Below are 144179 nucleotides of genomic sequence, written 5' to 3'. Positions count from 1 at the left end.
GGTATATATGAGGAATATGAAGAGAAGCCATCAGTTCCAACTTGCCAGATCTCACAATCCACAAGTGACAAACGCATCAGTCCTACATGAGAGATGGCATTTTGGAAGGCAGCCTTGAACCCAGGTGTGAGATGATCAGTAGAAGTTATGAATACTTTGTGAAGTCACTCCTTGACACTATCCAAAATATATTCTCTGGGGTCCTGAATCCCTCACAGACAAAATTAGGCAGCTGGCCTAAGGCTTACAAGGCTTTTTCCCAGGACACGAAGCCCAGTGCTACCTACTGAACTTAGCATACAGCAAGGAAATTGAAAATTAGTAGGAATGTTAGACATTAGGAGGAATTTCTTCATAGAAGAGGCAACTAGGCATTGGAATGAGCTGCCCAGGGAAATGGTGAAGTCACCACCACTGGAAGTATTAAGGAAAGGCTGGACATGGCAATCAGTGCCATGGTGTGGTAGACACCGTGGTGCTGGGGCATAGGTTGGACTCGATGAGCTCAGAGGTCTTTTCCAGCCTAGTTGATTCTGTGAAATGGGCAGGGGCACGCTAGAAGGAAAGGAAAGTAAATGTGTCAGACTTTTTCCAAATGTAGAGTCATGAAGTGTGGAGGAACACGAAATTCCCCAAGTCTTACTGTTGCGTCATCATCAGAGATGCTCCATTTATTGCCAGGAAACCCATTAATGAAATTCTGTGAATTCTAAAACAAAAAAACCCCCACAACTCAACCTGGAGCTGGCAGGAATGTTCTGTACAAACAAACAATTGTCCATTTCATCAAGTGGAACTATAAAGCAAAACAAAAACTGAGTTGGCCATTAAAAAGATTCTGCAAATTATTGTAAAGTGAGGTGTTTAACTTATGGGAAGGGTGGAGAGTATTTTCCAGCTGCTGGTCAGAGTAAAGTGAAACAATTCAGTGCTAGTCTGACCAAGGAAATTGAAAGCTAGGAATTGAACATTCCGATTTTGCACAATAAAAAATTAGGCCTGTTAGGCAACTGGAACAATCTAAACGATAAGAAATTTGATTTTTTTCTGTATAAAATTTCTCAGTTACACATATAGGAAGATTGTATATAAGTATCTATGTCGCACTACTGGCATTGCTTTTAAAGCCCATGGAATAGACAAGCAAGTATTTATTACAGACATAAGTTTTTCTAGTCAGAAATAAGTGTTTAAAAAAGAATAACCTTTCAAGTTCATTTACTGGTTTTCTTTTATCAGCTATCAACAATCTTTAAGGTCTCATTTGCCTCTGCAGTTAAAAAAAACTCAGTCACTATAAAAATTTGGGTTAAAAAATTTCAACAACTGCTGTTTTCAGATCTTGTGGCAAATTACTTATTTTTTCTATATAGTATAGTAAATCAACATTGAAAATAATATTTTTATGCGTGGCTAAATATCCATATATATACACATTGGTTTAGAATATCTTGCAAATTATATGTTCACCATTTAAAATATCTTTCTGAGTTCTGATAACAGCAAGAATGAAAATAACCATATCACATTTTATCTTGGGTTATGAGATAGGTAAATCTGTAACTTTATGCCGTGAAATATTCTAAGATTTTGGGAAAGTTGTATCTTTTGCTAACTATGAATCATAAAGCTTAAAAAATACTTAATAATTAAATGCTATTTCAAATAACTCTTCTAAAAAACATGAAAAAAAGAAGTGCTAGAAATTTAAATTAATTGAAAGCACTATTTAGAAATGCATGTTTCATACTTTCCAGTTTTCAGGTTGTATGAAAATCCACATAGAGCTTTATAAGACCAGACTTTATAAAATGCCTATGCCATGATGGTGCATTTTCCTATAATACCCTGCTTAAAAAAAAAAAAAAAAAAAAAAAAAAAAAAAGACAAAATAAGACTGTAATTGTTACTGCAAGTCAGAACAGAGATTCTTATGACTGACAAACCCAAAAGATTGAGTGGCTTGTACAAATCTTCTAAATGTCCATTTCTGGGAACTGAAAATAAACTGGCTTCATTCTCTCCACACATATTATCTCCTCTTCCCATTCATTTTGCACTGAAGTTAAGCTTTCCTAAAGCAAGTTGCAGAGCGCTTACCATATGTAGCAATTTAAAAATAATCTTCTATATTTTTCCCACCTGAAAATGATTAAAAACATTAATGTTTATGAAAATTCTCATTAATTTAATTTAGTCTTTTTATGCTATCAGTAGATGGAGGTAGTCCAAAACCCTGTTATCAACAATTCCAAAACTACTGTGATCCTCTTCGCACAGTGTGAAAAATCTGTTTTATTACAGAAATGTATCTGCCTTGTGTACATCACTCCTCAATTTAAGCACACCTGCACAAGTATCATAAGCCTAAAATATTTTATTACAAATGAGGCTGGCAGCACCTGGTTTATGAGGTTGCCCTTTATTAAGCAGAGGAGAGTTTGGACATTAGGTCTCCTACATCAGGTTGCAGGTTTATTTGCCAGGCTTCACATAAATGCGGGTGACTTGCCATGAATTTTTAAAGAAATGAGTAATCCTCAGTTTCCCAAAAACCAAAATGAAGGTGCTTAGTCTCTGGAGACTTCCAATTACACTGTACAGCAGCATCTGTTTTTTACCACCCACTCAGCTACTTTATCAAAGCTGCAGATATGAATGGAAAATTGAAGCCAAAGTCACTGTAGCAGAAACCACCTCAGATGTTTCCATAGTCATCTGTTATGGTTTTATAGATTTAAAAATCTTCATTTCTGGAGTAGTACTTCCTAAACAAGGACATTAAATTGTCACTGGAAAAAATCTTTTCATTTTGGATTGTATTATCCATTCTTCATTGTTATCATTGTTATCCCCCTGTCTTTTTTAATTCTGAAGCTTCTCGATGCAGTAATTAATAATGAAAAAAACAGCTGTTGAAAGCCTGAAAGTGATATTCTAGATGTATATTGTATATACTATATATATATATATATATATATATATATATATATATTCATATATATATTCTATATATATTTCTAATTTCATCGAATTTTTAAATGTCAGAAGTTTTTTAACATTTTCTTGCAGGTAGTTGGTGGAATCTGGTGAATAAAGGAGTTTATTCAAGATAGAGGTTAATGCATACTGGCCAGCTATTACAGTGCTCATTACACATATATTTGGAAGGGAAAAGAGAAGTAGCTATAACATTAGGCAGTAATGCCTGCTCTATAAAAAGGATTACTTTGAAACAATTCCAAAAGGGACTGAATTAATATTGGAGTACATCATGCACTTTTGTTCAGGACTTCTGGAAGTGTTTGAGATGCTTGAATTTATCAGAACTTCAGCTCTTTGAATTCCTTTATTCAAACCATGTAACATTCTTCCCCTGTGCATTACTGAGCCTGACCAACATCTATCTCACATTTAAGCACAGATCCTGTGTCTGAAACTCTCAAGGGAGACAGTCTGGTAGTTTAACACATAATGACACAACTCTACTTTAGTGGGAAGACAAAATAGATCAGCTTGAGAGAGAAGTCAATGAAGTTTAATTTTAAGGCATATCTGGGGAAGAACAGCAGTGCCTCTTCATCTTTGTGTAAGAAATGAAACACATTGCACTGGAAGGCTGTGCAGCTCACACTGCCTGCACTGCCTCAGCAGGAAGTCTGGGCAGGCACAAGATTTAACTAAAATGTTAGCACCAGTAGGATGACTATTATATTCATCTCAAGTTGGTGCAGCCTCCCTTAAATCTCCTAAAGTGAAGGATGCTACCTATGTTTCTGACTGGCTTTATCCTACACTGTAAAGCAAAATACTTGTGTTTTTTCTTCCAAAAATATTGCCCTTCATAGGGCAGCCCTATCATTGGCTGAGAGAACAGTTGAGATTGGAAGGGAATCTCTGGACATCTCCTGGTCCACTAACCATGGCCAGGAGCACCACACAGGGCAGCAGACACTGCCCAAGGCAAGGAACAACGAACAAATTCCCTTTTTAGCTCAGTCTCTCACTGTATCTGGTGTTCCAGATCTGTTTTATAGCAGCTGACTTTTCCAAGTACAGTTTCCAGAACCTTTGTGCCTAGCTCAGGAGCCCAGAGTCCACATTAGGAAACATATAAATATAAAGAATATGATGAGGCTTAAGAAGATTCTAGAGTTGAAAGTTGGTAGAATTTTGCTATAATTAGGTTTCCTTTTTGTTGTACTCTTGTTTCTGTTATTGGCATTTCTACTTCTTCATTAATTCTTTCCCAAAACAGGAATTTCATCAGCCAATCAAAAAGCATATGTTTTTCCGATAAGAATTTAATGGGTTTCCATCATTTTTATACTTTATTACATCACTACAGGTATTTGTGTTCTTTTCATAAAAGACTGCTTTTAATTTATGCTTTTAACACAGAAGTACATTTTTTTTTTAAATTGCATTGACCTTTAAATAAGTGAGAAATCCTATGGAATTTAATGAGAATTAAACAGTGAATTTTGAGGTTTTAATTTTAAATTTTGAATGATAAACTGTCACACTTTAGGGAGCAGATGGACTATATAGCTAATTAACAGACTTTCCAAAAACATTTTTTATTATTTTCTGACAGAACTGAGTTAATTAATAAAAATTAAATGCTAGCAAGGCCTATATTCATTCACACAAAAACAGGGTAAATTCAGAGAAAGTTTTAACAAAGGAGAACTTTTAAAGGGTAATGCAAAGTTAAAAGATGTGTGGCAGTGATTTTGAAAATAACTGATGCTTTTTTTATGTCATAATTATTTAAATTATGGCTTTCAGGGACTGGATGATCAGTACTTCCAGGAAGCCAGGCCTTTTGACTGTGCCTTGGTCTGGATGCCAGAAAAATGACATCTATAATGCTTCATATTGCAATATTGGTGAAAGAGATTATATAAACCACAAAGTACTTCCAAACATGAGCTCAGGAATATCTGACACAGAGCTCAGTTGTTGCATGAAAAAATTGTGCCCAGAAAGAAATGAATGACAATTTTACAACAGATGCATAAACCTCAGGAATAGAAAGCAAGGATTATTAAATCCTATGGAAGGGAATGATACCAAAAGCAGTAAGGATTAATCATTTTCAAATGAATTCAGGCCTCACCACAATGTTTAAACAATCTGACCACTTGTACAATTATTTTAATTAGGCAGTGAAGTGGTTGTGAGAACTTCTGAAAAAGAGGCAGCTCCTTTTTACTGCAATTTTCTGGCTTTCAAATCAGAATTCAATCTGGCTGAGTTAAAACTTTCTGAAGAATCTTTACACAAGCTCACAAAAGTGAGGGAAAAAATATGCAGAAACATCTAAAATCACCAAATCCATCTTCCAGCTCTGGCACACACTGGATTTCATTATATTTTCATCAATTTATAAAGGCCATATGTTAATGCAAAATATAATTTATCATTACTCCAATTAGAAAATTGTTCCAGAATCCAAGAGGTTGTAAAATTCCAGTTAAGTATTGGTAGGTTAAAATGGTCCCTGTATAGTAGAGTGTCTCTCAAAACAGCTGTGCTAAGTACTCTGGAGGGCCTGGCCATAGTGAAATAGGAAGCCACCAAGTACAAAGGCACAAGATCTCTGGAGTGATGTGTTGTCATGGTGTCACTCTCTACAACCTCCTCCTGCCACTCAGTTATGCCACATACTCACAGCTTCAGTATTCAAACAATACCTTCCTTCTGAAGCAAATTAAACACTGGTATGCAATCACAATTTAATCACATTTGCCTTTTCTTCTAAAATGTAGTGAAATGTGCTGAAACAAGACAATACTGACAGTCAAGGAAAATATTCCTAAAATATCATGATCATAAAGTCAGCTTATTAAATCACCATTGGTTTTCTACATTCACCCTTTGGACTCTTTTATGCCTCATGTCCTAATAGTCATAATTAATAACTTCATAATAATCAATAATATAATAAAATCAATAGTCATATCTGATAACTTCACTTTCACTGAATTTAAAATTGACACAATTGAATAGAGTTTGTTCGTTTTTTATTTTTTTAAGCAACTTGAATTTCTTATCCATGAAGCTCAGGTACCTATAGCAGTGACAAAATACTAGTATTCTCTCCCCTTCCTGGTAAATATTTTAGTTTTAGGATTTGCCATTCTAAGTTATCATGAATTTGCAAGACAACTTCCTTGTGAAGACTAAAATTGGGGATGAATGTTGTGTGAACATGGTTTAGATCATGCTGCAGCCTTCTCCAGTAGGAATGGTAGGAATGAGGTAGGAATGATTGCAGGTTGATATGACAGGAAAGATAGGATTATGGTAGGAGAGATATGATTATCATAGGAAAGAGTCTGTCCATGCTCACATTGTTGAGTCTCCAGAGACTTTGCTGTTCCTGGCTCTGCTACTGAGACAAGCTCTCACTTAGGCTTTTCTGTTTTACTCTCTAATAATATTTAGGTTGCTTTCTGCAGACAGAAAGCCTTCTGTTAAACTTCCCAATGGACACTCTTCTAGAGATAAGAATTAAAGTAATCAAGAAAAAGTGCATGAAGATCACCAAAATACAAAGTCTGAATGTCCAGATCTTCCAAGTTCCATTTTGGTGCCTTAAAAACAATTTAGAACCTATATCTTTATGAGGCCTAACAAAAGTAACAAATTCCTCACTATCAATCTTCTTGAACTAATGAAAGCAAATTTTTTTCTTGAGAACTATGATGCTATAATTTCAGTTACAGGTGTTTACTTTGAAATTCCAAGTGGTAAAGTCAGACACTTAATTCCCAAACTTGGTTTCCTTTTTCTAAAGACCAGGAAATTGCCTTCTTTCAGATGTCACTTTCACTTTCTGCAGTCACGTTTCACACAGCAAGGTGTGCCTTTTCAGAAAAAAAAGCTAAAAAAAAAAAAATAGGTGGGGCAGAGTAGGAACAGCCCTCCCACACACACTAATCCCAAACAGAATGGGATCTGCTAGAGAAGGAATTTCTATAGCTCCGTAGTGAAACTGGCACTATTCCATTACCTTGTTTTTAGAAAATGAGCCGTTGTTTCTTCTGTCAAACCAGCAGAAAAAGGCCAAAACACAATAAAGACTTTGGTTCTTATGATCAATAAATTTACTGTGAAATATTTTTCATTATTCAATTATTTTTAAAGTCTTTTGTTTGTTTGCTAATGCTTTAAAGAGAAACACTGCAGAGCAAAATTTTACCACATCAGTGCTGAGAACCTTATAAGAGGAAAACCCCAATACAGAAACAAAACATTAAAGTAAAAAAGCTAAAAGTATTTCAGGTGCCAGCCCCAGCCACTATGGAGTTCCAGTGCAAAAAAGGAAATTATATTGTCCTGAAATGTGAAACCTAATGTTGAAAGCCAAGCTCGGTCAAAAAGGTTAAGTAACAAATTTTCAAACACAGACATTTGCCAGTCATCTCTCAGGCCAAGAAAAGTCTATCGTTCCAACAACACACAAGCAGCATTTATGCTGTTAAAATAGTCTAATTTTAAAGGTAAATACATTTTTTAAAAAATCTATTAGTGAAAGATTTGTAGGTTCAAATAAGGTTATTTACATCACTACAAAAAATATATTGTTTCCTCTCTTCATTTTTTCTGATTTTTTCTTTAAGAGAGGATATTTGAACCCTGACATTAGCAGATGATTACAGACCCTCACAGAGGTGAACTGGAGGATCACAATGTGGTTATTTCATCAGTCATCTGAGGAAGGAGCTCTACTAGCACACACAACATAAAGATAAAACTTTTGAAAGCTGATGTGTTTTAGCTGCAGCCCCACCACATTCCATCCCTGAATACACTCTCCAAAGCAGTTGAACCCAATTTTACTGGAGGTACAATAAAATTCTAGAAAGAACAGTTCTGATTTTGTCACAGAATACTGCACAATAATCCTGGCTATAAATGAAGCCCTAAGATTTAGGTCCACATCTGCAGCATCAAGTTAGGTAGGCAGGGGGCTCACACTGAAAAGGTGTGATCACATCAAAAGGGCAATCAAGTCTGAAAAAGTTCCAGGCTCCAGCACTGGTGCCCACTTTGCCCTGTTACCACTGCTCCCTGGTCAATCCTGACATGGCACTATGCTAAGACAGCAGAATCCTCAAATTTACCCTTCCCTAATGGCCACAGGCATTTTATGGTAAATATTCAAGTCCTGTATCCAGAATCTACTGCTGAAAATATGTTCATGAGACAGCTCCAAGACAAGATAAAATGAGGCCTGTTTTACCACACATAGTTATTCTCAGACAAGTGGCAGAAGTTGCCCTTAATTCCAGCTGTTAGGTTCATTACAGTTTCTGATGATTTATGAATGGCACATAGAGAATTGACATCCACCAGAATTATTAAAGTAAAATTATTGAAGATGGACAGATATTCTGTAAAGGGGCAAACTGACAAAATACTACAGATGAAAGTTATATACACATATAGTCTTTATGTAATTTCCAGAAGCTGAATGTTAGGTACCTAAGGACTTCTAAAATTACAAGCAAATCCACCCAGAAAGAGCTTCAAAAACCTGGTGCAATCCCCTTTCTGTCAGCAAGGGTTGCAGTGCTTAATATTTGGCCAAACTATCACAGAGAAACTTCAGGCAATGAGATTAAAGAGCTCAGATAGGTATGAAATAACAAGAACAGCACAGTTGGGTGATAGGCCTGCTTTGATTTTTAATGGGATTGAAAACCCCCAGGGAGAAAATGTAACAAAATTTTATTGTTCTTACTATTATTCTTACTACTGCTACATTTTTTGATTTCATAGGTATTAGTTCTCTTGGAAGTTAATTCTCTTCAGTAGCCCAAACCTTCAGTAAAATAAAAATTTTTGCAGATTACTTCATAGTACTTGGTGCAGCTTCTGGAATCACCATGTCTATAATACATACATGGGACATGTAATATGTGTGTGTGTATGAGTTTGTATTCTATATTCTGAAGTAAATATAATAATTATAGAACCATAAACTAAGAAGTTCACAAAGAAAGAGTACAGTTAAGCTTTTTTAATGTTCAGTTGCTACAAGTACACACAAACCACATGGAGTAATTTATATGAAATTCTACATTCATACTGTAAATACAGAAGACAATGTTATTCATATAAAAGAACAGTGTGCCCGGTATTTTAACACCTGCATGTGAATATTTATAAACTGTTAGCAATAAAGTTATTCTAAAATCAAATAAGATAAAAAATGAGCATTTTGTTCTACAGACTTTAGGGTTTTTTTCTGTTTAAATAAAACCTTCAAAACACGCCACCCACATGCAGGCTCTCTGTTGCCTGGAAATCAACACACCTGAAAGGATGGAATACTGAAAGAAGATAGTTTCACTCTGCATCATCTACTGAGAGTAGGTGGTCAGAAATTAATAGAGGTGGAAGACTATTTAAAAGGGACTCAGCTGACAGAATGGTACCCCAGGAGCCCTACAGAAGTGCACAACCAGGAGCTGTGTATTATCCACAAGGTAGGCTTCTTTGATTCTATTACTGCTTTTTCTAGATGAAATTTATTTACTTATTTAATTTCTTCTGTTTTACTTTACTACTGTAATGCAAAATGAGTTTATGAAAAAAAGTCCGATTAAAATACAACTTTATATTTAGAAGAAACTGCTCTAAATCTCGTTATGAATTAGAGGTAGCAATGTAACAGGTTAATATGAATTACAGCAAACCACTGGAAAACTGGAAAAACTCATTTTTAGTTAATTAATTAATATTAAATAGTTTCTATTTAGTCAAATTTACTACTGTAAATAATACCAGTTTTCTAGATACAGTCTGTGTTTATGAAAATAAGTTTTTCAGAAAAACAGAAATGGATTAAAACAAACCCCCCATATATGCAACCCTTAACATATTATAGAAATATAATTATATATAATATATATAATTATAAAGAAATATGTAATATTATATATATATGCATATATATATAGTTTCACATACATTTTTTTTTCTATTTATTAATTGGATAAATGTATTTACCTTTCAACTGTCCCACCATAAGATCTGAACTTCCTAGGTCTATAACAGAACATCTGTAAATACAGAGCACAGTGAACAAGCAGGAGCTAACCATCACCTACACTTGTGTTACTCAAAACTGTAAAACCTTCCTGATTTTATTAAGCCTCCTGTCTTCTCCTAGTTCCAGAACCTGACAATGTATTGCCCTGGGAGCTGCTTCTTCCTCTTAACTGCCTTCCTTATTGCCACATCCCTCGGTAACCCCCAACGCAACAGCCACCAGTGCTTCCAAAGTGTGCCGTGGAGTGAGGTTTTACAGAAGATTGAGCAACTGGTAAGTCAAAGAGTAAAACACTGCCACAATCTCTAGGTGTCATTTTCCATCTCTCTTCAGTTTAGGTGTAAGGAATTCTCAGATATGTAACTGCCAGATTACGATTTTTTTCCCCACATAATTAAAAAGTTAAGAGTCAGATGTTCCTTCTCTCCAAAACCAAAAATCTTAAAATTTATATTTTTTTAGTTTGCACCCATCCTGTTGAATATATGACATTTGTGTGCCTTCCCAAGAAGAGTGCAGAGTCATCTGGGAGTCCTTCTAATTGGCCCCAGCTGAAACTGTAACTCCATAATGTACTTTACCACAACATAAACTCACTGAAAGAAAAAGACATCCACAGTGACAAAGTTTTTGGTACAAATACTCTATGCAGCTGGTTTTGAAATCAGCAATATGGAAAATTTCCTTTCCCACTTTTTGGCTTCTTTTGTGGCCTGCCCTTTCCTCAACTCTGCACATATTGACATCCCTGGAAAATTTGAAAAAAGTTAAAACAAGCAGCTATTCTTCCCATTTCCAACAGGCTAAGGAAGCAAATGAATCTTCTTCAAACTCATGAGATATAAAGCCAGTGTTGTCAGTTTTACACTTTATTTTTAAGAAACAAACTGAGAAGTGACTTCAAGTGACTTCTATGGATTTTTTACATCATAAACCTGGTTTAGCACATGCTTATAGTTTCTACGTTATGTTTTCTTTAAGAACAAAAGAGGCTTTTCCTTGGAGTGTGAGGAAGTGAGCAATGAAGATTTGTGTTTCCCTGAGCAGATGCTGAAGGCAGTAAGTAGAAAAACACATGTACTTGACATTATCTCACTGTAGCAGCTCTACCTCACACAACCTATGCATCTTGTCATGAGACTTCTTCACTAGAATTGTGCCACATTGTATTGCAGGCCTAAAGGATACCTCTGAATGTTGACTTCTCAGTCTAAATTATTTCCTGAAGAGGCTGTTTATGGAAATCACTGTTTTCTTCCTTCTCCTACTATTTAAGTCATAATGCCAATTTTGCAAGGAAAGGGTTAGATTTTTCTTGTTAGTCCTGCTATTTAAAAGGGAAAAATAGTTGGAATCAGTCTGGTGGCCTGGAAACCACCAGAACAGCATGCTCAGTTTCAGTCAGAAGCAGATGCCATAAAGGCAGTGCAGGGGTAATTCCATGTACCACTCAGCACATGCATCACTTCATGCACCCAGCTCACTTTGCATCCAGACCTACAATGCCACAAAATAAGGTACTGGCTGAGAATGTGGCACTGCACCCCAGCAATTCATTCTGCATGTTTCCAGCTCATCTCTTCAATGGATCTTCTAAAATGCACCCAGGGAACAGAAGGACAAAGGATGGCAATATTGGCCTCTCCTGTGTTTCTTCTTCCCCGAGCCAAGGGAGCTGCCCTTCATGAGATAGGGACTGTGCTTGGGAGGAAAGCCCTGCACAGTCTGATGTCTTGGGCCTGAAATCAAAAGATCTGCTTTTGCCTGTTGGCCTTTTATTGACTATTGCTTATACATTGTAAATATCAAAGTATATCAATGTAGCCCAAAAATGCAAGATAGATTAATTGTACAAAATAGGGGTCCTCCTTATGAAAGCAAATTGAATTAGAGCAATTCATTAATTGCAACTGCAAGTTGAACACACAATTCCCAATTTTCAAATAAATGCCATCTTTGCAATGCATATTACTAGCTAGAATTTTGTACTGAAAAATTTAGAAAAGCTGAAATTGTTTATACTTTTTTTTTGTCATCATAGGTTAAATATGATAATGCAGCCATTGTTCATATATTGCATGAAATTGCTGAGTTTTTCAAGAGAGCAGACACTCCTTTTCAAAATAAGGACACTTTTCTAAGAGAAATGTATGAGACTCATGCTCAGCTCAAGACATGCGTAAGTACAATTTATTCATTTATATGGCGTGATATTCAAGTCAGGTATTCATGGTGGAGAAAACTCACAATATGTATGTTGAAAATGCAATAGAAAATTTAAAATACTACATTTTTAAATAGTGATACCTAAATCTTATGTCTGAAAGTTAAGACAGGTGCCTTTCAACTCTTTTACTGACCTGTATGATACACGCACTTTTAAATTCACACATTTTATTTATGGGCTTATTTAAAGATGTGATGCCTAAAAACCAGTATTTCACTTTCTTCTTAAAGACTGCACTAGTTCTAAACAGAAGCACTTATTATTTTAAATAAATATCAGTATCATGTGTTTTTCTTCAAGTACGTATGACTTCTGACAAGACAAACTAACATAAAGAATTACATGCAAGTTGTAGGCAAAAAAATCTTAGGTCTGCATTCGGCCTGTTTCAGCTGAGTGAACTACTTAAACATATGTGCAAATAGTTAACTCAGTCGGGGTCAGCTCAAGAACTATTTACAGAGGACAAAGCCTCAGATTTACTGCAGCTTCCCTTGCAACTAATGCCTGTGCCAGGCACCAGATTTGCCAACAAACCTGCAGAGGAGAGCAAAACTGGGCATACAAATGTGCACCCTACCCACCTGAGCTGCAGGGGAGAAAACTCCCTGCTCAGCTCTATGGGGCAGAGAGGTTTCCATGGCTGGACACTGACCTGAGCAGGAGCACAGGAGCACTGACCTCCAGACCCTCTCTGCTGCTCCTGACCAGGCCAGGCCCCAGGACTAAGCGTGTACAGCCATGGACAACATCCACTGATATATATATATATATATATATATATATATATATATATATATATATATATATATACACACACATACACATCAATAATTATTTTGTTCTACTGATTGAACACAATCACCTCTGTACATCTGTAACACTGAATGCCAGTGACCACCAGTTACCCTGAAATCTGTTTCCTTCAGACAGCACACTGACAAAACCAGTATTGCCACAAAACAAAAAGATCCATAGACCCTTGCCTTGCCCTGAACACTGGTATATTAATTTCCTGATCTCTCTGCAGATGCAGTGTGTGCTGCACTATCTCTAGCATTAACCCGTTCAGCAGGCTTGCATATGGCAGCAGGATCACAGTGCTCTCAGTTGATAACCATGTCCATCAGAGGGCACTGTTTGAACTTTTATATACTAGTCATTGCTCTAAATAACAGTTCTCTCCTCTTCTTTTCTCTTCTTCCCTTCCCTTCCCTTCCCTTCCCTTCCCTTCCCTTCCCTTCCCTTCCCTTCCCTTCCCTTCCCTTCCCTTCCCTTCCCTTCCCTTCCCTTCCCTTCCCTTCCCTTCCCTTCCCTTCCCTTCCCTTCCCTTCCCTTCCCTTCCCTTCCCTTCCCTTCCCTTCCCTTCCCTTCCCTTCCCTTCCCTTCCCTTCCCTTCCCTTCCCTTCCCTTCCCTACAGCTGAAGCCCAGACGTAACATTAGCCATGAATCTCTAGTGAAAGACTGCTTCAAAAAAATGGAGGAATTTGTGGCCAAGGTAAGTTTCTTTGGCTGTTTCTTCATGGCCTGTTTTAATTTAAGGAAGTCTAAAGATAAAAAGCAGCTTCTTATGCAAGCAGTCCCACTGCTGATCAAAGCTTCACATACCTGTGAAATTGTGCCCCACTTCCATGCACTATAGATTTTCGCTCACTGAAAATCTGGACCACACTCATGTCAGGGCCAATGTATCATCATGGGCTTTTAAAAAGCATTTCATTTTATTTCAGCACCAAAACCTATGACAGTGTGTGCCTATTCAGAAAAACTTTGCATCACATTGGTCAGGATTAGCCATGTGTCTGTTGGTGGAAAAGAAATGGTCATCATATACACTAAAGAACATTTATGCTTTAGATAGACTTCTTAAAATTAAAATTATTTTTTTCTTAAATTTCTTTTAAATAATAATATGCTTCTCCTCAACTCACCTTTAGCTTGCCATAATATTGGATGTAATTTTTTTACAAACCACGTAATAGACGCTTCTGAATAACCTTTTGTTCACAGTCAAATGACCACTGCATTTGGCAAGAGATCCATGCACATTCCAGAGAGATACTCCAAAGAATTGAAAACTACTCTTTCAAGAGAAGACCAAAACATTAACAAAGTCAGTTTCTATCACATACTTCAAGGATCTTCTATCAAGTCAAGATGGAAAAATTAAAGGAAGAAGCAAATACACTGCTTGCCTTTAACACTATAAACAGATTAACTTATTTTTGTCAAGATATTTTTCTACACTAATATAAAAACTTAAGCCTTAATAAAAAGGATGCAAAAACCCCTATGTGAACATATTTTTATTTATTTGTTTCACACAAAAAAAAAAAAAAAGGTGATATTTTTCATAAAATAGGTATCATAGATAAGGCCCTCAAAAACTGTTTTCAAGCTAAAAAGTCAGCATATCAGTTACACTATTTGATTCCACATCCATCAAGCTACGGAAATACAAACCTCTGACAGCCTAATGCTTTTCCAATGCACATCTCACATTTGCACTCTTGCACTTTTACCACTGCAGTCACAAGGCTCCCTAACCATTCATGTGTGAAAAGATCAGCCTCTTTCCACAACACTGTGCTGCCCAGGTTTCCACAGCCATTCAGGAATTCTGAGATGGCAGTTTGATCATCCAGATGCAAATTTTGTATATGTACAGATATTTTAAAAAACAAACACAACACAACAAACAAACAAAAAAAATCTCCACATTCTGTTGTAAAGACTAGGCCCCTCAACAGCAAAACACCTTGAAATGCCCACATGTATTCAATAGGCACTGGCAGCACATTTTTCCAAACAGCTCACTGATTATTTCAGAGCCTGTAGAAGAAGATAACATCTCTGAAACTGACAGTTTTAAAGGAGAGGAAGGAGGGGTACAGTGAATGAACAGTGTTTTGCAACATCTTTTAGCAATGTGATATGCCTTATTCCTGTGGTTCCTGATTTCTAGGCACTGGTTTTCAAGTTGTCTCTTCAGACAAACAAGGATGTTAAAACAAATCAGGAGACTGCAAAAGATTCTAATATTTACACTTAGATTGCACAAAGATAAAAGGAGTAAAAATATTTGGAATATCCTATGTGTGTCATTTTTCTTACCATTTTTGGACATTGGTTGTTTGGTTTTAAATCTGGTTTGAGTCGTTACAGGCAGCCTAGCACCTCACTTCAGTGTGACTTTCCCAAAGTCACAAGATCCCTTCCTCTCTCCTTTCAAAAATGGCTTCAGAAAAATAAACCCTAAACTTTTATCTTTTACAAAGAAATATAAGAGTAACCAGTTAATCAATATTAGCCCTTTTGGGTTAATAATCACTTTGTCACATAGTTTAACACAAAACACAGCTGTGTTCTTTCATGACATATTCATTATACTGCCCTGTTCATGCATCATCTGAATTGGAAAGTGTTCTCTCAGCTGAGACTTGATCAGTGTGCACTGCTCCAGCTGAAAAAAATAACCCCTGAAGTCACACAGAAATCAGTAAAAGAATCAAAATTCTTCAATGAATAAATTCCACTAAGCAAAATAATACATTAAAATAATGAACAGACTTTCCACATCTTTGAACTGAGGGCGTATTTTGTATTCATTACTTTCTAAGGCAAATATTATTATATATTAGTGTTATTTTTATTTAAATCTGGCCTTTCCATCATAAATGGTAAAGTGCCAGTGTAAGCATATTATATGTACTTATAGCATTAAATACTTAAAAAGAAAAATACAGGAATAATAATAATAAAGTCTTACTGTCACTTTCTAATGTGTTCCCTTAATTATAGTTCAATATAAAACATAAACATATTTATTCTGTAACATGTAGACATTTGTAAACTGAGTTTGGGTGCAATGATTATTCTATGCATATATCTGAATATTTATTTTAAAAGTCACCATAACCTGTTTTAATCAGATTGGAAAGTACAAAAAGCATTTAAAATCTTTAATGCAGAAAGTGTAAGGAGACAAAAAATCTTTGGAAAAATAAAGGAGTGAAGAGATGCACTGGGCTTTCAAGTTTCAGATAAAGAAGGATTTGATGAATGCATCATTTTTACAATATATATCCCAATCTTCTACCATACAGGAAGACTGACTGGTATTAGGAAATTTTTAGGCACTGTGCACTTCAAATAGCCAAGGACAGACACTTTCGTTTCTGATGGAAAAGTTAGCAATTTCTAACTTTGTTTGGTCTTCAATAAATAAACCAACCTGTGCTCTCTTCATAGTAACACATTTTCTGTGTATTCACGAATTTGCAGGCAAGTTAGAGGGATACATGAAACTAAGACATCTGATATATTCTGTCTGGGGACATCAATCACAAGTCATGGTCACAATCTACTCTGTGTGCCAGACAGTGACAGAAATTTTGGAACAGCTGGTGTAAATATATTTAAAAATTTATATATATATATTTACATATATATACTTACATATATATAATTTTTTTCCTCCATTCTCAGGAAAACTCTCTACAGCACAGGGTAGTCCAAAAATACCTGAGCTAACTTTAAAATACTTGGCCATAGCATGATCAAAAAACAGTCTAGAGATCAATACTTAGGCTCTGAAGAGCAGAATAACAGCAATCTTAGTTTTATACAACAAAAATTTAACATGACTCAAAAAATACCAATGCATACCTCACTATTCATGAATGGTTTATCCAAATTTTTATTTTTCCTGACAAACAGCATTAAAATTGCTAAAGGTTTTTATGCTTTGGGGAAAAAAAGACAGAAGCTATTTAGCATCTTCTAAAACACTAATTTTGCAGTGAGAAAGAAAAGAAAAGGCTGGAGGAAATAGATTTTTAAAAGGATGAGAAATAAAAATAGGAAAGAATTGCCATGTTAAACAGCCTACATTTATTCTTGGAAAGCTGTAGATACAGGATTAAATATATGCTATCTTATTTAGCATGTGTTTATGAAGTATTTCAACATGAAAGTATTTCAGAATATAAATAAAGCAAGCAGTCTGTACATGCTATGAAACAACATGTTTGGAATAGACTAAATTTATTCTTTTTTCTTCCATTTGAAGTTACAAGCATGCACAAATTTAAAACTACTCTTTTCTAGTACTCTTTTCAACTACTTATGTCCAGCAAATATGATTTTATCTGCCTAGAGGAATTTGTAATATCAAAATTTAAGCATAGTTTATTTCACCAGTTGAGTATTCACACTCAAAATTTCATCTTAAAAGCACCTTTGTAAAACCTTATTCCTCAGTAGCAGCCTTGATAACTACAGATGTACAGCCTTGATATCCTCAGATGTAGCAAGCACAATCTTTTAAGCAAAGAACACATTTTAAGGTACAATACTAGAAATTGACCAGTAATACTGTATTATATTAAACACCATTTTTTCTGAGACCAGATTAATAAGACTCTAATTCCAACCTGTGAAAGAGATGAGAGTGGTCATTTTTTCCAAAAAGTGTGTAGGTCCATGATGACTTTGAAGGCTTTCACACCTGCATTCTTATTTCCATAGCCTTTTCCCAATATCGTGTGATATAATTTGATTTTAAATTCTTCCCTAGTCTGTATTGGATAACCAGCATCATTAAAAGTCTAATGGCAACCTCATTATAGCCTGAACTGATTAATTTAATGAAGCACAGTTTGGTTTGTCACTCAGATTCAGCGTGAACATTTTAGTGTACCTGATATAGTAAAAGCTTGTGGCTGTCCTTGACCCAGCTATCTCTCAGGAGAAAGGCACGTGGTGGCATACAGGAATGGCAATATTAGTTTAAATGGACATATTTATGCTATTAGCATATGACAGCCCAAATATACACTAGTTATTTGATGCTTGAAGTTTTAATCCACTCCATTTGCCCAGAGGCATCTCAAGAGGGACAGGGAAGAGCAGCATGAGGCAAAGGCACATATGGGAAAATTCTGCTTATTGCTGATTTTACTCAGCTATAACAACTGAGCTGTATGGGTGACAACAGTGGTGTCAGTTGTTGTTCAGTTTTTAACATGAACTTACAGCTGAAAACAAGAAAAAATGAGTGCCACAAACCAGCTTCTAGACCTTAATGAGACTACATGGCTTTCAGTTTAATCTAACCACAACATTGGAAGAAAGCAGCCCCACATTGCCTTTTTATGTGATCTTCACTCATACATACCAGAGGGAAAAACCTTACTACAGCACTGCCTGTTACAGGCTGGGGGAGCTATTTGCAGCTAAAAAGAAAAAAATAGCTGCTCTGAATTATACTCCAGAGAACACTTCTTTGTTCCTGATCATGACAGAGAGCCTCCATTTAGCTTAAACTCATATGAGCCAGTCCACACCGCATATCAAAACACTTATAGCTTATGGTGCTTTGATGAAGGGATAATTTTATACTGTTTTGTTGGACTTTGTTAACAACACACTCTTCACGTGAAAATCTTATTGCTGTAATCATCCTAAGTCTAATTTGCTTTAGATAATTTTTAAATACTTGGAGAAAAATAGTAAGGATTTTATAACAACCATGTTGCTCTTTCCAAATTACTTTTAATACTTCATCCACTGTGATATTACAATATTATTAAATTCCACTTCTTGAAACCACTCAAGTCCAGTACAAGTTAATAGTCCCATTGTCTCTAGCTAGCTTGGAATACCAAAATGTTTTTCTTAATAGAAACTGTTCACAGACAATGCTCTTTCTGACAAACAGAACAGCTGTCCTGCAATAAAGAAGCTTTATAGCTAAAGCTCTTTCCTTTCCATGTTTTTGTACTCTCACCCCATCCTTTTTCCTTCACTTGCATTTTCCCTGAATATACCACAACTGCACATCAGAAAAAAACTAGCAAAGTCTTGCTGAGATACGAAGTTGTTTTCCAAGTAAGACTTTTCTTGCAGCATGGAGTCCTGAAAATAATTCCGTCACCAACAATCTGAGTTCATAAGACAGTCTCACCAGAAATACAGAATTTACCTGGAACCCCAGCTTCCCCTCTAGAAGGCAGATCTAGCACAGAGGAACATGTCTGGCCTTTTCCAGCTCAGCAGATTCACAATTCTTTCTAGACACAGCCTTGAAACTTCAATGGACACATGGCTTCAATGTCTCTACTGCTAAACTTGCATAGGAGTCACTTCAAAAACCATCTAGATGCAAAATCCTGCGCAATATTTTCTAGGATGACCCTGCTTGAGCAGAGAGGTTGGACCAGATAACCTTCCAGCCTTAGCCATTCTGTGATCTGTGACTTTCCTCTCTTTTGCCACAGAACTCTTAATGTTGTTGGCTGGAGTGAACTGTTGCTCCTGTTGATGAGAATGAACATTCTGCTCCTGCTATTTAAACACTGTCCATCTTTTTGTTTTGCGGATAACTTCTGCCTCTTAAGAAATATAGATAATATATGCAAAATTACCAGCGAATATTAAACATTACAGATGAAATAATGAAAATACTATTGCCATATGGTACTCTTTTACATCTGAAGTCTTTATTTCTGGTCAAAGAAATTTTCTTATATAAAAAGATATAACTAGATGCAAAATTAATTTTTAAGTACAAAATATAGGCGGCAAAATTATTTAAAGCTAATATGGAAACTACTTCAAATTGTTATCGCATGTTATTTCATAAGGTTTAACTTTGAAGGCCTAACCCAGAGCAGAGGGGAAACTGTGCTGCAAATCTGATGATGTGAGCTCATTACAAGGCTGAAAGGTTGTAAAACTGAATTAGCTCCATGATAAAGGAACAGAGTACAAATCTCCCATTTGCCCTCCCCGTGTGATCCATGTGCTGGATCCGTGCTCAGCAGCCTCTCCCTCCAACGCCCACACTCTTAAGGATGATTATTGCTCTTTTTCCAAGTGTTTGCTGACTGACATTGCTCGGAGGTGCCATGGAAGGGATTGCTGCTCCAGCTGCGTGCTGCCAGACCTACTCCACAAGTCATCTTCACTTTCATTTTCAGTACTGGCCTAACTCCGTAGCAAAATCCCCTCCTTTAATGACATCATCTACAGCAGCAGGCACTGGGGCCTCTTCTCAGGGTGCATGGCTTTTGGGAAATTGTGGCCCTAACACCTGCAAAGAAAATTACTGTAATTTCAATAATTTTGGCTCTTCATGCTTCTAACAATTCTTTTCCCTGGACAAGGAGGTAGCCCTTGGGTCTGATGCTGTCAGCTATAAAATGTTTCCTCTTTTCTCATTAATCACAATCCTGCACTGACTCATACTGTTCACGCAGACAACTGCACAGTAAGAATTTCCTCACAGGAGCCCAAGTTTCTAAAACTACACTGGTTCTTTCTTAAAACAAAATTATTTTCAGGCCGGCTGCAACTCGCTTGGCAGAGGAACCATGTGTGTAAGCCCCACCTGATGCTTTTAGCCTGCAACTGACATTCTTCCCTTCCATGTAAGATGCTGTACCATACTCCAAAGAATATCCTACACTGGGACACAGTGGAGCACATAAGTCACATGCACCTTCTGATTCCCTGGATGAAAAAGGTTGAAGAGAACTGTTCCAAAACACTTGTGAATGCAATGGGAGACCTGTGCCAACCATCCTCCAACACCAAGATTCTAAAGGCAAGATGCTGTGTGAGGCATTTGGCCTCAGCAGCAAATGGAGACACTCAAGGTCAAAGAAACACTGCCTTCCTGGAAGGGAAATGAGCAGCCTAAGAAAATTGACTGTAAACATTAAACATTAAATGTGCTCCATCTATGCCTGATCCAAACAATCACCATTCAATTTACTCACAATATGCTGCCTATTTTCACATAATGATCCTAATGATATTACTCAAATGTATTTTAAAAGGACTTTGGTCACTTGCAAAATCAATCAAATAAATCATTTTTTCTTCATTTAAATTCTAAGGGGATTCAAGGAACTATTATGTGAGTAGAGAAAAAAGAAAAACAAAAAGGCAAGAAACCAGATGTTTAATATGGCTGTATATGGATATTTAATATATATGAGCACTGGCTCAAATTCTTAAATTCTATGCTACACAGAAGTTTACAACATTGTTAATTCTGTAAATAAAAGCAAAACCAATCTGGTTTGGGCTTTTTAATCAGCTCTGTTCTATAGTTTAAGTATGTCACTTAAGTTCTCAGTTATGCTGGTCAAACTATTCCTAAACTGTAGGTTCTGGCATAAGCAATATGTTTGTGCTTTTGGGTTTTGTTTTTTTTTTTTGTGCTTGACTTTTTTTTCAGGGGGGAGGGTGGGGGTTGTGCTACAGAATCTGAGATTAGACATTTTCTGGTGTTGTTCTGTGCAAAGGATGCATACAAATGCATTTTCCAAGGAATTCAATATTAAATACATCTTTGCTAACTTATTAAATTTCAGAGACAAGGAGAAATGAGATGTTATTAATTCCCCTCACAGGAAGAAAACAGATCACATTTCATAAGGCATCCAGACTGGCTTCTTGCAAATGAAAATGGCCCTGCCAGTTATTACAGGCTATATTTTTAATTCTGTAAGGGAAACATTACAAATTTTTCATCCTCTGTTATGATACTGAATCAATGCCATAAAAATATTTAGAAGCAAGAGTATGAAAATTTTAGCAGGTAACTACTATACTAAAACTAACAATAGGAGTGAAAAAAACTCCTGCTATTCTTATCTTCAATTTAAGAAGAAAGGAGAAAAGAGGTGGGAAGAAAGAGGAAAGTGGTGAAAGCAAGGAAAAAAGAAAATGGATGATAAGAAAATACATGAAAGGAAGGAAGGAAAGGAAGGGCAAAGACTGCTCTTGAAATGCTAATTATTTGGATGGGATACCTTCATTGTGATCTCTAGGTACTTGTAATCTCTCTCAGAACCTACTGGCTGCTAACACACATGTAATGATGCTCCCACTCTCAGCTCTGGTACCAAGTCTAGTCTCCTCAGTCCTGCAAACACAACCCTGGGGCACTGTACCCCCCAGAGAGTTTTTGAAAGAGACAAAAATGTCCTGTACACTCTGGAACACATCCCATTTAGAGCAGTTATGCTCTCCCTCCACCTCACTGGCCCCCAGATCAATGTCTCCATTAGGCTTAGGCAATTTTGACTCCTCTTTCAATCTGAAGACACCACGCTGAACAAGAGCCTTTGGAGGACTAGGCTCACAGCACGTACAGTAAAATCTGCAGTCATGTATCATTCTGTCCATCTGAGCAGTCCATCACTAATGGCTGCCTGAGGCCTCCACAACCACCTAAGTTATTTTAAGCATTGCTGGAGCTGCCATTTTCAGGCAAGGCACAAAACTGCAAAGAAAACATGCACAATCTCTATTGCAAAGAGTGAAATCTATCCTCAAAGGTAAAGTAAACCAACAAGAAATATCTATCAAATCCATTGCTTAACAGTACAAATAAAAGCAATATAAATTCTTAAACTTCAGCAAAAGCATTTGCTAAGTAGAAAGTTGAGTATTTACACTGCAATGGACAACAAGGTCGTCTATTTAACTCTCATGTATTACAAAACATAAAAGATTGCAAACTATAAACCACGATCAGTTTAATTTTAAATAAACTAAAATTCTCCAGTATCACAAGAACTGTTGAATATTTGGGGGAACTGCTGCACAAACAAGCATTTGGGAGGACTGCCTTCTTAATTCATCGTATTTGTAACCATGTAACTAAATTTATAATACTTCAACTATACTGCCATGATAACTCTGTAAAATTCTATTCTTTGTGGAAGGGAATAACCATTGTGATCATTGTGATGCTTGTAAAACATCAGAGCTTACATTTAGGAATGAAGTTACACTAACCAATCAAATTAATGAGATCAGATCATTATTAATGGTAGCATTTTCTTATATAGTTATGAGAACATAATTTTAAGCAGAAAAACATTACTGTGATTTTTTGGTTGTTTTTCTTTTACACATAAATATGATCCCCAATGTCATAAAAAAGGGGAAGAGACTACTCTCTCCTTGAGCAGCCCTAAGCTGCACAAATCGTGTACTTTCTTTATCTCTCCACAGTTCTTTCAGTATCTCTCTACAGGTCTTTCAGACTTTTCCCCTTGCAGGTATTTCCATCAATCCTGCTAAGGGTAGGAACAGAGAAAGCTTCAAGCCAAATTATCCATTTGGCCCCAATCCACATTAGCACTTAGCTGATGTGTTCTGTATTCTTGTCTTTTCAGAAACAAGTGGCTAAACATTATTCTAACCAAACTCTGTCAAGGAATATGGTATAACAAATCTTCAGAGAACTCCTTAATATCATTCACTCTTTAACAGTAGTGATCTCCATGTAATATTTCACAGTGCACACCTTTATACATACATACATACATACATACATATATATATATATATGTACACACATATATATAGCCTAACAATTCAGCACATGACTAGGAAGCAATGCTCAATGAGATAAGTCTTGTCCAAGTACATTGAAGCCTTCCTCCACAATCTGCCACCAATCAGGAGGACATTTTCTGGATGGGGACACTCCAACACCCCTGGTGAAGCTGTTCCAAGGATTGACTAATTCAGAGGTGCTGAACAAAAGGATAATATAATCAATGTGGGCATTCATCTAAAAGAAAGTTCTGCATTTTAGACAATGTTCTAAGGTTATTGTTCACACTTTCACACTGAGCATCAAAGTAAACAAACATAATTTGAGAATTATCCCATGAATAGTAAGAATACTCCTTGGTATCTTAAATCCTTTTGCACTACTTAAGAGAAAGCTGCAGAAAGAACTCCCACATTCTGAGAACACATGAGTAGTCTATATGCTCTAAATGCAGATTATGAACATGTATACATGGCCCTGCCCATTTCCCAATGAGACATTTACCTTCTGTGGTTCATACTACAGAAAGTTTGCAAATTATCCTGTGGTGCCAAATGATGGCTCACTGTGGAAGTTTTCTAGGTGAGAAAGGCTTTCATATTCTTCTCCCCCAAACCTGGAGAAAGAGCTTAGTCAACTGATTGATTAATTGACTAATTAGCACAGTGTTTCCTCTTATTGAAGTGTTAGGCAGGTTTGTTTCCTGTTTCTAAGGATTTTTAAAATCTTTGAGCAATTATGATGCATGTGTGACTAGCATGGCTCAATTTTTCCAAAAAGAGTATATCTTACACCATGTATCTTTCACAGTAACCCAGATCCTCTTTGGTCTGCAATAATTTTGGGTGGTATTTAGTTCAGTTGTGAATTTTCCTACCTAACAAAACACAAAGAAGAATGCACTTTTCAATTAAGAAGTGGACTCCAGGTCTATTCAAACCACAGAAAGATGAGATTTTAGGGGTTTAGAACTTGGTTGGGTTTATTTTCAACAATCAAAGTTTGAAAATTAGATAACCTAGACATATATAGCATGTTGTTTGAAGGTAGCATTAAGCAGTAAATTTAGGAGCTGGCAGCAGGAGGAAGGAAAAACAGTGACACATAATGAACCTGCTGGGCACAAATTAAAAATGTGTATGTGTCATTTAAGAAATCATACATGAATTTACCAGAGAACAAATAATATCAAGCCTAAAGACCATACTGACATATTTTCCATATAACTACTTACAGAACATTTTCCATAAAACCCTGGAGGCTTCAAAACCACTATAAGCTGAACAATAGCTTTTGGTTTTAAAGCTATGTAACGACATTCCCATTCAAAATGTTTTGGCTAGGAATTAATTTGCTACTGATTTATCATGTTTTACATTTAGATTCCAAGATAAAAACAGAGTGGAAGAAATTACTTCTACAAAATACTGTTCAATCATTGTCTTTTTTATTTTAATTAAGAACAGTTATAATTAAGTAAACATAGGAATTAATTTGTGCTTTTCATTTACAGAAGACCAGATTAAAGTGCCATTAAAAACTCTTGTACTTTAATTTTAGTGGGAATTTACTCAATGCCTTAAATTTGTACCTAATCTTTCAACTGAAGAATCAGTTACAGCAAATTCAAAGCAACATCCTTTTGACATTCAAGAAAAGGTTGTAGCTCATGTTCAATACATAATTTTCCTTCATGATGAATACATGGTGATTTTTTGTTATTCCTCACTGAAAACAATAAAAAATCCTCTATGGCTGACATGTAGGACCAGGAAATATTGTCGCACAGGAAGTAGGGGAGTATTATGAAAAAAACCAGTCAGTTCTCTTAAAGAAATCACTGTCACCATCTGCTCAGAAATGATACCTAAATGACTTATTAGTTCCTTCTTTTCATGCTTATCTGTCCATTCCATGACTAGCCTGCATAATTTTAAAATGCCATAATTTCTGTAAATTTTTCCATTTCATTTTCTGTTCTCTGCCTGGTTTTTAATAATACTAAAAGGTTGAATATGCATAATTTATTTGTCTTTATGATTCTTAAGTCTCATGAAAAAAAGACAGCTGAGCAGAAGAAACAACTCCTCCAAGCACCTCAGACAAACTTGGAAGTGTGGGCTCATGTACCACACATGCCAGAGAATCCACACCCAAGAAAGGTCTAGCTGTAGAAAACTGTTTCAGCTGGCTGGAAATCCATTCATTCAGTTCTGGTATTCATGCTGCAATCTCATTCTCTTTGGGCATAACTTGTTCTTCCCAGTTGAACCTGATTTCAATGGAAAGTGCTGTGCTGAATGTGATACTGGGTGCACCTCTGGTATCACACCCAGAAGACGAACTGCTGCACAGTTTAAAGCACCTGTAATGATGTTGGTGCAGCAAGGGGAGGTGGGTAGTAACCCAAAGTATGCTAAAGGGTCAATCAGGATTTTTTAGGTCATGATAAGATTCAAAGATAGGCAGATCTGTTTGACATATATGGCACAGGGAACAAACAGGCAATGTGAAAAGGATTCACCAGACCACCTACAATGGTCAGTATCTGAGAGCAGTCAAACTCACCTGTCCCCTCCCTATTCCAGGTAAACTGGTTCCATTTAGTATTACAGTAACAGGACAATTAGAGTACCTAATGTAGTGTGCAAATGACCTGCAGAGGCTTTATTCAGATACACAGTTTATCAGTTTGCATATCTGAAAAGAGCCTATTCTCTTAGTGTCAGTATGATTTATACATGTGTACCTAGCTGCATTAACAATATCCCACAAGGCTAACACTGTTTTCCCCAACAATCTTCAACACTTAAGCCAGGCAGTCACTCACTCTTAAGATTATAGGCAATTGTATTGCTGGAAGATATTTAAGTATATCAAGACAGCCTCAGGAACAAACAGTTCCAAATCCTTTCCTCTCCTCCCACCTCTAAAAACCCAACACAGCCAAAACACAATTCTTCCCCGACAGCTATGCTGAAGAACAAGGAGTAGCTATAATAAATGATGAAAACATTGGCAGATTCCTTGTTACACGAGGGAGAAAAAATTAATCACTTACAAGTTTATGCGTACAATAGAGCAATTGAAGAAAATATACTTTCAGATAATAGGAACTCCTTGGCATCGAGGTTGTATTGGGAAACAAGAGGGATACATCTACTTCCAGACAAAGTGTGAGTGCTTTAGCTACAGTGAATATTATTAGAAATAGCTGCACCAAGCAAACACAAGCAGCAAGAAGTTGTTGTCTTTGTCAAAGTGCTCCTGAGATGACAATGGTCCTTGGTCCATGGTGCTAAACTAGTCATAATAGCTTCTACCAGCAAAAGATCTTCTTGATTTTACAGCTTTTGGATCAAGCCCTGAATCACTAAAAGACCTTAATTCAGCTTTTGCAGAGCTATTCTCAAATAAAATAATGTGATTTCAAATCAAACCAAAATCTTTTGAACACGGCATGACTTTGTGGATGTTTACATATTTCTATAACAGAAGTTCACCTTTATTATAATCTGTGACTCAAGACCTCAGATTCAGGAAAGAATATAGCAAATTCCCTACAGAGATATTAATGTTTATGGTATGCAATCGATTTGTCAATGGATCGTTTCTGTTGTCAAATCACACTCATTATAGTCTCAGTGTAGATTTGCAGATGTGAGCTGCCCACACAATCCTAGGTATAAATATCCATTTTCAGGTATGGCTTCAAACACTTATCTATGAGTAATTTTGAGTGAACTACTCAAATGACTGTACTTCCACTTGTGTCTGTGTGAAAGCTGACAGGATGAGCACGTGTATTTTTACGATGTGAGTTGTCTGTAATGTGATGAAGACGTTGAATAAAACCAGTAATTAACACAACAATTAAAATATGAAACTAGAGTCAGCATTTTTATGCCGCTCCTGACTCTCTCCCTGCATTGCTTTATTATTTCGTGCAAGTAAGTCGGCCCGATTTCGCAAATACTTTTACTTATGCAAAGTATCATAAACAACTGTATAGAGGGTAATACAGCTTTATTTGCTTAAATTACCAAAACTCGGCGCTTTTAATGTTTCTGTGACTAGGCACGCTGCTATGATCAAGAGAATTATTCTGCTAGCGTGGTGTTACAAGACAGGGAGTTTAAGAGCGCACTTAAGTAGTAGTACTTACTACTAACCACTCCCCAAGCAAAAGCATCAGTGCATAAGAGGAGAACGAAAAGAAAGGCAGGAAGATTGCGATTCCCACGCAGAGCAATTCCTCCGAACTGCTTTGCCTCTGTTGCTCTCTTTGACTCAAACTCTGTCTCTCAGCCGCCGATACTCACAGAACTCCTGTTCTTACCGGCGCCTGAACGCCCACTGCGGGGCTGAGAAGCCTCAGCGGGAAGACACACCTGAGGATGAGAGGCCAGGAGAGCAGAGCTCGGGGCCCCAGGGTGTCCCTGCCCGCCCCCGTGACACGGACCCTGCCAGAGGCGGGCAGGAGCCGTCTGTCCGTCTGTCCCGCATTCCCAGCGGGAGCCGCGCTCTGCGCTCCCTGTCGGAGCCTTCCGAGGAGCAGCCGGGCGGGCCAGCGAGCCCGAGCCGCCCCGGAGGCATCGGGCTGCGAGGAACCGACACGCTGGAAGCGGATTCCCCCCTCGAGCCTGCGGCAGAGCCGTGAGGGCGGCGGGAAGCCGCCGGAGAGCCTCCGCTGAAGGGGCTGCCCAGGGGAGCCGCAGGCGCGACGGAGACACGCGGCGTTCCTCAGCCGCTACTGCGGGGAGGATGAGCCAGCTCTAGCCAACACAACTCCCTCCCCCGCGCTGCCGCCGTGCCAAGGCGCCAGCCATGTTCCCGCATCGCCCCCACCTCGGGCGCCGGGAAGGAGAGGGGGAAGGGGAAGGAAGGCGGGGAGGCGGCGCCGAGACTCCCGCCCCGCTGGGGCCGCCCCCTCCCACCTGCCCGCGCCCCGCGAGCGCCCCCGCCCCGCCCGCCGCGCTCGCGGCGCCAGCTCGGCCGCTCATTGGCCGCGCCGCCCGCCCGTCAGCGCCGCTCCCGCAGGGCTGAGGGGGCGGGGCCGCGCCGCGCTGTCAGCGGCGCGCGGGGAGGGCGCGGCGGCGGGGCAGAGCGGAGGGCGGCGGGGCAGAGGAGCTTAAGAGCTGCTGCTCTGCGCGCTCTATTTTTTTTTCCCTGGGCTTTTGCACACAGTCTTGCCCCTTCCCTTAGGTTTTCTGCAGAGGTTTACCTGTCGGTAACCACACACCCACACCGGGCTGTTCAGACTCTTTTCCCGCAGAGGCCGAACGCTCGGTCCAGCGGAGCGGGGGCAGACCCCGGCGGCCAGGGGCTCCCTCAGCCACCGCGCTCCGCCTCGCCCGCCGGTGCCGCTCCCGCAGCGCCATGGATCACCAGCCCAAGTTCTTCGAGAACCTCTCGGGCGCCGGGAAGGCCATCGCGGTGCTGACCAGCGGCGGCGATGCCCAAGGTAGCGGCTCACGCCGTTTACTCCGGGAGCACGGGGAGGACGAAGGGAAGGAGCGGAGGGGGAAGCAGAACGCGGGGGAGCTGCGGGCAGTGTGGAGAGTGGGGCAGCAGCAGGAGAGGGCGAGGAGCCCCTCGAGGGCGGTGTGAGGGGCAGGAAGGAAGGGCCTCCCCGGCTGGCAGGGCGCCCATGCGGGAGGCCGGGGAAACAGCGTGGGCTGCTTCAGGGCTGGTGTCGGCAAGCCGCGGTGCGGCACATGGAGGGAGTGGAGAGAGGGCTTTGGGAGCGGTTCACACGGGATTGCAGTGGTGCTCGGGTTCCTCATTCCGTGCTGGCCTTCGACCCGGCTTTCCTACTAAGCGCATTTAAAAGATAAATATTTTTTGCACGGCCTGGGCGCTTGAGTTTCAAACATCCCTTCTTCCCTTCTTACCCCTTCTTCCCCTCTCCCTTCCTCTCCACGTTTCCTCAGCCCCAGGCTGGGCAAGGGAGAGGGGTAGAAACGCTGCAGTAACTTTTACTACCAAGATGTCTCGTTCCCTCGGGAGATGGTGGGGTGAGGAGGGATGGCTAATGCGAGCGGGGGAGGAGGAGGTCGTGCTGCCCTGCACGGCGGGTGGGAGGCTTGGCTGCGCTGCTGGGGCTCTGCCAGCCCTCGCCTCATCTGCTTTTCACTTCGTTTTGGCACCAGCAACACGTTTATGTTCCTACCCGTGGTTTAGAACGCTCAGATGGTGGTTTACTTTCCCCCCGTAGGAGTATGTTAGAAACGTGTCTCGCCTTAAATCTCTTCAGTGTAGAGGAAGTCGTAGCTACTACAGGACAGGGCGAACAAAAGACCTGCAGACCTTAAGAGGGATGGGAAAGAAAAGAGGCTTGATCACAATATATCTAGTCAAGAATACATTTTTTCCTACGCTTTCGTTTCCCCTTTCCTACCAGAATATCGTAATGGGTCCTTTCCAACTCGGCATATTCTGTGATTCTATGATAATAGTTTGAAGTTTCAGTGAATTAAGATTTCAAGCACGCAATGCTCCGTGCTGTTCGAGAGGACTTTTGCTCTGCTTATACGAGGAGAGTTGTTCAATCAATGATAATTGCTTTTAGCACCTTCTCTTAATTTACGTTTGTTTTACTTTTTTTTCGCCGTGACTGTCTCGAGAGTACTTTCACTTAAAGAAGAAGCGGCACTCATTCGCGTTTGTGAAGAGAATGGGGGGTGGGAGCCTCTCCTTTCGTTCTGCGTGAGCTCGGCGGTTTGAGGACTGGTCTCTCCCCAGATTTTACACCGGGAGGTGCCGGGACGAGCCCGCGGCCGGGGCAGCCTCCCCTCGCCCCTTACCCGGGTTTCCCGGCGCGTCCATGCGGTGGACCAGTGTCTCCGCGCTCCCTCCCTCCCTCCGCCGGTGTGTACGTGATCCGCTGCGAGTCGCTGCAGATTCCGCCTCTTTGCGTCATCTGGGCTGGGAGAAGCATCCTCCCTCCCCCTGCCCGCAGGAATAACGGGGAGCCCCCGGGTTTACCTAGGATTATCCGAAACTCTAATCGGGATGAAAGGGATTTGTTACCATTGAGGAGGAAAATGTTGCAGTTCTGGAGGAAAAAACAAATCGATGCTTTTATATGGCTTCTCTTACCCCTCGGTGGGGCTACACTTGTTCAAGTTTTATCCAGTTTACCCTCAGTGACATCAGTTCCACTGCTAAATGATTCTAGGAGGAACTGAGAATCAGAGCATCCCTGTCTTAATGGTCTGATGGCCAAATCGCCATTTTAATTTAAAAGTGTGGCAGGGCACTGCCTGAAGCAGCAGTAGCGTGCCCAGCAAGAGGCTGAGCCCTGCAACTTGCTTCCGCGTGGCTGGAGATTATATAATGCAGCAGCAGATGCATCTCCTTTTATAAAGTACTAATCTTCACTGGCCACTGTGTGAATTAAGGCATTTGAAGGACTTGCAGGATCCAAGGGTAACATCTAGACTTTACATCTGGCAGATTGCCACAGAAGCACGGAGAGTTCCAAAGTAACAACAGCCTGTGAAAGTTACTGTCTAAGAGTGGGGTTGTCACAAAGACCAAAAAAAGTAAACTGGATGCCTTCCAAGCTGTTTCCCTGGCAGCATTGTTATCCTAACTTTGAAGAACAAGGAAATAACCTTCCCAGCATTTTAGAACTTGATTATTTCACCTGAATCACACAACACAGTGTGTGACCATAACCCCTTACTATCTTGGTAGCAGCAGAGGTGTGTAAAATAAGCGGCCTCAAGTCAGTTAGAAGGTTAGGAGTTAAACAAGGGACAGAATGAGTCATGCCCTGTCATTTGCCCTTCGGAGGACAGAGTGTCAATGTGTGAGAGAAGTGAAGTCCTGGAGTACATGTAGAAGGAAGTTTGCTGCTGTTGCTGCTATTTGAAAATAATCTGTCCAAGCAAAGTGTAGGTGAGGCAAAGCTACTGACTCAGAAATAGGCAAAAAAGTTCTAAAGTTCCAGTCTTCTGTTTTGTTTTAGATTTGTCAGACACTAAAAGTCTTCAAAATATCTGTAATCCAAATGAAACTCACAAACAATTGAGTAGAAAAAGCACCTGTTAGACACAAAATCTTAATAGGTGCCAGTATTTAGATTGGGCTGTAAGTCTGAGCATAGACTAAAATATATGTGAAATTATTTTAAGGTGAAATTAATCCCTTTTCCTGTTATTTGTACCTATAATAATTTAAAAGTAGAGTTATGTAAATTACACAAGGCTTTCTATTTATAGGGCATGTTAAGTTTTCAGTTAGTTCCCCGCATTGGTGCTACTTCCTTGAAAGTTTCATTTTTCTTTTTTGTTTTTCTACCTGTAGAATTTTAAAGACTGTAGAATTTTTCTTTGTGAAAGTTAAAGAATTTATCAGTGATCCTGTTTCACAGGAAAAAAAGATTTCTATTTAGTACACTTATAATATGTATAAGTATTAAACTTGACAGTCTTATAACTTCAGCTAACCAGCTGTTAAATTGTGAACAAAAAATGTGCTTTTGACTGTAATCACAAGTACCGTGAGAGGCAAAAGAAGTTCTGACAATCAATTCTCAACATTTATGGGTTGGTTCAGTTTCTGGGGTATTTCTAAATTGTACTGGTTGCAGCTCAGGAAGGTGGTTTAATAAATGGGGTTTAATAAGTCACGCTTCTCACTTTGTTGGATTCTCTGGCCATTCTGCTTCAGGACATGAAGTACGCTGGTTGAATTTTCTGTGGGTTGAATTTTCTGTGGGTTGCCAGTGGCTGCCACAGACAGTTTTGACCACTGTAGGTCACTGACGTTCACACAGCCTCCGAAGAGCCTATTCCGGGACCGTGGTAGGTACGGCTCGGCGGCAGGAAGCGTCGCGGGGAAGCTGCTGACAGAAGGTGATTGTGCACTCCTGGGGAAGGATGTGCTTGTGGCTGTGGAGCTGCTGCCCAGCCAACTGACTCAAGGTCGTTGTCTTTGAACAGGGGGCCATGTTGTTTTTCAGATAAACTCAAAGATTCAGTGTTGAGGAGGACAGCATAAGTAAGGGATGTAATGGTCTGGAATATCACAGCCCATCCTGCTGAAATAAAGAGTTTCATATCTCTACGTTCAAAGCATTCCAGGCTTCCCAAAAACCAAACCAAAGCCAAACCAAAGTTCCAAGGCTTTGTTAGTAGTGTAGATATACAAGTCTTGTCCTGGTGACATAGATTGGAAGAAGAAATCTTTGCACTGAACAAATTAAAAAGCTCAGCTCCTTCAGCAAATACTGAGTTAAAAACAGCTTAAAAAGAAACCTGAAGAAGCCTTTTGGATTCCAGAGCTTTGGAATACCACTGACCATGACTGTGGAAGCAGAGGTTTACATATTTCTGCTCTTGAAGCATTACAGGCTAAGGACGTATTTAATATAGTAGTGTAAATGCATTGATCTTGTATGGGTGGCAAAATTTCTTTTTCCACCATAAGCTTCTCAAATAATACAGTAAAATAAATATTAAAAAAAAAAAGTCACAAATGAAAACAACCCACGCTCTTCTTATGTCATCCAAATTAGAGTTTATTTGTTAACACTTACGTCATTTGAACATAATCACAAGGAATTGTTGAGTTCTAGCCCCCCAAAAGGCACTTTTTCCAGCTAAAAATAGTGCATGCAAATAGGCATGTATATGAAATACATATACATGTGTCTATAGATATGATACTATAAGTACTATTTGTATGCGAAATTAAGGAATGTAGTTATTAATGTATGTGTGTAACTATTTCAATGCATTTAGTATTTTTGAGAAGCTGCTTCTGTAATTAGTGGATTCAGTGGTTGAAACTGGTCTCAAGATTTTTATTTTAGTTTTTGAGGAGATACATTTGCCATCTAGATGTTCTGCTGTTGTATATATTTGTGCAGCAGAATGTTCTGATCTAATACAGTTGGTGTTCAGGAAAACTGTGTAATGTTTTCTTCATGTATCTAGAATAATTACTGATTACATGCAATAAAATCTGTAATGTAATTAAAAGTAAATGAAACAAATTCAAGTTGTGTTTTTATTGATTTGTTCAGTTTTGTATTTGACTGCTTCTCTTTTGATGACTATAGGCTCTTACTGACATAACCATTTACACATTTGAATAAAGTCTTCCTGTTTGGTAATGTTTAGACATTTTCCTTAGTGATTTTTGCTATATAGTCTTTTAAGTCTGAATCTTTATTCAGGGTAGCACTGAAACATATGTGCTAAGTCATTAAGCCTGCATTAAAGCCAATGTTTATCTTTAAAATTGGTGATACTTAAGTATTTCTTGATGCTTGTCCAAGATGCATAGTCTTGATTTTGCTTTTGAATGGTTTATGTTACAGTTATTTGTTTAAAGGCATGTCTGGCTGACTAAAGCAAGGCAAACTTGGCTTAAACACAAACTCATGTAGAACCGCCTCTGTAGCGTTGCATATGTACATGGACCAGGATGTAGGCACAAGAGAGGGGTACTCTTTAGGAGGCAGAGAGAGCCTTTGAAATAATTTAAAGATTTCTGCAATTTTGTTTGTAACCCTATTATGAAAACCAAGTGCTCCTTTTAAGGACAATTGAATAAACAAGATCAAGGACAATAAATTATCAACTTTTAAATTCAGATGTTATGTAAAGCCCTGAAAGTAGTTGCATTTCACTTAATCTTTGCTGAGTCCAAAAGAGCAAAATAAATATTTCCCTCTTTCCAAGGCTTTAAAGCAAAAGCCAGTAGTAATTCAGAAACATTTAAAATAATTCTTATATTATTAAAAAAAATACTGGTTTTACTTGTGGCTTTCTTTTGAAGCTGCTATTCTAATCCTATATGTTTATCAAACTGCATTTATTATTCAGGACTAAATCCACAGTTAACCTGTTAAATCTCTTATAAAGTAATAAGCATGAGTAATAACATTTCATGGTTATTACAGTAATTCACAAATACTTTTGTAAGACTCCACAAATAATGAAATTTTATTAGACAGTTCTACAGAGGCTTCATGAATTTTTTTAGTTTTTTCCTTGAATTACTTCAGTTAAGACGGCCAAACTGCAGAAGTCTAAAGCTGTCATGTGTTGACTGTATTTTGTAGGTGTCAAATTCTAATATCCTTTAGTCCTCAGCCTTTCTGAAATATAAGCCAGGAGCTTGCCAGCAGACAACCAAGTCCTTTTTCTCTATAAGGAGATGAAATATACAACACGAAATAGCAATAAAATCTACGATACCTAAATTTATAAAACTGCAGTGGTAGTACTGGGAAGATGCTGTCTGTAATCTGTGGGATTACAGTTTTTTTTTTTTCCCTGGGTTCTTTCCTTTTCACAGAGCAGGCAAATTGTGAATTTTACCTATTTTTCATGCAATAAACATGGAAACTGAAAGGTATTCAATAAGAAAATTATATGGCTGTATTAAGGATTTATATACAAACTTTCCACAAGCAACTAAACAACAACAATCCTCCTCCAAAAAAACCCCAAAAGCCAAAACAGAACTGCCAAAAAACCTCCATACCAAACAGCAACAACAAAAAAGCCTCCCACAAAACATGTGCTTTAATAGAAGCAAGATGTGGGCTTTAGTGAAAGGAGTACCTTGTGCTGAGTGTTCCTGTTTGTGGAAAATGGCAGTGCTGTGATGAGCTGTCAGTTTGTTAAAATTAAAGGTCTTTGTCTCTCAGGGGTGTTAATTTTGTTATGAAAACTCTTTCACTGAGGAGATAACTTTGCTCTGTTTGTTCTGAGATTTATCATGCTTTCTTTTCATTACAGGCTGTCAGATGAGATTCTCTGTTTTTCTTTGGCATCATCCAGTTCTTTGTCTAAAGCTGTGCTTTTAGCTGTCTTGGCATTTGAAAGCTTTTTCCAGCTATGCCACAAGGCCGACTGGCTGAAAGAATTCTTGCTACAATTTTCTAAAACTGAACTTACGTGAAAACACTGTTACTTCTGATTTTTGTCCTAAGTGTAAGTGACATCTATGCAAACAGCAAAATCAACTTTTTGGTTTTGGCAAACTTAATTTTTTTGTTTCACCTTGAGCAAGTTCAGGGACTTTCTGGTATACTCATAAGTAATAAATCTTTGAGAAAAACTCAGCCCGATTCTTTAGACAGCTTGACTTTTACAGCTTAATATTTTTTGCAGTAAAGGTAGATACTGTAGGATTAGATCTTTGTGACTCGCTGTGTTGTTTTTATATTCTAGTTACAAGCCTTTTATATCGGCAGAGAGGTGAACACTTAACACCTGTGTTGAGCAGCAGAGCTTACCTGCTACTTGGCTGTTTTGATATTAAATGCAGCATATTTGGCAAACTGGTGCCTAGCACTTTGGGTTGTCATCCTTCTTGCATCTGTTTTTTACTGATGTGCCAAGACTGTCAGTGTAGCCTAACTATTTCTCTCTTCATGCTTTGTGTGATCTCTTATGTCTGTTTTGGTGGTATGGAAGCAATTAGTTCTGATTAGTTCTGAAAGTTCCTGAATAATGGGTAAGGTAATGCAATATCTGAAGGAATGAATTATAAGAGAAATTCATTTGGCCTGTGTAGAGGGACCAGTGGAACTTCCACTGTTGCTCAGGAGGTTAAGTGTTTGACCATGGGAAAATGGAAGATTTTCCAGGATTATTGTTTGTCAGATGTCATTTGAATAGGGAATTCCAATCAGAGCTTTGCATTTTTGGGACCAAAGTGGTGTTCTGACACTTTTCTGCCAAATGAGTCAATGTAGTTTTATTTGTGTTAATTTACTGCTACTTTTGTCTTTTTAAATGAGCATCTGTCCAGGTCACCTTTGGCTCTGCTCCCCACAAAATGCTGTATATACACCTGTGTTATTTTGGAAATCCCAGAAAAACTGTTCAAATATATTTTCTCATTTGAAGAAGCTAAATTTTAGCTTGCTGAATGCTTTGTATTTCAGACTGGAAACTAACCATTATTGCAAAATTAATTTACTTTGTTGTTCAGTAGCTGTAACTTCTACAATGCTATTTTGCAGTCAGCAGCAATTTAATCTCTGATTAACACACACACTGGCATTCACATAATTATTGTAACAAAGAATAATTCTGAACCCTTCATACTCATGGGCTGCTTACACTGTCATTAAGCAAATTTCTGTTTTAATGGATGCTGGTCATTGTCTTTCTTTAGGAATGAATTAATGTTCCCTTTCTTTTCAAGACACAATACTTTTGCTATACAGAAAGTGCTGGATGACTTTAACAATGTGATTTTGCTTTTTCTTCCCAGGTATGAACGCTGCTGTGCGGGCAGTAGTACGCATGGGAATCTATGTAAATGCCAAAGTCTATTTTATTTATGAGGTTAGTTTTGTTTCATTCATTCTGTATTTTATCTTCTGACTAAACTTGAGTTTTTGTAAAAATACCATGGAGACTAAATAGTACAAATTAAAAAAATGTTGTAGGTGCCATTCTTTTTCACTGTGTGTTTTATTTAGTGCTTTTTATTTTTATGGAAATTTACATCTCACAAGGTATATTCTTAAACTATGTAATTTAAAAGTAATTTCTTGAATATATGGAATTCTTTCTGTGCCACCAAAGACTTGAAAGCAGTTGTCACCCTGCAGCGGGCTACATATCTGTGCACTTGTTGGATGTTTGGCCCCACTTATTGTACTTCATAAATATTTTCCTAAACCTGTTTAAACTGCTGATTTTTAAATCCTTAGACTCCATTTTCCTAGAGTATGATAAGGATGTATCCTCATCTTCACTTCACAGATTGCACAACTTGGTTTTGATCAAGAGTACTGTGGCACTGGTGCCATCTTGCCTGGCTTATGGGTTGCAACTGAAGAAACTCAACCGACAAACAAAAAAAAAGCCACATCAAAAACTTGACCCTCATTGGTCTGTCATGACATCAGAATTTTGTGGTTGAAATTTGTAACTGTATGTGCAGAAATATTGTAAATTTCTGTAGCAATTATACAATAAGAAAAAAATATGGGGCAAGTTCAGTGTCAGTGCCAAGGTGATGTTCCACGTATTTCTCTTTCTGGAAGACTTTTGCAGTTAGGCTTCCTTGTAAAGGACTCTTTCAGTTTTTCTACAATTTTTGTAGATTAAACAATACAGTAAATGTATTGATTCTGTTCCCACTGGAATTCCTGTACATCTCATTAGTGGTTTGAGGTTATTACAAATCATAACAAAAAATTTATATGAGAGAAAGCTTGGTAGGTTCCCAATAGAGTCTTAACTTTAATATAAAAATATGGAGTATTAGAATTCATAGAAGTGCTTAGAAAATGCTTTTGTTTTAGTTTTGTGCATGGTAAATACAGAATTTTTCTTTAAAAGTAGCTGTTAATCAATTTTTTTCCCTGTCTGCTTATTGCTATAGCTCATTTACTAATGAGATGCAAAGTACATTGAAATGCAAATAAGCAGAGGACTGTGCTCCAAAATTCTTTCCTACTACTGTGCTAGGGCAAGTTGGTCTGAATACTTAGTGTGTGCTAATTACATGGCCAATCTCTGGAATTCCTTCAGTGTTCAGCTGTTTTGCAGGCTCACTGAAATGGGTCAGATACTGCTCTGGAAGTAAGAAGGGTGTTTTGGGCATCTTTAAGGCCAGAACTTGGGTTTGAATTTATTTTTTAATCAAGCTTAAGAATTGCCATATTTTTTCACCTTTTAAATATATTCGGTATCACGGAGTGATAAATTTCAAGAGAAATTTGAATATTTGTTTTTTGTGGACTGGACTTATCAAAATAGTGCTATTTAGGTTAGGATGTTCCTGTGTTTGGTAGAGTTGGCCAATGTGAAGTCACAGATAATTCTCAATGAAAAGTGATTGTAAAAAAATTAGTCAATGTTGGGTATTTTCAGTTTCCCATATATATTGTCCTTCTGTCTTCAATGTAACAGCAGGGTCTGTGAGGAAATGCACATTTCATTGCAAGTTTGGGCTCTGAAAAAGATCTTGCTTCTAGATTAGTCCATTCAGTTCTGTATTTTGTAATGTACTGAACACTAAGCTTTGTTCTTCTCTGACTGGTGATAATTGAAATATGAAGTCAGTTTTCCTTCACAATGCCTACAAGTACTTCAGAGAAACAGAGTTGCAAGCATTGAAATGAAACAGCTGTTTAATTTTACCCCTTTGAAATGGGGAACAGGTGAAGGTGACAAGTGTAATAGAAGCAAAAATCTTCTGATACGTGTCACTAATGTTCCCTGTTCTAAGCCTTTTTGTGGTGTATAAAGAGGGGATGCATTTTTGGGTATAGCTTGAGTTATTTAATGCTTTTAATAATGTGTTCCCTCTGAGTTACAGTTTGTTGAATGTGACTTGAGTGTGTTAAGCAAAGAGGATAGTGTATCTTAAGCCTACATTTTGAGCATTTAAACACATAGGTCAGGATAAAATATTTGTATTGAAGCTGCTCCAAAATAATGAAGGAAAATCCTGAAGTGACCGTATCCAAAAGAAGGAAAAAAGTATTCTTATTTGGATACAAAAATTGAGTTATAGGTCTCAGCCTTTTCAAGCTTACTTTGCTGTAGTCATCATACACTATTTCTCCTGTAGCTGTGTCTGTCAAATGAACTTTTTTTGCACTGCAAAACCATCTGTCTTCTACAGTTGTGGGCAGCACTAGTTCCATATTCTAAGTAAAAAAGTAACTCTGTTTTCCTAACTCCGTTTTTCTTCATCTTGTGATGAGAGATTACTAAGATAATTGAATTAAAATTGGTAATGAATAAGATCTAAGTAATTTTCTAGCCTTTTTAAAAATGGTTTTTGAAAGCCCAAAGAAAGAAACAGTTACATACTGGACTTCATGGCCTATTTGGACTTCAAGTCCCAAAAGGAAAAAAAGAGTAAACTCATGTGAAAATGAAAACTAGGAGATAATTTATATAAAAGCTATTACTTGTTCTATATATTTTTTATAGTTTATATAAAACCTGTGAATTTTTAGCTATAAAATTTAAAAAACCCTTGTGTTTCTTAATTCACCGAAGTTAGCACATTTCAAATTTTTGCTATTAATTGCAAATCTATACAGTTCTGCTAGCTTCACAGTTTTGTATTTTTAATATTTTATTTTAGTCTGTAGTTATCCTTCTTGACTATCATGTCATTATTCCTCAAATCTACTCCAGTCTGAATTAAAATTTGAATACCCATGGATTAATTTCACTCATGGTATGGAAATCTAGGAGCTGGAAGTATGTGTAGAGTATCAGGGTGTTCTAGGGAGCTAATTTAATTTCTTTTTTTTTTTTTTTTCACTAATCAGAAACTATTAAACTCAGGTTAATTTTTGTTTTGTCTTGTTTTTCTGTTTTAATTGAGAATGGGAAGAAAAAGTGATGCCTCTCATTTATGGCAGCTCAATTTTAGAAACATGAGGTGTTAAATATTTATACAAATCACCTGCCCTTTTTCCAGGATTGAAGCACATAGTTCCCAGTGGATGCATGCTCTTGCTACTAAGCTGTGGAGCTTTTAGATTCTGCATCTTGATTAAGAGTCTTTTTCTCAAAAGGCTAGCATTGGGAGTGCAATGGTACAGCAGTCATGGATTTCTGTGAGGCAAACTTCATGTCTTTTCTGTGGGGGTTTGTGCACTCAGTGGCAATATTATTTTATGTTGTTGAGCAATGGCTAAGAATCCTCAGGTAGTAAATTCACATAACTGTTAAAGCCCCAAATGTCTCGCATGTAGCACATCAGAAGATGATTGTTCTTTTTCGAAAGCTTTTGTCTTCAGAGTTCAGGCTGGAAGCCATGTTTGTTCCTGCCACGCTTTCCTGGAGTTGCAGTGTGTCTAAATGTACCCTGTGAGCATTGGACCCACAGAGATTTCTTCTTCTTCTTTGAATATTTAGATTTTGGGTACATGAAGGATTAAACATAAAATGGAGCTGATCTTCATACGCTGTATTTTTGACAGTTCATTTTTTCCATTCTTGCCCCACAGTTTTAGTATCTCAGTACCCAAGCACCTACATTTTTAGGATATAAGTAAAAATTTACTTTTTTAATATAAATTGACAGATTCCCACCCTCATATTAAGGTCAGTAGTCACATCTGCTAGTGATTTTCAGTAACTGTACAATTGGAGCAGTGGTAAATCTTCAAACATACATTGTCCAGTCCTTATCAGTGTTTATCTATCTGAGACAATAAATGGAGATCATCATCATTTATACTCAATTGTAGAAAGAATTAGTAATTCTTTTTTTTCCCCAATAGCTTTTTTAAAAAGCTGTTCTAATTCTATAGCTTGTATCTTTTAACGGTGTGGAAAACAATGTGACAGTTCTGTCTGCTTTATTCAGAGGTAGCATATACATACTTTGCAGACAACTGAATTAAGAAAAGTTCATATAACAGTTCAAACAGATCATGATTCCAAAGGTTCCCTGCCCTTACCTTGTTGTGGGAGGAATTGTTAATACATCCTCACTTCTCATTTGTCTGCACAGAGATGAACTCCTGCACTTTTGTTTTTCCTCTCAAGTTAAAGTGGAAGGTGAATGACTTGAGCACACATGTACTGTCCATATTTTGTCAGCTCTCAGTGCAGCTTATTGTAGTCAGCGTTACAAACTGAATTAAGATGCAACATTACACTATTTACTGCCAGTGGATCTCTTGAGTTATTGTAGTTGTCAGTAGAAATACTTAGAGGAAAAGCTTTCACTCCATTACTGAATGATATAAGGAACATTGAATTCTATGTTTAAAAAAAAAAAGCAAACAAGCAAAGCTGGTGATGAATGAACTTAGTAACTTACTAGCGATCATCAAGCTTAGTTGTATCTACTGTAATGTTTCTTTCTGAGGATCTTTGCACTTTATCTGAGGGAGAATTTTTTTAAGTTGCTGTAGATTAAGTATTATTCCTTTTTGATTTTGCTCTAATTTTAACAAATTGTGTAAATAATGGCTTAGCTCTTCAAGTCATTGTGTGTGTATACATTAACATAGAAATAGTATGTCCTGTATGTAGGGGCCCACAAGGGAACTGGGAATATAGTTCACCAGGAACTTTAGTCATGGGACAAGGAGTAATGGGGGCAAACTGAAAGAGTGGAAATGTAGGGTTATCTAGATGGAGGGAATTCTTTACTGTGGGAGTGGTCACTGGAACAGGTTTCCCAGAGGGGTTGTGGGTGCCCCATCCCTGGCAGTGCTCCAGGCCAGGTTGGATGGGGCATTGAGCAGCCTGGTCTAGGGCGAGATGTCCCTGCTGGTGGCTGGGGAACTGGAAGGTGATGATCTTTTAAGGTCCTGTTCAACCCACACCATTCTGTGTGTATACATTAGGTACTTGTCAAAGTTATCTGGAGAGTGTACGAGATATTGAAAAGGTCTGGATGGCAGAAATTAAAGACATAAGTAGTTTTTCATCTGGATGCTTTTGCTATTGCTTTATCATATTGTCTCTAAATTATTCAGTCAAGTCCCACTGAGCAGAAACTTTCATGCTTTCCACTTGGAATCTGTACTGGAATCCTGACATGCTTAATTTAGTAACAGGTACTTTTGCTGTATCCAGGTTATTTTTACATTTGTATTTTCTCATGCTAGTGAGGACTCAAAATTTGACATAAAAAATCATATATATTGTATGAATACTAAGCCACTTTAGGCTTAATATGTTTCCAAGTTACTGCGTATGGAGTAAATTCTGCATATACCCTGAATTATGCCAAATTAAATTTTTCCAGTTTATAATGTCAGTTTTGCTGTTTTCTGAACTCCCTTCTTTTTCTATTTCCTGACTTCTTGAAAAAAAACTGCACAGAGAAAAAAATGTTAACTACTTGTTCCTTAGTGTGGGGAATATGTACACATAATCTAAAAATGGAGACATTAACATTGTCATGCTTATTTTTCTTTAGTAGTTTTTCTTTTATTTTCTTTAACATGTTATGATTTTCCCTGTGGATTTAAACAGATGTCCAAAAGTTGAGTGGTAATTCCAGTTTTATTCTGGTGTCTGTCAGTTAAGGTTTTCCAAACTTACGACTTGGCTGCTTTTTCTTTTTCTTTTTCTTTTTCTTTTTCTTTTTCTTTTTCTTTTTCTTTTTCTTTTTCTTTTTCTTTTTCTTTTTCTTTTTCTTTTTCTTTTTCTTTTTCTTTTTCTTTTTCTTTGTTGTTTTTTTTTTTTCTTAATCAATGTTCACAATATCACCTAATGGAAAAGAATCTGCAATTGCCATTCTGCTAGTATTTTTGTAGAGAGGCAATAAAACAAAACCAGGCAAAACCCTTTAGCTGCTTTTTGGGTAGTTTCCCTTCTTTCAAATAAGTGTAGTTCTTCTCTTATTACACCATGCATTGGTTTTAGAAGACCATTTAAGTTAAAGATATTAGGAATTTCTTAAATGCATCACTAAAAATTATATTTTTTTCCTACTAATGTCTTTTATGTATTGTATGACTGCCTCAAAAAAACAGAAAAAAGGTTGTGTCATCTGATTTCCTGTTCTTTCATGAAAAAATTTTGGTTATTGCTCCTTATCTTGTTTTGCTTATTTCCAGCACTGGGGGAAAAGATGTACAGTGTGTTACAAAGATTTCCTAAGTTCATGGCCACAGGCTGAGGTTATGTTTTTAAGGAACATATTTTATAATGCATTTCAAAGTTCTTGGTAGATTTTTTGAAAAAAAAAAAATTGTTCTTAAAGGAGAAGCACATTACTGTTGTAGCTTTATAGCTGTGTAATCTCTGTAAAGTATTACCTTATCTTAACATTGTTTTTGAAACTGATCTTTTAGGAAGAGGGTTTGTTTTGCTTTTTCTCCCCATAAAAGAAGCAGTGATATCTTCTTGAATATTGTTCCATTTAAATTGAGTATTTTTTTATTCAATGTTTCTAATTAAAGTTGTATTAAAGTGCACAAAGGGAGTATTACTGTAGTGGAAATTTGATGTAGTTTTAAAAATCAGACTTATGAAATACTTTCCCTTTTACAGGGTTACCAGGGAATGGTCGATGGAGGTGATAATATTGTAGAAGTTTCATGGGAAAGTGTTTCGAGTATCCTCCAAGTGGTAAGTGCTAAGGGGTGAGAGTGGGACCCAAAACCTCTTTATTCAAACAGAAGAGCCAAAATTCTAGATCCAGGCAACCCCTGGAGTTATGTATTTGGACTGTGTGGTGACAGAGTGACCAGCATGTACCACTTCCAGCAGAGCCTGATTTCTGCAGTGATACTTGCTAAAGATCTTGGTGTGGTCTTGAATTTGGAGCCCAGAAATAATCTTGAAAACCTTTGTTCTAGATTTGCAACATCACGTGTCATTAGCCTCCTAAAGCCATATTGGCAAGTCTGCATTTAATAAAAAAAGACATTATAGGACCAAAACATGAAAGAAGGTGTGTTTTGTAAGGCAATTAATTTCTTACGAAACCGTGTTGCCTTTCTGTGTAAGTGGATTTAGAATTATAGTAACGGATGTAATTACAGTGCAGTTCTGCAGAGCTCAGATACTGCCAATGACTTTGTACATTTTTATTACAACATTCTGCAGTGTGGCCGTTTGGATCTCCTCAGCTTTTGCTCAGCATGGTAATGTTGTTGCCTCTTCCAGAGCAGGTGCTATGTTTGGCGAAGAGGCCTTACTGCTTGCCAAGTTTTCTGAAAACTACCTGCAGGTGAAGCGTGGCTTTCTTTGGAGTTTTTTTTAAGTTAATGAACCTAAAACAGTTAGCAGAGACATTTTTTTTTTTTTTAAAACCAATACCCTGGAGTACTGTAAGGTATTTTGTCCCCTGTGTTTTGTTGTTTTTATTTTCTTCTTTTTTTCCCCCTTGTCTATCTTGCAGAATCTGTAAGTAGAATCATGGAATATATCAAGTTGACAGGGACCTATAAGGATCATTGAGTCCTAAAACTAAACAATATGACTAAGCATCATCCAGATGTGTCTTGTGATGACAGGAAAATTGAGTTCCAGTGGCCAAGCTTCACAAGACCATAGGCAGGAGCAGGATATAAGCTCCTGTACATGTGTAGTGTAAAAGAAAAACGTTTTTCTGAGCTTTATTGATGGTAATTCAACTGACCAAAAATTAACCTCAGCATGTATCTTATAGAATGTGTTTAGTTTGATGAGAAAAGTTTACAGCCCATTGTATATTTCAGAACAAGTAGCACTTTGTTTCAAGTAGTTTCTTTTCCTTTTGCAGCTGTTTTCTTCTAAGTATGAAAATACCTAGTTTTAGAGGCATTTTTTAGTTCTGATTTTTTTTTTAGCATCTCTGTGTGTACACATCTACCTTTTTGTATGGAGACAGCTGAATTCTGTTCCACTTTGTTTTTTCTTTCCACTAGCAGCTATGCAACACAGATGGCAAACTGGCCCAAGAGCTGAAACATCTATTGATAGGGTGAATTGTGTCAGTACAGCCACTGCAGCTTTGAAATTCAAATCTAGATGGATGTGACAGATTTACTGCAAGTGAAGGGAATGTTTATGCAAAAGTGATGTAATCATCTCCAGATTTGCTTGCAGGAAAAAAAAAATAGTTTTTTCAGTCTTAATTAATACTACTTTTTACTGTGGTAATAAATAAGGCAAAAATTAAACTTCTTGAGTGACTGAACAACATACACCCAGAAGATGTGTAAATGATGTGTTTCCAGCAAGACACCCAGCAGTTTTCAGTGACAGGGCAGTTCAGTTATTTTTAAAAATACCACTGTTTCCAAGAGAAGCTTTTTCATTTATATTAATAAATGCAACAGATAATCAGTAAAAAAGAAAGGGTAGCATTAGTCTGACCTATAAGGAATTAAAGGTATTTATTTCTATAATTCTGTGGAATGACAATGGATGCTAATTTTGAATTTCAGGGGTACATTTTTTTCTCTTATTGTCTACGCATCTTGTGATATTAGGGGGGAAAATACCACACCGAGGCACTTTAATGTAAATACTTAAGTAGTTAATATATCACTTTTACTCTTGCCATTAAATATATGTAATAACTATTCATTTGAATACTGCTAAAATTAATCTGATGTGATTTAGCATTTTCCTTCCAGAGCAGCTCTTTATCAGTCATTTTTGAGTGTTCTATTTTGTTTTTCCCTGTGTGTGTATCTGTTCTTGAACATAAATTCCCACAGGTTTGATAATTTGTATATCATTACATGACTTCACTGTGTAATTAAAAGACAGAGGTTATGCTACAAAACTCATCACTAATGCATCCTAGAAATGTACAGTAATATAGTGGATCACTGACTAAAAGTGCTGTTCTTCCCTCTCCCAGGGAGGCACCGTGATCGGCAGCGCGCGCTGCAAAGCCTTCCGCACGCGCGAGGGCCGCCTGCAGGCTGCCTGCAACCTGGTGCAGAGAGGCATCACCAACCTCTGCGTGATCGGCGGCGACGGCAGCTTGACTGGTGCCAACCTCTTCCGGGAGGAGTGGAGCGGGCTGCTGGAAGAGCTGGCACAGAAAGGTCAGTGCTCCTTCAGGCCCCCTAGACTTCCCCTCCAGTCTGCAGGGGAGTGATGAGCCCTAACTGCAGGTGGGCAGACTGTATCCAGAGGGGACATCTAAAGTTTAAAAGTCAAATGTGTTCATTCTAGGATATCGCGTGGTTCTTCATAAAAGAATAGCTTTTGGTTTCTGTACATCTGCTTGTGTATAAAGGTCCAAAAAAGGCCAAATAAGTTACTGGGCAGCAGTCTGTGTGGCTTTTGTCCTCTGTTATGAGTAATTTTCAGGATCTGAACTTCATACCTTTTGCTTAAAAAGCGCTACCCCCTCATATCCAGTCTGAGGTGGTAATTCATTTCCTACAACAAGCTACACATTTGTATGTTATTAAATTATGATGCTTTCCTTCTTGTGTGTCATTATTTCTTTAAGATCAGAACATTAAGAGGCTGTTGATAGAAGTACAGCCAGCCAAGTAGCAGCCTTTGATAGCATCCAGGAGAATGTATAGGGAAGAGTAAAGACTAAAATAATGCTGTGTTGATGCTGTGTGTTACTCATAATACATAAAAACTCTGATATGTTCCATCCATTTCTGTCTTCGGAGCTTCCTGATCCAGATGCTGTTAGCAGTCCTTAATGAATTTCTCTTTCATGAATGTATACAGTCTACTTGAAAGCATACAGAATTTTGCTGAAAACATTGTGTAGCAAGGAGTTCTGCAGCTTCACTGAATAATGAAGATTGTGAAGAATCTTCTTCTGTTTATTTTGATCCTGCTGGCTTCTAGATCATTTGATATCCATAGTTTCTGTGTTAGAATAAACCATGAATTATCAAGCCTGCTTCCTCTCTGCATGCCACTTGAGATTTTACAGCTGTCTTATTTTCCCTTCATCATCTCTTTTTCTAGATGGAAGAATCCTAGTTTGCTTAGTTGTTCCTTATATGTAAGTTCTATATCTTTGATCATCTTTGTTGCCCTTCTCTGAACCTTTTCCAGTTCTACCCTGTTTTGAGGTGGGGAGGACCACAACTGCACCCAGTATTCAAGATGAGGGCAAACCATGGATCTACACAGTAGTATAATGATCTTTGTTTTGTTCTCTATTCTTTTCTTAATATTTTCTAATATTTTGATTTTTTTTTTTACTGCTATTGAGCATTGAAGCTGATTTATTAATGAAAACAGCATTTTTATATTATGCTGGAAATAGTGTTATTTTGTTTGTGACGTTACGGTACATTTTTTTCATGTGTCTTAGTTTACATTTATCTGCAATGAATTCCATCTGATACTTTACTGCTCACTGTGTCTTGCTAGTCTTCATTTCTTCTCAAACACTCCATATGTTTAGACCCCAAGTAATTCAGTTTGATCAGTGAACTTTGGCACTTTGCTGCTCATTCCCTTTTCCAGGTTATTGCTGAGTGTGCTGAACAGCGCAGATCCCCGTAGAACTCCATTGGTTACCTTCCTAAGATACAAGAATTTGTGTTTACCACTGCCCTCTGCCTCGTATTTTTTACCCTCTGTTTCACATTATTTACTCTATGAAAAGCCTTCTGCCTTGTACAGTGACTGCTTAGTTTCCTCAAAATCCTTTGGCAAAAGACTTTGTCAATGGCTTTTTAGAAATCTAAGTAGAATATGTCAACCAGATATTAAGTCATATTTGGAACTCTAGAAGAGGTTTGTAATGCATGGTATACATTCATAGAAAGCATTTTGATTCTTCTTCACAATGTTATATTTATCTTCATGGACATTAGTTATATTTTTTCATTATGATTTCTGCTGTTTTTCTGTAATGTAGACATTAAACACACTGATACATAGTTCTTGAATCTCATATTAAAAATTTGGCATTATATTTACTACCATCCCATCCAACAATACTAAGGTAGTTTTAAGTGCTTAAGCAGCTAAGGTGTTTCATCCTTGAGATCCTTTAGAGAACTCTTGGATGATGCAGCATTTTCATTGCTGTCTTGGGAGACACTGCTAAGACATAGAATAGGAGCTTTTCTGTTCTGTTTGCTTATTAATCATGAAATCAGAGCCTTTCAGTGTTGCAAAAAGAAGTCTTCAAAAGTTGGATGCTGGTTTCTAACTGTTTACATATGCCCATAATCACATCCAGTTTGCATCTTTTTGCTTCTTCATTGCATGTTCTACACTGAGACTACAGTTTGAATGATACTGTTTTAATTTGAAACCATCAATTTTAAGGTTGGTTACAAAACTTGATAATTATTTGACACTTTGAGATGGACTGAAAAGCTCTTATTTCCTTCCTTACTCTAAGGAGTTCCGTGCAGGATTCTTTTGTTTGGATGTTTGACTGGCTTTTGTTTGTAGTTTTGACTAACCTTGTTGCCTAAAATATCTAAACATAATTTAATGTTTGGATATGTTTAGTTTATAAAAGTAGAGCACCCAAGCAATACATCTTAATTTAATTTTTTTTTAATAGTCTTACAGTTCTTTCTCTGAATACTTCTTTACAGGAAACATTGATGCAGAGGCTGTTAAGAAATATGCTTACCTTAACATTGTGGGAATGGTTGGATCCATAGACAATGATTTCTGTGGCACTGATATGACCATAGGTACTGACTCAGCTCTGCACAGAATAATTGAAGTTGTGGATGCCATCATGACCACTGCTCAGAGGTAAATTGAGCATATTGTAGAGACTGATAACAAATACACACATGTTTGTGCTTTTGTTTAAGTTCGTTTTAAATAGAGGTTAGGTAGGTGGAGAAATAATTTCTTTTTGGCTGCATGTTTCAAATGTCTTCGTTTCTTTTTTTCTTAGTAACTGCTTTTTCATCATTCCTGTCATGGCAGCACTTCAAGTATGCAGTCATAGAGACTGCATCAGCCTTAGGGGCAGACTTGGTTTCAATGTTTTGAGTTTTTTTCAGATATAGTCTGTTAGAGAAGATCCAGCCACACGGTGAATAGTACAGAAATAGCATCTGTCTTATATAAGCTTTATTTCAGTAAGAATAAAACAATTTAATTATTTTTTTTTAAATACAGCTATACCATTACAGTTCTTAACTATGGGTCTGCATCATTTAAATTTCCAGTAAAGCTTCATATCTTCTCTCATAGCTACCCATACATGTTTTGCAAGAAAGTAGTGAAAATGAATTATGCATTGGAAGATACTTAATTTTAAATATATTATTTAATATGACAATGATTTTATTTTCCTAATGTTTTTCTGTTTTGCTAAGGGATTCTGATTTCAGTAACCATAGTAAACACAAGCTGTTTCATGATACTTGGTTCAGTTAATTTGTTTTCTTATTTTGACAGCCATCAGAGGACATTTGTTCTGGAGGTTATGGGGAGACACTGTGGGTATGTATTGTCTTCAGCATTTTGTGAATTGTACAGGTACAATTATGAAAGAAATCTGAACTATGCAAGTTTAATCATTTGTTCTATTTTTTAGCTATCTAGCTCTGGTTAGTGCCTTAGCCTGTGGTGCAGATTGGGTGTTTATTCCTGAATACCCACCAGAAGAAGGCTGGGAAGATTCAATGTGTGTTAAGCTTTCAGAGGTAATTTGTTAATGTGTTTGAGATTCCCTGACGTCTTTGTGGATGTTTATTTGAAAGCAAGGATTAAAAAGTGTGATCAGGACTTTAAGCAAGTCTTTGGTTTTGGTGTCACATAAAGTTCTCTGTGATCTTGAAAATTTCTTTTCTTGCACTCTGTGATTGTTTTGAGGAATCATATGACCCGCCCTGGGAATTGCATAAAATTGTATCTATATAAGCAGTATGTGTGCATTTCCTCAGCAATTTGATGTTAGACATTTTACTTCATCAGTGAAAAGATGTGTATGAAAGTAAAAGGTGTGAGAACACATCACGTATGAGTGATCAAATACAAGAAATGTTTCCTCAAATCCTAGCAGCTTAATAATTATAAAAATCCTAGAGCAAATGATTATAAAATTAGGTTGTAAATTACTCTTGTTTTTTTTTTTTTAAACTACAGGAATGTGCTTTTGTTTTTATTACAGAACCGTGCACGAAAGAAAAGGCTGAATATTATTATTGTAGCTGAAGGAGCCATTGATTGCCACAACAAACCTATAACATCAGAGAAGGTTAAGGATGTAAGTGTCAACATCCCTATGATACCAGATTTCTGTTGATAAGATGGGGCTTATTGTTAACAATAACATTTCTGTAGAGTAATTTTGTTCCTTTAAGGTAGTTTGTCACACCATTGTATTTTATGCTTGTGCTTTGTTATCTAAAATTCCATAGTCAAATTAAAGGGCAGTGTTTTCAGTGGCATTTAATTGGAACCTTTTCTTCTTGTAGTACAACACAGCAGTTCAAAAGCATCTGCTTCATGGATTAGTTCATTGATAGCTTGAAATCAGCTCAAACCTCTATAATCCTATTCTACTTTTTATGTCTTGTAAAATTTTTAATATTGGTCTGTCTCACAGTGAACTAATACTGTGTGCTTTGGACAAAGTCTTGTCCAAATGGTGGCTTTGCTAAAAATTTCATTGGTGTTTAAAATTAAGAAAATTTTTAAGCTGAATTTTTCTGCCTTTTTTTTTTTTTAAGGGGTCATTAAGAAATAAATTGGGAAAAAGTCATTGGTGGAAAGGAGCTATGATATTTTGGGTTTATCTGTCCTGTGACCATGAAGTTCTGTTTTCCATAGCTGTCAGTTTTAGAGAAACCTTTGATTTCATTCAGAATTGCAGTTTTATCATGTAACGTTTAGCACTAAGTGGTGTTAGTTGTACATGATGCTAACATACATCTAAATAATGATAATGATAAACCCACTGTATTTTGAAATTCTATGCAGCTTGTGGTTCAGAGGCTTGGTTTTGACACTCGGGTAACCATCCTGGGCCATGTGCAAAGAGGTGGAACCCCTTCAGCTTTTGACAGAATTCTTGTGAGTATTCCCCAAATAACTGCTCATGGCACCACATAGGACAACTGCATTTTATAATTTATTTGGGGGTGGGATGGTTCTGTACCTGATTAACTTGACAAATCAAACTGTTACCTCACACTAACTGTCTAATTGCTCAAATTCAGAGTAGTGAAGCACTTTGTGTGAAGGAATCTATGCTTAGGATCAAAATGTGAAGCTTAATCATCCATACTTATGGGTGTAAACAGCCCACGACTTTCTCACCTTACCAAGGAGTGATTTGTGTCAGCTTGACTTACAGAGAAATCAGGACCATTTCTCTGATTGGAGGCCTTGTGCATTTCAGTGCTTGCTTGAGCACTCAAACGTTTTCTACTTGCAGGCGAGTCGTATGGGTGTGGAAGCTGTGCTTGCCCTTTTAGAAGCTACTCCAGATACCCCTGCCTGTGTTGTGTCTCTGTCTGGAAATCAGGCTGTCCGTCTGCCTCTGATGGAGTGTGTGCAGATGGTGAGGCTCTGGCAAAAAGCCAGTTTATGTTATTTATTTACTACAACAGACTACTATGTACAATAATTGCCTGTTCCTATTAGGACATTGATGGAATGTGAACAGCACTTTCCCATATTTGGGAATGAATAATGAATTTCATGTATGTTCTCTAAGTGTTACTATTCACTATTCATTTGCAAACTGTCAAGGAATAGGAAATACATAGCTTCTTAATTTTTTCTAAAATTTCATTTCAGATCTTCTGTTTTTATTGTTACAACAAATTCTTCAGATGCTTGCATCCATTTACATGTCATACACAAGTCAGGTTTCTTCACTAAAACTGCACAGCTTAAACTGAAAGAAGAAAATGCGTAACAGATACGTTGATTTCTTTGTCCCATTAAGGCTTTAGATATTTGTTTCTACTTTCTTCTTCTCCTCTACCCTAATTTATGCTATGAGAGGAGGTAGCTCATAAATTGAGGAATTATCAATATTTCTTTTTTCACTGTGGAAATATTTATGAACACATGGAATATATTAAATAATTTAACTCCTGTGTTTTTTAAACATACTGAGTAATCAACTTGTTTTTTCAAGACTCAAGAAGTCCAGAAAGCCATGGATGAGGGAAGATTTCTTGAGGCTGTGAGGCTTCGTGGAAGGTATGGCCAATAGCTTATATCAGTTTATTTGCTGTAGAAAAGCATAGTTGCTTTGCTGTTATGCTGGCATGTGACATTTTATTTTAAATATTTTACTAACTATATGGTTTTATGAGTTTGAGAATGAGAGGAGACAGAAGAGTTGCCTAAATAGAATAGTTGAAATTCTTACCTGCACCAGAACATGCAAAACAAAGCAAACTGTAATTCTCTGCTGTGTCAGACTGGGAGCTGTTCCTAGGCTAACTGGTCACGAAGCAAAAAGCTGCTGTGCTGTGTGACCTGACTGGTAGCTGCCATAAGTTTGCTTATTCATGAATTTGAGGCCAGTCCTGTGAGCTTGTTTGTAACTAGTTGGTAGTTTTCCAGCAGTAATGTTGGAGGAGGTACTCTTCAGTCCTGTCAGGGAGAGTGATTTCTGTTTCAAGTGATCTGATAATAAAACTCTTCCTCCCCAGTCTAGAAAACTAATTTGTTAGCTGCTAGTTGTTTTATATTTTATGACTCTTAACTTAAAGAATTGAATATTTTTCATTGTTCTGTCATTTCCAGTTTTTGCCATGTTTTCCATTTGCAATTAAAATGGTGTTAATATTTCATGCCAGTTTTTTAATGTTTCTGAAGATTCAAATGTTCCTTTAAAATAACTATGAGTTTAAAATTTTACTATTTTAATTGCTTATTTTATTTGCTCATTTGTTTAGGAGCTTTGAAAACAACCTTAACACGTACAAATTACTGTCGCACAAAAAGCCAGATGCTGAGCTTCCAAAGGTAAGGGGGCTTGTTGAATGTGTAATGCATGTCTGCTTCTGGGATCTATTAGTAACTCCCTTCAAACCTCTATTATAGCATAGGTTACAAAGTAAATATTATAAAGATGCTTGAAGCACACTAGTTTATTCTAATAATAAGTAACATTTCTAAAGTGAAATACAATTGTAACTAGAAAATTGCTGTAGACAGTTTCCTTCTGTCTTGGATGTACAGCTGGTCCCAATTGTTATAATGTTTGGTCCTAATAGTTACTGTCTCGCCCTCCTTTTCTTAGCATGGAGAGAAGGAGAGGAGATAGTTCAAGATCATGATTAAGATTCTGAAAATCTTTAGATACAGGAGGATTCTATATGAAAAGAATTCTAAACCTTCCTTTTGAAGTGTAAAACCACTCAAGGGCAAGGGCAAATACAGGAATTCATGGGAAGCAGTACTGAGAACAGATCCATCACTTTTATGTGAAATAAGTCACTCTGCATAGTGCACAGTTGAAATTAAATAAATGGACATTAAGTTTTTTTATAGTTCCTAAGATTTGTATAAGAGGAAATTTGGATTTATTTAGGAATCAGACACTAAATTTTGTGTGCAAACAAATCTTAGAAGGGATTTATTTTTGGTTTTATTAGAAGTTTATTGAATAATTCTCTTTTATCATAGTTGGTGACCATGTCATCTCACTTGTTAATTCCTCTTTTAATTGTGGTTTGTGACCATTTGTTACCTTATTTGCATAATGATGTTGCTGTTATACTTTCTAGAAATCTTTTTCCCAAATAAATATTTGAATAATGATTCCTGGTGGTAGCTTCTCAATCTTATTAAGGAGCAAAATTGCATTGACTGTATAGTGAGGACTTCAGACTGACCTTCAAGAGATAGAGGAATTCAGGATTTTTTAAGGGGGTATTTAACATTTTCTTTGGCAGGTCAGGTGTTTGGGTGGTGGGGTTTTTTAATACAGCAAAGCAAATCCAGGACTGTTAGCACTGGGCTTTTGTATTTTTTTTAAATAGTTCTGTCATACCTTCTGTGATAAATGGCATTTGAAGAAAATGTAGGCCATGTGTAATTACTAACTACTCAGATTTGACCATACTAACAAATCCGTGTGCCTTCAGTAAAAGAGGTTGAATAAGAATTAAAAAGTAGATGAAATGTGCATGTCACAGGAATTGAGGAAAGAGCTAAGCTGATCAGATCAGAAGAGCCAGCTGAATGCTCTGCTACAGCAGTGCTTCTGCATACATTATATTTTGCTGTTTGTGATTACATTGCATTTTTCTGCAATCCTTCAACTGTACCAGAACCAAAAAAAAAAAAAAACCAAACCCAAAAAACCCCCCTACATATACTCTGGTTTGTGTCTCTTTTATTGTGGGGTTTTTTTTGGGGGGGGGGTGGGGGGGTGTTGTTAGTTTGGGTTTTTTTGTTTGTTTTTGTTTGCTTGTTTTAGTTTTTAATCAGATGAGATTCCATGAGAGTTACTTAACAACTGTTCTATTTTTTTGGGTTTTTTTTTTTTTTGTTGTTCATATCTTCCAGAATAAAGCTAAGTAACTTCTACATCTTCTGCAGAACTAGATTGTTATAATTGTCATTCAAAAATGTTTTAAAAAACTTCCACAATCTGAAAATGTGTAGTGTTGGGAAAGATGCTGAGTGCTTGTGTTTGCTAATGTATTGTCAGCTGCTTGAAAAAACTGGCCATTAGCTAAATTTTAAAACTTGTCTGTTCCTCTCTGGCTTGTACTGATGATACACATGTAAATATTGTGGTTCTAGAGTCAGTTCCTATTTTTTTTTCTTTTGCTATTGTTGGTGTGTTTGCAAAAAAAAAAAAATTCCTGCTTTAGTAGCATAAAGCACTGTTGAGTAACAGTGGCCAGGTTTGGTGGAGCTCTGAGCAGCCTGGTCTAGTGAAAGGTGTCCCTGTGTCAGGGGGTTGGAATGAGAAGATCTTTATGGTCCTTCCAACCCAGACTATTCTGTAATTTTATTTCATGTTTCTTGAACCTGGGCTCGAATTTAAAAACCTGAATAATTTTACTTGTAAACCAAATGAAATTATGATAAAGTCTTACTTAAAAACAAGCATTCTTTTCTTACATTGTTTGTCTCTTTGATATTCTGCAAGTGGGTAAATGTATCTGCACCTAGCAGTTAACTTTAAATTTTCAACATATTTAGGAGATTCGAAATTTTTTTTCCCCTGCGTTCCAGTATTTAGCAACTGCATATGATGTACAAATCCACTATGGTGTAGAAATCCAAGTCCTTACTAAATATAATTTTTATTTTGCAGTCTAATTTTAATGTGGCAGTTTTAAATGTGGGTGCCCCTGCAGCTGGAATGAACGCCGCCGTGAGGGCCGCAGTGAGAGTTGGCATGACTGAAGGTCACAAAATATTTGCTGTCATTGATGGTTTTGAAGGGTTCGCTAGAGGGAAGGTGAGTGCCACGTGTGTGCATTACTAGTGCTAGGTACCCCATCCCACACCACCACCCTTGTTCATGTTCTTGGAAGGTATGCTCTGTCATAACTGCTGAGGGAATTGGCTCTCAAAGTGCTTTTATTCGTAAAGATCTATAAAACCTAGATTGTAAATGTATTTCTCAACTATTCAAGTCTGCAGAGTCATTTATTCTGAGTGTTGCTAATCACATGCTGCAGAGCTACAAAATCATCTGAATCCTGCCTTCGAGTTTTGGTCAATGTTTAGCATATGGAAGTTTTTTCACAGAGTAGCAGAATAATCTCTGATTATGAACAATGAGCTATTGCACCTGTATTCCATGGCTGTAAGAAATTTTGTAATGGTGCTTATTGAGGGAGGAAGCTTTTTTTTCCTTAGGTTAGTTAGATTCTTCTATTCACCTGTTTTTAAATGTTATGCATTGATTGGTGTACAGAAGAGGAACTGAATGCAAGACTAATAATTTTGGTGCCTGGCTGGAGCCACAGATCCCAAAACTTACATCAAAGACCCAACTTTAGATTTTTTTTGCTTCACATTCAGAAGGAGAGGCTGTGAAAATAGGATTGAGATATGAAACACAGAGACAGGGCTCATCTTGGTCTGGAAGAAGAATGGAAAGGACTTGCAGCCTAATGCAAGGCAACAAAGCAATTAGAGTATCCAGGGTCACCAAAAGGGATTGTAGTAATTCAAGAGAAATAGAGTTAAACTCTTGATGCTGTTTTCTTCCTTGGCCTCATTTAGTTTTAGTGATATCAGTGTCCAGCAAGTTCTTCCAACAGCTTTTCATGAAGTAGTACCTGTTTGCTACAACTCTAGAGAAGTAATTGGATAATCACTTAACAAAATCTCCATTTTTACTTTTATTCAAAGATAAAGGAAATTTCCTGGGGAGATGTTGGAGGCTGGACTGGTCAAGGAGGATCAATTCTTGGTACAAAACGGTAACATCAATGTTTTTGTCAATTGATATGATGAACTGTAGTGCTTTATATAACCACTGTAGGATTCCATGTTCTTTTCTTCCCACAGAGTGTTTTTAAGTCCTCAATTTTTGTACATTTGGGTTTTTTGATTTTTTGGGGTTTTTTGTTCAAATCCTTGTGTTCCAACTTGGGTATCTTTATAGTACTAAACCAACTCTGAAAAGTGGGAGTTGGGACCTCAACTTAAAAATTTCCTGGGGTCCTTACACTTTAAAGGATTTCAAACCTGCAGTTTCTTTACACTTGTCATGAGTCCTTATTGTTTGTCCGAAAGAGCTACTTGTATGGATAAATATGTAAAACAAAAGCCATTGTGTTGCCTGCTGACTTTATGGTTTCAGCTTAGTAATGAGTTCTTAGTGCTTCAAAGTCTGTAAATTGTTTTTATTTTTCTTTTGGTTTAATGATTTTTAGTACTCTTCCTGCAAAATATTTGGAGAAGATTGCTGACCAGATGCGCACTAACAACATTAACGCCCTTATGGTTATTGGTGGATTTGAGGTACACTGAAATATCTAATTATGTCTAAGTAGACTAGAATTCCTAACAAAATTAATAGTTTGGTTTGATTTTTACCCAATCTTCATGTAAGATGCATTTTGTTCTATGTGTATTTGATACACGACATAGATAGTGTTTAGAATATAAGTGTTGTCAATCAGTGGTTCTCTGGAAAGCAGGCATTCGAGTGACTAGAACTGCTAAACAGATGTGCAAAATGGATAAATGAGATAGTGTTATAGATTTTTTTATACTGTATCAACACTTAGAATATTCTTGCAGAAGTTCTTGACTCAGTAGAAATTGCACTATGGCTCCTTATTTAAGCCACTCCTCTCACATAGTGCATGACAAAAATCTGTAATGGATCTAGAGAAGTATTTTTTTCCCTGTATTTCATGTTTGCTTTGTTCTAAAAAACAATTAATTTTGGAAATTTTGATTCAGGAAAGTATTTTGCCTACTCCTTGCAGAGAATAATGTGCTCATTGCTTTTTGGTAAAGAACATATCTTCCTTTTTTGTCCAAGCTGCTAGCTATGACCGTAGTTCAGGAATATTAAGATATTTAAATCAGGAGTAACAGTACCTGAAGATTGGGGAACTAGTTTGTTTTGTTGAAAACCAACTTTCTGTGCCTAAATTATTCATTTTCAAGAGAACATATGCTCTGTTTATTGTTTTCAAATAAATGCCTGTTTCTAATGCTTTCTTTTTTGTCTGTATTAGATTTTAGTTGTTCCTTAGCGCTCTGACTTGCTGAAGTGTGCTGTGGTAGAAATGGCTTCCCCTGTGGCCCTTCTCATTTTGTCACTCCCAACTCTGCCCTTCCTTTATTCATGCTAATTTTTTACCTGATGCCTGTGCCCAACAGGCTTACCTTGGACTTCTGGAATTGTCAGCAGCCCGGGAGAAATATGACGAATTCTGTGTTCCAATGGTTATGGTTCCTGCAACTGTATCTAACAATGTACCGGGTTCAGATTTCAGCATTGGTGCAGATACTGCTCTGAACACTATAACTGATGTAAGTCTGCTCTGGTGTGTGCATATACTAACAAAGCAGTTGTTTAAACTTACTCTATTGGCTACTACTGGATATTTTTGTAGACCAGAACTTGAGAAATGTGATCTGGGGAATTATAATTACTTGATGGAGTCACAGTCATGGTACCACTTTAGAAAAGAGAAAGTCTAGGATCCCAAATGCTTCCATTTAGTTTCTGCTGAAACTACAATGACCCCTAAATTTTTGAAGTGCAAGATAAGATGGCATCTGTTGTTTTATAAGAAAAAAAGAAAACTAAAGCTGAGACTTGGATATCATTTGCACTGTAGAGGGGAAAAAAATCCCTGTTCATAATATATAGAGTTGTAGTATACCCAGCTGCAGCAAACACTGAAGAAAAGTTGCTCTGTTGAGAAAGAGATTCTTAGTTATGTAACATCTTCACTCTTCTATGAGAATATGTAAAATCCATATTTCTCAATAATGCACATTACATTTATTCTCCCAATAACAGATTTAATAAAAAGAGTTGAGACATGTTAAGTAATTTTTAAAAATTCAAATCCAGTAGTACAACATAAAGTAAAAAATTGAATGTTTAATGTCTCATGAGGAAAAAGCTTCCCTACTTCAAATGTGATAGAGCACTGGAGAAAGCTGCCCAGGGAGGTAGTGCAGATATCTGTGGATATCTCTGTGGAGATAATCCAAACCCTCCCCACTGGATTGTTCCAGTGTCACTTGCTTAGGTGCTCCTGCCTTGGCAGGGGGTTGGACCGCATGACGTCCAGAGGTCCCTTCCAACCCCAGCCATTCCTCAGTTCTCTAACACTAATTTCAGTAAACAGAAAGCTTAGTCAGTTGGACAAAAAGAGTTTCAAGTTGCTTTTGAAAAGTAAATGACAGTTCTCTTATCACTTAAATTTATTTGAAAATTTTAATCATTATAGCTTTTTAAATTCAAGGATTCTTCAGATGCCACCAACTTTGAATGCACTACCATAGTTTTTTTTTTCCACCATTCCAACATAAATAATTTTAACTTCATCAAAAGAAACCCTTCTGTTAGGAAATATCAGTTTCCTGAAGTATTGCCTTGAATAAGACTGTAAGCTAACTAAAATTCACTGAATTAATTGTTTATTGACAACTTGGGTTATATATCAAACAACTTGATGTTGTTTCCAGTTCTGGTAAATAAAAATATCTGTCCAAAATGACTGATCATGAACTAAGGTGAGTAAAGTGATTGTGCAAAACATCTGCTTTCCCTCTTTTCTTTTCTTCATAAACTTTGTTAACCAAACTGACTTCTTTTTATAGGTTATTTCATGCAAAGGGGCTATATAGTAGTCAGTCAGTCTGTGTTGCTGTGGTTTGCTTTTCTATTTAGGTTTCTAGGTGTCATTTGCCTTCATTAGATAAAATGTTTGTATTTTCAATGCAATAGTTGAGAACTTTTCAAAAGTTTTTATATTTTTTTTGCTAATGGCTTTCTTCTGGTTGTTTTGCATTTAATTTTGCCTAGATTTTTCTCTGGATTAAATATGAAAAGTAATGGCTTTGCAAGATTTATATTCAGTTGAGTGGTAAATTAAATTTGGGTTGATTTTTCTTTTTTCTTTTCTTTTTTTTTTTTTTTTTTTGGAGGGAGCAGACTTTTGCGTTCGGAAAACATCTTTTTAGTTTTTGGTTTTTGCTCTGATTGTTTGAACATGATTCACAAAAACTCCCAGTGAAAAATACATCCTTTCATTCTTGTGCCATGCTCAAATCAGGTGCAGTAGCAACTGTGCCCCTGTTAAATGTGACCAGATAAGCTCAGTACATGTCATACAATTGACTGTGGTGAACAAAAGTAGGAGGTGGACATGAACATCCATTTTATTAATTTATCAATAGGTTTTATTCCTGTTACTGCAGTTAGGTCAATAAATGCATCATAGTTTACAGTGCTGTCAGAGCACCAGAAGTGCTCAGTTTTTCAGTGCTGCCTGAACACCAAGGTGTCATCACACTTGGTGTTTCTGTGGTACAGTTCTTACTTGTGTGATCTTGCCTACCTCTAGTCAGGTAAGTACAATTGTGCTGGTAATCAGGGATTGTTGGTCTTTGGCATCATGAGGCACTTGTCAGTTGTTTTAACTTGTCAAGTGTAAATAGTATGATGAAACATTGGCTGATAAAATTCTGCATTTAAAAAGAAAAACAAAAAACCAGACTTAACAGATACATAACTTTTGAATGAGAGATTAGCAAAGAGTGTGCTCCTCACAAAGGCATAAACATTTCTCAGTAACTACTTTAGCTTCCATAACTGATCATGGGGACCCTTCTGAAATGTTCAATTTTTTCCACTTCTTTTTTAAAATCTTGGCTTCAAATTTGATTCATCTTTTGAATAGTGTTTTAAATTTATGATAAACTGTATTTTTCACTTCACTTTTCAGAATATTAGAAAAACTGCTAATGACAACATAAAGTACCTGGGAAAAGCTGGATGTTTCTACCTGAGAAGGATGTGCTTAAGGCTGATCTATATAGGCATAAGAAGTTGTCCTTGTAGGACTGCAGGATAAGAACATGAATTTCAAATTTTCTATTAAATGAAGCATCACTAAAATAACTATTATAATAAAAATATTTATATTTTCAAGTATGTTGCTAATTCAATGAAATGAATAGGATGTAATTTTAGACGTCAGACCTCAGGAATGTGACAACTATGAAATAAAAGGAATGGTATCAGCTTGATGAGAATAATGAAATCTGAAAAAGGGAGAAGCTAAAACTTTATACTGTATTTCTTTGACAATCTCACCTTTCTTTTCACCAAGGGAAAAGGGGGTACAGACTGATGATTTGGTTTTGTGGGGGGGGAAAAAAAACCAGCATTCCCTGAGGAACAGAGAAAAGCTACAGTCAGATACCTTAAGGCAGTCTCCACACATTTCCTGTGGAAAACAGATGCCTGTACCCTCCCAGTGGCGTGTGTGGCTCCACATTATTCTGTACCAGGAAGCTGAAAATTAGCCTTGGCCACTAGCTAACCTGTTAATTTTTCATCTCCTTCAGTCCTAGTAACAGCTGATGTGGAGTAAGGGCAATAACTCCGTTCTCTTCAGTGGCCATTTGTATTTAGATCATCTTAAAGTCAACAAACAGTAGTCTTTTCTTGGCTGCAGAATTTTTATAAAGCATCCTTGGTTATGTTGGTTATGGCAACAACGTTTTTAGTAACACAAATCCAGTAAAAGGGTAGGAAATTATTAAACCATTTTATTAACATAGTGCAGTATCCCTCTACGGCCTTACTGTAGTAATTAAAAAAAAAATACTAGCATAGCAGTTGCTAAAACCATTGATCTTATTTACCCTTATAATTATTTATAAGGGTATTTACCCTTTATAATTAAGTGACCATATATTAAAAGCATTTTCATGTTTTGCCACAGTGATGCAAAGATGTTGCATATAATCACCTAATGCTCGTGCTTGGTGAAGGTACAGTCATTGGATATGTTGGCTGAAATCACTTGCATTAAATAAAATGGCAATATTTAATGCAAGTAAAACATATCATAACTGCATCTTAGCATACCATAAATACAGACTAACCAGTTATGTTAGTTATTGCTCTACATCTCCCTTTGACTTGTTTTTCCAGAAGTCTTAATATAAAACCTCTTAGAGAAACTCATGTTCTGCAGATCTCCAGGAAGCTGTGTGGTTTACCAAACCACTGTTATTTTGTATGTCTTTATTCTTTTAATAGAAATAAAAGTTCCAAGCAGCCTGGGCCAGGAAATTACTGAAATTTCCTAAGTAAAGTCTCAGCCACTCAAAAATCAAATCCCAAATAAACCCCTCCTGTTTGTTGCTCCTGGCTGTACTGCTGAGCTCTTTGGGTCTGAAAGTGCCATCTTTTAGGCTGTGTTTTAACTTCAAACTGAAAGAATAGCACTGAGCTGTTTCATTTGCAAAACAGTGAAAAGAGAGAGGTTTTTTAGAAAGTCAGTTTGCATTTATGCACCTACAGCCATAAATATCCTGTCTTCTCACTGAACAGGATCTGCTCTGTCTAGGACAAAAGCTCAGAAGGAGAACTCTCACAGGTAGGGGATTTACCCATAATTTTCTTCTAAGTTTTTCCTTAGGCCAGTCACTATGCAGATATGCCTGGAGATATCTCAAGAGGTATCTAATTTTGATCTGCAGTAATTGGCTTCTCTGAACCAATTTGAGAAATCAAGAAAATGAGACTTCTGTGAACATCAGTTTCTGGGAGAAAGACATGAAAACACCATGTACTACATAATCAGGCTTTCTGGTGGAGAGCCAACACAGGCAGTTTGAAAAATTGCCACATTTCATGAGAGATGCTGATGAGTTTAGATTAGAAATAATTGGAGTAATGTAATGTATATTTACTTAAAACAGCTGCAAAATCTTAACATTTATTTTGACATCCACTAGGAGCACCTAATCCTTTTGACATGATAATATATTTTGCAGAGTTTGGAGTCTTTCCAAGAACCTAAAACTGCTTTTCAAAGAATCCTTGGACTATACTTGCAAACTTTATTAACCCATCCATGTGCATATATTCCTGGATTTTTCTAGGCCTACATCCAGTCTGTGTTCACAGAGGCAGATGTGTGATGTTGATACAAACTTTGAAGGCATGGGTGAACTTTTTTTTTTCCTTTCTCTTGGTGGAAATAGATGTGTCTTGACTTTCTAGGATAACATAGTTTTATTAAAAAGTGTCTTTCTTTAAGCATTTTCTTCAAGTTGCAAGGGTTTTACTAGTTAACTTTTTAAGCTCCTTAGCATGTTTCAAACTCTGTTCTTTAAGTTCTTTCTTGTGGAATGATTTCCAGTCTAGCTTTTTGCTATCCTTTCCTACCCAGCTGCTTCAAGCCTCTCTGCTGTGCACACTTCACCTTCAGTCTGTACTAACTTGTACTAATCCTCTGCATTTCTTCAAAGAGCATTGTGCCAATGCAACCCCAGTGCACTGTTGTGGTATGTACAGGATGTTTTCACCCCCCCAAATAATTTCACCAATTGTATTTATTTGGGCCAATGGACAGCCACATTTACCATCACATGCCAGGAGTCATTAGCAGAGCAGTCCAAAGACAAGGAATGTTTCACTCACACTTGTACCACTGCTTCAGGCCTTTGAAAGTTGTGTGCAGCTCTACGAGGCGCGTGCCAGCTTTGAGGAGTTTAGCGTTCCTATGTGTGTGTTGCCTGCTACTATTAGCAACAATGTGCCAGGCACAGACTATAGCCTTGGTACTGACACTGCCTTGAATGCTGTTGTGGAGGTAAGACTGCATATCTTTTAGAAGTTAAGATGATAAAATGCATAAGATGAGAATACTTAAAGACTTTGAAATGTCTGGTTTTCTTTAATAACTCAGTTACTTGTGTTTTTTAATGGTTAATAGTTCAGTTTTCCAAGACTGATTAAAGATTAACCTTAGAATAATATTATGTTAAAGGCTTAATTTTTGGATAATCTCTTTAGTTCTTCAAGACTCCTGCATTAGTGCTTAGGGTATTTGCTTTTACTGAGAATCAAATATTTTGCTTTCTTCAATCTAATTTTTATCTAATTTTTACATATTACTTAGGTAAAAGAAGAAAGCACATATTTTATAAATAAATGCCCCATTTGTTGGATGAACTATTGACTGAGCTCAGTGCAGTAGAGCATTTTAAGTACATGATTAACACTAAACACATGAATAATCCCGTAGACTCCATTAGACTTAACATACATTAAGTGCATATAAATGCATGGATAGTATAAGCAGTTAAGTCTGTCACTGATGTTCAGCTAAACAGTGCAGGGTCAGAACAATCAGTGTTCTATTTTTAGTCTACCGTAGTTTTTCCCTTGGATACAAGTGTTTCATGAGCTCTTTCAGTCCTATTTACTCTGCTTAAGACACAGCAAAGGGAACTGAGCTGAGATGTAAGGCAAACAAAGGAGTAAATCTTACCAGCTCTCAGTTTTATCAAACCCATCAATAGCAAGCCGAATAACTAATCATGAAGTAATTGGGCCAAGAAAGTAAAATCAAGACTACAGATCCAGGGGGTTGGGAAAGGCAGGTTTGTTTTTCTGCTTTATACAGTGTTCTTACACAGCGAGTGAAAAAGCTCAGTAGATGACTGGAAGAGCTGTGGCAGAAAACAGGGTGGCCTGGCCTTTGGGAGCTGCAGTGCAGCATCCCCGAGCTGAGATGTCCTAAGGAGTTGTGTGGGCTCATCATGTAGCAATGTTCAGAGGCAGGACATGGAGGGTACTTTACCACTCCTTTAGCTTTTTTCCCCCTTGGCCTCTATAGAAGTAGCTAAGTCTTATAATTGTGAATGATGCACCTTCAAAAGTGGTAACTTTGGAAACACAATGGGGCAACAGATGATTGCATATAGTGCTTCCTCTTATGTAATTGTTTTTGGTACTAATTTAATTACAGTTTGTATAGATACCAGTGATGCTTTCTGTAAAAAAAAAAAAAAAAAAGGCTGCATCATTTGAATTTTATTGTCATTAGGATGTTTAGTTAATGCTAATAGCAGAACACTTGATTTGGTGTCTCAAACAGTAGGATTTCTCATTAAGCTGGGTCAGTTCACATGAAAGCTCAACTAGCAATAGAATTCCAAAAAGAGTTCTCATGCCTTGTTTATGATGTCTGAAACCTGCACCAGGCATTTGAGGTTTGGCTTTTCCAGCCTGTAATGAATTAATAATTCATTTAAGTCTACCTGTGCCAATTTCATATTTGGGTATTTCTGTCACAGTAATTCTAAGAAAGCAAGAGTAGTAGAAAGTTTGTACTCATTTTCTTGTAGGGTCAAGGATAGAAACCCTTCTAAGTAGATTTCTAGTGATTAGTCCCATAGGCAATGACTGATTTGCCTCCTTGCTTAGTACTTGGAGATTCTCAAAAGGCAGAAAATTTCATTCTCCTGCCAGCAGGTGGAAAATCTTTTTATAAATCTTGGGGTTTACAGATATTTGAAGTCTCTCAAAACTGTGGGAATCTTCACATGTATTTTTATTGTCTAAAGACAAAGATTGTTTTACAATGCAAGTTAAACACGTAGTACCTATCCAGTTTCAGGCAGCTCTTTAAAAAATGAGTTAAATTGCTCCAGTGCTACAGTATTCTGCAAAAATTTTCATGAAACAATGTCTGCAAGGAGAAAGTAAAGTGCTTGGTGGCACTGTAAAACCCAAGACACGTAAGTAAAAGTGTCATTTTGAAAAACTGACAGAAAGTCAACACAGACTTTCGTGATATAGTTTTTTATGGAAATACTTCTCTGCTTGGGATAACAGAATACCCATATTCTGAATAAATTCATGTGAATGCTGCACTTTTGTGTGTAAGCACATAACATGCAAATACACAAAATATGTATAAATTAAATTGCATGTATCTTTTGCTAGCTTGACCTTAATACATGCATACACTGATCTTAGTCTTTAAATGCTTTAAACTGTATTATGTTAGAAGTTCTAGAGTTTTTATATTAAGTTTTCTCATATATCAGGTAATGATTTGTTCTGTGATGTGTTAGGTATGGTTTTAAGAGCCATATTGCCCACAATCTGAATTTCAGATTGTAGTAGTATTTTCAGTTAGCTGAATGAAGTTCTGGTTTTAAAAATCTCTGAACTAGAAATACCTCAAATATTGCAGCACCTATAGTTACTCATTCAAAAAATCAGTAAGTCATGGGGATTTTTTCATGTTACCATAATTCAGGTTGCAAGATGACAAACTTTCCAGGTACTTTCATTTCCATTTTTATTAAACAGAACTAGTGTTGGGACACTACATCAATTTCACAAAATTCTTCCTCTCACAAAGTGTGATATATCTTATTTATTTATTTGTTTCTAAGACAAAGAAGAAAATAGGGCCTCTTTATTTCTCTGACTTGCTTTCTGAAAGGAAGATAAATTAATCAACAACTTTAAAATAACTTCAAATGGTAGAAAAATTAATTCCTGGAGGTGAGTTTGTCAAATAGATTCTTGAGTGTTACTAAAACCTTAAGGTGGATGTTAAACTAGGTTTCTGCATTTTCATGAGTTACAATGTTTTCCTAAGATTCCTAGGTCTTGCTACACTGGAGATTGCCTCTGTCTTTGTTACTTTCCGCTTCTCTTGGGCAGCTCTAATAAATATTGGTGTTAGCTGACTTCATGTAAGTAACAGATCTCTCTGTAGAGAACGTTCAGCAGAGGTTTCAGTCTTGTTACAGTAACTATGTACCTGTTAGTAAAAAACCAAAGCATTTTAAAGCATGCACCAGTAGTGCTTGAAAGAATTATATGTATGTGGAAATCATTACTGGAAAGTAATTGGGCGGTTCATGCTCAGGATTTAAGAAGTTCAGTATAGATGGAAATGCAGTCAATACTAAGAAGAAGTAAGCTCAAGTAATGAATAGAGTTAAAGAAGAGAAGTTTATTCATGCCACAACTTGAAAAAGCTTCATTATATCTACTTGTATCTGTGTTAGAAAACACAGACACACAACTGGTTAATGCCACTACAAACCAAAACAAACGCTAGTTTTGGTATTTGCAGGAAGCAAGGAGATGTTAAGAATTGCTAGTAGAAGAACATTTTATTTCTACCCTGGTAGAAATAAAAATATATGATTTCTAAGAAATCCTTTATTGGATAATTATTATAATTACATGGGCTATACTGTTTCAGAATTATTTAAAGATTCATTCTTTATAAATGCTTTATTTTTAACTTTTTTGTTACCAGTAGGTGACACAAAGTTGCATGACATACAAAAACGTAAGCAATGAGGGGTTGTAGTGCATACTCAGGCTGTGGTGTCTCTGAGCAGACGTGTGACCGCATCAAGCAGTCGGCCAGCGGCACCAAGCGCCGCGTGTTCATCATCGAGACCATGGGCGGCTACTGCGGCTACCTGGCCAACATGGGGGCCCTGGCAGCAGGAGCTGATGCTGCTTACATCTTCGAAGAGCAGTTTGATATCAGAGAGCTCCAGGTATTCAGCACCTTTTGCTCATTCTTCAATAGATCTAAAGCTGTTGTACGTGTGTTGATACATAATGTGTATACTTGAAGTAGATGGCTTATGAAAGAAAGAAACAGCTGAGGTTGGACCTAAAATCTGGCTTCTCATGCCAGTTCCTTTGCCATAACATTATATAAAGGAGTGTAGACACAATCACTGTTGACACCCAAGTTCAGTAAAATGACAAAAATAATTGTATTGGCCATTAAGCACTACTAGATTAATTGTTTCATTTTTAGTCTTCTGATTGAAATTTAAATTAATTGAACAGACCTGTGTAGTTTTAAAATAAAGCCAAAACCCAAGAGAACAGTATTTTTTCATTATTGGCAGAGTTGTATTTAAAGGCTTTGCAGGACAAGAACTGACCCGTATGTCAGGTTTATTAGATACTTACTCTGTTACCACAGCTATTCAGAGCATGTCTGGAAGTGTTGCTAAAATAAAGCCTCCAGGCTTTAAGGATTATGGATTATGGTGTAGTACATACACAAGCTGATATGGAACTTGTCTGCTGTGAGGACTTTACACTTCTGAGATGGTTAGTGCTAGCTGCAGTCATGGACAAACACAAAGCTAAAAGGATAGAGAAATTTCCTGAGAAGCACAGACATGTGAAATGAACCAGAACTTATCCCCATGCAGTTGCTGGCAGGACTGGAAGTAAGAGCAGGCTGTAAACTTCGGTGGCAATTTGTGTATTTTTATGTATATCAAGCTGGATGCTGTACCAATATAGAACATAAAAACTTCCTTTGATTTAATAAAATCTGTTACTTCTGATGTAGAGAAAGATGTTAGTTTTAACCCAAGTTGAATTGCCATACACAGCATGTTATCCTTCATCTCCAAAAATCTTGATAATTTCAATTTGCACATAATGTTTTATGTGGAATATTCAACAGAAGTTCTCAGGAAATGTAGGCTCATTAAAGTTGTTTCAGATACAGAGTTCTGTATGGATCTTTAAGAATACTTTTGTTTCTAGGCTAATGTGGAACACTTGACTGAAAAAATGAAAACCAGTATCCAGCGTGGTCTAGTGCTGAGGTAAGTAAAAGTGGTTGTAATAGATGGCATCAGTGATACTGAGCATTCCCAACCAGGTAGGCTGCTTGGCCATTTGGAAGGACACTCTAAGTCTATATTCCCCGATTATTTCTTTAACTTGAAATTTTTAGAAAAGCTATTGTTCCAAAAGGCAACCTGTATGGGACCTGTCTGGAAGTGCAAGTCTAAAACTTCTTTCTGTGTAAATATATTTGCTCTGCAGTCTAATACTTCATCCTATTTTCAGTCTGTTTTCTCATTGGGTTTGTCTTTTATTCCAGATTCCTTCTTACTAAAGGTAGTGTGTCACACTGTGCCCCTTACTGTAAAAACCCTAAAAATCATGAGCCTGTTACATAAAAGTGAGTGTATGTGATCAGATGAAAATGTCCCAGCCAGGATTACTGCTATCAAGAAAAGGGAGAAGACTTGTGATTCAGTAGCTGCAAAGACATCCAGTGCTAACTATCTGGCCTTAATTGTTACAGAAATGAGAATTGCAATGAGAACTACACAACTGATTTCATTTATCAGCTGTATTCTGAAGAAGGAAAAGGAGTGTTTGACTGTCGAAAAAATGTATTGGGCCATATGCAGCAGGTAAATACAACCCTACAGTTACAGACAGCACTAACTTTGTATGCACAAAGTATATACACTACACTATTCAAGCATTTGAAACAAGTCTGACTCAAGATTAAGGGAAAAAAATGTGGATTTTTGTTTGTCGGCAACTCAGAAGAATTTTTTAGCATCGGGTTTTATTGCAAACCCTTTTAAAAAATCTAGGAAAAACACATTAGATTCTTTATGAATTTCATTTTTATTCCTCTTCTGTCTATATTAATAAACAAATCTACTTTTTGTGTTATATTTAATTGTAATACCTTCTTCATAATACAATTATCTGCCCATCCATAATGTCTCTGCCTCTTGAAGAGCAGAGATTTCATTAAGAAAATCTATGCAGATGGGTGTTTTTGTGGAAGAGACAGGAATGAGCTACTCCTTTGGCCTGTGTTGTCTGCATGGCTTTATCTCACTGTGCAGCTGGGTGGTGGGCAAAGGGAGTTCCTGATTTGGCTACACTTATCACCAAGGCTGACCTGGAGGAAAATGCACAGTCTGCTCCATTCTTCTAAATGAGAAATAGTGTTGATCCTGTGGGAATTCCACAGGTGCTGAACACAAATTTTAAAACACCTTAGACTGACTAATGGGGTGGGGCTTTTGGTTTGTTTTTCTAATTGGGGGAAATGGAAATAAGAGGTAGAGCAGGCCATTAGCAGAGATAACTGCTAAAACAAACACTAATCCTGCTTTGATAAGCTAACCCAGAATTCAATTTTCGCACAGGGTGGAGCACCTTCACCATTTGATAGAAATTTCGGGACAAAAATTTCAGCAAAAGCTATGCAGTGGATCTCCAAAAAACTGAAGGAAACCTACCGGAAAGGTGCAGAAATGTTTGGTGCAGTCTCTTGTTACTGTCTTTGACTGTCTGTCAGTATGTAAGACTCCTCCACTTTGCAAACATATGATTATTTGTTAGTCAACATACTTCTTCCCATCTTGGTATTTTTATTATTCAGTAGTGCCTTGCTGTGCTTCTTGCTGTATGAGCATTTCCACTTGAGCGAGGTCAGTAATTCAGATAGTTGTTTCATCATCCTCTTAAACAAAATAGCCAGTGTGATGGAAGGTTTTCATGCATGCAAGAATTGATGCTTGTATAGTTACATTTGTTCTTTTTTGTTTCATGCTGCCTTCATGGGAGACAGAAGGAGGTAATATTTAGTCTTTGAGAATTATTGTAAATCTGATCTAAAACTGGATGCTAAAATTCAATCATTTTGTTGTTTAACTGCACTGTTATTTCATTGCTAATCACCAAAGTTAAGCTAAAAAGTGAAGAACTAATCCTATTAAAGCACTAATTTGATGTTATATCAATCTATTAAATAATTAGTAGCTGAAATGAGGCTACTGTAAGTTTTTTGTTTCGTTTAATTACAGAAAAGTGGTATTTGCTCTTATACTTGTAAGAAAGATGCTGAATTACTTCATTCTTTTTAGGAAAAGTATTTGCCAATACCGATGACTCAGTCTGTTTGCTGGGAATGCGGAGACGCAACCTTGTTTTCCAACCCGTGGCTGAGCTGAAGAGTGAAACAGACTTTGTGTACGTATGCAGTGCCTGGTGGTAAACACCTCATACAGCCTGCCTTGCACCACTTCAAACACTTCCCAATGCCTTACTGCTTTTGCCTTGGGCCTGACTTTTGCCAGATCCCCTTGGATTGTTCACTTCCCTCTTGCCTTTCTATTTTTACTTCATCCTCCTTACACTTGAAAGTCTCGAGGTGAAGTCTGGGACTGCTGTCCTGTTAAGTAACTTCCATGTGATTCCTTTGCTTTAATGCCTAGAATTACTTCTGTTTCAGTTCAGTGGGGCAGCATTTTTGTGCCAAATCTGGTATTATGCTTAACATCTTGCAGTAAGACCTGTTCCTTTCTTTGGGATTCTGTCCTTGATTCTTCTCATTTTGTGTCAGTGTTTTACATCCCCCCATGACAGTCAATGCCTGATTCCATTCCTAAGGAAGGTGTTTGCCTTACCCCATATATTTCACCTCCCTGTTTCCCCCCCAGACACAGGATTCCCAAGGAGCAGTGGTGGCTGAAGCTGCGACCGCTGATGAAGATCCTGGCCAAGTACAAGACCAGCTACGACGTGTCAGACTCAGGCCAGCTGGAACACGTGGCCATGCTCCCAAAGGAAGCTGAGAGCGGAGCCATCTAAACACACCACATTTAGATTATTGTCATAGATGCACATTGTGAGTAACAATGCTTTAGAATTGTTAAAGCTTTGTTTTGTAACATTTAAATTATTGTTCCAGCACTTTATGTGAAACAAGATGTTCAGCTGTCACACAGATTTTGTCCTGTTTGTGTGTTATATTTGAAACAAACCCTTGCATCTAATGGAAAACACCAGTACTGATACTGCCCCTTAACAAGCAAGTGCAACACCGTTCTATGCACTCCGTAAGTTACTCATCTACTGCACTTTGTTTCAGAGTACTTACACCCAAAAATAAGTGTAGATGGCTAGTTCTTGTGTTGAGTTACAGGATGTGCTTAATGTTTCTGAAGTGAAATAAAATACTGTTGCAAACATCACACATGTGTGTTCACTTGCTTTTAAACAGCTGGGGGAATAGCACTTGACAGATTCTCTATAGACTCCAGTGAAGGAAAAAGAAACTCCCCTTTTCCTTCCTCAGCTCTGTAGGAAGTAGTCAGTCACACCAGGGCAAGTGTTTTTTCATTGCTGCTTCAGGATCAGGCTAGGAGTTGGAATAATTTCCCCTTGTACAGGAAAGATAAAACTAGTTCTTGGGGTTGGGAGTGGGGAAGAACAGCTTTAGCAAGGTGAGATTTTTAAGGGTGTAACCTGGCCCTTGCTTCATGTTTCCTTTTTCTCAGAGCTTCTTTAAGGCTAAGATCAGAAAGGGTAAAGAGGCTGAAAACAGCCAAAAATGTTTTCTCATGCTATTTTGTGTTAACTGGACCATGACAACAAGGTAAATACTAAATCATGGCATACTAAAACCTGACTGAACGTTGCCCAAACCGTCAAGCTAAACTGAACTTTATGCAAATTAGACTCTTCTGATTGATTAGGGATTTTCCCAGTGCACTGCAGACTCAGCTTGGTGGAATGTACTGTTACAGGCTGCTCAGGCTGGAGGTGGCTTATGCAAAGACAGCTGGAACTACCACACCACAGAATGAAATCTGTCAGTATAAGAGACAGCTCTTTATATATCCAACAGCAGACATGATTTCAAACAAAACACCATTTAAAACTAGAGTTTTACATATACAAAAATATTTCATTTATATAGTGTTCATATGTGATTGGAGGAGTGAGGCTTCAGTGAAAGATTAAGGTCTGTTTTTGCCATGCAGAGCATGTAATTCTTGCTCTAAAATACTGTATGGTTAGAAAATCTTTTACATTGTTTTTTTGAGAAGGGGAGCTTCTAACTGGTTTGGTGAACACTGTTAAAAACCAGCAATGAATATTTCACTTGGACCATAGCACTGCTAAAAGTTACTAAAAACCCCTAATGTTGTAGTCACACAGATTGCAGCTGAACACCCAGAGAAAAGCCAAAGTCATCGTTTGACCCATGAGGGATCTTTGGTGATATCTGCATTTTCTGGGCCAAGTACAGCTTGACCACGAGTGCTCTTCCCAGCTGCAAGGTACCTGGAAATAAAAAAAGACCAAAAACATAAATAAGTGAGAAACTGCTACACTGCTACATTTGGTTAACCACAGCTCTGCTGTCAAAGTTAAAAATACTCCCATCTCAGGAAGAGTGTCCTTTGCTACGTACAACTTGTATTGTGCCCACTCATCACAACAGTCTCTCCTTAACCCCGTACTTGGCTGTAGTGGAATTCTTAGTTCTACAGTGGAATTCAGAAGTCACACACAAAATGCTACAAGTGGAGTAGAACCAGTTCATATAGAGCACTCATACCTACTCATATAGTCTACCCAGACAGTTTCTGGGCCTTTCAGAGGTAAATCAAACCCAATCTCCCACAAACTCAAGAGTGTAGGAGGGAATTACATCTGCTAAACATGCAATAAACAGGATATAATTAACATATCCTTTTCTAGGTTACAGAAGAAAATCGTGAAAGTAGACCAAGGGAAGAAAACCAGTAACTTAAATGTGACAACTGAGCACAGGCTTACTTGTTTGACACATCAACCAAGTTATCACTGTTGACAGCAAAAAGTTGTTCTCTGTGCGACTGCTTCATTTCATCTGAAATGCCATACAAGAAATGACCCATTCCTAGGGAAAAGAAAACAAAACCACACACTGCTCTGGTGCACTGGAACCTGTCACAGCCACATACAGGAATGAGAGCAAACTACAATAGGAATGTGTGCTCAAAAGGAATAGAGACTTCCATCAAACCATCATGCTGAGGGAATATCTAACTGAATCAAGCAGAGTAAGTTAAAACCAGGCTGAGGTAGTAACAGTTTCCTATTTAGAAAAAAAATTCTATTTTGGCAAATGATTTAGTTTGTCAAAAATCTGAACATAGCGGTGGTCCAGGAAACTTTTAGACATAATTCATTCTGAAGAGAGTCTGTTCTAACAAATTTTAAACCAACTGCATTTCATGAAGCTTCTGTTTTTGGAACGATTTTATTTCCAATCAGTTGTGATGCATCTGCAATGTGAAGGTTTGCTCACAGTTTTGTACTGCACACAGAAATCTGCATACAAATGCTTTAATTTTTTGTTGGAGTATTTGCCCACAGCATTTTAACTGCTCCTTGAACAACCAGAGAACTCCAAAATAATCACATAAAAGCTTTTTGTCAGGCAAATAACCATAGGGAAATAAAGGTGGCTGGGAGGATTTGAGTCAACTTAGTCCAACCTCCTACCCAAGGCAGGGCTGACTTCCCAGCCAGGCAAGGTTTTCACATCCATCTGCAGTGCCCAGTGACTCAAAAGCATGAAGGGACAGGTGTTCCTTGCACCAGTTCCCAGGCCTCTGGAACAGAGCTCTCCTATTCAGTGCTCTGTTAAGATCTGGGTTCAAATGCCAAAGACTGTTCACCATCCCTCGCTGACACCAACACCCAGTGTGCAGGCACTGCACTCTTGTGCATCTTGCACCCACTGCTTTTCAACTGCCCAGACCAAAGCCAGATCCTGACAGGTAAAAGCTTAATTTGAAGTGTTCTTGTTTAAAAAGTTAGTGCTAATACAAGCACATTTTAAAATAATGCTGATCTTAACCTTGTAATTCCTTTGTGTATGGGAAGGAAATGTATTTTAACTGGGCAAGTTTTGGATTGAAATTCAGCTAGAGAGCAAGGGAGGAAAAGTGAGGACAGCACAACTACATGGCAGTAAACTGAAAAGATACTACCAATGCATCAGGAATGTGCAGATCTGCAAAGCAGCTAAAAACACCCTCCACCCCAGCAGACAGACTTCTGTGCTTTATCTTCTTCAAAGAACATATGCACAAAGGGCTAGTGACATTCACAGTCAATATGCCTGCTTGAGTCAGGAAAGCAATCCCTCAAGCTCTTTTTGAATCAGAGGACCAGGATTTCTTTTCATTTGTCTGCATATAATGCTCTCTACACCTAAAATAATTTTCTCAATCTACCTCCATGTGACACAGAGCAGCAGTAACACAAAACTTCAGCAGAACCTGAGTGGATGAGGTGTTTCTGAAAAGGAGCAACAGGAACCAGTAGATTCACCAAAACTGCCATTATCTCTCATCTTCAAAACACAAATCTTATCATCTAACACAGTTTAGCAAACTGTTTTCTTCCCTTTAAACTGAAATTAAAAAGAAAATAAACACTGACAGGCCTGGGAGGATGATGAGAATGTACCTTTGTCTGAAGGAGCTATTGGTGCATCCACAGCAGCAAACACTGCTAGTTTAGCTTCATCAATATCTTGCTGAGTGAATTCTCCAGATTTGGCCCATTCGACTGCTTTTTCAAATGTTTTCAAGGTGGCTAATGAATTTGGGTCTCTTAAAAGAAAAAGAAAACATAAAAATTGATTACTCCAGTCTTAAAAAATGAAAAACCAAAATTCCTTTAATTTCACTTCATTCATAATTTACTATGCATCACACATGGGGAAAAACAAATTATAAACCTCTTTTTTTTTTTTGTACAAAAAGAGGTTATGGGGTTTGGTTTTGCATTTCTTTTCCAGAAGAAAGTAGTGTTACAAACCAAGCAGATTCAGAATTTTAGATACACAGGTACAGAAGTTCAGCTGCCTAAAAGTAGTTCCAAGATGGTGTAGAGAGAAGTGGTGTAATAAAAGCAGGTCAGGTAAGCCAGTGCTGTTCACAGTGGGCTCAAAAAGCACCACTGCCATTACTGCACACACCAGGAATATTTATGATATGCCCTATCTTCTCTCAGTTGCTTTTCTTGCCACACCTGTTTTTACTCTCTGTAAAACAGGTGCCACAGGTTAGCTACTAGTGAAAAGTTGAGGACTACTGCCAGGACAAGTCCTACCAAGTTGAAACTTCACAGAAAGGCCAGACTGCTCAAACCTCAGTAAGGAACCCTGACCAAGCACTGTGCCAGCCTGCCTTTGGGCTAGGAAAACAACTGAAGCCAGGACTCCATCCACACAACACTGCTAGTGGGGATTACAACTATAATGCCTCAGCTGAAATTCCATCAGAAAGTGCCTTGGTAAGCTAAATACAGAGTAACTGTTCTGGACTGGCAAAAGAGAAGAACAGAAAAGGAGGAGCAAGCAGTTCGAGCTTATCACCAGCAATGCTTTCTGCTGAATCTCTGATGATTTCAGCCAGCTGCTTTAAGGATGATGCATATTTTCAAACTCAGGACCCTAGGGAACATCACCATTCTACTTCATGGTCTCAAATTTAGAGTAATTTTAAATTTCCTTTTCTAGTGCCTCCATAACCCAGAAATGAACAAGTGCAAGCCAATTATAGATAAATCTGAAACTGAGACAGTAAACACCAAGGTGCAGAGGTGCAGCAGTGGTTGCTACCAGCAGAGATAAATTAAACTTTCCCAAGGATACAAACACGATAAAGCAAGGATGGTTTTATTAGGCAATCTAACTTCATCAGCACTGAATCACTCACTTAATTTCATCCCTTTTATTTCACTTCTTCATGAAAGACTGCTACAAGGAAGTCAAAAATAAGACACAGCAAAACACAGTCAGTGGTCCCCTCAACCATCAAGAGGAAAGAAATGCATTGTTACCTGTAGGAGTAGAATGTGAATATGCCATTTTGACTAAGTTTAGCACCTCCACCATAAGCCCCTCCTTTCTCTCTGATTTCTGTATGCAGGAATTTAGCTGTCATCAACCGTGCGAGAATTCGAAGGCTGAAATGGGAGAAACAGAAGCAGTGAAGATCTGAACTGGGCAACAGTAATAGTCTCAACTGCCTCTAAAGCTCACCCAGATCCCCATTTGCAATGCACTGCTGCTTGTAATCTATGACACTTTCAACAGCAATGCTCACTGTTTAATAACAGCTGAATAATGTCACATCACTGTAAGAGAGGCACTGAACTTTGTTACATGCAACAGGACTGTCAACTCAGGATATGTCCAAGTAGGCAGGGCAGTTTATTCCAAGGTAGGGGACAGCAGCCCCTCATTCCTTAATCTCTCAGCATTTGCAGGGCTGCTGAGGGCCCAGCCATGCAGTATGCTTTGTAAAGATTTTGTGACAAATGCACTGCAAATGATTTTCTATCAACACTCCATTTTCTGCAGTCAGCCCAACCCTTTCCATTTTGCTTTGTGCTGTGCAGTGCAGAGGAGCTCCCTGATGTTCTGCTTCCCACCTGGCATAGTCTGCAGCCGTGTAGGGAACTGTTCGAATGCATTCCCCGATGTAGTTCACTGGGAAGGGAAGTACAAAATGGGTCTTCATCTGGCATGGCTTGAAAGTAGGATCCTAGGAGAAGAACACATTATTGTCACAGTTAGCAGCAGACAGAATTTACCCATCTCATTTTTTTGAGAACTAGGAAATTCTGCCCAACATACAGACACACAAATGCTAAAGCTGCCACTTATCCTACCCTGCAACCAGTGACATTTCCCTTGTGCCTGTATCAGCAATCCAGTACAAAGAATTGCCTTGGAAAACTAAAGGAGAGGGACACCACACACCAGCTACCCATCCTTGAACTCCCCCTTCTCAGTTCTGCAGATTCTGAATCACTACCCAGGAATTTGGATTTAGCCACGGATTTACTTTGATTGAAACGTGTGTTCATAATTCTCCACCTGTGTCACACATGTACATGTCACCACATCATAGCCCAACCCATCCATTCTAGACATTGAAAACAGAGTCAAGAACTGTGTACTCACAAAAAAGAAAGCTATTTATGACAGCAACTGTAGTATTAACTCCTGCTCAAACATGCCCTGCAATAGACTCAATTCTTCCTTACAACCTCACTTCCAAACTTCCAGTCCCCTTAATGTCTCTGGGCCTTGGCAGAGCTTGCTCCTTTGCCTCTTTCACACATGCACCTGTTTGAGTGCTCACTCAGGCACAAGCAGATCCCCACACACCTGCAGTGCCACTATTTCAGAACTCCCTATCCTTTCTTAAATTCAGAAACCCCATTCCCAGACCCTCATACAACTCTGGCTGGGCCAGACAGAGCAGTGCATTTGCAGCACTGGGCTGAGCTCTCCCTGCCCTCCCTTCTAAAAGGAGAGTACAGGGTATGCTCTTCATTCCTGTACCCAAATACAGATCTTCATCTTCACCTAATTTTCACTAATGCTCTGTGTGAGGTGTCACTCACATTCAGAATCATTTAGGGAGGAGACCAAGGAAAGGAAGGGACTAACTGGGAGTGATTGAGTTGGATGGTTAGTTGTGGAACTGAAGGGCATGAACTATGTTTCAGTGCTTCTGTAACAGTTTAAGATGGCCCATTACCATCAGTAACAACCCTGTAATACCAATATCCCTCACCAATAATGTACTTACATTAACTAATTTCCTTGTGATCTGCAAACCAGTAACCATTTCACTTCCCACAGGTTTCACTTCTGAAGATTTCTACAAGAGAGCCAGTTCTCATATTAAAAGATGATTTAACAATTTAGACCATGACTACTGCAAATGCAACTCCTTCCACTCAAACCTCTCTAAGGCAATTATCAAACCATGCCTTCACAAACACAAGCAAGGTACTCAATTGCTTCTTCATATTTCCTATACAAATGCCAAATTATTTTCTTCCAAGAGTAATCTGGCACTGAGACACACTGAGACCCAGATTAAATGAGGCCCATAAAGTTACAAACTATCATTTCACTCATGGGTAAAAAACTGGAAGCTTATTTCAGTTTCACCAGAAATTAAGACAGCTCTGCATAGTGACAGAGCAGACCCTTTGTCAACTCCACTGAATCAAGCATATTTTGTGCCAAATGTCCTGAACATCCTGATAACAAAACAAACTCACATGCAACTGAGGAACTGCACATCATGCCCTATTTGCTTTTGGCCACCACTTCAAGTAAAGCTCAGCTAGAAGTTTTATGCAACAAGGAAAGGAAGAAACTCTTTTTCCACATCCCAGACTGAAGCAATAAGGCTTCAGGGTAAGGCTTAACAGCTGATTTCCTGCATTTCTATTGTCCACTGTGCTGCAGTGAAGACACTCCATGGCAATACACAGAGCAGCTGATCTCAGAGATGTCTGGCAGATTTCTTCAGTCATCTCTACATGGACACAATATCTGAGTTCAAACGTTTCTGATTGCACAATGGTACTGACATGATCAAGCCAACTGTACTTGATGCCCTAATCACAAATGACAATTTCTCACCTCAATCACATGTGGACGAACAGGTTTTCTCTCTTTTTTACTTCTGGCTATGCCCTTTAGAAATTTCTCTACTTCTTTAGATGCTTCTGGTATCTGCTGAGGTGCTGCATTCACAGAACATCTGTCAAAAATACATATCAAATTTTTAAGTATGGTTTTATGTTTTTGGAGAGTCTTTTATAATTTGTACCACTTTGTCTTTCTAAACATTTTCTATTAAATCATCAGAATGTTAGGTCAGTGATCTCAGGTAATCATTAACAGAGAGAGGGCAAAACACTCAATCTAGCATCTGATGTGAAAAAAATTACAATCCAATTGCTGTTCTTTTGCTTGTCCTAGAAGACTTTCAGACCAAAAGTTGAGCAGTAGCTGTCAGACCACTTCTGTGCACAAGACAGGACTAGCTTAGTTTTGCAAATAAAAATGTCTCTGAAGGAAAATAATGCTCTCTGTATCCTCTCTTTACAGGCAGGCCTAACATGGTTTTGAACACTACAGAAATTTACATGATTTCATTTATCATTTCATGCTTTAAAAAACAAAACTTTGCAACTTATGTCACTTCAAACAGACCCATTTTTGGAACTAATGCATCTGACATTAAACTCCTTAATGTGCTCTCTTTACTTTTTCCAATATATGCATAAGGCAAGTTTCAGAATGTCACTGTTTTCCTTTTAGGAATGAAACAAAAATCCAAACCAAACTATATTCAACTGTTATAAAACAATATAACAGTACTTTTCTAATGGGCACCTTGAAAGGAAAAACAAAAGGCAGATTTTTGACTGTTTCTGTAAAACTGCACAGATCACTAAAAATCTTTAGGCACAACTGCTACCTATAAAATTTGCTCTAAGTTTCTCAAACCATTTAAAAACTGAACAAAATAAGCTACCATAGCTACTGCTCTGTAAGCAAGGGTAATTTAAATTAACATTTCTGTAGTTTTTCCACAGAAGTCCCATTTCACAAACCCCAGTACACCATGAGGTGCACTGAGAAAAGCATATTCACAGGCCATGGCCTCTCTTTAACCAAAATTCCCCATTCTTTTTAGCTCACCTGATGTTGTCACTGTTTAATAAGTATTTCTTAATGCGCGGTAGTTTGCGTAGCACTGGTTTAATATCAGGCATTTCTGCTATTCTCTTCATCAACTTCAGCTGTGCAGGAAGGGAAGGCAGAAAGACCACAGATTAAATCAACAGGAAGAATTAACAAAAAACAGCCTGTAACTCCACAGTCAAGGATTTGGGCCTTGCTGAAGGGCATTATTAACTTCTCACCTGATCCATCCCACTGAACATTTCCTGCAGCTCTCCAGAAGGTGTAAGGTTTTTGCTGGCTCTAATAGAGGCATATAAATGCCCACAATCTGGAATGCCATTTGACAGCTCCTGGGCAGTCTTCTTAACCAGCACTCTGAAATGTTCTTCCTCCTCGAATCTTGGGCTGAAAAGGAACACAAACACGTCTCATGCAAAAGGACACCAATGAAATTTATTTTACTGAATCATTCATCATCCCAAGTTCAACAAAGTGCATTTAAACTGTTGGTTGTCCATTTAATCCACTATATAGTCATGCTTTTGATGCAATATGTAAATTTAGAAAGACAGAGATAGAATTATGAAAATAAATCCCAAAGTAGGACCTCTAATAAGAGAGGAATGGTTGGGGGAAGAGTGAAAAAGAGAACCCCAAAACACATGCAAACCCACAAACAAACAAAACCCAATGTACTGTACTTGTTAAATATTTCACTCCATAAATTCATCATGTCTGGCAGATTTCTATCCAAGCACAGAGATGAAAAGAGCACACCCTGAAGGAAAAAAATAAACAAAACACAAAAAACCCTTCACACAAGACAACCACAGCAATGGCCCAAGAAATGCACAGTAACTTTTCATGGACGTGATACAATGATGCCAATCTAATGCTACACATTACAAAGTCACTCTAATGCAGGCTGTACTACTGAAATGAGAGCAGACATGAAATGTGATTGCTCTTCTTACAAAGCAAGCCTGGCAATTCCTCAATTTCTTTCCTCAATTTCTTCTTCTCAACACCAAGCAGCAGTTCAGACACAAAATTTTGTATTTTTTCCCCATGAAGTGCAAGTTCTGTTCTGGGGTGCACCTTTCTCCAAGGGAATTCCCTTAATTCAACTCCAGGATCCATACAGGGCAGACCCCCAGCAAACATGCAGAAATCTCAAGAAATATTGCAGAACTGTTATGCCTAACACATAGATCTAATGATGCTGCCAACAGTGACATAACAAATTAACAGCCAACTCTGTGTGTAACACCACACCTTTCTGTTCCCTCCCTCTGCTTCCAAAGTATTTTGGAGCACTCAAAAACATGGTGACAGATGCTAGTGAACCACTGCCTTAGACATCAAGCACTCACCTTAACACAAAACACTAAGTTACTGAAATGATCTAATTTATATCTTACAAGGACTTTCAATGCACATTAGCTTGACCCTCTACCTGGAAGCCCTGACTGACCCTTAACTACAGACCTGCTACTGCAAGTGTAACATCTGCAAGGTCATGATTCAGTTACCTGTTCATAGACATCCAGGTGTGAATCATCTGGAATGATATGTGGGCTAACAGACATTCCACCTGTTTTTAGTTCTATTTTCTGGGCTTGTTCCCTGTAATCAAGGGCTCCACATCCCATCCTGTGAAAAACAAGAGAGATTTGTTTCCCTTTTTAGTGTATGCCAAAACCAAAATCCATGCAGCATTAGTAAATTAGTATGTTTAGGACAATACTAATTTAGCAACTAAACAATTTGGTGGATTATCAAGCAAACATAATACTTCATGTCTTATAAAAGCTTCCCACCAAGCTTTTCAATTAAAGCATCATGCTAATTTAAAATGCCGTATTAGAAAGCATGCCCTATGTGCAGGCTTGCTACCAACATCCTTAACTACATTAATAACATAAGTAGCTCTCATCAATAAAAACATACTCCTCCCAGCCCAGGTCACTTGTTCTGCTCTGTGCTCCTCTTTCCCCTGTGATGGGGTCACTCTTTCTGTCCCCACATGGAAAAATTGCACCAGAAGTCTCTTCAAGCAAAAACTTTAATCTTTGCTAGGCTATTTCTCATTTATAGAAATTTTCCAGTCTGTTGAGGGAACACTTGTGTTGAGACTGGGCAAAAAGGCAAGGCATAGACTGGTGGAGAAGGGAAACAACTTAGCAACACTGGGGAATAAAGAAGACTTTTTTCTGCAGGACACCAACTTATCAGCCTTTCCCTTTTATAGTAAAAACAGATGGTGAATTATTAAAGTCAGTATTAGTATTTTGGCAAGCTCTATTACAGCCTGTTGCTTCAGCTTCTAAGAAAGCAAACCTCTCACCTGGTGATGACGTTGCAGAAGAGCGGCACATAGGGCTTAAGCTCCTCAGGAAGCGTGTTCAGGCTGGAAACAGCTCGGAAATAAACCACCCCATTGGTTGGCTGAGCACAGTACTGGACAGGAATGTCATCAGCTAGGGATAAAAAAACAAAAGTAAAGAATAACCAGCAGCTTCCTACTACAAACACACAAAAGTAAAATGATTTCTTACAAGAACATCTCATTAAGAATAATTTTCTGCTTCTGTTCTGAAATTTTCTGTATCAGAGCCACTTCTTGTTTAAATTTTGCACATTATACTGAATGCTGGACCAAAGGGTTTTTTCTGTTTCTGTCCATAGTAAGGTAATGGACAATTGGAAAAGAGAATTCTTCTAACAGTGAAATAACAAATCAAGTAAGTAGTAACTTGTTCCTGAACAAGTCAAAAAGTTTTTCTTCCTTATTTTTGCCTTCATCTGTTCAAAAATTGAGGAAAGCAGCTTCTTGTACTGTACACTCTTCCTAAACCAGGTCATTACAATTTAGACATCAGAATTTTCCCCAAAACAGGTAATTTTCTGCATCAAAATTAAACCCTCTTGACACTTGCTGATAAATCAGAAAAATGTCTGTTAGAAATACACAAAAGAACAGTATTTACCTGCAAAATTTTGACAAACTGTAACAAAATTCAGAACTACCATCTCCTATCAGTCCTTGGGGAAACCACTAGCAAAGCAGGGACAAACATGCACTGAAATTATGAGGAATTACAGTAACTTATTTTTTTTCCCATGTCTCCTGTATGTCATATTCTGTAAAAAACAGGTGGGGAGGGACTGCAGTAAGGAAGGCTTGCAGCCCTAGCTGCCAAGAGTTCTGCAACCCAGTAAGCCTTTGGAAAGTGAGGAGATTGCTCAAGAGTACTGAATGTGCCAGCAGAGACTCCTCTGAGTGCAGGGCAAGGTGGGAGCATGCCTGCAGCAGGGAGCTGCCAGCAGGAGCTCCTGCCAGCCTGGGAAGGCCAGGAGGCTGTTCCATGTCCGTGCTGCCCCTCAGAGGCGACAGCTCTGTGGATCCACTGCCACCTCTGCCCAGAGGTGCTGGGCAGGAGGAAAAAGAGCACAGCTATGGGCCACAAAGCCAGTCCAGGTGCTGGGCAAGGGGCCACAGCTGGGCCAGCAGCCAGGGAACAACCCAACAGTTCTGCTCTTTGGGACATGAGACAGTGGGGACACCAACCTGTGAGTGCTGTCTCCAGCACAGTGAAGGGGATTTTGGGCTCGATGTCAGACACTTTTAAAGCTGGGAGACAAGAGGTATCCTGAGGTTTGCTTTGAAGAGCAATTAATTCCAAACCTAGTAAGAAGAGAATAGCAAATTGTTATTTTCAGCTTGTAGTGAAAGTGCTGTCAAGACCCAAAACCTACTGAGATGATGCAGACCAGAAAAACTCAAGAGTCAAGTTTGGAGTCTTCTATCTGCAATTTTGCAAATATTTTCCTAAAGCAAATTCTGCAGATTATCATGTAACAACAGTAAAGAAAACGCTCTTGTTAGATTCTCTTTCCAATCCCCTCTTCACAACCTGTTTACAGTAACATGCAATTTAATCTTTAAGTGACACCTGCCAGTCTGTCCTGTCACTCAGCTCTGCAAGCATCGACCCAGACCTGGCAGATAAGAAGCTTCTTTCTAACCCAATCTGTTACAGTTCTTACTCAAGTGCTCTGTCAGAACACTGATGCAGCTAAATTGTTGTGATTACTTTCACATTTCAGACTTTCAGATACAAGCTGGTCACCTCTGAGTACTCTCCAATTTATCTCTGTAAGTAGAAAGCCTCCTCTGATTTCGTGCTCCCCTATCTCCTGTCACACACCAAAGCTTCAGAAGATTAATGCCACGTTTTTGGAGGATTTCTGTGACTAGACACTGCTTTAACAAAATTAGATGACTGCCCACAGTTTTCAAGCATAAGTTATTCTCCAGAGTAAGTGAAACCCAGCATTACTTTTATAGTTGGCTTTTTAACCAGAAAATATAAGAAATATAATTACAAAATACAAGTTTTACAGGAGCATGGAGCAGACCTCATGCTCATAAATAAACACCTTCAAGGTACATGGTAGGTAAATATCTGAAGAGAGGGTGCCAAGAGGATGGAGCCAGACTCTGCTTGGTGGTGCTGAGCAAAAAGACAGGAAGCAACAGGAGCAAAATGATGCAGAAAAATGTTCCAACTGAACACAAGGAAGAACTTCTTTACTGTGCAGTGACCACAGAACAGATTGCCCACAGAGGGTCTGGAGTCTCCCTCACTGGAGACATTCCAGAAGCCCCTGCATGCAATGCCCCGTGCTCTAGGACATCCCTGCCTGAGCAAGGAGGTTGGCCCAGATGACCAACTGTGGTTCCTTCCAACCTGACCCATTCTGGGATTCTGTGAATTCATCTTCCACTCAGTGCAAGTTAACATGGGAAAGAACAAACACATTGGTATTTTAAAACAATTTCCTTTCTTCTGCCCTAATGAAGACATTGAGCATTCTATTTTTGACTGTCAAAACTAATGAAATATAACAACCATACACTGTAGTGTAAGCACTGCCCTGCATAGCCCTGTAACACATACACACAAACTTGCAATGAAAAAACCCCATCCCTTTCAGAGTAAATGCTGGAGAGTGCCGGAGAATTTAAGATATTCTACAGAACAACAGCTAAAAAACCATTATACAAATAAAAATGTGAAAAAGCAAGTTAACCTTTTTCAAAGATTTGTGTTTTTTCTTCTTCAGAAAGTGCATTGACCTTTTTTTCCAGCTTTTCTGCTTCCATTTTAGCTTGTTTATCATGGTAGTCTTCCTCTGGACTCATTGAGAGAGTCAATTTGTGCGGATTATCCTGCAGAAATACACCCCAAAACAAAGCATTAATTCTGAGGGCAACATCCTTGCCTCAGCTCATTGCTCCATCAGCAGCAGATAAACAGCCTGTGCATCATTTGGCTTGCATGTTATCAAAAGCATCACGACCACACAGACTGAACCCTTGGTTTCATACAGAACAAGCTGCTGTGGGGAAGAGGCTGCTCACCACTAGAACAAGCACCAACAGACTTCTGCTAAGTTTCACTCTAGAGTCAGAATCCCTCAACAGCACACAGTACTCATTAGTTTAATTAAATCCAGGTAAAACAACTGTACATAACACTACATGCCATTATCTGGAGGGTGTTCTAAGATGGGGAAATTCTGTTAAATGCAGGAGGATCTGAATAAACACTTCTTTCAACCTGCCCAAGCTTGAGTGCACAGAGATCCCAAATGATGTAGAATGTGCATGCCTTATCCTGCTCAGAAATGCATTACACATCAGCCTCACTGCCACAGAACTCCAGGCATTATGCAAGTGTCATAACTGCTGTTGAATTCTTCTTTGTTTATACCAGACTGGGGAATTTTAATATCAAAATTACTCAAGCAGCTTCCATTTTCCATAAAGGAAAGTGAGGCCAGCAAAAGACAGTGACCTCAAAAAATGTCCATTTCAATACAGGAGTCGAACAGCAACATCTGGCACTGACAGACACCAATAATTTGGGACAATGTAATCAGATTCTGTTTTATGAGTTTATCTCCTCCATGCCTGTGTGCAAAAACTACAGAAACCTGAGTACGGAGTAAAAGAGAGAAATGTGAGATTAACCAGCCATAGTAAAATGGACAGGATTAATAGCATTCTCCCCCTTGCTCCCTGCCTGCTTGCTTTAATAATTTCCCAGCACAAGGTACAACAGTGCATAACCTTATGATGTAAGAACATCCAATTATTCTCATCATTTCCTACCGAGATGTGCCTTTGCCTTAGCTCCCTCAACAGAACTGTACAGTAAAGCACATTCACAAAAATACTGCACCTGGATTTTTTCCCTACTGAAGCCAAAACTTTAACAGCTCCCTACTACCTGCAGGAACTAGTAAAGGTTCTTAGAAAAACTGGTTTCAACTGATGCTACTGACTCTTGGGTTTTTTTGCATATATTAGAATCTAGCTTTACTCCAATCAGGGTGACAGTTACTTTTAATAAATCTGCCTTTCAAAACAAACAAGTTGACTACAAAAAAAATACAAACAAAAAACCTACCACGAAAAGCAAACAAACAAAACAAAGCCAAAACAACAAACAAACCCCACAAAAAACCCACACCACTTTTTTACTGCTATCAATGGATTTTTTTTTTCTGGGATTATCTAATTCAGGGCTCCAGAATTATTCAGCATTATAATGCCTTTACTAGATATTTTTATTTCTGCAAAAACTCCAGAAGAACGTATGGAGGGGAAAAGAAAAGAAAGAGCAGAAAGTAATTGGCACTGACAGCAAGATTCAGACAGCAGTTCAAGGAACATGAGCAACACCAAGACAATCTTACTTGAAACCAAATCCTTTGCAAGGAAAATGAGATACACCTTACTATGTCAATAATAAGGAACACACTAGGTCCAAAATTCTCTGTTCACATCTGAACTTCTCATAAGGAAGATGATGTGCCCATTCTACAGGAATCACAGTTTGGTAAAACATTAGCATTTTATCAGTATTCTATTAAATGGGGTTCCAATTGACCAGCCAGATAATTTTTTTTCCCCTTTGAAATGTGGAAACTTAAACCATTAAAACTAGCATGTTTCATTTGAACATGTTGCTGCTCAAGCCACACCTAGAAACAGGCAATATGGTGATAAAAAATTAGCCTTCAGTTTAACTCCAAATACAAAATTGTGATTTAAGAATTAATACAAGATAACTTTCTGTAGGTTTGCCTACCTTAAAGTATGCTTTAACTTTTTCCTGAAGAAATCTGGGATTTTCTTTAAGACACTGCTTGAACTGAGAGACTTTATCTGCAATCTTCAGAAGCTCCACTGGATCCCCATCTTGATTCCAGCATGAGGCTATGTACTGAATGGGAAAGAATAATAATTAGGTAAGCAGGACAATCCATCTGCATTTCTCTGACAGCATCAGGGTTCCAAAACCACCTTAACACCTGAATAGCAGACACAGAGTGAGTAATCCTAATGTAGCTGTAGGGGGAAAACTATTGCTCAGATAAAGGTTCTATTCCATCATCACCTATCCTCTGTTCTCTCCATTCTTGCCTCGAATTTCACCATACCAAACCACCATTTCTTAAATTATTACCTTTTTTTTTTTTGCATAGCTGTTTATATCTAGAAATATACTGTAATATTATTTAGTCACTCACATTAAAATTAAATTTAGTCACATGAAAATTTTTCAGCTCAAGAAAAAAGGAAAACAAACAGGTGGTAGAGACAAAGTAGCACATACATACTACAGTTTTGTTTCAGCTAGATGAAATGATTTATAAGAAGGTGACTTAAGTAAAGAATGCAAATTAGATGAGACTTTGGAGAAAGAAAATACTAAATAACCAGAAATATCCCCAGGGTATTTCTTTTATTTTCTAATTTGAGTTTGCTCAAGTTGCTACTGAAAGTTCTCCAAAACAGCACAAGTGCAAGATATCAAAAGTTTCTCCATTTCTGCTCTGTGTGAATGGGGAAAAACACAAAACACAAAGTATAAAATCCCTGTCAAATCCACTTCTCTTTTCTTACCTCTTTAATTACAAGCAGCTTCATAAGCCTTCAGCATTTTTCAGCAATAACTATTTTTATCTATTCTGTGGAAATTCACTAATATGATACAAAGCAGAGTATTATTTTAGAACATGCTTGAGCTAATTCTCCTGGAACAGAAGCAGTCACTCCTTATTTGAGGCCATAGTGGAGTCATTACAAGCTCGGTCCTGGTTCTCAGTAGGCAGCCTAAAAGTTTAATTATGTATTTAAGAGCATTGTCCAAGCATTTTTTGAGCACTGACAGGCCTGGGGCCATGGCCACTTCTTCAGTGTCACAGTTCATCCCTGGCAGCTCAGCTCCACACAGCCTCTGCCCCTCACAGCAGGATGTGGGGAGGATCAGAAGGGTAAAAGTGAAGGAACTCATGTGTTGAAATAAATGCAGTTTAACAGATAAAGCAAAAGCTGTGTGTGAGCAGAGCAAGCCAAGGAATTCATTCCCTGCTTTCCAGGGGCAGGCAGATGTTCACCATGCCCAGGACAGCAGGGCTCCATCACATATACTGGTGACCTGGGAAGACAAACACCACCACTCCAAACATCCCCTTCTCTCTTCTTCCCTCAGCTCTTACTGCTCAGCAAGGTGTGGGACAACCCTTGGGTCATTTGGGGTTGGCTGTCCCCTGGTGTCCCCTCCCAACTCCTTGTCCATCACCAACCTCCTGGCTGGTGAGGGGGACAAGCAGAGAAGGGCTTGACACTGTGCCAACGGTGAGCAAAACTGAGAACAGCCCTGTGTTACCAGCCCACAGCCCCTTCCCAGCCATGGGGAAGAGATTTAACTCTATCCCAGCCACCTGGGAGAGCTTGCTCCAATATCTGACCACCCTCTTGTGAACAGCTTTTTCCTAATATCAAAACTGATGCCACTTGACTTTCACAGGATCTTTGACAGCCCCACACAACATCCTTCATTGTTAGACTGGAGAGACATGGATTTGATGGATGGACTATGGGATGGATAAGGAATTGGCTGGATGGTGACAGGGAAGCAGTTGCATTCCAATGGCCAGCATTGAAAGGGAGATCAGTAACAAGCACAGCCTGTCCCTCAGGGGTCTGTAATGGGTACAATGCTACTGAACTACTTCATTTATTACACAGCCAGTGGCACTGAAGGGACTTGCAGCAGGTTTGCAGATGACACCAAGCTGAGAGGTATAGTGGACACTCTGGAGGGAAGGGATGCCATTTCGAGGACAGGCTTGAGGAATGCACCTACATGAACCTCATGAAGATCAAACAAGGCCAAGTGCAAGCTCCTGCACTGGGGCAATGACCAATAATCAGTACATGTTTAGTGATTTAAGGTTGGAAAGCAGACCTGTAGAGAAGGGCTTGGGGATACTGGTAGATGAGAAATTGGAAATGAGCCCACAATGAGTGCTCCCATCCCAGAGAGCCGATTGTATCCTGGGATGCACAGAAAGAATCAGGGCCAGCAGGGTGAGGGAGGTGATGCTGCCCCTCTACCCCACTCCCATTAGAGCCCACCTGAGGTACTACATCCAGCTCTGGAGGCTGCAGTGCAAGACAGACATTGACCTGTCAGAGTAGGTCAGAGGAGGACCACACAAATGATCAAAGTGCTGGAACACCTCTCCTACACAGACAGGCTGAGAGACTTGAGGTTGTTCAGCCTGGAGAGGGAAAGGACTTTAGAGAGACCTTACTGGGGCCTTTCAATCTATGAAGTGGGCTTATAAAAGGACTTTTTACACGCCCTGTACAGACAGGACAAGCAGCAATGGTTTTAAACTGAAGGACAGCAGATTTAGATTGGACATAAAGAAATTCTTTACTGGTGGTGCAACAGTGGAACAGGTTGCTGACAGAAGTTGTGGGTGGCCCATTCCCTGGAAGTGTTTGAAGACATGTCAAAAGTGCTCTGAGTAACTGGATTTAGTGAATGATGGCCCTGGTTATGGCAGGGAGGTTGGACCAGGATGATCTTCAAACGTCCCTTCCAAAACAAACCATTCTATGATATCTATGACCACTTTAGTTATAGCTAGGTACCTTGTAACTAGGCCCTCTTCAAAGCCAATTTCTGAAACATGCCTTCAGAAAAACAAACTGAAACATAACTCTCCTCTACAGGAGTTTTAACCCTAAATGCTGCAAGACTGGTTTTTAAAAGCAAGAAATATTCAAGAGCTTTCTTGTCTACAATGAAGGCGTAGTGGTTGAATCAACTTCAAAATGTTTTACCTGCATAAATATTTCACCCAATAGAGTTACTCTCAACAACTGAAGATATGCCAGAAAGTACTGACTACTAAAGTCAGGCATATTTGGCCAGATTTACCATGAAACACGACAGGCACTTAAATATCCACAACTTGCCTATTTGGCTGCATGGCAATCTGATTTGAAACAGCTTTTGTTTGTGCTCACCCATTTACAAATCTCCTGATAATCCAGGGCTCTCTTTGCCTAACTGTATATATCTAGGAATGAAACCCTGCTGATGCAAAGAATATACATCACCTGAAAGACAGAAAGCAAAAGAGCCACTGAGGAGCTGAAGCTGCCGCAGTGCAGAAAGGAACAGAGGAGATTAAAGACTGAGTGGCTGGAAGAGACTCTGATTTCCACAGTGACTGCAAATACTGCACCTCACTCACTCCAATCATAAAATAACTTGCAGTCTCCTTCAAGACACAACATTCTGCTGTGGAATGGATTTTCCATCACAGTTTGGTATTAAAATTTGAGGCCAAGAATTTCATTACTGTACATTTTCCCTTGCGAATCTAGAAATTAACTTGCAGCAGTACAATCCTGAAGTCCACAGAAAAATACAGTCCTTCTATTTGGCTTTTAGAAAATACAGAGGCATCTAGCCAAAACCTACAGTTCCCAGAGCCAGTATGATATGTCCCTCACAGAATAACCAGTGCTACTGCAATCAAAGCTGCTATTCAGGCAAAGACAACAGGCTCACTGCCTGATTAACTCATACAGTGGGAAGTCCACAGACAGCCTGACAGCTACTGGAAAGAAAGATGTACACAATACAACAAAGGAAGAGCCCTTAAGTGGAAAGTTTTACATATCAGGAGCTGACAAAATGACCCTGTATTTTATAAAGACATAGGTGGTAGAGTTTTTGAACTGTTCTTAAAAGAAACACACACACAGACTTACAGATGTCAGGGCAAGTCCAAAACTCGTCGACTGATGCTTCAACTGTATTTCAATTTTGTGAAGTAGAGCTTCAATCCTATCTTCCTCAAATCCTTTCCTTTGGGAAAGGGTGATGAGAGAAGGAAATTATATCTATTAACTGATCACTTTAAGTGAAGTTATGAAAATGAATTATTAGATCAATAAAGGAAGCATTACAATATAATGTCTTTCATATTGAATAAAAATTGGTATGGAATAATGCAATCATGTTGTATCATTTAGAGAAACTGAACTAACATCATTAAACTCCTGAAGGTTACACTGATGAGAACAAACTACAATAAAGGAAGTAGCAGACACAAGTTGTAAGAGTATTGAACAATATTACTTCTGCTTTGATGCCTTTATTGTAATGTAACTAGATTTTCAAGGCATGTTATTATATACAAGTCTGTATTATTACAAGCCTACATATTATTATATTGACTATGAGTATTCTTAAAAATTTAGCATTACTCACGCAATAACTTCATCAACTGTTCTGTCAATTATCTGTTTCACAGTATCAATGTCTCTTTCAGCAATACCCTGTAGACCCACACTGAAATAAGCTTCTCTTGTAGAGCCATTAAACCTAGAGTAAAACATAATCAACTCAGTGACAAGTACTAGAACTTAAGCATTAAAGCTGTCAACAAAGGCAGGAGAAGGGAAAAAAACATCCATTGTTTCTACACAGACACACAAGATTTAAGAGCTAGATAGAAAGTAAAATAATTACCAAAGAGGCAAGAAATGGAACTTAAAAGCACTTTTTGTTCAATTTCAGTAGTAGTAGCCACTGTTTTAGAGAAAGAAAAACAGCTACAGAAGTAAAGCTGGTATTTTCTGTTCATCTTCCCATTCATCTGTAATTTCTTTCAGGTACAGAAGTCTTTTTAAGGTGGAAATTTTAGCTGTGTGTAACATCAAACACATATTTAAGCAGGTGAGTGGAACAGTACTTCTAAAGCAGTATTTGTTAAGGAAGTGGTTAAGGTGAAGTTTTCCACATTTGCTGCAATTGTTACCAACTGTATTAAAAACATTTATAACAGTAAAGACAATTCTGTCCAAGCTGTCAAGTAGGGTTAACTACAAAGCTCATCTTTACAGAGACAAAATGGCACTTGCAGAAATACAGAACACCTAGCAGTTCAAAGCCAACAAATAAAAAGCTATAGGTGCTCATGCACTAATAAAAAACACTATTACAGGTCTAAAAACCACAGAAGGAATTCAGTGACAGGCTCAGGCCCTGGATTCTGCAATACTTATCTCTGGGCTCAAACTTATGCTTGTAGATTCACCACCACAGAGTCACTAAAACAAATTAAAGCCAGCTCACTGAACAGTTACACTTTGTATCAGTCCAGCCAAACTGGAAAAGAACCGGCTGACAAAAAAAGACAACATAATCCCTACTTCAGTGTCTAAAGAAGGATTTCCACTGCCATGATCTGGAATATTAAGATGTCTATAAGGCACTGGCATGCATAACACAGGACTTGCACAAAGCCAACTACTTCACGTAGAGACAGATCAAGCCAGGCAGAGTAAGACAGAGTAAAATTATGGGCGAGCATAATAAGGTTTCCCACTCAAAACAACTGAGAGAGCCACTGGAGAAAAAGGTATTCTTTTTGTCATTCCCAAGTCTAAAAATCAGGCAGATGAATCATGCCTGGAAAGCACTTCCTTCTTTGTGCTGACAAAAAAGGCAAAATGTGATGAGCAGCTGAGCCCAAGTTCAGTGCAGATAATGCACCCACCCTCAGCCTGCAGTGTGCTCAGGAGTGGGCTGGGAGCTGCAGTTGGAGCAAGTGTCAGCTGAAATACCCTCTTGTAATGACCCTGAGATTAGCTCAGTTGGTCAGAGCATGGTGCTAATATCCCTGAGATATTGGGTTCAATCCCTGTATGGGCCATTTTCTTAAGAGCTGGACTCGATGATCCTTCCAACTAAGAATATTCTGTGCAATATTCTGTACTGAGGTGATGGCAAGTTAACAGCACCTGATTGCACAAAGACATCTGTGACAAGCCTACCTCCTACTAAACCACAGAATTAAAGCAATCAAAGCAATGTGGTTACAGAGAATAGCTCACAAACACTTCAGAGTAATACTTAAATGTCCAGGATGAAAAACCCAGGTAAATTAAGGCACTGAAGGCATTCCATATTTTATTCCATCTATCCATTTTTATGGCTCATAAGCTGTAAACAATACAACTTTGATTAAACCAAGTTAGCTTCAATCTAAGTACTTTGACGAGACAAGAGTTACATCTGAGAATACTTTCCAGTTCACCAGGAGAAACTCTTACAACATTTTCATATTAAACTAAGATTACTCTGGTGTAAATCACCAGTATAAGAGATGAGTTCTTCCAACTTTGAAGTGCTTTTTAGTTTTTCTAACACTGTTTATAGTGATGAAATGTGAATTGCAACACTTACCCAACATCAGGAGAAAAGTCTGTACCAACGCCAGACTCAATTAAGGCTTTGTAAAAAGGAGAATTAGGCCCATCAACCAACAGTGAAGACAATAGGCTTAGAGTAAATGTTTCAAAAGTATCTGTAATACTGAAGAAAAACAATTAGTTCTTAAAAACCATATGTGACATCCAGTATCACTGAGTCCATTTCAAGAGAACTAGAAAACAAAGGTAGAGGGAGTAAGGGAGAAATAATTGTCAGCTGTGAAGCTCCCACATCAGACCTTAGGGAAATAAGAGGGCTCTGCATCTTTCACTTGTTATAACTACCAGAAAAGCAATTTAAATTGGGCTGCAAGGGGAGATAAGTTAGTAGCAGGGTCACACAGAAGAGCTTGCACATGGCAGGAAACTGAAAGGAAGACAAGGTTTTCAAATGTCTCATCCACTGAACAGTTCTGTTATGTAACACCTGTTTTTTCTTGTGTCTATCCTCTAAAGCAAATTATTCAGCCATTAAACTTTTATTTACTAAAGCAGGACTGATCTATTTTCCCATGGAATTATTTTCTTTAGAGATGACATTTATCAAGAGGGACTGGGGACAAGAAGCATGTCTGCACCTTGCTTTAAGATCTAAAATGAACATTTTATTCAGAATTTCATTTTGATATACTTACTCTGTCAACAAGTAGCTGACACTGACAGTGGTCTGCTTGGAAGGATCAGCAGCAAAGGAGTCTAAGCCACATGTTACCCTGTGTTCTCTCTATAAAGTACAATAAATGATATACAATAAATTCACAGCAGAAGTTACAAACAAACTAGAACTTGCATCTTCATAGCATCATCTTTCCAGTTATTTAAAATAATTTTACAAATGTTCATGAATAAATTCAAGATCCATGAGCAAAAACACAAACACAAATTATCTTGAAAAATGAGTGGCATCTCAATGTTTAAAAGTGGACAATATAGGAGAGGTTGAAGAAAAGTCTGGCCATAAAAAACTTTCTGAGCTATTTTTGAAAGAAATATTTACACTTCTGGACAAGCCAGGGAGGAAAAGGAGGAGAGGGAGGAAGAGAACATGAAAATTATTTTTTACACCAATGTTGGAAGATTAGCTATCATTAGAAAGCTTATTTCTTGACACGAAGAACCACATTTCTTTCATTAGCCCTAAATGCTTTCCATTAATAAGTGCTTCAGTGTTCCAAATGACAAGGGACTTAAAAAAAAAAAAACAAACAACTGCAGGCAATCATTACATTACTGAAACTCAAAAGTAACTGTAGTTTGTCCCCCATGTAACCAAAAATAAAAATACTTCAGCTCATTTACACAATTCTAAACAAATGAGTAACTCCAGCAGGTGAGGTTAAAATATTAACCTGAGGGGTTTATGGGTTTAGTGGTTTTGCTTGTTTGTTGGTTTTACTTACAGGCTTATCCCAGAGTTTCTGTTTTGGGATGTCAGTATTTGATTCAATTCTTTCAAATTTTACCAATGCTTCCTCATGTATTTGCTTCAGATGTTGCTCCAGTGGAAAATTACCATAAGTGAAAAATCTGCATTTCAAATAAAATATTGGGATTAAGTACTTGATTTAATATGAAATTTACAGTAGCTACTTGTATTATACTCTGAATTTCATGTACTTTTGAGTAATTCTGTTACATCTGGAGTGGAAAATAGTTTGATGGGTCTTCAACCTATGCAACACATATATATAAAACATATATATAAAACTCCCAATCTCTTGATAAAAATCCACATTTCTCAGCTTGTGGGCCACAAAACACCTAATTATCTTCATTATGTTCAGGTTTATTATGTTCAAATTTGTTCAGTTACAGGAATATACAATGTTCCAGAAAAAACAGTATTAGTAATTGAAGCCAGAAACCCAGTGCTTCTAAGCTCCAGAAAACAAAATTCTTATGGTCCTCACACTTTAAGTATAAAATACAATGACCCACATCCTAGGTTTTGTCTGTCTATAAAACATGTCTGGGTTCCATGGGTCACTCCACCAAACACATTCCCACACCTAAAAGACTTCACTGGACCAAATATGAGCACAAGCTTTGCCTCAGGTAAATCTCATCCCCTGACAAAAATCTCAACACCAGCACAGCAGGATACTTGAGATGATGAGAAAAATCAACAGATTGTAAAGTCACTGTCAGGACACAAGCTGATGTTCCATAAGTGAATTAATCAGAATAACAGATTTGCTACAAAATTAATACAGGAAAAAGAATTATTTCCCTGCATGTAACTTTCAAATTGCCTTCCAGTTTAAACACCTTATTAATACCAACCAAACCAGTACCTGAATCAAATGACTATCCATTATTTAGAACTCACTACAGAAACATGCAATGCAGGAGGAAATGAAATCATTCATTTGTAACTTCTAACTCAATCTGTGTTACTTCAAAGAGGACAGGAACCCTTAGATTAATCTCTGCTACTTGTATCCTAACCCCCTAACATTATTGCTAAGTACTCATTAGTATGCTCCCTTTCCCCCCAGCTCATATGAGTTCAGGTCAATCGATCCCCAAAACACATCTGCATGATCAGGCAAACAGACACACCTGAGAAAATCAGCCACCTTTCCTTTCTGCTTTCAATTCATTCTTCACTGCCCTTTCTAGAAAAAATTCCTTGCTTCCAAACTGTTTTAACTACTGTAGGGCCCAGGTTATCTTTATTGCTGGCCACATGGATAAAAACACCGTGCTTCTGGTTTTCTCCTCACAAAAGCACAAAGCACTAACCCAGTAACCTAGGAAGTTAGTCACCAATCTATCTCACATACCTGGAATTGCTTGGATGATAATGTGTGGCATGGAACTGCTTAAGCTGCTCCCATGTAAGGTCAGGAATACATAATGGATCTCCACCAGAAATTACACCATAAGTGTGATCAGGAAGGATTTTGTTCTGCAGGTGCTGTGCAAATATCCTCTCATTATCTGTCTTAATAAGAAAACACCACATTTCAGCTGAAGCCATCAAAACACATTTAAAAGAGAAAAGGGTCTCAATAATAAGACCTCGGAGCTCTAACTTACACAACCTCCTCACATGCAGTGCAATGTACCTTAATAAAATGAGCAATAGTTCAATACTAATGTAAGAAGAGTATTTTACAATAAAATCCATCAACAAAGTGCCTTTCTATAGGTAAACAAAACTTTTGACAGGCTAACTTCAAAAAATAAAATCTATGCAACAGTGTTGACTTTACTGAAAACTTAAATCTTCAAAATGAGAAATGGAAATCTCTGGTGCAATAATACCATTGATAACCTATAGCTGAAACTACTTTATCTATAAGAATTCAAACCAAACATCCACAAAACTTACAAATGCCCCTTTCATTTCATTAAAAACAACTCCTTTGAAGACTAGAGGTGTCTGAGGATCAGCTGGGTTCTCATGTTCTAACCTCCAACCTTCTTGCCTGAAAAATTAATAACAGAAAATGTTGAGAGTTTGAAGGTTTTGCTCATTTGGGGGTGGGGGGAGGGGGGGGAAGCTTTTTTTTTTATTTAAGGTTTGCATACATCTCAAACTGTCTTACCAGAAATCTAGCTGACGTAAACATGGAAAGAAAGCTGCATCCAAGTACACTGACAGGAGGTTCTGAAAGTCCTTGGGATTTTGTGTTGAAAATGGATAGAGTGTGTAATCACTAGCTGCATACAAATAAACATAAAAATAATCAGAACTTTAGAAAGTCTAAGGCACGTTTTGCACTTGCTGATTTTTACTTTCTCATCCATATAAATATCTGGAAGAGAAGAAATGTACTAAATGAACTGTATTTTTGCCGAGGCATACACATGCTTAACGCTGCAGCTATTTTACCACGAAAACTTTGCTTTAGCCATATATCCATATAAATAATTAAATGTATTTTTGGATACTACAAAGCTCTAGCTCTACTGAGACTTTGTAACTGACAAATGAAAAAGACTTATTTTGTTGTCTTGCTTTGTTTGCTTTTTAATACCTCACAACATTCACACCCAATAATAATGGCTCTCCAAAGACAAATGAAGGAGAGCCAACAGACAGCTGTACTGCAATAAAACCTCAAGCACTTTAAGTGGCATTCCTTTGGACTTACCTGTGAATGCATTCATAAAAGTGGACAGTGACCTGTTTAACATTTTAAAGAAGGGATCTCTGCAGGGATACTTTTGGGAACCACAGAGCACCGTGTGCTCCAGGATGTGAGGGACCCCGGTGCTGTCCATCGGAGTGGTTCGGAACTGGATACTGCAAGAGAGCACGGAGAGGAATGCAGTCACTGTGAGGAGAGGTGCACCCGCTCCTGCCTGCACCTGTGACTTATGGGAGCATCATCCTGTCTAATAGCTAACATGGCACACACCAGATGCCGAGTTTGACTTCTTCAGACTCCTGAGTGCTCAGCCATCTTTTTCAGAGGGAGTACAGCCTCTGCACTTCTATTTCTGGAGTTAGCACAGAAGTTTTCAGCACACGAGTAAACACATTTATTTTTATCCAAAAGGCTCAAAAAAACCAGCTTCATGGAAGGTTATGATTGCATAATCTCTGTCTCTGAAAGTTTTCAAGGCAGGAACGGGACCTGAATTAAACACTGATCCTGTTTTGAGCAGCAGATTGAACAACAGACTTCATGATATCTCTTCCAACCTGAAAAATCCTAAGAAGTCAGTACTGTCCTCCCTGTTATCACAGAATAATCCAGCCACGATGCCAGATTACAACTGAAAAAACAGGAGGTGATTTGGGGATTCAATGTGCAAAACCTATATTAATGTCTTACCTGAACAGATTATTGGAGTCCTCCCGAGCCACATGCAAATACCTGGCTCCAGTACCATCGTGACTAAGCTTCACTGCAGTCAGGAACAGCTCAGGAACAGCTGTCACCTGCATTGGAAGAAAACATCTGTATTGCAGTGTGGCTTCAACTAGGTCAAATAAATCATGCATGATATAGGAATTACAGTTTGTTGGTCTTATACATAATACTGGCTTACATAGTATAAAAAAAAAAACCTGCTCCTGTGGTTTGAGGGGAAAAAATAATTACACAAATGGAAAATAAAATTTAAATTAAATTTTTAACCCAGTTAAAGTATACTACCAGTGAGGAACCATACTTTATGGTACAGATAAAAATTGAATCCGAAATACAACAAGAAAAGGCATATATTCAAATGTCAGTGGCTAGGGCAAATACAGAAAAAGCAAGGACCCTGTTATACCACCAGCTCTGTCACTAGCAATCACTTCTCACAAATAACCTTTACTCTCTACTCCTGCTTTCTTCCTTTGAAAAAGTAGAATAAATTCAACATATTTCCATGGCAGCTTTCCAACTTAGGTAATAAAAGCATCTTAGGAAATAACGTGTTACTTGAATACGTTTATCAAAACACATTCACACAGTGAAGTCCTGTTATCTGTCAGGACTTTTGGAAGGCCACGCCGAATGGTCACACCTGCAGCAGACACATCTGCAGCTCGTGGGGTTTATTACTTACTCTACAATTAGCTCCCTATAAGAATATGTATTAATGGCACCTAAAGCATTTGTCCGCAGAGAAGTAACGACGAGGCACTCCTGAATCATTTTTACGACTGCCCACCCAAAGCAAGTATTTAATGCGCAGACGCCTGGCCTCACCCAGTGCCTTCTGAGCCCGGGGAAGTTTCTGTACACAAACAGAGCGAACGCCAGTGGCGGCGCTCACCTGGTTCACGGTGAAGCCGTGGATCTGCTCGCCCACCCGGTACTGCAGCGCTCTCTCGTTCGCGGCAATGCTCTTCCACCTCCACGCCCTGCGGCTCAGCGACCTGAAACGACACAATTCCCTATGAACAAACGCGCTCCCGCCGGCGGTGTGGCAGCCGCGACCGACACCGGCCCCAGCGAGGGCTCCCCCGGCAAGCAGGGCCCTGTGCCTGGGTAGGGGCTCGGAGCTCCGCGCCCCTCTGCCGAGCGCCAGGGGCCGGCGCCGCGCAGGGTGAGGGTCCCCGGCCGCTCGGCGCTCGCTCACCGGCCGCGGCCCAGCAGCCCCCGGTAGCGGCTCCACATGGCTGCGCGGGGCCAGGCGGGCCGGGCCGCACGGCGGAGCGCAGCACAGCGGACACCGGCACCCGCGCAGGCGCCGCCGCCCCGCCCGCATTGGCGGCGGCCCCGCAGCTCCGCCCCGAGGCGGGCGGCGGGGCCTGCCCGGCCGGCCCTGGGGCCGTGTGTGACCGTGCTCCGTTTGCCGTTGTGGGAAGGGGGGCCTAGGATGGCAGGGGGATCTCTTGGAAATGCCTTTGCGTTGTTCACGGAGTTCTCAGGAAAATCGGCAGCTCCGTTGATTGTGAAAGGAGCGACCTTTGAGGAGAGCCTATCGCTTGCTTTTCCAGATTAAAGAAAACAACAAAACCAAGCACCCGAGATCAGTGTGCTCCGAGGGCTGCTCGCCCATCCTTGCCGGTGTATCGATGTGTTAATGCAAAGACTTGGTGAGGGAAACGGGCAAGGTGAGCAGGAGCAGGAGCAGGACCGAAAGGCGCTTCAATGACCGGCGGCTGTGCCTGGGTGTGCGGAGCCCCTGCGCGGTCCCGATAAGCTTGGAAACATCCGTGTCACTGTCGTGGTGGGACCTCACTGCGGCTGCACAGGGTGTCCTACCCACCAGGAAAGTGCTTGTCCGTGCCTAGGCTTTTATTCCTTCTGTTTTGTAAATAAACAGGATTTTGAGATAGTAACTTGAAATTTGATTTCATACTGCGCGTTTATGAGGTTACCCAGAAGGACGGCACCTGTGGAGCACGGCCACCAAATTGCCAATCCCTTGTTCCGGGATAGACGAGCCTTGTTACCTGATGTAAACGTAAGATGCATGCCTGGTGCCAAATGAGAGTACGTGGGATCTTTTATAGGTAGGAAAGGGCAGGTGCTCGGCAGGTCTAACGGCTCTTGTCCTCAATTCTTTGGCTATGATCCAAAAAAAAAAAAAAAAAAAAAAAAAAAGGAATTTAAAATATGCTGGAGATTTTTGTGTCCACCGTCTCTGATCTCTTCTCTGACCGGAGCTGCCTGCCTCCAGCGCCTGCTGCGGTCAGTCACTGTTGAGATTTTATCACCCTCTCGTGACTCTGGATGCACATTAGCCCTCCTGCCCGCAGGCTGTCCTCCCCAGTGGCCACATGGCCCCTCATTGCTCCAAGACCCTTCATTTTCTCTGGTTGCCTCATTTGTGTTTTCCGTGTAATTTTCCCCTTTCATCAATTTTTAAATTAAATTAAAAAGCCGATAGCTTGCTATAGTTAAAGTCTGGGTGTTGTGCATTAACCCATATAACCTGTCATCTATCTTAATTCTTACTTTCCTCATTCTTTTTTTAAGGTTAGTGAAAAGATCTAATAGCTTATGTAAAGCTTAGATCCTGGATACTAGCAAATGCAATTTGTTTGCTACCTGTTCTTGTTACACCTGATTTCTTCATTACCTTCTACCAAGTCACCTCCTCTCTTTGTCCTATTTTTATGTATTTGTTTCTGATTAGGTTGAAATAATACCCCTTTTCCTAGGACCTACTTCCAGGATATGTTTCTTTTCAGTATACGCTTATGTTTCCAGAATTATGTCTAACACTGTGAAAAACCCATCATGATAGGAACTTGAATATTTTTTCAAATTAAAACCAGGCAATGATGTAAACATATAATGAACAATGCTCTCAAAAGAATGAACATATTAAAAAAAGTATTTTTGAGCTTGCATAGAACCATGAGGTTGCACTGCATAGTTCAGTTTTCAAATATTTGTAAATGTTTGCATATTCTTATGGTTTATTATTGGTGTCAACAAGGTTAATTTGTAGCAATTTTTGTATTCAAGGATATACTGTTGTTTCTGTTGACTGTTCAGTTCCTTCATTTTCCTAACAGTTTGCTAATCTGACCATAAGCTACTGTCTCTCTTTACAGATTTCTTGTCATCAATATTTAGTTTTCTTCATGGCTTATAGCATTCATCTTAATGGAACATCAGGCTGGCATTCTGCTGCAGACATTTATTTACTTTTAGTTGATGTGTATATTGGAAGGATGATTTTCTGGCTGTCTGTTTTCATATCACTGACATAGCGTTTGACAGGCAACCTTTCACAAGCTTCACCAGTCTGAGCAAGCAGAGTTTCAAAATAAATCAAACATCATTCCTAAACTTCATCACAAGATGGAAGTCTTTTATACGATCCTTTAGACAACTTTAAAATATTTTTTTCTTTCTTCTGTTATTGTCTCTGATATGTTTTGTACATCAAAGCTTTTCTTCTGTGAAACAAAACAAACTGGTGTATTACGGTATTTTTTTTTTCATTTTCTTACTGTGTAGGATCTCTGGTGAGTAATACATTATATTATTTGTAAAATATAGTCACACATATATATATATGTAACATGACTTTTGCATCTTAAGAAAAGATTAATTTCAGAAAAACCGCTGGTATGTGAAAATATAACATATTTAACATTAGTTTTGTTGACTTGTTTTGATAAATGGCATAAAACCATTTTGATTACCATGACCAGATTTTGCTTTCAGTTATTTAGCGACAAATTCTATGTAACTGTAATTGTGTCAAATGAGTTTTTCCAATGGTGAGAATGAGATGATAATTTAATTCTCAGTGTTTGAGTAGAGAGATACTTTTGCTTAGTATTATTTTCCTTCAAAAGATTTTGTTTTCAATCACATGTTTATCTAAGTTAGATATTTGGTCTAAAAAGTCCCATGCCTGCACAAGCTGTTTCTTTCAAAAAAATTCAACATAATCTGTTCAGGAATGGAAATGCTATTTTATGTTTAACCAAGGAGTTCCATTCTTTATCCTTTGCAGCAGAGGTCGGTCCCTTCCACTTGAGAAATCTGTATTACATTCATAGACAGTGAGGCCCAAAGTTTGCCAAGTTAAAAAAGCTGAAAAAGAGAGAGACTCTGCCTACCAGCTCTTTCCTGAAGGCCGTGAGTAAAGGCTCTGTTCATGAGTGAAGTGGGCTCATGACAATGGTGTTAGCTGGTGGGTTGAGAATGATCTTTAGCATCCCAGATTCAGCCCTTCTCTACCTCAGTTCCCTGCAATTGCCACCCATCACCTTCCTGAGAGAGGTTCTGCTAATAATAAATCTTTGAGAGGATAGGAGCATGATCCCAGCTTTCAGGTGTACCTTGAGCATCACAGAACCCTACTAGTACCCTTTGCTTTTGTACCAATTTTGTTTCTAGAATTTATCATAGAATCATACAACAGTTTGTGTTGGAAGGGACTTTAATGATAATCTAATTCCAACACCCCTGCCAAGGGCAGTGACACCTTCCACTATGCCCAAAGCCCCATCCAACCTAGCCTTGAACACTTCCAGGGATGGGGCTTCCACAGCTTCCCTGGGCGATCCACGTCAGTGCCTCACCACTCTCAGGAAGGAACTTTTTCTTAAGATCTAGACTTTCCTCTTTCAGTTTATGGCCATTACCCTCTTTCCTACCCCTACATGCCTTTACAAAAAGCCCCTCTCTAGATTTCTTGTGGACTCCCTTTAGGAATGTTCATTTCTATCCTTAAGTGTATTTTCTTCAATAACAAAACCTCAGCAAGCCAAGGATTTTGTAACACAATTGTCAGACAACATTCAGTGGGGCGCTGAAATCAGTATTTTACCAATCCACATGGAGAGGAACCCCGTGCCTCAGCACACCTTCTCATTTACCCTGCCTGTATTTCTTTCCAGACAGATTTGCAAGAAGCAGAGACAGAAGCTGATGGTTGTACTGCTGATGCTTTTTTTCTTCCTTCCTAATTTCAAAGTGTCTATTTAGCCTGAAACTTAGGATCTGGGGCTCTCCCAGGGATTGTCTGCCCACTAGCAGTCTCCTGTTTGTAGCATTTGGAAGATTATGAGACACATAAAGAGAGGGGAATGTTCCCCACAAAGACTTCGCAGTAGAAATCAGAATTGAAACAAAGCCCAATGTTTAAGGTGATGATTTTTGTACAATTTATTTCAAGAGATCCCATAAGTTGGAAATAGGCTTTGCACTGGTGACCCCATGCAGGACTACAGCTGGCACATGCAAACCCTGCTTTGTACTGTCCTGTCAGAGAACAGGATACTGCTATTGCTACAGTGCCAGAAGTAGGTTTGTTCCCAAACAATCATTTGAAAGAAGGAAAAAAGGAAGCTCATGTGCCTTGCTAAAAGCCTGGATAAGGTATTATATCAGAAGTGCATCTGTGTTTTAGGGTTATTGTAAGCAGACCAGAATATTTGGTTTGGGTCAAAACAAAAACCTTACTTAATAGTTTATATTTCAAATAATTTTACTACCCTCTTTAAAAATCTCAAAATATAGCATTTTGATCCCTTCATCTACTAACAAATACTGTGACAGTGAGGAATTCAGGGACAGGAAGGTAAAGGGGAAATAAGGGTTTGGGTCAAGGTTGACAAAAAGTACATGGTCCTGTAATTTTATGCATACATATAAGTAAGGTCACATATCAATGTTATTTGCACAAACCAGGATGTTGTGAAGGAATAAATGAAAAACATTGCTACAGAATATCACAAATGGAGAACTGGAAAGTTGCTCAACAACTCTGTTTCTGAGGAGTTAAGCAGAACTTTGTGCACAACTTGAATGCTGCCTCCAAATTACAATTCAGCGTTCAAACTCTGTATGAGTCCCTTGTTAGCAATAGCAGCTGAAGGAGTACTGTTCTGTTTGGAAGGACCTTCCTTGGCTGGTTGCTTATAATACCCAGAAATATTCTATGTGGCTTACCTATTCTTACCAGACCTTTCATTTATCTTTTTACAAACATTTTGGGAATATCTCCTCCTAACATTAGTAATGTTACTTGCAGTAGCGAGGTAGCTTTAACATAGATTATCATGAGTTACTTTGAAGTCCATTTTTCTCAATAGAGAAAAAAGCCAAAAGCCTCACTGATGAGAAATTTCACTGTTGTTGTCACAGACCTGTTCATAAACTATATCCACAACACCAAGAAGAGGATAAACATATTCTCAATACTGCAGAGTGATCTAGATTTTATTAATTTTCTTTTAACCTTTGTTGGATTATATTTAATTTCTCAACTTCTTTGTTGAACCACAGTGAGACAAGCCAGGGTAGAGATTAATGCTGTGCAGATGTGGTCTCTCACATAGCTCTAACAAGGTTCATCAGTCTTGCTCCTGTCACCCTGCTGACAGAGAGCCTTTATTAAGTCCTTAGCTGTGCAGATACACAAATAGCACAGCTACAGGCCAAAGCAAACTCTTTGTGTGTGAGAATAACAATGTCTGCATAAAGGACTTGTGGAGTTCATGCTAGAATTTTCATTTTCAAAGGGAGCTCACTGCCTATATCTGCAAAACTGTATTCTAGGTCCTGTGGAGATGCAATAATGGAAAAAAATGTGAAATACTTGCCTGCACTATAAGTGAAACATAAATTGAGGACAGGGGAGATCTAGTCCATATCTGACGCTGTCCAACCTAGAAATTATTTTTCCACATTATCTCTTACCTTTCATTTTGGGAGGAGGACTAAAAGGAGAGAAAAAGTATTTAACCCCCCAATTTCTTGAAATTTTTGCATATTTAAGCATAAATCACAGTCAAGATGGCCACAATACACAAAGTGCCACCATACAATTTCAGAAAGCTTCAACCCATCCACAGTAACACCTTACTACTTAGAGGCTTCAGGTGTCTGCCCATCCAGAGTAACATCCTGTCCCTTCAGAAGGCTGCAAGCATGGGCCCTTCTTGTTCTTTAGCCCAATCTTTTACACCCCTCGTGTTGATGCAGTGCAGCTGTGTGCCCTCTGTTCCCTTTGGTGGTTGCTCAGTGCCCCTGGGCACTCCATGGCTCATTGCTGTCAGTGCTGCTCACCTGCTGCTTATCTCACAGCTGTATCCATTGGCCATGAGGCTCAGCCACAGCCCCACTCCCAATCACCACAAACTGTGTACCTGCACTTAAGTATCAAAGTTACAGGGTGTCCCCATGCTGAAAAGTATCTTCCACTGCAAAGCCAGAGAGAGACGATTGTATAAATTAAGACACTTGGCCTGTCTCTATGTGGCCTTACAATATAACTGAGGAGAGGGAATTTTACTTTAAATTACCTGAAGTAGTGAGAGCTGTTACTCTACTGCTTACTGGGGCAGTGCTTTTATAATATGAAACTGCTTAATCCCTCAGTGTGTGTAAAAAGGGCCTTGAAGGAATCTGAAATGCAAAGCCCTGGCATTAAGTTAATAGTTGTATAAGGTGATGGCAGCCTAACCCTGTAAAGTCCTGTTCTAGTTGCCCTTTAGAAAAGGTTTTTGAGCAACCCATCTCCATAATTTTACCAGGTTTCATTTCAAGACTAGGTTATTCACTTCAAAAGCCTGAGAGTGAATTAATGTTTATATGATCTGAACCACCAGGGGATGGTATTGCCAGAGTCTATACTCCAATAGCCAAAGGAACAATTCCTTACTATCTTCAGCTTTCCTTATTGTGTTTGAACACATAATGTACTCAGCAGGGTGAATTCAGACATGCTGAAGTAGCAGTGACAGTAAAAATGCCATATTTTCAACTGTGACTACCTAAGGTATCAGAAGTTTGTTATGTGAAGAGACAGGTGCTTACATGAGTTGCGTAGATTACATTGAAGTGAAGACATTCCCCATTATCTGTCCCCATATTGCAGTGTTGTCAAAGTCTCTCATCCCTACTTGGATTTTTCATTTCCTCTGCTAGCAGTGTAAAATCATAGAATCATTTAGTTTGGAAAAGACTTTTAAGATTATCAAGTCCAACCATTACTGTCACATTGCCAAGTCCACCACTAAACCATGTCCCAAAGCAGCACATGTCTTCTAAATTCCGCCAGAACTGGTGACTCAAACACTTCTCTGTTCCAGTGATTGACAACCGTTTCCATTAAGATATTTTTCCTAATACCCAATCTAAACTTCCCCTGATGCAGCTTAAGGAGATTTCCTCTCATCTCTTGTCACTGGGAGAAGAGGCTGATCCCCACCTGGCTGCGCCCTCCTTTCATGGAGCTGTAGAGAGCAATGAAGTCTCCTCTGAGCCTCCTGTTCTCCAGGCTGAGCCCCCCAGCTCCCTCAGCTGCTCCTCATGGAACTTGTGCTGCAGACCCTTCCCCAGCTCCGTTCCCTTCTCTGGACACAATCCAGCACCTCAGTTCTTCCTTGTCAGGAGAGGCCAAACTGAGCACAGGGTTTGGGGTGCAGGGGAGCAATACCTTCCTCGGTCCTGCTGGCCACACAAATTGTGCTGGGTTTGACTGAGGTAGAATTAATTGTCTGTACAGGGGCAGATATGGGGTTGTGTTTTGGATTTTGCTGAACACAGGGTTGATAATTTAGTGACTTTGAGCAGGGCTTACATTGAGCCGAAGCCTTTTCTGTTTTTCATTCACCCACAGTGGCCAGGAGGCTGGGGGGACCTGGGAGGGTGGGAGGAGAGCCAGGAGAGGGGACCCCACTGACCAAAGGGACATTCCAGACTGTGTGACATCGTGCTCAGTTTTTATAGTGGGGGGGGAAGAAGGAGAAAAGGGGGAGGGTTTGGAGTGATGGGGCCTTCTTAAGTCACCAATATGTGTGATGGAGCCCTGCTCTCCTGGAGATGGCTGAGCACCTGCCTGCCATGGGAACCACCAAATTAATTCCTTGTATTTCTTTCCTTTTTTTTTTGCTGTCACTGGGTCTTTATCTCAGCCCACAAGTTTGACCCTTTTGATTTGCTTCCCCATCCCAATGGTGGGACAGTGAGGGAGCGGCTGTGTGGGGCTTGGTTGTTGGCTGGGGTAAAACCACAACACAAACCGTGATGCCATGGCCATCTTGGCTACCTGAGCTCTGTGTAGGCCAGCTGGGCAATCATGTGCTGTAGCTGGTTTGGAGTGATGGATGGGCTGATTGCTCAGCAAAGGGATAGGCTCTTCGTGCTTTTCCCTCATCTGAGCACTCAACTTTTCTGTTGCTCATCTTGTCTCTTTGAACAAAACATTGAATCTAATATCCCTGGGACTTCTGCTCTCATCAGGTTCCATTGCAATTGGTTGGCAGAGGAGAGGGGAGCTCAATGATAGTCAGAAAAAGCATGAGCTGCAAGTCTAATTTTCTTAGCAAACCAAGATGTACAAAGGATATCCAGTTAAAGTAATCAAAACATTCTCCAGTTCACTGACTCTTTCTGAAAAACAAAGCATGTTATATTCTAAGCAGTGCTTTGTTTTAGATTTTGTACTGGGTCTTAAACAGCTGTTTAAAATGCAGCACAAAATGCAACTTGACTTACACTTTATTATTGTAAACAAATGCTAAGCAGAAACCATCTGTATCTTCTACTGTTAATGTTTACATGGTGCTGCAGTTGGCCAGCTCTTATAAACACATTGTAGACAAGAGACACAATTTCAAGTCTTGTTAAATGTCTTTTTCGTGTCATCATTTTATACCCTTGCAATTAAACTTTAAAATACAGGTCATTTTTCTGAAGATTTGGAATCAAAACACTTCAGAAATGTTGAAGATTGTGCATTATTATTTTTTTTTAACTTGCTCAAAACCCTTGTCTTCAATTAATTCTCAAGTCTCATGGGTCAAGCTATTTCTGCTAACTTACATATGCCATAGTAAATCACATACTGAAATAAACAGCATTTCATGGAGTACAAACCAGTGCAATATCATTCCCTGGCTTTTGTTCTTTATGGTGCTTTCTCCATAGCTGCAGTTACAGTGGCAGCTGACTGGAAGGAGAGCTACACAAGTACTGCTACCACCAGAAAACCATCCTTCTGACAGAGCTGCAGCTTCTGCAATCCTTGAGTTTCAGGCATTCCTGTAAATCTCCTGGGAGCTACACCTAGGTAAGGTTGCAGAACTGAGGCAGGGTTTTTGTCATGCACATTTCACTTCTACTTACAGTTTTCAGGACATGTAAGTCTCTCTCCTTTGAATAATCCATGAAGTCTTCAAATAGGCAACATGACCTAATCTGTTGAATGATCTCATGCTTTGTCAGATGTAAAATATTATCCAAAGTGAATGAAATGAGATGATTTGAAGTTTTGAAAAGATGTCTCTGAAATGTATGAACATATTTGTTTCATCTTCCACATGTAACCCAAATAAAGAGCCCATTATGATGTACTCCACACAATATACAGTTCATTATGTTCAGCAACATGTCTCTCCCTTCGTGTATTAAAGCGAAGTATTCTCTTTCATCTCTGTTCTTGATAAAGACCTGCCACCTTTTACTGCTTAATAATTGAAGGCAACCTACAGAAGCTTAGTGTTGGATGACTGCCTGCAACAATAATATGAAAATTGAGTTAATATTATTGATGGCTTTAGTAGTTATTAAAGCTGGAGACTGTATGTCATGACTCCAATCTTAACTTTGCCACTGACTTACAAAAAGAAGCCCTGACCTTGTTAAGGTTAATGGTGACTTCTGCATCACTATAATCTCTACTTCAGTCACCAAGTCTCTCAGTCTCATTATTTCTCAAAGGATTCATGAGTTAAGGTTGCTATTCTTATCTGTTTTATATGTAATAGGATTGCATTAATTGAGCAGTAGAACTCAGGAACAATATGAATTTCTTTGTCAGAAACCTATGTGTTGACATATATAGGTGAAACTTCTTCTGGAGCTCCAGGAAAGTTGGCGCACTTTTTAGAGAAATGCAAATTTATTTGTATACATTTGAAATTCAAATGTATGTTGCTCTTAATCCTTCATTATGACTTTCAAAATGAAGCAATTTTCTGAAATATTTATTTTACTTAAATGGATTTCCTACACAAATGGATCTAGTTTAAACACAGACTGAGTCACCTCTGTGGTGATTTTATACATTTTGAAAACTTTGGGGGTTTTTTTGTGTTAGTTTTCTTGGCAACATGAAAAATAATTCAGCAGTGAATCGTTCTCAAGAGCAGCAAATTCTCTAAAGCTTGCTTTTTTGCTCATTTTGACCAAAATCATAGCAAAAGCAGTGTTAAAAGAACTCATGACGTTAGCTTGTAGCTACAGCCTCCTGCATTGTTAAAACAAACAAATGAGGAGCATTTCAGTGTGGATTTCATCCATATGTATGGGGAATGTACATGTCACACAACTTTCTATCCCTTTGCAATGTCACCTCCCATGTCTTTCACAAACAAATGGAGAATGAAGAGGATGTGAAAAAATGCTGATCAAATCAAGGACCACTCTGCAAATAGGGTCAGCACAGCAAGGTTTCAGTTACGGGTTTGTCCTTTCATTTTATCAGGAGAAACTGGACTGAACTATGACTAATGGGGTATGAAGTCACAAACAGAAAAATCCCAGCCTGAAGTTGTGAGGCTATAACAAAAGGGAACTAAAAAGAGATTAGAAGATTCTAATTTAAAAATGTGCAGCTGGAAGTATGGAATCCTTAGAGCCTCCAAATCTTACTGACAATAAAATATATATAATATTTTTCACTTTACGCATTCTATAGACTTCACATTTCTGTGCTTAGCAAGTCAGAAAAATGCACTCTGTTTCTGGAGCATCAAATATTGTTTTTTAATTTTCCCTATAAGATGAATGCCCAATAAAAACATCAAGGCCAGGCAGCATGTGTCAGTACACTATGTCTCTAGAGTGACAACTGAGCACAAAAGTGAACATGATAATAACTTTGACTTATTCAACTCTTAAACATAACTTAGGGTGCAATTGCATCCAGATGAGGCAATGTCTCATACAGTGCTGCTCTGGGCCAAAGCTTTTGCCCTCTTGCAGTTTGTGTGCCATTATTATGATAAGCTCTTCTATTGTGGTTGACTCAAGCACATGCAGTTTGCCATTCAAAACAGAACCAACAGAGCTTTCAGTAAATGCAATAATGTACATCCTGAATGTCAGATACTGCATCAGCCATTAGAAAAATCACCATACATGGAAAAATCTTTGAATATACATGCCCCAGGCCTGTTTACAGATACACTTCTCTCAGTAATTTGTCTATTAAAAGTAGAACTCACCAAACTCACAATTTGCCTTCAGATAACTGTGTTTGGCTAAAATAAACTATTTAACTGTGTGCTGTGTGATGTATCAAGCACCCATGTATGTTGTACATGTGCAAACTATTTAAATAAATTAGTAAACATGCCAAGAATACATCCAGTTTGAGATTGTAAATTATAGATTATAGATTATAGAATATCAATTGTAGAATATACATTCTGCTCTCTTAATGTTGTCCCCAAACCTCCTTCTGGTACATCAACAGTTTCCAGAGGAAGGTTTGATGTAATTAAATTACAAGAAGGGCTGCATTTATTTGCAAAACTTAACAGTTATATTTTCTGCTTAACACATTGTTCAAAAATAGAAGATATAAAGTTGAGCTAGGGATTCAAATACATTTTCATTTTCAAAAATAACAATTTTGCACAAATAGGCTTTGAAATAATATCTCATGGGTAAGCTTGTTTTGAGAGAAGATTAATTGGAGAATTACATAATGTTGTTAGTAAGCAATTAAAATTCAACAGAGCCTTAAAATTTACACCTTAGGGAATGCTGGTCAAATTTACACATCTTTCAAAAATAAAAGTACAAACTGCTTCCGAAATGCTATTACATGCCATGCATATTTAAGAGTTTTCTGCTAAATGATCCGTTTAGCATTGCTTAAATTATCTTGGGAATACTCTTTTAGTTTGGTGACTTTGGAACTGTCAAAAAATTATTTGTCCTCCACAACTGAACAGGCTTTGTTACACGCAATCCATTCCTTGGATGACAATTGTGCTTTCTTCACACATTAATGGTTCATTTTTTTTAAAGAACCTGCACTGACAGTGGAGAATTTTAGGTTGGTACAATAGTAGGTGTTGGATTAGTGAAAAGTTGTAAAACTCCCCCATCTTCCACACCTTTGGAGACTGTGGAGAAGGTAGAAGGAAAACTAATAGAATGCAAGACAAAACTGGTGGGTGTTTGTGCTCCTCGTAGGGTAATTAAAGCTGGCCAGAGAACAGGGAAGGAGAGGAAAGCTAAACTGAGGCTATGCCATGGGAAGGGCTGATATCAGTTTTAGGTGAGATTGAGGATCATGGCAGATTTAATGATCCAGAAATGGTTTTGGAAAGCGACACCTGCTCTGATTTGTCCCAGGAAAGTCACAATTTGCAAGTTTGTAGCTCCAGAAGCTCCTGAATTATCTTACAGATAGCTTTAGAGTTCAAACTGATAGCTTTAGTGTTCAGTTTTTGCAGTGGGTTTCATGGTTTAACCTCAGACAGCAACTAAGCCGCACACAGCTGCTCACACACCCTCCCTCAGTGGGATAGAAGAGAGAATTGGGAGAGTAAAAGTGAGGAAACTCACAGGTTAAGATAAATTCAGTTTAATGGGGGAAGGGGGGGAATCTGCATGTGCAAGCAGAGGAAAACAAGGAATTTGTTCCCTGCTTCCCATGTGCAGGCAAGTGTTCAGCCATGCCCAGGAGAGCAGGGCTCCATCATGTGTCATGGTGACTTGGAGTGACACACTCCACCACCTTCCTCCCGCAGCTTTGTACACTGAGCATGGTGTCACACGGTGTGGGACATCCCTTGGGTCAGCTGGGATCAGCTGTCCCCTCCAGCTGCCCCCTTTCTCTTGCCCACCAGCCTCCTTGTTGGTGGAGCAGGGTGAGAGGCAGAAAAGGCTTTGACTATCAGCACTGCTCAGCCACAGCTGGAACATCCATGTGTTAGCGGCAGTTTCCAGCTCAAATGCAAAGCACAGACCCACACCAGCTATTGGGAAGAAAATTAACCCTGTCCCAGCCAAAGGCAGCATGGACAGCTCAGGGCCTGCACACTGCCCTGTCCTGCCAGCGTCCCTGCAGCCCAGGAATTTCCATGACATGAGCCTTTTCACACATGAGGTGCAGTAAAGGATTTGTGAGACCAAAAGAGCCAGGTTGGCTGTTGGTCACCAAGCTTCTGGACAATGAGGCTCCCCTCATATCTTAAAACCTCCTGGATATAGAACTGTGTCCTGTTTTGCAGCATTACTTCTACCCCAGTCTTATTTAAAGCTGATGCAATCACCCTTTTTTTATGGCAAAGCCTTGGCTTAACCTCCACTTTCTTGTCAGTCACCCTGCTGGTTTTAGCTTCCCTCCTTTTGCTGCTCCAATTGCATTATCGATTGGGCTGCCTCCAGGAGGAGCTTTTGTTTGACACAGTTGGCAGTGAGACAAGCCGAGCACTTAGAGCTCATTAGGTGGGTGGGATTAGATTCTAAAGCTAAAATCTGACACTGCAGCAAAGTGATAAAATTCCTCCAATGCTATTCTCAACCTCCTCTGTAAATTGAAGGCGGTTATTGCGTGTGCAATTTATGATTTGCTGTCTTAAAAGATCTCAGTGGAGATGTGGTTTTCTACTGGAATTGTACAAAATTTTTAATATGTGGTCTAGGCTGAATTTTTGTTGTTTATCTTTCTAGAAAACTGTCCATGCCATTACAGAACTTTGCAATGTGATTATTTTAACTTGAAACTGAAAGCAAAATCTAGGTTTGCAAATGTAGCAAGAAGGTGTCTTTTAAAGTGCCATAAAATCGCTGTCGTCACTGAAAAACCAAGCTGAAAATAGGAGCAAAAACAGATAGTATTTTTCCTAAACGAAGAAGAACAATAACTCCTTTTTCACAGCATAGTGAAGATAAGGCCACGTTTGTGTGATACAAGACAACACCGTGTTCCAGATCCCTCTGCCAGCTTCAAGTTGTTTGGTGTGGCTGAAGGGCAGGGCAGATTCCTGTGCAGAGATACTCATCTGAGTTACAGAAACAGCGTGATTCTCATTCCATGGCAAAAACATCTCCTTAAGACAAGGTGCAGTGTGACACTGGTATGTTTGTAATGCTTTTAGTTTTGTGGCTGGCCTGTCCATCCCTGCACTGCTTGGTGCACACATACCTGGAATTTATGAATACTTGTGAAGAATGGAGCTATGATATACCATGAAAAGGACATGAGGAGATGGAACATCCTATGTGCACATTTGGCTCTAAACAGCACATAGTAAATAAGAGCCCAATGTTGAGCATCCTGAGAGTTACCAGGAGTATGACTTTATGGTGTACTAGCTATTATCAGCACTAAATAACATTGCGGAAAAAACCAGTGCATGATCAAAGACTATTAATTAATTAACAATTAGTTAACTATCTTTAGTCATATATTTTCTATGTGCTGGGTTTTTTATACCAGTTAAAGTTTCTAAACTTAGTTTTGTGAAATAAGATGCAAAGATTGGTATCTAATGAGTATTTCTCTAATGGAGACAGGACGTATGAGAAATGTCCCACTCAGCAGTCTGGACAGGAATAATCTAGAAGGAAGATAACTGAATTATGAAGAAACAACCTGAAGAGTCAAAGCCAAGACTGCAGAGTCTCTTTAAAACTTCCTGGCTGTTACAGCTCCAAAGGGAACCACAAACAATAAAAGAGTGGAGACCTCTCAGCTTCAGATGTAAGAAAACAAAGTTAGAGCACTCACTGATCAGTGAATACTGCCCTGTGCAAAACATCATTCTTTAATTAAAACTCTTCCTGTCTGCCAAGGTAGAGGACACCATGCGGTTTTGCTGGCAGCTAACTTTAACCAATAGATTGTAGCATTCTCTATATACAATATTTTCTTAAAGAACCGGAAGGTTGTGGTTGAAAGGAATGAATGTTTCTGCCCTTTGCACCCTTGAACAGAGGGAAACACTAATTGTCCATGAGGAAACAGCCAGCTCGGTTTTCCCATGGCCACTCGAGCTGTTGCACATCTGCACAGAATTAAAAGTTATAATTTCCAACCAAATATACATCCATATGTAAACTGTGCATTTATTAGTTGTGGTTGTGTTTAATGGCCATGATTAAAGATCACAATCTTCTTGCCTAAAGGACTTCACATGAAAATGAAAGGACAGTTTTTGTCCCCAGACTGGATGAGGGAAATCCAGTTGGAATATTTCCCCATTTTGAACTATGATTAAGCAATGCCTTGAAAAAAATGTAATGAAAACATTCTCCATCATTTTCAATTGCAGTTTTCCAATTAAATCGGAGCATAACCTATTTGACAATTAGCATGCAATAATGTCCGTCCCTACTGGTAAAAAATATCAGTTTGACTTTGCTATGATGAAAGCTTTTGCTTTTCAAGGGTGGATGCACTCACGTGTTTGGAACTAGGCTGATATCAGATATGTCCAGCTGGAATATACATCCCACTCACTGATGGAATCTAGTGAGGGGTGTTTTCCGTGGGCGAAGTTCACCAGAAAGGAAATGGAAAAGGGGCCAATATCAAAAGGCATTTGGAGCTGCACAGAGAATACTCCATATGTTATTCTCGAATCAGCAGGCAGAGTGCTGAATGACACAGGGTGGCAGCACAGATCAACAATACTGCCTTCTGCCCATAGAAAGCATAATAAATCCCCTTGTCCTTGCAGAAATTTGTGATTTTTATTGGGGCTATTTTGTTCATGGTTTATTGTCACTGTGTGATAGTTTTCCTTAAAAGATTGTTCACCTCAAGTTGGATTGAAGTCAAGGTAATTACTCTGGCTCGTTCTAGTGCTAAATTAAGTCATTACTGAGTAAAGAAACAAGTTCCTAGGGTGGACAAAGTTAGACATTCCAGGTGAAATCCTGGAACACTGTTGAAATCAAATGAATGGGTTTTTATGGACTTTAATGGGACCTGGATTTCAATGCTAGTCTAGGAGTTTCAGCAGATCAAAGGAAAGGGCAGTAAGATTCAGGCATTTAAGTCATTTAAGTCACTTAGGTTTGAGGACAGTGCTGCAGAGGAAGGTACTAACTTGTTTGAAAATTCTAATCCCAAATCCACCTTCAGCCACTTGCCTCAATGACCTCATTCCTAGGAGTTTTGCATGTTTGCACTCCCTGTTGTCTGAATGCAAATATGTTGAGAAAGTGTGTGATGTTACCTGTAGGCAGTGCTATTCCTGGAATTTCTGTCCTTTAAAGGGTTCAATTTGAAAATGTAATATATTGTTTTAATTTCCACGTATTCCTGTTGCGTAATGATATCCAAAAACCAAAATTAACTTGTAACTTTCAGCAGAACTAAACTTAAGATTTATTTCTCCATGTCTAGGATGCAGAAATTTGGTTTAATATTTGTACTCTTAATGGCTGCCTTGTCCATCTGGGTTTCCAGCCCACAAAGACATATGCAGCTTCTTAACTTTAAGCATACTAGTTTTGCCACTGCAATCACATGAAATTACTCCCATGTTTCAAGTGCATGTTAGCAGAATCAAGGACCTTAAGTACACTGTGAGGTAGTGATCATTCTCTAAATTCTGTGACTCAGTGGGAAGTAATAAATGTGTAATGCCCTTTTATTTTCCAGCCACAATGTCAGCATTGCTTTAATTTAATCCATTGTATTTATTGTCTCAGGAACAAAAGTCTAATTTATTAGTAATTTTGAAAAGGGGAAAAAAAAGGCTTTCTTCCATTTGCTTAGTCATTTATTATTCTTTAATGTGCTTTCAGCTCTTGTCCATTGTGAAAAATGCTATAGTAACTGGAGATACAATGAAATTATGACATCTCAGGAGAAAAGAGACAGAAATCTGTGCAAATGAGAGAAGAAAGGATTTTTAGCCACTGTTCATAACTCTTTTCATTCATTTTGAGCGATATCTACTGAGAAGCTTTGTCTACTAAGCATTATATGAGAAAATAAGTTTTACTTTTTGTATAGCTAACACTAAAAATACGTGCTTTTTTCAGATTTGATTTCTTGTCTTTTGAATTAAAAACCAAAACACTTCACCCATCCTTTAAATGCTGCAGTGAAGATAAAGGTCAAATGCTTTATCTTCATATAGAGATGATGACAATAATCTCCTTATGCATTCCCTTCAAAAAGCTGACTTTTCAGTGCCCTCCATATCTTTCGTGCAGTCCTTTGCTTCTGGACATCCTCGTTTCATTCCCATTTACTGGGTATGAGTGCATGAACACTGCTTGGGTCCAAATGGCTGCATGTTGCACCCACTATCATTAGATACAGGGAAGATAATAAATGGAAAAGAAGTTAGCTATAAGAGGGAAGAATTCTGCCACGAGTTGAGGCAATCTGTGTCAATGTCAAGAGAAGGAAGGACATTTTTATGGCATATATTATGCAGCTCTAAACACTTCCTTGAATGTACATTCTGAGCACATAACCTCTATGATAGAGGTTGTAAGGGGATTTTTAACTTTTATTCCTCAGGGCTTCATCCTGCAATGTGGTGTTGAAAGGCTGCAACTCGTTCTGAAATCATGAAAGTGGTGGCAAAACGTTAGCTGATTTAAATACTTGTAGATCTATTCAAGTCTTTCTCCTTCTTTCAATAGCAGTTTACCCCAGCAAAAATCCTAGTCCTTAGAAAAAGGGATTTAACAGTTCCAGAAGCTGTTCATTTGTTACAGGATCAGATCAGTAGGCATCAACAGCACCATGAAGCATATTCCCAAGAGACAGCTGGGATTTCATACATCTTGGGTGTCTGTCAGAATTCTGGTGCTAAGAAAGTAAGCACAGTTCAGAGAGGCAGAAAAACCTGAGCAGTAACTACTTTGTTGCTAATATTAAGGTGGCATCTGATATTTGAAGGTCTAATCCTGTTATATTATGATACACTCAGATTAGACAGTAAATGAATTTTTAAAATAGCCAAAATGGCTAGTGACAATTACAACCAAATTGTCCTCAGTACTATTTAAAGAATCATTAAGATAATAAAGATCATTTAAAAATTGCCCAAAATAGCCCCAGCTATATTGTCTCACCTCCAAGTAAAAGTACCCAAGATGATTCCATCAGCACATCAGAGAACTGAGAATTTCTATGGAGATGTGAGGTGTAATGGATAATCTGACAAATGTAACTATTATGGTTTGAGCACATCACCAAAATAGCTCCCTGCCTTCTGGAAAGTAACAGTACGTTTTAGAATAGCTCAGACTCAATTCATATTGATCCACATAAAGAATAATGACCAACCACACTGTTTCAGTAGAATTAATCCAATCTCTTTCCCTACTTCTCTTGTTGAAGCCTCAAGAGAGAATTATTGATTTCTTATACTGTTATGCTCATTCACTTACTGTGTGGCAATGACCTACTTTCTGTTTAACACAGTAAACGCAGAACTCTGACTGCACGAACACACAGCATTAGGCTTATGCATATAGAGCTGTGATTGTCAGAGATAAAATCTGACATCCAATAAGTCTTTGATCTTGAAAGGAAATGGTGCTTATTTGCATCTAAGTGCTTGCAAGCAGTTGCAGGTAATCCAAATGGAGAATCAAAGCCAGAGAAGCTTTTTGTGAGTAATTCACATTTTAAAATTCTAGGCAAAAAGTGGCTCGGTTTTGATTTGCTCAGAGAAGCATGGGCACTAAATTTGTTGGAGTTTATAAAAGCAGCTCCTTTCCAAGTCCTTGTGACCTTGCCTTTGGCCATTGCAAAATAAATGCTAATTAATGGAGCAGAAAGTTATATTTATTTGTTCCTTGGAAGTCTCTTACTTGAGAAGGATGCAACCTGGAGGGGATATTGATATTGATTATTATAAAAAAAAAAATAACATGTTTCCTCCCATGTTACAATCTTGCACATGTGCTGGGGAGAATGGAAACCCAGGTGATGAATAACAGAAGGGTTTGGCTCAAAGGTTTGTGGAGTGCACATCAGCATACCTCAGGATTGTGGGCAATGAGCAGTGTGAGTGACACATGGCTTTATGACAGGACTGCTTTGGTACTGGGCAAAGCTCTCATAATCCTGCATGCTTTGTGCCAAGAAAATTGATTTACTTGAAATGTGGAAAATTGGATGATCCCACATTCAATTAGTGATGTCCTTCATGTGAAGGTAGGAAAAAGGCTCCAAAAATCAAAAAAAAATTTTGAGATTTGAAAATTTGGGTTGAGAAGAACCAAAGTTTCACTGCCAAAATCCTCTGTAAACGGAATTTTCATTGGTGATTTTTGTTTTGTCTTGTTTTGTTGGTGTTTTGGGTTGCGGTGTTGTTTTTTGGTTTTGTTTTGTTGCTGTTGTTTTTTTTTTACAGAAAGGGCATTTAAAAATAAAATGCAGCCTTTTGCTCAGAGGTGCTAGACAATACTTTGTGACATGAATAAGCCTTGCTTTGATTGAATTCATATTGCAAGGCAGTAATGTAATAATTTTCTTCTCAGTCAGCATTCTTCCAGTGTTTTCATAAAATTCCTGGTGAAGGTGGGCATTGCTCAGTCTAGATAAAGTTATCAAGCAAGCTCTAAATTACTATTTAGGACTGATCTACATGAGAATCTTTAGCCAAAAATAGAGTTTAGTTCCTTGTCCTGGTGTGCATGTCTTAGTTTTCTACTGTTATCAGCTTGTGAATCATGGCTACATGGATGATATGTAAATGTATGTGTCAAAAGTTTCTCTATTTTTCTACTGCATTTTTTTGAGAAAAGTAACATTTTTATCTACTCAAAAATAAAGGAACTGTGAAAAATATAAAAAAAAAATGTGTTTTTATATAGTCTAGTGAAAAAATATCAGCAAAATTTATATTTTTTTAATTTCTAGAATCTCTAAAAAATTAATTTTATTCCCTTTAAATTGATCTCTTTCTTATGTTTAACAAAAATGAAGCCATCTCCTGAAAATGAAAAAAACCTCCATAATAAATGAAAAATAGTATTGCTACAAGACATTTCTAGTGACAGATCCTTAGATTTACTTTTAATGTGCATATATGACAACATATTTTTAGAAGTTCAGAGCTGTGCCTCTGTGGCTGCTAGTTGCCCTCTGTTACTTGACAACCAAGTCTTTTACAGTGCATCAAAGAACAGGATCACTAGCCATTTTTCACATGCCAAGTTTCAAATACAAGTTTATCTGGTTTTTGAGTGATCTTTCTGGGAGCAAAAGTGCTCATATCACTTTTTTTTTTTCACAGTTCAGAAGAAGCAAGGCTTTTCACCTTCTCATAATTCAAAATACTTTACCAACTTTACTCATGCTGTAAAAGTTAATTAGCAGCTATTACAACATTCCTTTCACTTTCTGACAAGGCATATAGGTGTGTGTATATATACATATATAATTATAGTTTTACATCCTTTCATTCAGTGCATTGCATCATCTGAACCTGCAAGGTAAATGACAATTATTGTCTCTGTGTTTTCTAGCGGTATTAATGTTCAAAGTCACAGCAAACTGTCCTTCATAAAAAGAAGTTTAATCCTTGAGTAATTAGGTTCTTCTTTCATCTTCTCTCACAAGACAGAAAAGGGGAAAAAAAAAAAATCCAAACCACTAAAAACATGCAGGCATTGAGTCAGTCTTTCTCTGATGACTGTAAGTGAACAAATAGACCGCAAGTTTTCTGGAACAGTCAGGAGAAATCCTTTCATATGGGGTGGATCTCAGAAACTCTGCTTGCAAATGTCATGTGTGAAATGGATCACGTTGGAAGTCAGGCTGCTCCACTGCAGCAGCTTCACCAAGATCTGTCTTGGTTTGGAAAGACAGGTGTCTGCTAAGGAAGGCAGGAGCCTCCCCTGAAATGGAAAAATGTAAATCCCCTCCCTCTGAGTTGTTACAAATTTGAAATTGAGGGGCTCGCGGGCAAAAATATGGGAGCAGGAATAACAGTTCTTTACTAGGGAAGAAGATAAAAAGATGAAATAAACAATGCAGTAATACAAAACAGCACTGACAGAGTCAGAACACAACCTGACACCCTGATGGTCAGGGGACTGGTAGCAGTCCAGTTAGAATTGTGGCTGCAGCCCTCCTGGAGTGTCAGGGGTGGCTCTGTTGGAGCAGGGATCCTGTAGAAGGGTGTAGTCTTCCTCTGAAGATCCAGGGGAAGAGGCAGCTTCTCTGTTCACTGGTGCTTTCCAGGTTGATTGAAAACAACCAGCTGGAAAGACCTGCCTACACAGGCAAATGGCACAAGTGGCCCTTGCTAAGATGTGCGATTTCCCTCTTATTATGCTAATTAAAGAAAATTGCCCTCAATAGTACAAAATGATATATCTATATTGGTTCAATTTAACTACTGTTCCATAGCTGCAAAGGCAGTCCACAAAAGCAAATAAAAAGATACTCAGGTAGAATCTGTGGAGAGTGTTCAAGCAGCTCTCCAAAAGAAGGGTTGAGGTTTAGTGTTTCCACACTGCAGATCCTGCTTTATGCTGTTCAAGGGATTTTCTACACTGTTTTTCTGATTTTGTAATATAAACTTGCTGACTCTCCTGATAAATCTGATTTAATGAAGACAGTATTACAAAGTGAAAAATGCTGTCTCCTTTGACAAAGAGAAAGCACATTTTTTTTGGTCAGAATTATGTAATTTCACTTCCCAAGAACAAGACCAAATAAAATAAAAGTCTTTTTTAGTTTTGTCCCAGGCTACGGAAGATTCAGTGGGCATCTTTTAAGCGAATATTAATAAAGCTTCAATCTAAACTGCCTTAACTCTGATGTAAAGGGAGTAAAACAAGCTATGCAGCAACTACATTATACAGTGTGGAAAATATAATGGCTGTTGTCAGAACCATAGTTTTGTATTCCCTGAATAATTTCCAAACTATCATTGTATCTTTGGGATACAGGTTCATGTAATTTCCATTTGTTTTAGGAGACTAGAAAGCAGAGCAAAATTTATGGTTATAGAAGTGTTCTTGTTTATTTTGAGAAAAAAAAATCATTGTAGAAATAAAATGTAACTTGATTGACTGCAATAATCACAGTTTATATTCCAGCAGCAGTCATGAAAAATCAAACTTTTCTGGGTGCTGCTGTAAAACACTATCCTTTTTTCTCTAAATGTGGGAGATCATGAACTTACATAAAAAGGGGTGCAGCCCTTTATTTAGCTCTATGGTGACTTGGTGACTATTGGGGTGCAGTTTTTCCATGTGTTTGTCAAGTATAGGTGTTAGGTTTGGCAACCATAAAGTTTATGGCATTTGTGGGAGGATCCACTTCTTCACATTGTGTTAGTGTTTTCCTAGTCCTGTGGGCAGGAGCCTAAAAACACACCCACCACCAGCAAATGAACTAGAGTGATAAAATAATGACACTGTCATTGCTGACAGTCCTAGAGAAACTGCCAAGAAAAGTTAAAGTTGGGCTTTAACCTGTGAGCTTAAGCCCATGTGGGAAGTGGAAGGAATCCCAGCAATTCCAGCTTGGGAGCACCCCTACAGCAGCAGAGGGACCCTGCACACTCTTCAACTCTTGGAAAAATATTCCATTTTGAAATCTCTTAAATCTTGTTCTGCTTGGTTGGCCAACAAGTCACCCAGTAAGTGCCAGTTACAAAGTGGTTTCCTGTTCAAAGAATGGGGTGCAAGGTGTCAATGAATTCATAACTATCCCCCCTGAGAGGTTACACTTTGATTAGGTTTTAATTGGTAATCAAAGTAGAAAGTTTCTGTCCAGTTGCTGGTTTCTGAAATCATTAGAACTCCCACCTCTGGTCAAAACTTATCATCTTCAGCTCATATATTAAATTAAATGAATATTTGGAAACCTCATTTAAAGCAAAGTGACATCAGGATGAATGAATTAATTTATTTTGTAGCATTGGCAGGAAAAAAGGGAATGGGTAAAGTAAAATATTTCAGCTTTGCTGGCAAGAGATGCATAAAGGATCTCTCTGGCTTTCAAATCAGTAGTTTGACTTTTAAATAATGCGTGTAAATTCTACACTGGGTTCCAGTCAGATCACCTGGTTTTTCAAGTAACAGGGTTTTTTTTAAAGGTCTCCTCTTTCTCAGAAGTAGCTGGAATTCACACTTCGTTTTCTGTCTGTGCTCTCATTGAAGTATTATCTGTCTGCACCTTTTATGGATTTTTTAAAATTTATGTTTTGATGCTTTTTGATTTTATATTGTTTTGTTTGGGTTTTTGTGGCTGTACTATCTATGTACATGTCAAGATTTGGTTTTTACACTTAGAGCACTCCTGTTAGGAGTTTTTTTAGTAATTTTGCAAATAAATTATCACAATACAAAATGGAAATTCTCCAAGGTCCCCCTTCGAGAGCTATAAATTCAGAAAAGATTATACCACTTCCCACCTGCGCATTCCTATGCCAAATCATTTCTATAATGTGGTTTTTTTGGTTTTTTTCTGCACAAATGGCAGCCACTGGGCTGCTGTGTAGCTCTCTTGGAGAGCAAGCTAAGCACTGGGGGTAGGTGGAACATGCCCAGTTCTGCAAATCCTCCAAAGGGAATGGTTTGGGATGTGTATTTGTCTGGGGCAGGTCTTGGTCTCTGCACATGGTCACCACCCTAAGGCACAAACAGACCCAGAGATCCAAACCACACCAGGAATGTGCAGCACTCCCTGCTACAAACTGGAGGGAATCTGTTAGGAAAAAAGGAGATATGTCATAGCAATACCATTTATCCATTAGCTGTCCAGTTGATTCTTCTCCTCATATTGTAAATTTTGGCAAAAATCAAACTGCTCTGATGAGAGGAGAAAAAATGAGGTGTATGGGAACTAAAAGCAAGGCATCACAGAGTTACAAGAGGTTGTTTTGTGCTGACAGGAGTAAATGATCTTAGAGCGACTTCTAGGTAAAATTGTGCAAAGTTACAGATGTTTCTCTTGGAAGAGACCTGCCTAATCTCTTACAAAATCTATTTTTAAGATTTCCTATGTTACCTTTCTTGAACTTTATTTGGTGTAAAAACTAGTTCTAATAATACCATGAAGACAAAGAGATATCAAGAGAGACAAACCTGAGCTCTTTAGTGAGATGATAGAAATTTATTATTCACAGCTGCATACACACGATTTTGAGTTCTAACAGCCAGCAATTAGTTTAAACAGTAATACCACCAAGGGAAGCATAACTTAGTTAAAATTTACATTTAAATGAGATCATTTGGAGAAATCAAATGCAGAACAATCTGTTATTTTTATATAACATTTCATAGTAGATTTTCTTAGCAAGGTACTCCTCACAATACCGTTTTATTACTTGCTGGAAATTGCTGTGATTCATTTGTATGTGTAGCAGAAAAAAAAGTCTCACTAACCATTTGTTCATTAACAACCTGATGCAGAAAATTATCTCTGTTCAGGAAAGCATATTAGCCACGTTTGACTTAACTTTATTTAGCTTGGCCCTGCTGAAAGCTAAGCACGTACTTAAGTGTTTTTCTGAACATGAATTGAAATTCCAAAAGTATTTTGTTGCTCTCTTCAATCATCTTCTCATCTTGCAGAGATAGAAACTGTTTCTGTTATGAAGCTTTTTGAATTTGTCAGCTATTTTGAATGCTTGTAACCAGTTAAAAACAATGATGCATCATCTTTCACAAAGACTTGGTGGGGACTTTTATGTCAGATAGGAATCTCTTGGGATTTAATTGAGAATTTTAGAATTAGAACAATATGAAAATTGGCTCTTCCATATTCTGGGAAGCCCCTTCTTTTCAGTCCTTTTTTTAAAATCTAAATTTTTGGCCATTATTAGAATTAAAATGATCCACGGAATAAATTTTTCTAAAGATTATTGACAAGTGAAAATATGTCCATTCAGTTTTGTCTTTGATGTTTAGCGTTAAACTGCATCTCCCAATGAAGGAAGAGTATTTATAGTGTTTCAGGAATCTTTTTTTCCAATTTTCTGCATAGCTGGACTTTCTGTCTGGATTTGTCACATAGAATATGTAATTTTTAAGGCCTCTGGAGAGTAACTGTCTTTGCAACAGAGGTTGCAAAACAAATGCACAGCTATTGGCTTCAGCAGGATCCAGGCAAGGACCAGGGGAAAGAAAGCTTTTGGGGCATAGCACTCTGGGAAAACACCTTGCAAAGAGATTGGCAGAGCAGGACCCTTAACCCCGAGCTCCCTGGGGAGCCAGGAGCCATCCATCCAGCCTGAGGAAATACAGAGGATTCTGTTCTGGGAGCTGATTCCTGGAGTGCCTTTGCCTGAGCTGGCAGGTAGCAGGCCTGCAGGCAGCATGCAAAGGCACTGACAGGAATGTGGCTTGTGGAGTTTATCAACAAAAATACTGTCAGCCAGGACTGTATCTCCTGCAAGAGTGTGCCTGTATCCATGAGACACCTCTCTGCTGAATAAACTGGTGTGACAGAGTAGACCAGAGCCTGTAATGGATGACTTCATTATCCATTCTGCACCTAGAATGAGCAAATGTTTCCTAGAGGACAGAGTAAGATGGGTTTGTGACAGAAAGCATTTATATAAAGACTTGATGGAACAGCTAATAATGAAAAACAGTTACATACACAGAATAAGAAGGTCCAGGACACAAAGGTAGCTGAATTGAATTTATATTAATAGTGAAGAGCTCTGTGATCTATTAATTATGGAAGAATCTGCTCTTTCATTTCTTATTTTTATCACTATAATTTCTTATTTTTCTCCCTTTTTTCTTCCTCTGACTTACTGCAGTAGTTTTTAATACATCAGTGGCATGGCATTTTCTGACTAAAGGCTAAACTGGGCTCCTTGAGCTTTCCTCTCACCACTAGACAATGCTAATAAAACCTCTCTTGAAAAGCATGAGGTAAACCTACTTTGAGATGGGTAATTGGATGGGGATCAAAAAGGCCTGTGCCAGCAAAAAAGTTTAAAAACATAAAAGCGAATGGTCAAGGCCAAAAATGATGTAACTTAATGAAAACTTGGCCATCCTCAAACACAAAACCCAGACTCATCAGTCATTCCTGATCACTGCTGCAAGCTCCAGTGTAATAAAACAGAGTTTTAAACAGTCTCGTTTTGACATGTTTATGCATTTGTGATGCACTCTTGTCTCTATCTGCAAACGACCCTCTGGCAATGTCAGCAGACAGAGAGACCAGGATGGGACAGCCTTGGAGGCACTCATTTCTAATGGTCAGCTGTGGGCTGGGTCACGAGGGAGCAGAGCTCAGGAGGCAGCCAGCTCCCATATCCCCCGTGCTGGCCTCGTGCCTTGGTGTACCCAGCTGCCACTTACAGAAACACTAAAATTCGTGGTTAAAAATGTCCCTCTGAGGAATTTTAATAGCTGGCAACAAAGCTCTAAGTGGTATCATTTGTTCAATTGAAAAGTTTCTTTTAATTATCAAGTCAGTTTTCATTGCAACCTCTTCAACGTGTAGTTTCAATGTTTGTTTTCTTTCAATTGGACAGGTCCTTGTGTAAAACCACAGCTTTTCTCTCTGTGCTGTAGGCAGAGTGACAGCTTGTCAGGTTTTATTTCAACAGTTGCCAGCAGTTTTTGTTCAGAGTTAGCGGAAACCTGAATTGGAATAACTTCTCAGGCTGTAGCATTTCCTTTGTGCGGCACAGACGCGTTGTGCAACCCGGCGGTCAGGCTGGAGCGGGTGTGATAAATATTTGGCTACCTGACTTGATCAGCTGATACCAACTGGGCAAACCCATAAGTGGGAAAATGCTGCAGGACGGATGATTCGTTCTGGTTTGGGGCAGCAACCTCCTGCCTTTCTTGGGCTTTGGCTCAGACCCTGAGCTCCCAGCAGACTTTCAGATATCCCTTCTGCTGAGCATCGGGAGAAGGGAGTGGGTGACTTAAATTAGAGTTAACTCCTTGCTATGAGAGAATTTTACTGCAGGTTGTTCATGTGAAAGAAAAAATTATCTGCAAGGGCTATCTGTAATGGCTCTTTAGAGTCAAGATTTCTTCTTTATGTCATATGTGCAAGGAAAGGCTTTCTGCTTGCTGCTGCAGCTGGCAAGCCCCTTGCCAGGGGATCCAAACAGGATTTGAATTTGCATTTGCCATCCCCAAGTCTGCAAGCAAGGGACACATCTGCCTGTCTTCAACTTTTCCTGTCCTGAAGTACATTGATAGAATGTGGCTTTGAGAAAAACTGATCTTTGTAGAAACATCTGCTGTTTCCTTGCACACAAACATGCCTCCCTCACACAAGCAGAAATAGTTGTTCTTATAAGAACTGTGGGTGAGGCAAATATATACTAGATCTGTAATTTCAAGAATTCATGCCCATAAAAGTTGATATCATACAAAGGCATATTTGAAACATTGAACTTGATTTCAATAGCATAGCCATTGTTGTCTGTAAGGAGTATGTCAGTCTGCATACCTCCAGGACTGGACTTGAATTTTTCAGTATTTAAAAAAAAAAATTAAAACTGACTAATTCTTAGAGTATATGTAATTTTGAAGAACTTTCAAAAATAAAAGCATCCTGCTGTGAATATTGATAAACCAAAATGAAAATTGTATTTATACTAGAATGTAGAACTAGATAGAACCAAATAGAACTAAAATGTATTTTAACTAGAATTTCATATTAATGTCTGTTCTATTAAAAGAGTTTGGCAAATAAATTTCAGTTGTTTCAGTGGAGAATGAAAATTGTGCATCTGCTTGACTCTTAAAAATTGCCAACATTTTGCTTTCTGTTCTGTAATAGGTCTCATTTGGAAACTTTAAGAATTCATATAGTATTGACTTATTATTTTCCTTTCAGCATTCTCACTTCTTAGGTATTCTATAATCATGGAGTGAAACTCAACAAGCATTACATTAAACCAGCTGAAACCAAGAAAATCTGTGTCAAGGAGGTGCCTCTGCAGTACAGAAGAGATCAGTTTTCCACTGTTCTTTGCTTGCACTTTTAAGGAATTGGTCCTACCTGCACTGCATGAAAAGATCATGTTTGTCTTTTCTCAAAGATGCAAAGATATTGTACTGCAGATGCTGAATGGACACTGCTGACTAATCCAACTGTGCTGCAGGTGAACAGAGCAGGACAGAAAAGATTTTTTCTTCTCTGGGAAATCATGCCCTGACTTCAGCAGATTCCACAAATATTGATGCCCAGCTGAAGGCGGGGATGCCCAATGACTCATAAGTGAGCAGGGACAGCAGAAGCCATTGATCTGCCCTTTGGTTTAGACAGGATGGTGAATAAATGCAAATATGGTCTTCCCTTGTCTTCTTTAAGGGAGCTTTGCTGCTCCTGGACTCTCCCAGGGTTGTGTGGAAGAGCCAGAATCGATGGCAGGCTGTGTGCTCACGGCGCTTCCCGAGCTCATTTCTGCTTCAGCAAACAAGAACCTGGAGCACAGGCTGACACGGGGCACCTTGCTGAATGGTGATGGGAGCAGAGATTAAATCACATGAGATTATGTTCCTCACTCCTGGTTTTGCTTCTGTCTATCTGAAGTGCAAAATTAACTGGACATGTTCATAAAAAGTTTCAGCAAATTCTTGTAATATCTCGGCTCTTATTTTTTGTGTGTGTTGATCAAATAGAGACAGATGGAATCTGGTGGTGATTTAAGACATTAATGTGGTCACAGATTGTGCTGTAAACCATATTATAATCCATGTTTCATATGGAAGCTGAAATTTTAGACTGAATAACGATTTTATTGTTCAAATACAGTGCATTCACTGTCATTTATAACATAAAAGGACAACTGCAGAGTAAAAAAATAAATAAATATATGGGGTTACTTGTAGGGAAGCAGAATATTTATCTATTTGAGCTTGAAAAGGTGTCTCAGGCTGTGATTTAAGAGGGTAATGATTGCAATAAATCAAATGAAACAGGGGCCTAGATTAAAGATGAGAAAGCTAACATGGCCAAGATAAATGCATTTGAGTAAAGTTACTTATTTGTGATGATTGCAAGATTGGGTTCTGCAGCTGGTGTAAGACCCATCCTTAATTTTCCTGCTAACAAAACAGGTTTACAGGCACCGTGTTACTTGCTCTATAACTCCATGAATCTTGTATTTTAACTAGAATTCTGTCATATTAATGTCTGTTCTATTAAAACAGTCTGGCAAATAAATTTCAGTGTCTGGAACATGCTGAGGTGTATCATGAACTGTCAAATCTTTGTACCCACAATTCTAATTCAACCATTTTATTGCCTGTGGCCATAGGACTCACAATACCTGGAGGAAAATCAAACCTAATGTATGGACATGTGTACATTTATATATTTAAATGTCTGTATATGAATAAGTAGGTTTGTACATTTATCTGTATTTTTATACAAAATAACAACAAGATTCATCTTCCTTATTGAGGTCATTGTCTGAAACAAAGTACCTTGTTGCTAATATTTTCCATCCTTGGTATCATTGGAGACTTTTTAAAAAAAAAAGCACAAGAACACAAATGTTTATAACTTTATTATTTTGTATTTTTCAGCCATTTTATCTGATGTAAGTATTTTAAAATTATTTCATTTTTAATCTTATTTTATACAATGAATAGAGCAGTGGAGAAACTCATAACAGAAATTGAAAGCACTGGGATAAAAAAGACGAATAAGGGAATGTGATAAAAAATGCAAAATAATAAAAAGTATAGAAGAAATAGATCAGGAGCATCTGTTCTCCCTGTCTCATAACATAAGAATATGGGGGCTTTTATGAAATTAAAGGTGGCAAATTCAAAACAGATAAAAAGAAATATATTATTGCACAGAGCTGGTAAATATTAAAGTTTCTTCGAAAGAATGCTTTTAAGGCTAAAGACTTAGTAAGATTAAAAGGTAGATGGATTTTTATGCAGTTCCCAGGAATGTCCCCATCAACAATAGTGAATGATAATATAAATTCTGAAAGATTTAATAAGCTTCATGCCACAGGTTTGTTGCAATCTTTATCTGTCTTAGCTCTGGGCTCTGTCTGACAGGCATTGTGTTTCTTGTGTTATGTGATCACCTGCTTCTGGTGATTCCCTGGGAAAGGGCTGCAAGTGAGACTGATGTTCCTGTGAGAAAATATGGTCCTTTTGGATAATACTGATATTCAAGGAGCTTCCTTTTATTCCTTAGAGGCTCTTCCTAGAAAAATGTTATGTTTTATACAGAGTTCTATAAAGAGCTCATTGGCTGAGGCTGCAGGCAGGTTCAGAGTCTGAGGTACCTCTGTGCCCAGGGTTTGTTCCTCACCACCGAGGAGCTGGGGGGGTGATGAGCCAGAGCTTCCAAGGGCTGAGCCTTCACTCATCCCTCTTCCCAGGGAGGTGATGATAGCTTATAACACCTGACTCATGAGTCTTGTGGTACAGCTGAGATCATGGGCACTTGGGGGCTGCAGAAGCATGGATTTACTTGGGCATCTTTGAGGGAGAAAGACTGAAATGTAGAGTAAGGTGGGGTAAGACATAGAAATATTCTGAAATACACAGTTTATGAATCATGCATTTTCAAGGATATGAGCAGATTTTAAAAATCCAGCCTCTGTAGGTTCAAATTTAAAAAAGTATTTTCAAAGAACACAGTTTATAGATTTATAAAATTGTGAGCATTTGAAAGTGGTAGGAATTGGGGAGTTGGATTTAAAAGTACAGAGGGATTAGTCAGGTCCTCTTTATTTTAATTAACAGGTGAATTATTTCACTCTCTCAAGAGCACTAAAAATTGGATGACATTTTAAATGGACAGTCCATAGCTAAAATGTTTTAGACGAAATTTTAATCCCAGTCTACATTATTCCAGCCCTGGCAGTGTTCCCTTTGTCACTGTGCACTTGACTGACTGCTCTGCTTGGGCCTCACATGCTTGGCTCACGTGCAGCAAGTGCCTTGGATGGGATTCATCTGAGGAGATGTAAGCATCTACCTTGGACGTGAACAGTCTGGATACTGACTAGCAGAGGACATGAGGCAGAGCTCCTCAGAGTCTGCTCCTGTACTCACTGGCCTTTTTGACAGACAGCTTTGGCAAGTGCTCATTGTCTTTAATTCTCCACTAGGAAGAAGCACCATTCCCAAACCATTCATTCATAACTTTTGCTCAGAGAAATGAAACACTTAAAATCATTTTCTTGCCTTATTACTCTGTATTTTCTTTAAGCTTTTGGACAATAGATAGAGAGCTGCAGGAGCTCAGGAATTACTTCAAAGTATGCATCTTCTTCAAAATTTTGTTTCTCCTTCTTTGTCCCCTCCTCTTCACTAAAAACTGAACGGCAAACTTCCATTCCACAATGTTTCACTCACTTTGTTCCACTAAATTCCTAAGCAGCTCTTACTACCAGGAGTTCATTGTTCTGAATTGTCAAGCAAATTGTATTCTAATGGCCATCTGTATGGCAAATAGAATACAATTCAGTTGTCTTTTGTTAAGGGGGCAGTTTTCCTTATCTCTTCCACAACCACTCCTCCCTCTGGGAGACATCTGCTGATAACAGGGTATTGAATGTCACTGCATGACTGATAAGAACTATAGCATCCCATGGTGAGATGCTCCACCCAGAGAGAAGAGCCAAGCATTCCTACCCAGATATAATCTTGAGATTCTGGAACACCAGCACAGCTTTTCCACTGGATTTCCCAGAGGAACAGCTGCCTCTTGCACTGGATCTTCAGGGGAAGACTACTCCTTTCTACAGGATCCCTGCTCCAGCAGAACCACCCCTGACCCCCCAGGAGGGCTGCAGCCACAATCCCAACTGGACTGCTACCAACACCAGGGTGTCAGGTTGTGTTCTGACTCTGTCAGTGCTGTTTTGTATTACTGCATTGTTCATTTTATCTTTTTATCTTCTTCCCTAGTAAAGAACTGTTATTTCCTGCTCCCATATTTTTGCCTGAGAGCCCCTTAATTTCAAATTTGTAACAATTCAGAGGGAGGGGATTTACATTTTCCATATCAGGGGAGGCTCCTGCCTTCCTTAGCAGACACCTGTGTTTCCAAACCAACCCTTCAAATAATTTTCTTGCCTTATTACTCTGTATTTTCTTTAAGCTTTTGAACAATAGATAGAGATCTTCAGTAGCTCAGGAATTACTTGACAATATGCCTCTTCAAAATTTTCCTCTTTACTAAAAACTGAACTGCAGACTTCATTCCACAATGTTTCACTCACTTGGTTTCACTGAATTCCTAAGCAGCTCTTACTACCAGTTGTTCATCTTAGCCAAGTCTTCAGACTTGAAATATTGGCACATCCTGGTCTTTAAGCACTGCCTTGTCCCAAAGCGTTTATTATAAACAGATGATAATTAAGATTCATATGATAATTAAGGTTTAATGGCCATTCATTATAATCCATGTGCCAGATGCAAATTTACTTCCAGTGGAGTGAAGTCAATACAGAGTGAAAGGAAGCAGTGATGGTAAACAAGCATCACATTTTTCATGGCATGGTGAAAAATTCCCAGTATCAAGTTGTACATAGCGAGGTTCTTCAAACACACAATTGGTCACAGTTCACTTTAGAGGGATGGATTAGTTGTCATTTATTACCTCTTTGTTTGAGTACCCTGCAAGCAAATGAGTTCAGTTCTGACATTATACATAAAAATTATTATTATTTAAAACCTTTCATCAGTTCTCTGTGTTCATGATTTTTCTCAACTTTTTTTGATTTTCAAAAGCTGTTGATGTCTACCAAAGAGACACAATTCAAGCATTCGACTTGAGAACCTAGCAAAAGCCTTCTTCACTTTTAGTATGACAGTCATCCTACAGAAGGGCATATATCTCACAAATAACAAAATTAGCCTTTAAACATTTCCTTTCTCCCACACTAATATGTGGAATGCTAAGCATATGCAGAATCCTTGCTGAGCTTCTCAGTTCAGTTTTTGGTATTCGAGTGGAGAACTTCCCTTAATTATTCAAACAAATTAACTCCTTGTTTAATCAATTCTTGGAGGTCAAGTCTCCAGATAGAATTCCAAGTGTGGAGTTTTGGTGCTCCAATAGATTATGTTCTTTAAGACTGTGGGGAATTCTATACCAGAGACAATAAAATAAGCCTATTTCAGTGTACATTTTGTGAGATTTAAATTCAAGAATGATACCCCAAGTGCTAAGAGCATTTGTCCTACAAATCAAATGAAACTGCTGACTGCAATAAAAAGTGACTGCAGCCTTTGAGAAAATGGGGAAAATCATATGGGACTGAATAGCCTAGCACCAAGGAACATAAAAGAGATGGAAATGTTTGCAAAAAATAGCATCTCACTTTGTAGAAGGATAAATGTTTACATGGGTGCTGGGTGCTTGCTTAAATCGCTGCTAGAATTCTTTTCCCACAGCATCTAGAATCAACAACCTGAATTAAGGGAAGAATTTAAAAGGGGCATTTGGTTTCAGAAGATATGTCTGGGAAAATTTACCATGTCTCCAAATGCATTTCAAGTAAAATGTTAATAAGCATAAGAATAATTCTGTTCTGGTGGATGACTTCTTCATTTTTAACCCTGCATGTACTCCTAAATTTAGTTGCAGTCTACATCCTTACAGCTATAGATGCCCTAAGTTCATAAGTACTTAGAAGCAGATTAGTTAAATTATATTTATGATTTTTCTAACATGAAACAATTTCCTATCATAATGAGGTTGAGGAGCTTTGGAGTGGAAGAACTCACCCTTTTTTCTCTGACTAAGGAGCTAAGAACATAGCTATAGGACTTTAATAGAATGCAAATCTTCAATAAGGGAATGTTCTTAACATAACCATCACATGCCTTCTTATTTACTCCAGTCTGTCTTGTACAGTTCCATTGAAATGAGTTAGTTCCAACTTCCTGTAGTTTTCCTCAGGTATTTTACAGCAATGGGGTTATTTCTTGCAATGGGACTGTTTCTTACTCATTAGCATGCAATTGCTATGTTATGAATGATGATAAAAGTACTAAAATAATTATTCCATTTTACAAGCTTGGGTTCATGCTAATGAATATTTTAAAATAGTCAGAGAATGAGATAACATTTGGTTACCATCCAGACACTCTCTTGCCCTTCAGAATATGGCTACATATTGTATACTGGTCATGAGTCAGAAACGAAAGGTATTTTTATAGCTAATGTGAAAGGCCATAATCTTGACACAGTATTTCTCTTTTCAAAGCAATCTTTATATATTAATAGGTTTGATTTTAAAGGTAAACATGTATGTCTGGGTAATAATTGTAAAAAAACCCACAAAGGCATTCCCCTTCTTTGTAAGTGGAAGGTGGGTGAGGGTTTAACCTCAGAAGAGCTGACCTAGGGAATGGTGACTTACTGGGCTGTGCAATTGTGCTTATGGAAGAGTTCCAACTTTGAGGAAATCTGGCAGTAGGGTGCAGACAGAGTTTTATGCTGATGATCAAACATGGCAAAGGTTCTGGTGCTTGTAAATTCCAGTCACATTATCTCTTCCTGAAAAATGATGACTTGTTTTGACAGTGTGTCGCTGAATACATGCCTCTTAAATTAGGCGCCCGGGCTCTGGAGGAATGGATACGGGATGGGGCTTTGAGAAATGGTAAAATCTAAACTCTACTCCACTACTGACCAGTTCTGTGTCCAGAGGCAAGGTCATCAACTCTCAGTCTCAATTTCCCCCTTGCAAATATTCTCTGGTCATCTAAACTAAGCATTTATTTCGGATAATTAAAATTGTCTCATTGCAGGGCATTGTAAGAATGGTTTGAATATTCTTTTACTATTCAAAATGTAGCATTTAGTACCAAATATTCATTTACTCCTGGCTTCTTTGAGTTCAAGGAGTCTTAATCTCTGTTTATTTATGTATTTACACCAAACTAAAGGCATCGATCTTTTCTTTTTTTTTTTTTTTTTTTTTGGTTTGTGCGTATTTGCATTCAAAATCTTTACCTGCAGGTAAACAGTTAAAGACCCTGTTGAATGTGTAAAGTGCCCAACTATGATTTGTGATATATCAGTCTTTCTTGTTGTATGAAATTCTAGCTGCTTCTGTATTTTTCAAAGGTTTTAGAAGAGTACTGGGTCGGATCCTCTGCTGGTTTCAACTGCCACAGCTCCAACGAAGTCAGTGACAGTGTCTTTTAAATCAGACCTGCAGGACCCAAGCATGACGGTGGCCAACTGCATCAAACTGTCATATTTCACATCATTCTGTATCAAGCTAAATGCAAATGCTGCATTGCACATGATACATTGCTCAGGAGTCAGTCAAACCCAGCCAATTTACATCAGCAGATTAGCTTGCTCAATCCATATAACCAAACATCCAGTACTCACAAAAACCTCCAAGAAATTTAAAAAAACAAACTGTGGGGGACAGTGAAACCAGAACAGAGGTACAGGCTGGCCCTACATGTGGCTGCAGTGGGGAGACAGGGATGCCTGGGGTTTAGCTCTGTTGCTGTCACTGATTTATTGAGTGACCTTGGAAATGTCTTTGTGCCGTAGTGACCATCTGTAGCACCACTTAAATACCTTGCCAGCTTAATTGCTGCTTCTAAAGCATTGTAAGACCCTTTGGTAAGAGACATCATGTCTGTTTAATGTCACACTGTTTTACTTGAAACCCAGAAATGTTCAGAATATGCAATGCTGAATGTAACGCTGTTCAAAACCATATGTCTTATTTCAATAATTCACTGTAAGTACCTAGGGAAAATGCTATGCAATAAAATCCCATGTTAGCCTTCCTCAGATACAGTAATTGTAAGTTATCTCAGATGTCTGTAGATTTCAATCCGAGGGCTTGTCTCAAATTCCAGCTGCTTTAGTAATTCATAAATTACAGATCTCATCTGGCTCCCACTGAAATCAAAGGAAGGACTTCCACTGATTTTGCAGGATTCTGGAACTGGCCAAAAAAGAATATTTGAGAACCACAGCCATTAAGAGAAATTCATGCAGCACCACCATGTTACACAAAAGAGCAGAGATGCACAACCAGTCCTGGGATGGTGATACTCAGTTTTTAATGGCAATTAAAAGGTTTTGGTGGAGGTGGGCTAAAGTGAAATAAAATTATCTACACTATGTTGTCTGAGGTGGACTGTTAATTTTCATATGAAATGATGCATATGATAGTGTAATTCAGCTGGTTATGATAGGAAACCTTCAGGTCTCAGTGACTAATTTGTTACAGCAAGCCCAGATTAGTGTAGATCCAGTTTTTTAGTTTAAGTACAAAGAAACCTACTAAGTCTCTCACAAAGTGCCCCTGTCAAATCTCAGAGAGAAATTCTGCTTTTTACAGTGTGTTTTATTTGTACTTGGGGGCATGTTCCTAATTACAGTTGTGGGAGTAATTTGTAGAGGGTATGCAATTTGAAAAATAGAGCTTTTCTTTCTGCTGACAGAAATATTTGCAAGTGGATGATGATGTCCTCCAGTGTCTGCTCTGAGGTTCACTTGGTGAATCTCTCTTCCAGGCACTTCGCAGAAAGCAATTTTAAATGCCAGAATAAAAGGCATCTTTGCCTCCTGACCCCCCATTAGGCTCTTGTTGCATACTGAAAGAATTAGAGGAAAAGTTTGGCTGTGGCACACACCAAGCTGAAATTTTTGCAAGATGGTGTAATTGGAAGGCTTTTAAATTTATAGCACTTGTCCCTTTGTATCCCCTCATTTTTTCTAGTTTCATTCTTCTGGAAAAATAATATGTTCTGCTTCTCCTTGCTATGGCTGAGCTGCTGCTAAGAGTTCTGTCACATTTACCTAAACAATCACAATAAACACCATTATTAATCACCACATTATAAATCATTTCTAAAACATGAAAAAGAGTCTATAAAAGTATACTTTGTTTTGTTTGCAATATACTGTCCTTCCTCAGTGGCTGAAGTTCTTTTCTGTACAGAAATTGCACCTGCCAGACTCCAGCAAACACGGTGACCCAATGCTCTTCTGTTCAGGTCACATCCAAAGGACCTCAGCACAGACTGACAAAGGCCAGTTCATCTGTCATAATAGTGCTTCTCTTTGCCATCCTTAAGGTATAAAAGGGCTCTAAGGAAGGCAAAAGTGGTCTCCAGAGGATACTTTATGAGAGCTTGGACACAAACTGTCTTGCAGGCCTGGCTGAACACTAGTGGACATTTTAGGGGTTTTTCAGGAACATTCTGAACACTGAATAATGCTACTCTTCTGTGCCCTTTGGGCACCAAGGGAAGCAAATCTGTCTTGTATGAAGAGCTGGGAGGATTCTTGTACAGCCCCTGCATTTGGGTAATGAGAATAAAGCTGCAGTCTGTTCCTGTGCTCTCCCCTTGCCAAAAATTGCACAGATTAATAACAAGAAATATTCAACCAGATTCTTAGACAAAGGAACCTCATGCACCCATTGGCAGCACTGGATCTAGCCAGGTATTGGACAGTCTGGTCCAAAGTACAGTGCCCTAATGTCCTAATTTTGCTGCTGATTATTCTTGTTGCTGATTTATTAAATCAGAGGTTATTTTAGGCAAATCCATCTTGTAATCCAAGGTTTGTCAGAAGGCTCCTGTCTGGAAGAAGCAGAGGTTAGAAGTAAGTGCTACTTCAGACTACTTGTAGGAGTAATTTCCCTTTTAATATCATATTATATATCAGGTGCCTGCCATGCATCAGCAATATAAAAGCTGGAGTAATCAAATTTAGAATAGGATGAAAGCAAAGCATGTTACTTAGCTCTGTCACATGCTGTTTCTATGCTGTGTACAATGGAAGCAGGCACTGAAAGTAGAAGTACATGACATTAAATTTTATTTAGCATTTGCCTGGAGTGGATTTTCATTTAGCAATGTAGACAGAGACTCCTACCCATTCATGCATATAGCTCTTATTTACAGTGCTGTGAATGACACAAGTCCCTGTGTAAGAGAACATATTTTTTTCCCAACAGAACTATACAAGTGATGCTTTTGGTTGCTTAGAGATAACAACAGTAACAGATAGTCCCAGACTTTGCCTACTAGCTTTCTTCAGACTGTCTGTGATTTTATTTATTTATTTAAACAATTGTTTATTTATATTGGAGGCTTTTTTGAATAACCCAGCACAGCACAGCAGCAGGAACTTGAGCTCCCCGGCAGCCCCGGGGTTTAGTGGGTGCCAGGCTGGCTGCAGGAGCACTCCACTAGGTGACAGTGTGGTCCTCGGAATCCTCGCCGTGAAGTGATGGGAGGTACTGAACCTTGTTAGGACTGTAATCATCGTTTGAAGAAAAATGTCCCCCAGAATAATCACTAGGAAAACTGCATACAAATTGCATTGTCTTTTCAGGAAAAAAAAAAAAATCCCCCATGAGTTTAAAATGTGTTAAAAATGGAACTCAAATACATACAAGTTATATGATGATTATTATGCCTCACCTCAAGAGTACCAAGCATTTAACTGAGGTTACAAACTGAATTAATATAAAAGAGTATTAAAGACAACCCCCTAGTCCCCCCTGCAGTATTTTTTTTTTTTGTAGGTAGGAGATATCTGAGATTAATGGGGAAGGGTAGTGAGGAAAATGAGGAGAATCCTTCCATCTCTCCTGGTGGAAGAAACAGAGAATCAAAGTATATATTTATCTTTGGGGGGGATTATCAGAAGATGGCTACAGAAGAGATGCACCTGAGTGCTGTCCTGCAAAATGGGTCAGCCAGACTGGAATGTGAGAAGGGTTACTGGGGAGATGCAGGTTCTTGGAGATTTCCCTTCCATCCAGAGAAATTAGATGTGAAATTAGCCGGTCATTCATCAGGGTTCTCTGGCCTTCTTCTGCAAATCAGAGGGAAGCTGAGATTCAAAATGAGCAAGCTGATCATGCAAACCCACTTAGGAGGAAGCAGTGTGATGTGCTGGAGGATCAAGGTATAGGAAAATAAAGCTCTGTGACTCCAAATCAGGAAGGCATTTTCACACTGACGAGTTGTGGAGATGAGTTGTGCTCCTGCTTTCAGCGAGACCACATGGTGTGTTTCCACTACATGCACTGAAATACCTGACTGAATTAGAGTGAGTGACAGAAGTAAGGTAACAGGATTGAGAGGAGTGTGAGATCCTGCAACCTCCTGAAACTCAACTCGTGGATCCTCTGGAAACTGTTCATCCCCTGAATGAAACACTTTGTGCCATAAACTGCCTTTCTTTACATTAGTCGGCAGGGTGATTTCCATTTTCTCTAAGGTGACTTAATAACATTACTAACATTTCAAGTCATCCTGTGGCTTCACCAACATCAGCATTTTCTCATCAGTAAATTTAGTCACAGCTCTTTATGTTGTTTTTTTTTTCCCTCCCCCTTTTTTGGCTGCTGCTGTGAGCATTCTGGGTATGGATGTGATATTCGGGAAGTTGTGTGTGTGCAGTGTGATTGCTGATACCAAGCGCGCTTCCCAAAAGCACCAGATGCGGTTCTAAATCAAGCTGAGCCTCCAGGCTTTGGGAAGTGGTTGATATCACAGAGCCTCAGGAAGACTGTAAAGAAGGATGTTGCCAAATGGCACGCATCCAATTAGCTTCCTCTGTGGCATATATAGGAGAATTAGGGGAGACTTGTGGATATGGGAGACTTGTGGATGTGGATTCTTCGGATTTTTTTTTTTTTGGGTTTTTTCTTTTTTTTTTGGTATCCAAGAGATTGTACAACAAGCTATATGTTCTGGTCAAGTTATATGTACTGATAGCCATTGTGCCTCAAATGTCCTACTGTTGACTCTAGGTAATAATGGTGTTACATTCTTAAGAAGCAAAGACACAATATAATTAGAAGAGGTATTATTTTGTGTTTAGCAGAGCACTAAATTAATGATATATGGGCATGATTCCACTGGTGCACATCCCTGTTACCATGGCAACAATATTATGTCATGTGAGTCTGTCCTTGGTGTTACTTAGAGCAGCAAGGTTTCAGCAAGCTCCTCATTTATTTCAGAGACCTAAATAGCCGCTTTCTCTGTGTGTGGAATGAAATCGGTTTTATTAAAGCTACAAATGTTATATATTCCATTAATTGCTTCTTTTATGTTATCGTGTTAATTTACTTTACTTACATGGAGCATTAGCATTAACATAAAACAGATAATTAGTGAACTGCAAATGACTAATGCACCCATATTGTGCAAATTCCTCTTTTCATATTCAAAGCACTACCATGTGCTTCAACTTCTTCAACCCCAACCATTAACCTCAAGCGTTTGCAGACCAAAAAAGGAGATGGAGTCGGTCCAAGAGGAAACATTCCCAGCTCCAGAAGCACTATCTGCTGATTCACAAAGAAAGAATTTCAGAAATGCAGCCTCTCTCCTTCCCCCATCAGTTCTCCTCCCAGCTTCTAAATAAAATAAAACAAACAGTTTTTAGAAGGATTCCTGCTCGGGGCACATGGTGTCAGGTTCGGTTCTCTGTTTTTCTGCTTGGAAAACAAAGTTCTTTGATCAGGATCACTGTGATTATTGTCAGAATGACAGGGAATTGTAGTTTCAGTAGGGGTGTATCCTAAAGACCATTACCAGATTAGATTCTGATAATTTTGATTTATTGTTCTGTTTTTCCAAACGTGCTTTGATTTGCAGTAGTAATCTCTGAAATGTCTGGATCAATGTCAGCACACAGCCCCCTCTCCCAGGCTGAGGAATTGCCGGCAGATGGCAGCTGCCCGCTGCTGCTCCTCATCATGCATTTTTCATAAAATATGCGAAAGTAAACCAAAGGTACATCCACTGTGTGTGTGCTGGGGGGAGGAGGAGAGGAAATGTTTTGCAAGTCAGAGTATACAATTAAAGGAAAATGCCTCTTTTTTTTTTTCCTTCATAACGTAGATGTGTTCATCAGATTTGTCCTGTTAGGCCTGTTTGTATGAAGAAATGCTGAATCCTGTTTAAAACAAAATGAATCCCTTCCCCCACTTCAAGCTTTGGATATTTTGGAGAAATACTGCATCTCCCAACTACCAGCTGGTCAATCAATTTATCTTGTCATTTACAGCTGGGAAGTTCATCTATTAATAAGAGAGGTATCATGTAGCAAAAGACGATTAATGATAACCGTGGACCAACATAGATACTGTACATAAAAGCATCCTCCTCCTTCTCCTTAGAAAATAGAGTTATAACATAAGAACTATAATACAAATTTTTGAATCATCCACTGTTTGTTAATTCCTGGAAATACAAGGCAAGGTCCTCAGTCTGTGTAAATCAGTGTATCTCTAATGAAGACAGCTGGAATGACAGTGATTTAGATCAACAGAAAATGTGACTCACAGGCTTATCTGCAGCTTTTCTTACTGTTACATCTCTCTCCCTGGAGTCCTTTGCTTTCCAAAAAATTCAGTATCACCCACTGCTAAAATGGATCATGAAAGGCAAAATAAGGTAAAGAAGGAGATTCTTTATACGCAATAAAGAGTGACATTTATAATTTCTGAGAATATCTGTTACCTTTCTTAGTAATTTCCCCATTTTGGGTCACTGCAAAAGGTTAACACCTTCTACGCAGGGAGCTTTCTGCATGCCACAGAGCTGTCCTTTGTCACAGGAAAAGGAAGATAGAGTATCATAGTGAATAAATTCTTGTTTTACCCATGTCCTTTCACTTTCCTCCAGTCGGGTAAAACAATGATGGTCAAAAACCCCATGTGCAGAAATCAACATTATTCTGAGAAAGAGGCCCACTTACCCCTCCCCTGTCCCTCCTCATCCTTCAGTCATCCTTCAGCCTGACTTGATGCTAAGGTCAATGGGAAAGGACTGTTGTAGTGTGACTGAAAATTGGGATCTAAAATAACTTTTTTTTTTCCCAGCTCCTTTTCCTTCTTCTTTCTCTCCTACCACCACATCCTCTGTTTTCCATGATAATAGCCACTGAGACTATCTCCATTTTGCTAGTGACTGAGTATCCCTTATTCCTCAGACATTAATTTAAACCAAGGAAGAAGATTGTTTACATGAAGAATGTACAGCTGTGTACAGTAGCTATGCCACATAATGTAAGTTTAATTTATACAAATGGCTCTATTGATTTTATTTTGGTTGTTCAAGCTTTTGTAGTCCAGGCTTTCCAGTGTTAATGTAATAAGGGCTGTATGGCAAATAAACCTTTCTGCTTTCTCCTTTCTAGTTCAACCTCCTTCTTATAAATCTCTCCTTAAAAGTTTTCTTAGCCTGATGTCCATTAAATGACCCTGACAGAAACTAATGTCACAAAGGTTCCATCTTTCCATTCCCATTTGCCTGATAGAAAGTGAAATATCTGTTCTGGCTGCATACACAGCATGAGAGTACCATGCTGTTACTAAACAAATAGAAAAATAAGGAGGTCCCTATTCCTATCCCACATTTATTTCTTTCCCCCTCCGATAAAATACCTTGATGTGTGAAATGGTAAAAGTGTTAAAGGGTAAATTACCAGTCCCATAGGTATTTCTAAGAATAAGAAATAAATACCAATAACATTCATATTCCCTTGAGCAAGCTTCCTAAAATTAAATTCTTTAGTATGTCTGCCTTTCTTCTTTCCTCTTCTCACTGAGGAAAGTTAAACATTGTATTATTTAGCTAAATCATTTTAGTTAGGTCATTACTGCAGGCTACGTAGGTTAGATGGTTATGAGTTCCCTTTTGTAGATTTGCTGTTCCTTTTTAGTTACTACTGACAGTTTCCCCATTACCACAGGGCACATTCTCATTGGAAGGTTGGTTGTGCAGTGGATTTTATTAATGGTCTTAATCTGCTGTCATGTCAGTCAGTGCATTTGCCAAGTGGTGTTACAAGGGTTGACTGAATTTTGCAGGGACTATGAGAGTGAGAAATGTGTGTAAGGGAACCACTTCCTATAAAGACTGGGGTTTTTGACAGAAATCTTAGGAAGACCACACAAAAAATAGCAGTGGGATCCTGTGTAAATTCCCTTTAACTTTGAGAGACTCTTCCAGTTTTTGTTAGTAAGCCATTTCCCATTTTATTTTCCTTATTTGAAATATAATCTGAGGCAGATAAAGCTTAATATGGTAGAGCAGGTACTTTGATAAAAAGTTAACAGGGGAGATACTTTAAAAATTAATGAGATACCTAACTTGGCAGTAGTTGACTAATACCTCTTGAAATACCCACCCTTTATACAACTTACCAGAGAGTTCATGTGAAATAAAAATATCTGGACTTTGAATTCCTGAGGGCCAAGGCAGTTCTTCAGTTTGGAGATCTTTCTGTGAGGATTTTTCTATTTAAATAAAACATAAATCCTGACTGTTAAGAGGTAAAGTGCTAGTCAGATTACATTACTGTGCCTCAGAAACACTGTATGCACCCAAATCTTCTCATGTATATAATTCTATTGACTTCAAGTTTCACAGGCCAAAAAGAACTGTCTGTTTTAAAGGGTAGGAAGCCAACATGAAGAATATTTGAGGCTATAAAGCAAATTCTGAACTGGAAGTCATCTACTTTTGCAGAGCCATGCTTGAGAAGAAAGTTCCTAACATGTGTCCTCATGAAGTTTTGCTACAAAAGATTGATTGCCTGAATTTCCTCAAAGGAATAATATTGTATCCAAAATATTGTCAGCATTTTTCGGTAAAAAAAAAAAAAGGCGTATTCTTTATGTAATTCCAAACAAAGCAGAAGGTCACAAATGAATCACAGCATTTTAGGCTGAAGTTATGAGCTGTTTATGTGTCTTTAGATGAGAAGATTTACTGTAGAAGGGGCTAGACATAAATAAAATAGAAAGAGAATTTGGAATTGGAGTAGAGAATAATACCAACCCTCTTGTTGTGAAAACAGAGCATAAGTATTTGAAAACAAGATCATGATTTCTTGAAGCCCAGAAAATTCCTGATTTGGAGGACTGGGGCATTTCTCATCTAAATGAAAGCACATTTATTTTATGTTCAATCAGTTGTTGACACCTACTGAAAGATTAAAAATGAGGATATAACATAACTGTGAACACAGTTGTTTCAGTAGAGATACCTGGGTTTGTATGAACTGATCACCAAATTCACCTCTGGGTGGCCATCCTGACAATAATAAAAATACTTTGTTAGCAAGCACTAACTCCCACTGTTGGATGCAGCAGGGTCTTCGAGATATTTTTAAGCAATCTAGGCATTTAGTTTTTTATTGTTCTTCATAATCATTTAAATTCCATTGGTTTTGAGTCCTTCTTATTCCTTTGCCAGAGAGTCTCCCTTGTTGCTCTGCCAAAGACTCGAGAGGTTTCTGGACTGTTGTACAGCAGGCATGACAGAAGGTTAATAACAAAAATAACCCACCCTGGCAAAACATCAAATTAGATTAAAGGAGCCGCCTAATTCTACGCATTCGCCAAGTAACCTGGCACAAAACCAGGATGAATGGTTACAACTTGTATTAGTGTTTCTTGAAAAAAATATCTCAGCTGAAAATTCAGAGCTGCTTTGAACCTTGAAAATGCCTATCTAGGATGTACAATCCATTCAAAAGGGAAATGAAGGAGATTTAACTGATAATGAATGAACAGAATTAAAACATCAAATCTGGGACACTGCTGAGTTTATCAAGTCCTTCTTCCTTGCATCAAATACACCACAAGACGTTGTGACTGCTCAAGTAGATGCTCCTCTGCATCTCCTTTCAAAGCTTAAGACAAAGGAAAAGTTTTCTGTGCCTCCTGTTGGTGTTAGCAGATACAGGGCGATGTTAGAATTAGAGAAATCTGAGTCTTCAATACCTCTCACACCTGACAGCATTCACATTTGGACCTAGGGATCATCCTTGTGGGTCCCTTCCAATGCTGAACACTCTGTGGTTCTGATTATTTATTTATCTATTTATTTATTTCACCCAGAGTGTGGTTGTGCACTGGAATAGGCTCCCCAGGGAAGTGGTCACAGCACCAAGCCTAACAGTGTTCAGTAAGCATTTGGACAATGCTCTCAGGCACAGAGTGATTCTTGTGGTTGTCCCATGCAGGGGCAGGGGCAGAGTGTGCTATGATGATCCTTGTGGGTCTCTTTCAGCTCAGGATATTCTATGATTTTCTCCTGGACCTTGCTTTTCCTTAGAAAATAGAGAATGATCAC

The 144179-nt window shown here is 38.4% G+C and overlaps 2 protein-coding genes across 4 annotated transcripts; one reads left to right on the top strand and one right to left on the bottom strand.

The window, feature by feature from the left end:
* Nucleotides 1-28745: 28745 nt before the first annotated feature.
* On the top strand, nt 28746-71283 carry PFKP (phosphofructokinase, platelet). 3 transcript variants are annotated; one of them, XM_084210618.1, is made up of 25 exons: nt 28746-29123; nt 36908-36981; nt 43633-43710; nt 45938-46127; nt 48621-48786; nt 49444-49488; nt 49583-49691; nt 50159-50254; nt 50971-51063; nt 51428-51553; nt 52139-52203; nt 52908-52977; nt 55286-55432; nt 56335-56405; nt 56862-56949; nt 57823-57975; nt 62027-62072; nt 62581-62639; nt 63141-63293; nt 66859-67023; nt 68042-68103; nt 68592-68703; nt 69460-69559; nt 70180-70285; nt 70756-71283. In XM_084210618.1, the coding sequence occupies exons 1-25, from the start codon at nt 29039-29041 to the stop codon at nt 70904-70906; spliced, it is 2610 nt and encodes an 869-aa protein (XP_084066744.1). In that variant the 5' UTR covers nt 28746-29038; the 3' UTR covers nt 70907-71283. The 3 variants fall into 3 exon arrangements, with proteins under 3 accessions (XP_084066744.1, XP_084066746.1, XP_084066745.1); XM_084210620.1 differs by lacking the exons at nt 57823-57975; nt 62027-62072; nt 62581-62639; XM_084210619.1 differs by lacking the exons at nt 62027-62072; nt 62581-62639; nt 63141-63293.
* A 701-nt stretch (nt 71284-71984) lies between these two features.
* Nucleotides 71985-99432, bottom strand: PITRM1 (pitrilysin metallopeptidase 1). Its single transcript, XM_084215279.1, has 27 exons — nt 99304-99432; nt 98998-99100; nt 98064-98170; nt 97377-97528; nt 96828-96942; nt 96611-96707; nt 96060-96220; nt 94674-94800; nt 93909-93997; nt 93248-93376; nt 91268-91381; nt 90766-90862; nt 86774-86908; nt 84708-84846; nt 83182-83298; nt 81958-82090; nt 81143-81263; nt 80312-80388; nt 79850-80015; nt 79626-79726; nt 78558-78678; nt 77710-77781; nt 76541-76653; nt 75947-76072; nt 74567-74712; nt 72884-72986; nt 71985-72385 (listed from the first exon to the last, which is right to left on the bottom strand). Exons 1-27 carry the CDS (start codon nt 99339-99341, stop codon nt 72292-72294), a joined length of 3093 nt encoding a protein of 1030 aa, XP_084071405.1. The 5' UTR covers nt 99342-99432; the 3' UTR covers nt 71985-72291.
* Between the last annotated feature and the right edge of the window lie 44747 nt (nt 99433-144179).

This window comes from Fringilla coelebs (assembly GCF_963513975.1).
Source record: "Fringilla coelebs genome assembly, chromosome: 1".
In the NCBI taxonomy this organism is placed as follows: Eukaryota; Metazoa; Chordata; class Aves; order Passeriformes; family Fringillidae; genus Fringilla; species Fringilla coelebs.
This window is presented reverse-complemented; position numbering and strand designations above follow the sequence as displayed.

Excerpts from the sequence above, each read along its gene's own strand:
- PITRM1 (XM_084215279.1), bottom strand. The coding sequence starts at position 99,341 with ATGTGGAGCCGCTACCGGGGGCTGCTGGGCCGCGGCCG. Across the intron at positions 97,529-98,063 it reads GACTCCAATAATCTGTTCAG|TATCCAGTTCCGAACCACTC; the intron begins GTAAGACATTAA and ends GCTCTCTTGCAG. Across the intron at positions 76,654-77,709 it reads TCACAAGGAAATTAGTTAAT|GATCCTACTTTCAAGCCATG; the intron begins GTAAGTACATTA and ends TTCTTCTCCTAG.
- PFKP (XM_084210618.1), top strand. The coding sequence starts at position 29,039 with ATGGATCACCAGCCCAAGTTCTTCGAGAACCTCTCGGGCGCCGGGAAG. Across the intron at positions 68,104-68,591 it reads CAGCGTGGTCTAGTGCTGAG|AAATGAGAATTGCAATGAGA; the intron begins GTAAGTAAAAGT and ends TAATTGTTACAG. Across the intron at positions 69,560-70,179 it reads GAAGGAAACCTACCGGAAAG|GAAAAGTATTTGCCAATACC; the intron begins GTGCAGAAATGT and ends CATTCTTTTTAG.